Here is a 124,917-nt window from a genome sequence, read left to right on the forward strand (position 1 = left end):
CAAACCTAATCCTCAGAATGGTTGGGATGGGTGGCGGGGGGGCTCAATGTAGGAACAACGGAAAGCCGACTAGACAAACACACTGTGAATGACGCCCCTTCTTCTTCTCTTACTCACTCTCCATCTTCCCCTTCCTCCACCTTCTTCTTCCTCTTGTCTCTTCCGCCGGCCTCTCCCGCCTTTATTGCACGACTCAGCACAACTCCCGAACTTCAGCCATCACAGAACTCTGACAAATATTCTACACCACGAAGCACTCTAACTCGCTGCTTACTTTGCTGCTACTCTAACCTTGAGCTTGTGAAGGATGCATAAGGCAGGATGGATGCGTGTGAGCGTCTCCCTGTGTGTAAGTGCGTGTGTGCGTGTGTGCTTCATCAAATGAAGATCAATATCACTGCAAGGTCACTTTAAAATTCAATTAATAAGAAAGTGAACATCCCACGGGCCGTCGCCGCCCCTGGGGGGCAAAACCCAACATGACCCAATCCCAGGGCTCACACAGGTGAAGAAACAGAGGAGGAGAGATATGGATAAATTCATATCTGTATTATTAAGCACAAAGCCTTGTTTGGAGATGGGTTTGTCTGGAATGAATGTCTCACCAACTCAATGTTTTATTAACGGTCGTGGAGCAAGCCAGCAAAAGCATATTGTGTCTTGCGCCACCATCTGTGTGTATTTTTCTTTGCATGTGTTTGCGTGCGACCAAATGTGTGTTTGTGCGTGCGAGCGCCTATTTCTGTCATGCACAGTGTGTTTGGCTCATTAAGGTCAGGTAGGTGCGTGCGATCTGACTGCTTCAGATCATGACAATTAAGTTGGGAGTGTGAAGCTGTACCGTGTTGAGTGACCACCCATGTGCCACTTCTCGCATCCACACAAGGGCTGCATTTAAATATGCATGTTGAGCCACCACTCAGTCTTAATATTTAAACCAGCCTGGAGGTGAGGCCCGCTCTAACACAGCCTGACAGACCGTGTGTACAAAACACTGGCTGCCTCCCATATAAACTCGCTTGCCGCGCGCGCACACGTGCAGCAGAGCGGTGCTGAAGCAGCGACAAACAGACAAACACAAGAAAATAAACACAAGCTGGTTTAGACAGAGCCATAGATAAATCTATAAAATGTGTGCCCCATATGGAAGGTAGGCTTTTATTAGCTAAGTCTGAGCCGAAGGGGCTGCTCGGAGGTCTGGACCACGGGGATGTGACTGGCGCTTGTTTGTAGCGAGGCGTGGATGTGGAGTGGCGGAGAAGAGGGAATGTGACCCGCAGAGACCCAGGTGATCCGAGCGTTAATTACCGTCTGCTAATTACGAGAGAGACGCATCATTAAGCAGAGTGAGCCACCGGAGGGCTGGAGGACTCCCTGTCTCTCCTCTACTCCTTCTTTCTTCCTGACCCCGATCTTCTGTCCCAATTAGCACTGCCCTGCCCCCCCCCCCCACCCGCCCCACGCACACACACCCTCCCTCCCTCCTCCTCCCTCCTCCCTCCCCCGTGTGTTTCCATCAACACTGCTGCAGCCGCTGTCTAAACACAGGCAGCATTGGCGGGACGCTACATAGGCTGTGGGCAACGCACCGCACACACACACACACACACACACACACACACACTCACACACACACACACAGCCATTAGAGGAGACAGTGCTAAAGAGGCCACGCAGACACCTCTGTCTTCTTGCACAATGACTAATGTGGCGTCACAAGCTGTCATCCATGCCTCGCTGACTCTTCCTTTCCACTCTCCCTCCCTCATTGTCTTCAATTCTCTCTCACATTTCTGTCTGTAATACGATATGTCTGTTTTTTCTTCGCCCTACCCTACTACCTCCCTCTACTATTCAAGCCACTTTTTTTTTTTTTTTGTCGTTACACAGCACTTGAGTGATGGCAAAGTGTGTGTGCTTGTGCTTCAAACAACTCTGAAGTGCAGGCACTTTGAAAGAAACAGCCTCAGACTGTTTGAGGAGGAGACGCAGTAAATGACAGGTTCGGCTGTTACGCAATTCTCCCCCAGCCCCCCGGTCCCTCTCCTGTCCTCTGCCTCTCATAGTGCTCGAGGTACGTGTACCCTCCCGGACCCCCTGGGGTTTGAGGTGGGACAGGATCAGCTGCCGAGGGGTCAGTTCTGAACCTTCCGCCAGCCAGACCATCTGGAACCCCACGACCACTGGGTCTGGGCCGCGGCTCCACCACCGGGAAGGCAGCGAGGAAACGTAGGCAGAGAGCGAGAGATGCAGATGAGAGGAGAGCGAAGCGGCGAGGAGGGAGGGGGATAATGAAGACGAGGCAAAGAGGAAAGTGAGAGAGAAAGATGGTAATAAATGAGAAATGACGGAGATGAAGGGAAATAAGGGAGGTACGACTTTCTGAAACAAAGCTGAGAGTACACTTTGTTGTGACATGAAGGAGATCGTTTTTGACTAAGCCCTGACTGCAAATTATTTAGTGGGAATGTTTGTGCATGTAATTCTATGTTGCTCATGATTTAGGCCCCCATTATTTACTGCTAATCCTCATATCTCCAAGAACTTCTGAGAGGAGCAGCCATATAGAACACAACCTGGGGTGTTGGGAGTGTACAGATAAAACATTCAACACTAACCTCAATCACAGACAACACGGAAACATGGGAATCTCTTAATAATTTAACAATATCGTAAATTGTATTTTAAACCAGTTTTTGCTGTTTTTTTGTGGAGGGAAAACCCATCTTAAGCCATTACAAGCACTGCATAAAGATGGAAATTCAGAATACTTGTTCCTATGGTTGTTAAAGGATAACTTTCGTTTTTTTACAACCTGGACCTTATTTGAAGCATTAAATACACCCATTTACTCACCCAGACAACTTAGGTGGCATTTGGAGTCGTTTTGAAGATATTAGCCCCAGAGGAGCGGCCCGTATATCCGTATAATGCGAGTACTGGGGGCATCCATGCGCAGCCTCTATATAACGCATAATCTGCGGCGAAACTTGTTCATATTCCAATATTTTGTTATGATATGCTGGTGCTATTCCTCTCTGAGCCAGCGGTCGCTTAGTTTAGCTGTAGTTTGGCACAGCTATAGTCCGTTATTGCGTATTCGTAGCCGACTGCCGCAGAGTCAGCCGTGTTGTGGCTGGCTGCTCGCAGCGCCCGGCGTTAAGAGGTAGTTGTCTAGAGACCCAAAATATTGATAACATGCCACCACGGGCTCAGAGGGAAATAGCACCAGCATATCATAACAAAATATTGGAATATGAACGAGTTTCGCCGCAGATTATGCGTTATATAGAAAACGACTCCAAATGCCACCAAAGTTGTCTGGGTGAGTAAATGGTCGTATTTAATGCTACAATAAGGTCCAGGTTGTAAAAAACGAAAGTTATCCTTTAAAGCTGCTGTAATCAATATTTAAATAAGCAATGGATCAAATTACTGTCCGTGAGAGTGTTAAAGGAGAGTAAATATGACTGATTCTGCAGTTGCCCTCAGCTCTATGAAGCATTTGAGCATTTTTCAGTTCACTGTTTTGGTTTTTATAGCCCACAACGGTTGCTGTTTTGGTTCAACCTCATCGTTCTCCCTGGTGTTGTTTGCAGAGGCAGCAAACAGCTGGTCTTAGCTAAAAAGCTCGAAAAAACCTACTGCACTCTACCTGCCCGGCACCAAACGTCACACAAACACAGCTAGCAACTAGCTGGTGAACAAAGTGGAGCATTTAGCAGCTAAAGAGCCAGATATTTCCCACAGGACTTGGTGGAGACCAAAACAGAGCTAAAAAGAGAGTGAATATTGGATATATGACATCCTTGGCTCCCATCATAATTACGACAGCCACTGAAGATGGCTGTCTAACAATGAACCTATTTTTTTATGATTGTGCCGAGCTGAAATTATTAATCTGGGGATTAGGCCCTGTATGGTCAAACACCCACTAACATGTCCACTGTCCTCACCATGCAAAGACACATCTTTGTGCACTGTTTTATTGTAGCACTATGAGGTAAGTTGTTATATTATCTGCAGTTCCAGACATTCAAAACAGCTTCAAGTAGCTGAACTCTAATTTAATCAAACATTACTCCTCCATTTTTTAATATAGTATTGTTGACAGGTTGTTATTTATCTGCGCTCAGTTAAGTCTTTTTGTTTTCCTCTGTAATAAAAAAAAAATCATCAGCTCACCACGAGAATTGAGAAGCTTCCCAAAGAGACATTACAGCACTTTGTGTGTGTGTGTGTGTGTGTGTGCATCTGTGTGCATGCGCGCAAGCTGCCAAATAAGATGAACACACTGGTCAACACCATGCAATGCTAAAATGGCTTACTGTTACACAAACATCACTGCAAAATATATACAGTGTAAATGAATCGTTGGAAAATTACTCATGGACTTGCGCGGTGTCCATTTGTCACATGGAGGAGAGAAAGCTGAAACTGAGCAAAGAGCAGAGACACAAATAGAAGTGACTGGTGTCCCTATCACAGCTGTGACATCTGTCTAAAATGAGCCAGGGATCTGTCGACTGCAGGATCTGCTGGAGATGTGAAGACCTCAGTTCAGATGATAACGTCTTTTATTTCGATGCATTATGAGATGCTGAAATTTGTGTTCAAAATGCACTAGAAAAAAGAATGTCCATGCCTGTACAGGTATAAAAGAAACATCCACTCAAACGTCTTTGAATGACACCTGTGCACATTCTCTTCGGTGCAGCCACACTATGCTCATACCTGTCAACACTGGGATTTCAAAATAAGAGGAATTTTCCAGCACCCTGCCCTGGGCCATCCCACCGCCCTTACCACTGTTCATAAACCCCTTACATATGCATAAGAGCACACACAGTGAACGATTAAATCACTACTCGGCATCCATTTGCTTTAAAATATCAGGGCAAAACGCAGTCCCTACATTAAGTAAGTGACTGCAGGTAGGTGGTCAGAATCAGATACCTGCTGAAATGCAAAAAAAATGCCTGTAACTAGCTAAAAACAATATATGTCGGCATTGCCAAAGGATTAGAAGGATTATTTTAGCACCTTATGTCTACCAGAGGGGAAAAGGTATATTAATAAACTCAATATTGTCAGTCTATATCAGTGCCCCTTATCCTAAAGAGGAACCATCCCTCAACAGTGTTATCCTTTCATCCCTTAACAACTGCTCACAGCTGGCCTCATGAGACAACTCCAATGACTACCGTTACACAGCCAGCAGCACAAACCACCCAAGTGGTGTCATTGACCTTCATAATGGTCCCACAGAGGTTAAAAACCTGGAAGTCCGGGTATTTAAGTTTCTTCAACCAAGTCCAGTTGTCCCAGATTCAACCCTCTTCTGATGATCCTTCTCCTTAATTTGCTGTTATTGCTTGCTTGCTGATATATACAGCTATCGAGATCAAGTCACCAGGTAAGATCATAGTTTTACCGAACCGAAGCAGTGACAAAACAGTTGCTGCACATGCAGACATACTGAGGGTCAGGATCCCCCAGTTTTCCCTGCTTCCCTCTTGTGGATGCCTCTCATCTTATTCCCTGTATCAACTTCTGTCTTCCTAAAGGCTCAGCTTTTCAGTTCAGCAGCTTCTAACACCTCAGTTCTTTTCCCTGTTGGGAGTGTATCCAACCACAGCGAGCTTTCAGGCATTTTTCTGCTGTTTTCAAGCAGGTGGAAGTGACAAGGAGGCATCTTCATGAAATACAGTCAATGAGGATCAATGAATTGTTTTCCACTCTGGGTGTTGGCAGAACTTAATTGCGCTCGGAGAGTCTTTGCTCCTCCACCAACCTCTGCTCCAGCCTCACTTTAAGGCAGCTCTAAAAGGTTGTTGTCACAGTGACGACTGACTACTTAGTCAACTACTGTGAGCTTACTGCTAACATGCTGGCCCACTGGAAACATGCAAGCTCTAGCAACAATAGCGCCGAGCTAGCAAGCTAGTTTTATGTCAGCTAGCACGCTATCAAGCATCACCGTCAACATGGTTTGCTGCTGGTGCAGGTTTGCATCAAAGTTCACAGAAGTTGAACTCAGTGGGTTTAAAGTAGATTTATTTTGCCCCAACAAGCAAATCTACAAATTTAGCTACTTTAAATGCTGGTGTTAATGGGCCAAACAACTAGACATCATTCATGTCCTGCCCTTTGTTTGCATGCATTGCAGACTGCGGTGAAGGATTTGGAGTGCTGCAGTGACCCCTCCTAGGCATTCAGCATCAGTAGCATTAGTGCAAGGAATTCCCCTCAGAGATGATGAGGCACCGTGGAGAGCACAGTGTGGCTGCTCTTCCTGCTGCAATTCATCTATGTTGTTGCCTATGTTGTTGTTTGCAATATGTGCTTTTGTTGCAGTTTTACTGCAGTGACTCTTCAATAAAAATCCCTAAAAAGTTACTCCTTGTGTCTATTAGAAGACTTCACGCAGGAGTTACGATCAGAGCTGAGCCAAACCTCAAACTTATCATCTTATCGATACGTCTTATGCACATACAAAGTATTCCAGTGTTGCACAAACCGCACAGTCAAATGTGCAGTGGGTGGATTTTACAGATCTATGATGGTAAGATATTTATTTTATTGATTCGTGTGGGTGATACCAAACTTTCACTGACAGGTGACTTTTAGTAGAGGACAGAAACTCGGAGTTGTTTGTCTACGGAGAACGAGTGAGGGAGTTGGAGCAGCAGTGGGGTTCTGACCTGTTTGCCTTTTACTGCCCATATTTTTGTTTTTAAATACAGGAGCACCATATTAAAATGCCATTTGCAAAACAATGCTCCATCCCTGTTTTAAGTCACAGGCAGGATGATGCAGATTCATCCTCGTATAATCAATTTTTCTCAAGATGTATAGGACTGTGTTCCAGATCCTATGCTAATGTTTGCTCTGTAAATCGCATGCCGATGCATAAATTAGACTGCGGCTCATGTTGATCAGGCTGAATCTGGGCTACACAGGAGCGAGGCGAGGAGCTGGTCTGTTCATACTGCAGAGGCAGTACAGGTCAGTCAAGGATGGCTCGATAGCAGGCTTAATATTGCAACAGAGAACATGAATAAAACAAACCTGATACCGATGGTACCACTCCCTCCATCCATTACTTACAACAGCAGGATATCAGAGCAGTATTCAGGCCTGGGAAACCAGACACCGTTGCAGTTGAGGCACTCGTTAGTCCCTGGAAGTTAGGATGCATGTCATGTAAACACAATGACTTAATGTAGATCTAACTTAAACAGAGCTGTCAATCAGTGGCAGTCCTTGACCCTGGTTGGCTGATGAGGGTTCTCTGGAGGCCGGGGTACCATAGCTGTCCTGGGCTGGTTCGGACAGTTGGCTGTCAGAGTTACGCTCATTAACAATGCAGCACAATTACAAGCAGAGAACAGCTGGAACATCAGGAGAATGACATTGACAGATTATTGTGTGGGGGAGTACATTCACAAGTAGCCTCAATTACATCCAAGTCAACTGTCAAAATAGTCAAAAGAGAGTCAGAAGAGAGACGAGGAGGCTTAAGTTCTTGCAAAGCTTGATCGGTTATCATATACTCTATCTGTGTGTCGTGTGTGTGGGCAGACGGGTGGGAGCACACGCACAGGCCTGATGATATTTAAATGTTGACAGCATGCCTAGCACTCGTGTCCTCCGTCACTCTGTCTTCATTTCATCTCACTCCTCCAAACACGCTGCATGAAATAAATGTGCATCAAGCCTCCTCATGCTAAATGACACAACCATGCACCAGCATTATAATTTGTCTAATTCTTGGAGAATGCTCTCATTTGTGTAATTACAGTGTTCATCAGCACCCTGTAATTATATTTTACTGAGATGCAAAGAAGTGGCTAAATTACTGTTCTGTAATTTAGTAATATGTGATCGTGGACTCACTGACAGGTTGAGCTCTGTTATAACCAAAATCCATTAACCAGAATCCTATAATCAAACCATTATGTCACAGTTTATCCCCTTATTTGTCCTCTCACCTGACTCACTTCTTTTCAATATGCAACGCCCCTTGTCACCAATGTCCTTGTTGGTGTGAGTATGCGTGTGTGTGTGAGTGAGGTGTCAGCATTTTATCAGGAATCGTTCGGCTGATGGCCTGTCACCCCACCGTAAGGACGTCGCGGGGAGAGGCGAGGCTCAACTTTGCCACGGCTGACATTTTAATTTGTCACTGCTGGCCGTCCTGTTTCCGTCAATAGTACATCAATGCATCAGAACAAACGCCACGGGACACAAGGGGATTTCTGGGTTCGATACTATTGATACGCACCTCTGATTAAGGCTTCGCTGCCGCAGCCGCATAGGTAGCCAGCCCGGGCCTATAGGTGTGCCAGGACAGGAGAAGAGAGAAGAAGTGAGATCACACCAGAGGAGATAATAGAAAGGTCAAATTTTCAAACATATGAATCCTCATTAAAGTAAAAGGTATGTGAGGCCATTAAGAGGCCAGCAAGAGAATTACAACAGTTTCAAAAGCAATGCTTCATTTTAGTGGAACATTTTTATATTTCAGCATCCTCTACGCATATGAATTCACAGACAGCTAACCAACGTCAGCGCTGCATATATCTCCTGCAGTGCCTCACCTGCAACCATTTAACACAAAGCCCAAAAAGCCAAAGTTCAAATAATTTACTCTGTGTGAATACTTCCGTGTTTTTTTTTAGTGAGATTACATTTCCAATATTGTTTTTGGTGTGACAAAAACACTAAAACAACTGCCTGCACAGGAAGAGCAAGTTTCGATCATGATCAACATGGTCGAAAACTCACTGTAAACTACGTGACAATGCTAACATTCTGATAGCAGGTAATAGCCTAGCCTAGTTTAGTGTGTTAGCATGCTGACATACTAAACACTAAGTACATCTGAAGTTGTTGGGAATGTCATTAATTTGCCTGTATTTGACATAAACCAAAGTACTGAGTAAAGAAAGTTAAAAACAAAAGAAAATGAACTCCATGGTGTCATTGGAGGAAAAGTCAGGTGATCACCGAGGTCATTATTAAACACTGTCTGGTAACTGTGAATGTCTGCTCCTAATTTCATAGCAATGCATCCAATAGTTGCTGAGATATTTCAGTCTGGACCAAAGTGCCGCTAGCATGTCTGAACACATCACCTAATGCTTAAACAACGAGTTGGTTAATCTACTTTCATAACTGGTTAATTGTCATTTGTCCAACTGTTTGCGGGCTCTTAAATGTGAGGATTTGCTGATTTTCTCTGTTTTATATCACTGTAAATTGAAAATATATGCGTTTTGTACTGTTGGTGAGACAAAACAAGGTGTCGCATTGAACTCTGGGAAATTATGATGGGTACAATCACAATTTTCTAACATTTTATAGACAGAAAGATAGAGACAGAGATGGATAGAGAAAGTAATGGTTTGTTGCAGCCCTATAATCACCTGAAAGGTATTTTCCAAATGTAGCATCATGCAGCTATCTATACTGTGTTGTTAAAAAGTCCTCAATCACTTCTCCAACTCTCTACTTCACACACTTATACACCTTTTCCCTGGCTGGGACGGTCATTAAGCCCTCATAGTGGCGTCCGTCAGTGCGGCCGAGACACCTCTCCCAGACGTCAATACGGGTTTGGCACACCTTGGCCCACGTTGCCCTCTGAGACCCCACCACTGTCCTGCACGTGTCAGCAGAAAAAGAAGCCACTGTGTCAGGCTGCTGCTCCCTCCATCGCTCCCTCCCTCTAAACCCCTCCATCCATCCCTCGCTCCGTCGGTCCCAGGGGCAGCAGGTCAATCCTAATTGTATGCTAATCAGGGCATTGCGCGCGTCTCTCTAACTGCTGACAATCGATGGGTGACATCAAGGTATTGTAGCCAATGCAAAAGAGAGCCTCCGGAGTAAACAAGGAGGACAGGATGTGGATGCAGAAGAAGTGCCTGTCAGCCTGCCCGAATGGCCAACGCTCCTTGTGCTGTATTCACATTTTCTTTACTGGTAGACCTCTCATTTTATGGTCATGAAGATGTTTTTTTGTTTCTGTTTTTTTGCTTTAACTTGTTCAGATTAAATGTTTGGTTTACTTGAACTTTAATTCACTACATCCATCAGAAAGAGAAGATATTTAAGGACCAGTATTATGAATTGACTCTTACTCATCGTCAGCGCAGTGACTGTGGCGTGATGCGGCACTTGTGAGTGAATGATGCTGCAGACTCAAGGTCTCCATCCCCTACTACTCCAGTGTCTCTCCATTTGCCTGTGTTCTCTCACTGTCCAGACACATTATAATGACTCTCCTCCATTGCTCCGATAAATCTGTTCCGACTTCCAGTCAAACCAAAACTGGCAGTTCAAAATGAATGAAACATGGATAAGCAGAGATGACACAGAGTCTGATGATTAAATCCCTCAATATGGGATGTGGGTTTGTAATAAGCCACTCTGTATGGGCGTATGTGTTTGTGTGTGCATGACAGTGTCTGTGCTGTGTGCATGACAGTGTCTGTGCATGTGTTACTGCTTACGTGAGAACATGGAAGTGTGAATGTATTTTTCCATGTGCCGGTGACGAGAGCATGCACAAGTTCACCAACTGCAGTGCTTTTACTTTTAATCTGAATTGTTAATGTATTGTAAAGCGATAAAATGATATAGCTGTAAGCAGATGTAAGCATCTTCTGCATCTGACTTATAGAATAATTCTGCTTTGGGATCTTGTTTTTGAAGCTTTTGCTATCACATCTATCAGCAATGATAGCACTGTACTCAGCAAAGTAACTGACCCTTCTCTACAGCCCAGCACTGCTAGCACGCCACAGGTGCACTTTTACAGGGATAACGGTGGCAAATTTATCACCTGAAATTCTTACAAACCTTTCAAATGATGGGTCTTTGAATTTAAACAGAGGTGAACTAAAGCAGGTTTCTAATTTTTTTGTATGTCGGCATCATCAATTTCGCCATCAGAAACAACAGCTGTCACAAGATGATTTTACTAGCTATCTGCTAACTAGCTAGCTAGCTAATTAAGCTAACGTTAACTTGGTTGAAAACTTCCTCTACCTGACTCGCTTAATTAATGCAAATCCTGTGAAGCATTTAATGGCTGCATACATTATGTTATGCTAAAAGACAGAGACGCTATGTCCTCCACAAACAGTCAACATCCTCACTAGTTGATGAGCTACATAGAGGACTTGGCATAAATAACAGGTGATGAGTTTAAACTTGCCAAAATCTAGTAAAGGGCAGGACAGAGCTGCTAATGCTTTCTGTAACACCAAAAAGCTTTGTTAGCACATGAAATGCTAACTCTTAGCTCTGGATGCAAAGCTAAATTACAGCACTGTAAGTAGTAAGGTAGTTAGCCAGACATGCTAACATGCTATTTACATCTTATGTTAGTGAAGACAAACACATTTAATTCATTCCTTATGTTTCTGCTCTTGGTGAAACTTAAAGCAGACACACTTGAAGTGTTGCATTACACAGAAAAAAATGTGAGTAATATTACAGTTTGCCTTAGATTTTTCGTTCAAATAAGTTTATCTAGCTGGGGATTTATTCAGAACTTGTATGATCGTCTGATTTTTCTTGCCCCATGTGACTTTTCTACTTGACGTTAACATGGTGAGTATTATTGGAAGGACGGCTATCAAAATAAATTGCAATAAACCAGAATTATCCTTCAGCATCCTGAGTGCCACATCTCTCAAAAAACACTTTCTGTCCTTTCATCTACCTCCCTTTCCCTTTTCATGCCCCCACCCAGTGAAATCTTTTACCCCACCATCTTTTCTATTCCTCACACATCTCTGATCCCACACAATTATCTCCCAAATCCCTTCCCAACTCCCTCTCTTCTCTCCTCTTCCCTTCCATCTCTCTCGTCATTTTATCCACCCTCATCCACCTCGCCCGGTCCCATGGTTCTCCCCCTCCACCGCCTCCCTTACTGCACCTCTTTCCCCTCATCCCATCCCAGAGGCCTCCCGTTAACGGGGTCAGTGTAATCCCGCTATACGTAATCTCCAGTTTAATCCCTTCAATCTCCCACGATTAAACACAAAAAGATGTCCGAACAAGAGCTGGAAAAATTACGGCCCATTGCGCAACAGGCTCTGTGGTTGGTTTGAGAGGATGAGGAGAGCGGAGGGGTGAGGAAGAGGGGAGAAAAGGTGACAAAACCGAGCAAGGTTTTATCTGGAGGGGGTTAATTCTGAAATCTGTGCATCAGCTAACCTTTGTGCAAATGCCTCTGCTTGTCTGCCCCATAATTGGAGACTGTATGAGTTGGAGTATTGTTGGGGCAACAGAAGGACAGCTAAGGTAATGGGACTGAGTGGGAAGCAGCATGTCTGTATTCAAGTGGAGGAGAACAGGGTGCCGTGAGGTTAACAATGCAGAGATCTTCACCATCACTCACTAGTCTTTCATCTCTCTATCCCTTTAACCCACCCTCCCTGCTTAAGGAGGCAGCGCAAAAATCAGTTCTTCATGACACTCTCTGTTCAACATCTTAATAATTCTTTGTATAAAAGACCTCTGTGTTGTTAAAACAACAACCATAGGTGCACACGCAGAATGAAAATCTTGTCCAAGCTCAAATATTGCCCTTGAAGAATAAAAGGGGTAAACTTTTTGTTGCAAGTAGTGACAGTAAAGCTCCCCAATGTGAGGGCCTTCTGTCATCCCACAGCTACAAACAAGGTCACAAACTTCATCTGCATGAATACACACACACTGTCACACACAGTCAGACTCAGCTTCTGTGGTCATGTGTGTGCCGCCGCTGTAGAGATGGCAGCCGGCCAGACCACATGTGTTCTGGAGCCGGGCGGATCCGGGCCCTGAAGGGGAGCCGGGGCCATGCGAAGTGCTCCTGTTAGGAACGCCTGGATTCCCTGCTGACAGGGGCACGGCAGAACCGACCCGACAATGCCATGCCGGATCGATCCCGCAAGGACAGAGCAGCTGCTTTGAGAGAGGGATGAAAGTGGCCCTGTGATTGGCCCACTGGTGACTTCTCACCACACCACTGGGGAGGAAGTGACCTTTTTGGCTCTGATTTTTCTGAAATATCTGCCTCCTACTAAAGATGGTGGAGGTGAATTGGTGCTCAGAAATTACGATTAAAGGCTAAAGGTGGTGATCGTTTGTATTTTTCGTCTTTGCTAGCAAGTATCACTTCCATAGACAAGCATTGTTGCTATTAAACACGCCAATGAGGCACACCATTCCCCTCTGTGACATGTTTCTTTATTATGATGAACATGAGCACTGTAGTTTATTTAGAGTCAATTGTACATCATCCTGCAGCCCTAAACACTCCCGAGGGCATCAAATGTGGATTAATCCGCCACTGAAAATAGTCCCCAACAAATATACTATTTACTGCCCAGCTTTTAAGAAAATTACTTGGCTTTTTAAAAAACTGAAACTATATACTTGTGATCAAATTCGAAATATTAAGATCTTTAGCTGCAGTCTTGACCTCTATCTAACTATCTACTATTTGACTTGATGATGGCAGAAGATCACAAATCAGGGAATCGCCATAGTTACTGAGGGCCAAATGACAAACCTAACTCACTCTGTCGGATGCTCTACCAAACCATTGCAAATTACATATATACATATATCAAGTTGACTTCACTTGTGGGAAATGGTGTCCATCAAAGGCTTCTAAAAGCAAAAACATGACATAAACACTATTAGATTGTTTTCTAAAAAGTTTTCATCCCAGTCAAGACGAGATGACAGAACTTCACAACGTACCTCTGAGCAAGCTGGTTCCAAGGCTGGAATACTACAAATGTTTATGTGATTCTGAATGAGGGTTTTCTTACTGGAAGCTCCAGTTTCCCTCCCAAACACATTGTTGGTTTTGGTCTTTTCGGGGGATTTGAAGACAATAATAAAACATATTACAAAGAATACTGCCAGTTTTGCATTTTGAAAAATTAAACAGCAACATGTCTTCAAAAACTGAAGAATCCCTGGATGATCCACACAAGTGTGAGTGTGAACAGGTCTCTCCGGGACTATTTCTTTGAAAAAAGTAGATCCAGTGACAATCATTCACAGTGTAGATGTCCTTGTTACGCTGCAGATTATCCAGACTAACAGGGACATTGTTGCTGGAAGGAGATATTTCTGTTGGACCTTTTAAAATGTATTTTTTCAGTGCTGCAATGGGTTAACCAGCCCTTTATAGAAACATGTACTGCAGCTGATAGCTAAGGCGTTGGTGTAAGAATCTAATTTCTCTCACCTTCTCTGTCACCACGCTGATAGAAATACACACCATCTTCCTCACAAACAAACAAACATTGCACAATTTGATGGCCGTGGATCACTCTGACATTTGTCACAGGCTTCTTTAATAGGGAAACTTGAGTCGCGGGGGCAGATGACAAACTGCAAGACTTCCGCTTCTCTTCTTTCACACACTTATGAGAATCCGATACGACTAGAGCAGCAATGGCCCTCTTCCCGTCCTCTGCTCAGCACTCCATCCACAAGGATGGAGTGAGCAGGAATACAGTGAGATGGTGAGGGAGAGCGTGAAGCAACATGTGTGTGTGTGTGTGCAACATCAAGACAAAGATAAAGAGATGGAAAAAGGGTTAGCGGGTGCAGCAGAGAGCAGAAAAGGAGAAGCATGGGGAGCCCGGGGGGCAGCATGCAGGAGCGAGGAGGGAGACGTTTTTTTTTTTTTTTTTTTGAGAAACATGATTTAAAGTGAAAAAGATAGAAGTGTTTGAGATGAGAAGATGAGTTTAAAAGAGTGAAAGACAGAGTGGAGGAAAGTCAGAGGAGAAATAGAAAACAGCTGGCTTAGAGGAATGCGGCGGCGAAGGAGAAAAACCCCCTCATGTGAAGACGAACCTGCATAATTCATGTTCTGCTCCTTTTAGAAACAGCAGCTTCATCAGGACAGGGCCGCTTGACTGTAGCAGTGCAGTGTGTGTATGTGTGTGTGTGTGAGAGAGAGAGAGAGAGAGAGAAAGTGTGTGTTGCACTGAATTCTGCTTGTAGTGGCATGTTTGTTAGTTGTGCTCCTTCTCTGTGGTTGTACTTTCACAGTGCTGGTGTACAGTAGGGTCTAAGCACACAGATGTTCACTTCACATGCACATGTGTGTGTGTGTGTGTGTGTGCTGGAACTGGAAGTGGAGCTGTGCGCCTTCACCTTGCTCTGCTCTTCACCCTCACTCTCCCTGACTGCACTCTACAAGGCCATTAGAGCTCCCAGAGGCCCGCGGAGGCTGCTCTTCTCTGTGTCTGCTTTCATGTGTCAGTGAGTGGGCTCAAGTGTGTGTGCGTGTGTGTGTGTGTCAACCACACAGAGTGCACGGTAAAGCCGAACCATAGTATGTTTTTTTAACCACTATGAATGAATGCATGTGGGCGTGCGGGCCATGTGTACCTCCATGCTTCTGCTTTCATTATCAGAGTCTGGACAAAGACACTTTTGTGCTCCTGTGTGAGAAATGTTAATGTCCAGGTGTGTGTGAGCGTGTGTGAAAGCATACAGTGCGAATCCCCCGCGTGCGAGCGACTTCTCCAGCAGACAGCAGCCTGTGCATACAGTGTGCGCAGATGCAAACAAGCCTCGGCAGGGTAGCGAAAGGACTCAGCAGGCAGCGCTGGTCTGATCAAAAAGATCCCCGGGTCTCTGAAATACACAGCTCGGGCTTTACCACTGTTGACTGCTAGATTAGCATGCCGAGAACAAACATCGCCATACAAATACAAGGATAAAAAAAAAAATTCTTAAGAAGAGTCGGCGCTCCCACCCACTCTCCTCACAACCAATATGTTGAAATGTGACAATGTTGTTACAGCTCTGCACAGAGAGACAAAAGGGAGAAAAAGCAAAGGAGAGAAACAGAGGGAGTGAAAAAGAGACATCTTTTCTGCTGGAGAGAGCATTAGTCACAGTAGTTATCTCAGATACACAACAAATATCATCAGAGGGAATATTGGGCAAATGTTTCCAGTTTTATGAACTGATTACGGCAGCATAACATCCACTAATCTGGACAAGACCCCACAGTACACACACGGTGCAATGTGTTTGTGCTGCATAAACTGCACTGTGAATGAAATTCCAACCATCTTACACGTCAAAATCAGTTTACCAGTCAAGGTTAGGACGACTCGGGCTGTAAGGACTGTTGCATAAAGTCTTCTGTAGCCCTGGAGGAGCTTTGCCAACGAAAAACATCATATAGTAATAATAGTGATATCATCAGAGTTAGCTCAGTTTTGGGTCGTACTAATGAGCTGTTGATCAATATGGGTGCTTCATTCATATCTGGGACTAAATCAGCAGCATGTTTGACCGCTGCTGCTTTGATTTTGACCATTTTTTCCAAAATCTGTCTCTTGTGAGTCCCCCAACTTTATGGAATTGCAATACAAAATTGTGCCCACTTTGAAGAGCATGCTAAAAATATTACTTTTTATATGTACATATATATATCTTGGTGGGAGAACAGACCAGCTAAAGATTTCACAATTTGGCAACCTAAAAGTTTTGCTTACAAATTGCTAATTGCAATATAAATTAAATTTAAATGAAATAAATAAAAAAATCTGTTACATATTATAATATAAATGCTAGCTCTATTTTATATTACTTTCCCCATTAACTCTGACTTTTTTTCAGCACTCAGTGAGGAATTCATGGGTTAAGAACATTTTTTCAAGTCTACTGTATCGCAATACCCACATGGCCATTGTGTGTGAACACTGACGGAGTTCTGGGTGCTGGTGTGACAATTCCTCCATGATTCCATGATGATCCGTCCTCCACGCTGTGCTGTGAGAGGATCCTTTCTTGGTGAGACTCCAGCAGAAAAGACGGGGGACAAAATCCACAAAACTTCTTCTGTGTAAAAGTTCTAAAGTTCAGCTGAAGCTAAAATGAATTAGTCAAATCAAGTGAGTATCTACCACAGTTAATCATTTTAGTGCAAAATTCGCTCTTTGTGCCTCCCTGGACGGTGTTTTCTTGGAGGGATAGTAGCACCACTGCTGAAGCTGCATTTTGAAGAATTTAAGAATAAAATCCATGTGTATGTTGTCCTTCATCTCTTATGATGGAATTGCATTAGGATGGCATGTCATCACGGCCGGTATGGAACTGAACTGCATTCAGTGATAACCTCATCAATCTACACATGAGCACCGAAAAAACGTGAACCTGTCCGTGTAGACCACAGTCACATCAACAGCCTGCAACTGCCCGCCTGCCGGGATGAGATCGTACATTAATGTGGATACATTTTCTTTCAGAACACTGACTGCTGGCACAGCCATGTGCGAAAAGCTTACCCCAGGGTTTTAAATATGTATTTTGAAGGTTGTTTGGGTTTTAATGTTATTCAACGGAGTGACTTGATGAGCGGAGTGTTTGTGGGATCCCTTCCTATTACTCTGGATTATGGCTGGTCAAAATGCTTTCATTAGACTGGACCTTTGAGTTTCGATCTGAACATGGATTAGAGGATATTTACCACTGCTGCCCTCTAACCTGCGTAACATCCCCACCTGCTTTCATGCAGGAACGAGTGCAGCAGAGGTCATGGGAGAACACAGGGAGGCCCTCCTCCGAGTGAGCACGCAACGCCCATAAAAATGAACACAAGTCCGCCACTAAACAAGCAGCTTTTTGATTCTCACTAATTATGAAATGGTTAAACATTCTATGCGTGTTTCTCTCCTGCGCTTGAGTAGAGCCGCCGTGCAGCCGCAGTCTTCCACCGGCCCTCAGAAGAGGCTCGTCAATTAGTGCACAGGCCGAAGCGCGGCATGTTAATTCGCGGTAAAATATTCCTCCTCCAGCGCTAATTAGGTGCTAGCTGTGGTCGAGGAGCGCCGTTCACCAAGCGAGAGCAGTCTGTGCTGCATAGCAGTCCCCCGGTATCGTTTGGCTGACCAAAGCAGCCGCGATAACAGGGAATTATTTTAATTAACCGGTGCCGCCTTCTGCAGCTAATGAGCCTGGTTAAAACGAACCCGACATCTTGCTGCAGCATGCATGTTCCTGGCTCCAGAACCGTGGATTATATGCTCAAAAAACAAAATGCGCAGATAAATAAATTACAAGGTGAATAAATAAGAAGGAGCGCATGCATAGATAAACAACTACTTTGAATATGATGTGCGCAGCGGTCACTCCGGCACTGATGCGTACAAGGCATCACAGTCTCAGGGGAATGTCAAACAGTGTGAGCGCATGTGTGTATTTAAACGAATAGCGAGGAAGAGTTGAAGATGACGGCCATGACATGCTGGTAGTGACAGTGTACTGAACACAGGAGACAATAGTCTTTCACTCCTGGAGTCTTTTCGTCCACATACAGAAAACAGAATGATGAATTTCCTGTGTGAATGTGGGAGAAGGACACTTTTTTTCTTCTCTCTCCTTCCGACTGAGTCAGAGTGAGAAAAGAGGAGGCTTTGAAACTCTGCCCAGTCTCCTGCACAGAGCAGCAGAGGAGGGAAAAAAAAATCGAGTTGGCCCTCATCGCAGTTATTACTCTTCAGTTGTGTAACGGCGACATTTGCCCCAGTCTGAAGAACATTCATCTCTCCAATCCGAACCACCTGCATTCTCAGAACTGCTGGCTGCAGATATCGCGTCTTCACCTACAAAAATATCTCAGTCACACGCAGGTGACACTCGTTTTATTAGCGGGATGTGTTGCATATGGATAGGGGAGCTGGTGTAGTACAGCACGCAAAGATGTTAACAAAGCTGCCGAGCTGGCAGGAGCAAAGACCTGCAGTATCGCACTGTGACAGCGTGTTTTAGTGTCTATGTATGCATGCGGTGAGGTGACAGCACGAGCAAATGTTGCGTCGCTTTGTCATTCCATATGTCTGAGGGAGGAGGCCTGTGCATTCTGGGAGCTGACGCAGGAGGCCTGGCGGAGGTAATCACCGTCAGGACCCGAGCGTGGTGAACTACGCTGCTAACTAACAGCTCTGAGACAACCTGCAACACTCATATCCTCACTCACACACACACACACACACACACACACACACACACACACACACACACACACACTGCAGATGTCTAACCTCAAATCAGCGTCTCCGGCCTGTAGTGAGCGGCTGCTCTAAGCGTGCAGCGACTCTCATTACCTTTACGTGGGAGCTGAACTTTAAATTAGTCAGCATGGCACATTCATTAGCCTCCTCGAATTTACTTCTTGGAAGCCGGCTAGTGCGCAGCACTATACTGCTACATCTACACATCACACATCTTACTATCATACTTAGCCTCTCATCTAAAAACCGAGCCATGCCGGCGGCAGCAGTCAAGGTCATTTGATGAGAGCTGGAGGTGTATGTGATGTGAATTCACTCACCGGATTGATTCCTCCTGCACGTCCTAATGATCAAACCCTGGCGGATTTAGAGGATAGTCAGGCCCCTTCATGAGAGTGTGGAGGATACTGGTGCACAGGGAAATGAGATACTGTGGGTACACACTGTTACAGTAGAGAGGGCCAAATGAGAGGCTGTTTCATGGTTTGAGCTGCAGATCATGTTCACAGTGAGAGAGGAGAAACCCAGCTCATCTTATTAATATGAATCTGACAAGCTCGCAGCGGAATGCCTACAGTATCTTTATGTTTTTAAGACGCTGCATGTGTTGCATAAGCATTTTTATTGAAGATTTTTGCGAGGAATTCCTGCATATATGAAATAACAAAAAATGGTGGGAAAACAAACAAAAAATACTTCTGTTACTGTACAACTACTTCAACGCCCAGTGATATAGAATAAAAGTAAAGGATGAAGGTGCACCAGGTTCTCTGAAATTACAAAAAAACACATATTCTCAGCTTGGATTTATTTCTCAACTATGAAGAGTTTTCAGTGGAATTACTGTACCACCGCATGAAAAAATAGTCCCTCACTGAAAACTGTGTTCCTTGGATTGTCCACTTTTTTGGCTTGTGACCCATTAAGATTAAGAAATGCTTACTTGTGTCACAGGTTATGGACTTGAAGTTAGTCTGAACATGAGTTATGAGCCATTTGACCAAAAAGGGATTTTTCTATTCAAAGAAAAAAAAGAGAAAAGTCAGAAAAACATTTTTCCGTAACTGATTTTTTTCCTTCATATCATCTGTAGGCCTTCAGATTTTATCTTGGGACCCGTTACCCAAGACAGCCAGTTTGAGATCCACTGATTCTGGATTATGTAAGTAAGTGAGAAAATATTGTTTTTATTCATTTTCTGGTAATTTGGATGAACCAGCCCTTGAAAATGGAAAGATTGGTCTGATTTTTTCATCCAGATTTAATTTCTGAGGAAGAAGAAGAAGAAGAAAAAAGATAAGAAGTTGTTATATACAGAAAATAGTGGGGAAAGACAAAGGAGAGGAAATCAAGGAGAAAACAACATCTTCAAACATAAAAAATTGGTGCAGCGAGACGGAGGTCTGTGGTATTTCCTGGGTCGCAACCCCCCATAAATCAGACTCTGCAGCCAGAAACTCATTTTGGATTTAAGCAGGTCCATGATTGAGCAAGTGGACGCGTATGTGTGACAGTACAACACGGCTCTAATGAGATCCCAAACCAGCGCCAAGCGGTGCTGGAATTTGTGCCTTTCGCACCACCGCCCCCCCTCCACCTCCACCTCCACCAAACAGCAGCCTAATTCCCCCAACCCTTCGGCTGGCTTTATTAAAACCTGGACACGAGGCGGAATTGAAAAATGAGCTGAACTCAATCTCGGCTTTAGGGGGACGCAGTCCGGGTACTGCGCTCTGGAGGATCGAAGGGAAATGACCTATGAAATACAGCCTTCTCTTTAAATACAATGCAGCCCTTGTTACACACATGTAGAGTTAGAGTGTGGGCTGCGCACACATACACACACTTCGTCCTACGCACGCACATGCACATGCCAAGCATCGGAGCAATTACGTGAGCAGTTTTTCATGGAAGAGATGGAAGTGGACAGGCCGCTGTTTAATAACGAAGTCTTCGCTTGAAACAAAGCCTGGACAGCGCTGAATGCTCTGATTCACCAGATTAGGACTGAGTAAACACGTAGCCACGCAAAACAACAATGAAGGAGGTATGAAAATGATACATTTTAAATAAGGTAAATCAACACAGTCTCTCAGTGTCTGCAGCCAACTCACACAGTGGGCCCACCAGATGACAACGCTTAGAGAAGTAAAGCAAACACTGTGCTGCTGCTTATCAAAGGGCTCCTGCTGCCTCGGACTGCTTTTAATGAGGAATTAGCAGTAAAAGATAAACAAACAAATTCTGATTTTACTATTCACTCTAGTCTTGCAGTGGTCTGCGGCTCTCCTCGCCACCCAACACCCCCTTTGTGCCACAGAACCCCAGTGCCCATCAAAGACTGGAGCAGATCTGAGTGATGGGAACTTTCTTCACCCAACGCCAGAGCTGTGAAATCTTATTGGCTCGTTGCAGCTCATGCTTTGCGGTGTTCTCATTGATTCCTTTTTTGTTTTTAAAAGGGGTTACAATGCTTTCTGTGTTTGACTGACCAACTTATTAGTTGTGGCTCACAGAACAGCAGGGAGTATGTGTTCCTTGTCATTAAGGTGCTTTGCTAGGTCGTTAGCAGAGGAGCAGGACTGCGGCACAAGGGGGGCCGCTGCATAAAGAGACACACATACGCACACACACACTGAATAAGCGTGGGAGGGTCACTGCTGACTTCTGCCCATGGCCTCGCTCGACAGATGATTAAAGCCAGTAGTGACAGAGAGAAACATGCGTGTGTGTGTGTGTGTGTGTGTGCCTGCAAATGCAGAAACAAACATACAAGTAAGCACACGCACACACACACACACTAACACACACAGAGATGAAATCTGCACAGTGGCGGCGCAGCACAGACACACACAGGCGAATAAACAGCTTTTGATCAGCTTTCAGGAGAAAGATGGTCTATAAAAAAAGCCTCACAAACAGCGACAGTGGCAGAACATGTTCTGCTGCTTAGTAACACAGAAAGATCATTGGTTCTCTGCCACAAACTGTACAACACAGAGTTCAACTTTAGACAACAGATTAACATTTTAAATCGAAAATCTGAAGCTAATCCACAGGCCTCTTTTTTCGCTGTCTTTCTCTTTCTCTCTCATTAGTCGGGCACATTAGCTTTCCTGCAACTCTTAGAGAAAAAGAACGGAAAAGACAGCCTGCGGCAAAGTGACCTTCTGGGGATGGAGGGAGGCCAGGGGAATTCTCTGACACCACTGATCTCAACCAAGTTCAGTCCCAGCTCAGACAAAACTCTGATCTGATGCAGCCATCGGTGATTGACAGGAGGGATGGGGTGAATTTTAAGCGCCGTTCCTGCCGAGCGAGATCATTTGACTACGGGACTGACACGTCTGCCGATGGCTGTTGGCAAATTAACCCTTGAAGAAATGTCACGAAGAGAGATCTGAGGTGAAGGAAGATCTTAGGTTTGATTAAAGAGGCAGGATGCACACAGGAGGAGGCTGATCAAACCTCAGCTCCTCGCTCCTTGTAGAGTTAACCTGATAAATGAACTCCTAAAAGTCTTGTGTACAAAATGATGAGATTTACTGACCTCGGGACTCCGCTCTTTGGGAAGTAGCCGGGGCAGCATAATTAAAGGTTTGTGTTTTCCTTCATTCTCACCACTGCAGCTATATCAAATTATGTGGCCATAGCTCTCGGCGACACTTGAGAGACCTCCAGTGCCCCAGAATTACCTCCAGACCCTGTCACTGTCAGCGCTTCTGCACAGAGCTCTGCTCAGCATGTCATATCACCTGCAGTTCAACAATTGCTTTTTGTGCAGTCTCAATCTGCACACCAAAAATACATAGAGATAGGACGGATAGATGTCTAAAGGCAAGAGGAAAAAAAAAAATAACGGAATATATTTCTGCAGAAGTTGTAATAGTTCTTTATTTTAATAGGATAGGATATGATATGGCCAGTCTTACCCCCTGCACATATATTATGGTAATTTTGTGCACTGGGAGTGTAAATTCTTGGTTACAGCACTTTAAACACCATACAGGAAAGTGAAACTCTCCCCAGAACAGAACTAGAGTAGCTAACGAGCCTCTCAGAATTAAAGGCACACTTCACCATTTTGAAAATTACGCTTGTTCATTTTCTTACAGTCAGATTGAGTCAGATATTCGACTGGCAACACGCTCATGTCTGTGCATTAACTATGAGGCAGCAGCCAGTGAGCTTAGCTTGGCATGACACCTGGAAACAGGAGGACACAGCTAGCCTGACTGTCCAAAGGTAAGAGCATCCGCCTGCCAGCACCTCTGAAGTCTGAACTAAACATTGTTTGTTTACATGAAGTTACATGCTGTACCTGTTCCTCTCTTGGCCTGTGCACCCAGAGAGAAATAGCACATAACTCCCTGTAAAACCACAACTTACAGATTAAACAAGAAGGATAAAACATGTTAATTAGTGAGCTTAGAGGTGCAGGTAGGTGTGTTTTTGACCTTCAGACAGAGGCGTGCCAGCTGTTCGCCCCTCTTCCCAGTTTTCATGCACTGCTAGGCTAAGCTAATTGACGTTGGCTTGCTACAGAGTAACACAAAACTCCCTGAAAATCTTGTTTTTGCAGATCTTTCATGATTTAACTTTGCACCTTGCTGCATTAATGTTGACGAGCACGCCATGACTTCACTGTTGGGTGTGGTTTCTAGTGCAACAGAGGACACTTCTGACCACACAGCATCGCTGGTGGGCGGGGTTAGAGACAGGTTTGGAACATTGAACCAGAGAGGGCACTGACACACAGCTTTTCAACCTGATGCTCAGACACTCTTTAAAGGTACAGGTATGAGAGGGACATAAATCTCCTCATCCAACTTTCAGCAAAAAAGAGAGTAAGCATATTTTCTGAAATGTTCACATATTCCTTTAAGGACCATCAACAACACTGTTCACCCAGATTCCTGTATCAGTTCGGATATTTTAGATATCTTCGACTCCTCCAATGTAATTAAGTCCCTTGTCTCTTCATAGAAAGAACTTAATGGCGTCAGAGATCCATTAAAATGGATATAAACTGTAATGATGCTATACATAATGACTTAAAATGAAGCCTTTATTCATGTTCATGTTGCAAATGTGCTGTCTCCCTGCAGCACTGCAGTTTTAAATTTAATGCTGATAAAGGTACAAGCCTCCACATTCCATCTATTTTTGCAGCCCAGGCACCAGATGCTACCAAAGCCTCACTGGCCTTGCAAGACAAAAAGGCCAAACCTGAGGGTCAGAAGACTTCTGAAGTCTGCCCAGCAGGTGATTAGCTGACTGAATGGGAGGAAAACTTTTAATCTATAAGTGAATGCAAGTCTTGGTTAAAACAATCATGATGGTGTTCAATAAAATAAATTAATTAATTCATCAATAAACTGTAAATAAAGAAAATGTAAGATGTATAAATGAGGTATATGTCAAAAATTAAATATATTGTGATTAGTAGGGACAAACTGTGAGCATGTAAAGCTACATTTAACAAGTAGCATCCAGGCAACCTGCAGACAAAAGAAAACAACTGTGTGTCCTGACTGCTACAATATGTCTTGATAAACATGTTTTTACATAAATCATTTCATGTCTCTCGCCCTGGGAAAGTTTCCTGAGAGGACAGTGTAACCGCAGCGAAAGCCAGCCTCACGCATGCAAACAAATTGGCATTCGCGGATGAATATGGATGTAAGGATCCACTACATCCCTGTCTGTGCAGCTACCTCCTGTGTTTACTTTTAGCCAAACTCAGAGGCAAGCAATGGAAATGATTCGCATGAAATGCGTGTTTGTTTGGAAAGCTGTAGGAGGCTCGTGCAGCTTCCCGCAATGTATGTTTTGTAGGTTTTGAGTGAATCTCTACAGCAGAGGTGGCAACTGCCAGTGGCTACATTTATGGGAAATATACCAGGTTGAAATACGCCAGAATTTCCCTTTAAACATAGGTTTGACAGGAATATGTGCTAAAATCAGAACTACAGTCAATAAACAACATAGATGTATTTGGTCTTTAAGCTAACCAACCATGTGACTTCAGCAATTATTCTCAACACCTAACAGCCCACAGTGCAAAGTGAAATCTGTGTGGTACTACTCTCACGTAAGAAATGTACTTAAGACGAGTCATTTATCAAAACTACAGTGAAGAAAAATGAACAATAAAGGGTGTAAATCAGCACTGAACGCAGAGCATGGATGTGTGGTTAACGTGCTATGGTGCAGCTCAAGGTGCACACCAAAAGACCTTGATAACGACCCCCACAGAGGTCAAATACCTGGGACTCCCCACCAGTCAGCTAGAACTGAAGGGTCCCTTGATGAGAGAAAAAAAAAATGTTTCCAGGCATCGACAACCAAGTCCGGTTGCCCTAGATTCAACCCTCCTTGGATAACCATGACCTGGATGACGGAGAATCTTCACCAAACCAAAAGACAATGATCAAGGGTGGATGTAAGCTGGAGGAAGGGAGAGGCAGGAGGAGGCACACGAGCCAGCTTTTATAGCCCAGGGCACAGGTGAGCTTAATCAGCTGGTGACTCAAACCTGTCGTAAAAATAATGCTGATTACCTGGGGGTCGGGTGTCTGCGGACTGTCATGGTTTATAATCACCATAGGCTCTCTTATTTGATCACCTTTAAATAAGTAAGCTGCACCAGGTCCCTGAGCATGAAAGCGATTATCCTGACCTGGATTTTCTCTTGTACCAGCACTTACTACAAGCGAATATACATTTTATAGCTGTTAAACAAGAGAGGGACACAGAAGGCTGCACAGTATGTTACCCTTTCAGCTAGGATGGCCATATGCATAGAAGAAATAAACAAACAACAAAGATGACACAAAATGCCCTGAAAATATAATTATTACCAAATTTGACGTTCTGCAAAATTAAAGACAAGATTAAAGACTGAATACACTCTACTACACCCCCATCTCCCACCCAGCTCCCCTTCTTCTTACTCCACTTTCTTTTTACTTGGTACGAGGCATCCCTACAGGATTTCTGCTTCCCTCTCAGCTTGTTTTGTTTGATTCAAACTCTCATTCCTTAAAACACGCTGCCAGACTCCACAAGGCAAGCCAAAGATTCAGGCACTGTGATCTGAAGTCTGCTGGTTGGGTCCAAGGACCAGTGGCAGAAACAGCCGGAACAGAGTTGACCATAGATCTAAGCAATGGTGCATTTGAGGTGGCACGACAGTTCCGTTCCAGCACAACTCGGCCTGCGCTGGGGGGTCATGTTTGGAAAGACGGAGCAGACACAGGTCCAGTATGATCCTCTTGGTTGGCAGAGATTCAGCTTGAAATTACAACACTCAGACACAGAGCTCAGTGTGTGTGTGTGTATGTTTGTGTATATGTATGCAAGTGTGTGGAGGAGAGGGGGGAGAGGCGGATGGGTGGGGTGGGGGGCGATTGCAGGGGTGAGCTTGATGTCTTTATTCTGTCGTCTCACTGGGGGGGAATAAAGCAGGTGCTTACACGGCTCAGCACTTCCCTATGACTGTGCCAGCGCCGGGAGCAAGCACACATACAGTGTTAATCACCATGTTCCCTGCCTTTTAATTCACACACGCACGCACTATTGCGTGTATTGAAAAATACATACGCACAAGGGGCACCCCAACTGCCTGCAGGTAAATAGGGGGCTAATCCGACAGTGATCTAGTGACTCTGGAGAGCAACCGCATGCACAGAGGAATGTCACTGGCTTAATAGGGGGAGTGTGTGTGTATGTATGTGTGTGTGTCCGCGTTACACTGCGATTGGGGACAGATTTTGGACTTGAAGAGCAGCAGATTCGGAAAAGCTTTTATCACTGACAACGGAGCTGACGCCCAAAATTTAGTTTCAGTTCATTTAGCTGCAGTTGAAATGGTTTGTGTGTTGTTGGGGTTATGTTGTTTGGCACGTTCAGTGGGAGCTCTGTAACCTCTGAAGGAACGGCATCATCTCCTGAATAAAAACACCCCGTGCAAACTTTCAATCACATATCCACAATTAACAGATTAAGAAAAAGAAACGGTTTAACTATGAATATCGAAGCAAAATGACCAAATCAGCTAAATCTGAGCAAGTCAGCAAGATCAAACAAACCTACATGCTGACGGTGACAATGCTAACATGCTAATATTTAGCAGGTAATGGTTTCTGGGTCTGCTTTTCTAGTTTAGCGTATTAGCTAATTAATGCTAAACACAAAGCACGGCTTACATTTTGAGCAGATGGCGCTAGATGAAAAGTCAGTGGATCTTCAAAGTAATTAGAATACATTGTTTGATCCAGACTGAGAAATTTTAATAACTATGGGATGGTTTTCCAATAAATTTTGCATATATCTCTCAAAGCGGTGGATGGTCCAATCAGCACAAGGACCACCCTTTAGCCACACTGCTAGCACTGCTAGCGTGGCTAAAGCTGTTCCAGGTTTCAGCTTTTTCAGCTACATGTACGTTATCCAGGAAGGCAGGAATGTAATAACACTTATTTCAACACTTCTTCATAAAAGCAGCCCTGCGTCATGCGTGAGCACGTCAACGCTCATTATTTTGCGAGTGTGGGTGAGTTTCTGTGCACACTGCATTCACATGATTACAGGCAAACTGTAATAACAGGAGGTGCAGGAAGAGTCGAGAGGAGAGGGAAAAAAGCAAAATCAAACAAAATAGAAATAGACAAAGATTATACAGATTAACCAGATAAAGAAAAATAAGAATCCTGGCAAGGGTGAGAAAAGAATGGCAAGGAGGATGAAGCAGATAGATGGAGAGAGTCGAAGCAAACAAACGGTTTGGGCTCTCCTGGGAAGGCTCTGTTCATCCCACACATATCGAGGGATGAAGGAGAACAAATGTTCCCGGGCCCACAAGTCACATAACAAAGATCGGACCGTGCCACAGCTCCATCAGATTCCTCTGAGCTTCTATTGTTAGAGCACAATCCCCACAAGACGCCATGAGACGGAGCACGGATAAGCAGCTCAACCTTTAGCAAATGTGCCTCCTGTTTCTCAGACTGGAGCTCAGAGGCTGCGGCGGGACGCTGGGACGCTGCGTTCACGCTGAGGGTGAGATTTGACTGGAGTCCAGACGTTTACAGACAGGTGACATTTTGACTTATTTGTTCGAGTCAGCCATGCCAATGAGCCAGCATGGATAAGACGGCGACCTTGGAAGTGTCAAAATTAACTGGGATGCAGCCCTGTAAAGTTATTAATCTGCTGGTGTCAGTTCATATCGAAGTGCTGTTAAAAGCAACTTGCAGAAACTTGCTTAAGAACAGTGATCCACCATAGAAAACATGTTAAATCCTTTCAGTTTCTTATGTTGTCTTCAATGCTGATGCTCAGTGGGGTCATTTATGACTGATGAACCTTTGCCCAAGATACTTTCTAATATCTACTCACCTTGAGACGCTCACTCATGCACTACACACCCAGTATTACAGGCAAGTTGGCTAGGTCAGGCTTTTACAGCACAGTTTCTTTTGCACAAGGACATAAGAACAGAAACTTAGACAATCTATTGCAATCTATTGGGCTGCAGGATTTCAGCTGATTCAGGTTCAAACCAGACAAGGGTATTATTCTAGCAAAATAAACCACTACCACTGGTGGTGCTGTTGTGTTTAAAGGCCCTGCATGTCCACACAGGTGTTCTCTTATCCAGGCTGATCAGATCAGACCTCTGGTGCTCATTCATGTTGAGAATTGTATATTAAATTAATATGTAAAAGATGGAAGTTGTCCCAGAGTTCTATGAAAACTAGCAGAAGAAATAAATGTCACGATCACTGGAAAAGGACTGTGTACAGTGCACACACAAAAAACTCTTCCTGTAGGAGCATTCAAACACTTTACTGACACTTTCTTCTTCTTTTTTTTAATTTTCTGTGTTTGCAAATTGTTCATCTTCTTGGTTTGAGGCTCACCAACAGGCCGTTTTCACAGCTGATGCTTTGACATGTCCGCAGAAAGAGCACAGCTGTAATTCATAACATTAATGATGGCTGAAATCCAGGCAGTTTCAGCAGCCTGCTATTGCATATGCATGCTCACTGTGCAGGCTTACTGGGACGATTAAATGAAGTAGAGCCATAATGAATATTATTACAAGCTGCCAATTAAAAAAAGTGGCCAATAAATTAACAAAAAATACAAATAGTACTGTTTTGATTGTTACATAATGACAGAAAATTGAACATCTGGGTGGAAATTGATTGCTTGCAGTGCAAACATTGATTTTAACTCTGGGGTTGATCTGCAGCATAACAGACCTTTCCCACAGTGACCTGTCATATCGAAAACAGCACAGGCGTGACAATAACATGAACAACGGTTCAGCTTCATTTAGGTGTGACGACAGAGTAAAAGCATGACAGTGAGCACACAGGCACAATGTGTTTGACACACAGACATGTCTGAGAAAGGTCTATTAGCACTTTTGTGTGTTTTTTCTCCTAATCTTCTTCAACTCACATATAGACCTCACACCCAAACACACCCAATCTTCACTCATTTTGAATGATACATGACAGTGCAGGTACGTATAAACTGTGACTTCTAGCAACCCTGTCTCCTAGAAATGAACCTTTATAGCTAAATTGCATGGATAAAAAAGTTGTGGGGTTACTATGTTCAGGGATAAAATTTCTTTGAATGAATAAATCGTTGCATTTACGTTACGTGGATGGTGGGCGTACGAAGTGCAGGACTGTGACACCTGAATTCAGGGTACAAAAATCTTATTCCTCAAGTCACTGCTGACCTTTTCTGTATTAAAGCAGATCATGATCCCTCCCTAACCTTAACCAAGTGCTGCCAGTGCCTAACATAACCATAAGGAAGTTGAATAATGCTGTGTGTTGCCAGTAATCCTGTTCAGAAATAGAACATTTTTGCAGCTTGCCATTATGCTGCTTTGGTTGACTTATGACATAACAAAAAGTATTTGCTGTTGCACATTAGTTGTATAAAATTAGTTGTAAACACACAGACATTGTAATTTTGAATTTGCACTGCAGTTAAGACAATGCAAACACACACACACAGTATGCAGAAAAAACAATTTAGCCCACACACACACCACTCAGCAGATTTACATATTTCGATTTTCACTTCAGTCGCTGTATGCAGACACCAACAGGCAGGCAGAGTTGAAGAAGCTGGACAGTAGAAGACAACAGGTAACACACATCAAGGAACAGATTTGTGGCAGCTGAGCAGAGGCAACAGGAGGACTGGCTGGGACACTAATTGGAGACATGGAGCAGCTGGGAAGGCAGGCAGCAGATCACGGCTGATTAGGGATGAGTCACAGGTGTGACGGACAGGGGAGCACACCGAGGGCATCTGGCGGACAGGTGAGGAACGGCCGAGACGGAAAAGAGCAGGAGACGGAAGACGCGGGAGACGAGACGAAGAGGAAGGACCAGCTGTGACCGCGACCATCATACAGATGTGGCTCATCTAATCTACTGTCAGTTCCTTTAGTCTGTCTTTATTAAGTTGGCATGCTGTTACTTCAGAACAAGCAATAGCTGCACCCAACCAATGTGTTCTTCAGACAACAATAACTGTAAGCTAAAGCTTGCAGAGGTCATTTGTTAGCTGTTTTATTTTGAGAACAGACAGAATCTTAATAAAAGAATAGTAATAATACAGAAACTGGCAAACTGAATGAAAAGCAGCCAGCCTGACCTTGCTGAGAATTAAAGGTTCAAATGCTCCTAACCTTCAAAGGCAGATTTTCTCTCGGTTAAAAAAAATAAAATAAAAAATCCTGTGAACTTGAGTGCAGAGCTACAGAAGCGACACAACAGTGAAATGCTTATCAAATATGAATTGCGGTCTCCCTTGGCGACAGAAAACTATGCCATTAAAATGTGCAAAACTCATCTGGGTGAGAGGTTATCAGAGCTGCATGCAAGTCAGGGAGAAGAAGAGCGTCTGCAGACTGAAAGGAAACGAGAGGAAGAGAGGACAGGTGCCAAATGACTGGCTGCAAATGGAAAGTTCAATAACTACATTTATAATAAATTCAACGCAGTCAAATCACCAACAACCAGGCATGAGTTAAAATGGGTTTGCACATGTCATCTCAGTGTGGAGAACGACCACAGATGGCATCGATTCTAAGTTTCTGGAGAGACGTTTGTGAAGTTTGGTGACGAGGAAGAAGGAGGGCAGGACATTCAACATCTGACCAGTCTGCTTCCTCTGAGTTTATACAGTCAATACAATTAGCTAAATTGTCTCTGATGAGAGCAGACAGACAGACAGCTGGACCACACATCGCACACTAATGGCTCGACAGAACGACATAAAATAACCTTATTATGATCAATTACTAGAAAACACTTTTAAAAAATTAAGCTTTAGCATTTTAGTGATGTTAGCGCGATGTCAGCATCAGCGTCAATAATAATTAAACTTACTCAGCGCCCATTAGCCCCAAAACAGGCAAAGTGGAGTTAGCTCAGACATGCTGCTGTAGGAACAAGGAAGGACTGAACAGTGTGGAAGTCTTTAGACAGCATAGGTTACAAGTAAAAGGTTGGAGGATGTTGCTGGAGACCACCACTGGCTCTGCTGGTGAGGGGGTGACTCTGATTACCTGGATACTGCACAGCTGGAGCTTTCTACAGCACACCTACACTATGCACCATAAACACAATATTATTTACTAGTCAAAGCTATTACAGAAAATTAGTGTTTTATTCTAAATATCTTTGATTAACTGTTTATAGCTATATTTTCATGTATTTGCTTGCTTGCTTATTTGTTTAGATTATACATATATACTATATGTACAGTATTCAGCTCTATTCTTACATTTATGTATACACTTGGCTATTTCTGTGGATATCATCATGGATGACAAGCATAATTAACTAATTCCTTTGCAAGGGAAACAGGGGGGTGACTTTAGAAGAAGAAGCAGACGAATCCGTTGTGTTTGCTCTGGCGGGTGCGTCTGGTACCGCTGCCGCTCAGAGAGATTTCCATCTGGTCCGTGTTGGGCCAATCACAACCGTTTATCTAATATGGGGTGGGCTTGAAGTGAAACCACAAAGATGGCTGCAAGTAGCAGGCCGGGTATCAGAGAGGCAGTGAGGAAAAACAGTGTGTAGAACCAGACGCCATTCAACATCTTACTTGTTGAATTAAGGGTTTAATTCGACCAAATTAGAGCAGGAGAGGAAAAAGCAAAAAGGATCTTACTCTTTTACAGAAAGGTCTATCTCTGTGGGGACCCTTTACATATAACTTATCTTAACAATCTGAATCTGTCAGTGGCAAAAACAAACCCTTTTAGTGGACATGCTTTAGCTGCACCCAATAGTTTCGTTGAAGCCTTTGCAGCCCGGCTGAGGCCATCTATTGGACCAATTCCATTCCCTTTTTGTACATTTTAGTCATTTAGACACCAAAATGTCTAGCTGTACATGTTCACAGACATATCGATGCTTCACCATCACAACTCACCTCTGCACTGTCGACTCAGCATTTCCTTGCTCTGATTGGTTGTAGGTCTATGCAACTGCGTCCAGCGCTATTTTGGTTTGGAGCTGATTATTGATGAACTGAGAGGTTCCAGACTAAGTCACATTTGAGAACTGGTCTGGTGAACGATGCCAGGCTCATTGCTGTCATGGACACAGACAAACCCAAGTAACGATGGCGGAACTATCTGCGCCACTGTGCCAGTCAGTTGCAGTTTTTTTTTCTGTGCTCACGAAGTAATCCTTTAAATTTCTATTAGGATTTAGAGTTAAGATTAAATAAATGCTAAATGAGAGGATGCACCGAGCCACAGAAGCTAGTGGATCAGGTGTTAGCCGTCATGACTGTGGGTCTCCATAGCTGAGCTGACTTTATATATGATATAATATTCTGTACATTAGAAGTTCCTACTGTTATTGACTCCATAGTTTTAGAGGGAATTTCTAAAGTTTTTGTCTTCATCTTAAACCTGCGCTTTCTTTAAACCAGCATCTTGCAGTCATTAGGGGAACTGGACTTCACGTTCTCCTGCATTGCTTCAAAATTCAGCTACAGTGGCGTCTGTTTGGGAGCCAGGCAGGCGCTTAAGGTGTTTAAACAGAATCATTTAGACACCAAAAGTATACAATATAGCGCAGTATGTAAAAAAAAAAACAAGGACAAGGAGATGTGATGGGTTATAGAAAGACAGTGGGAATGAGGCAAGATCCTGACCTCATGGCTCTGTGGTTTCGTTCTCTCCTCTTAGTTGTGCAGGTCGCACAACAAACATATTGATCGTGTTTACATTAACGGATACGCGGGGAGCTGCAGAGGAGAGGCCGGCCCTGCCTTTGCTGCAGTCCTGGGATCACTCAAACAGAGGAGGGCTAATCTCTGGCCAGACCTCCACCCACTAACTGCTTCATTCCTATCCTGAGTGGACAGGAGAGGTACTCCTACTAACACCCTCCTCCTCTGGCCCATCACCCCCAGGTCTGCATGCTGTGGGAAAATACTCCAACACTGGTCCAAAAAAATGCAGATCAAGCTACACATGCATACAAACGAGCACCGACTGTACTTATATAGATTGGAACAGCACAGAAAAAGTGAAAAACCGTGTGGATCACATACGTATATGCTGTACACACGCACACATGCTCATTCATGCACAGGAAAACACATCACACACTCTGACAAGCCATGACCCCAGCAGGCAGACTTAAAAGAAGGAAATCATCCAGTTGTGTTGGAGCAGGAAAAATAATTGTGTGAGAATCAATGTTCTTTGTCTGGGTCTAATAAGGGAGATATCAGAGAGTGGCAGAAGCAATGCTTTTAAATCCTGCCAACCTTTGGTCTGTACTGAAGTCATACAGTGTGAAGCTACTGTAGGCTGCTGGGTTTGATGGTAATTAGCAGAGGTTCCATCACAGACAGTCACGGGTGGCACTGGATCCCGATGAGCTGCTGTTGAAGTATTTTCACAGAGACGTTTAAAGGTTTTTGATGCACGAGGAAAAAGAAAAGGCAACAGGCCACAAACACTGCATGGTCAGGCCAGGAATCGCAAAACACAACATCCAACAAAACAATTTGTGCATGAAATCAAATGGAAAGTTGAACAGAACATTGCTTATTATCAATTTTCAGACTCGCCCCCTGAAAGACGATGAATCAAATCATCTGTTGGAGACCCTTCAATCAGCTTAAAGATTTCAAATCTCAACTGTTTGATTTGTTTCTTCATTTACACTTAAGATTTATTAATTTCACGTTTAAAGAGAAATTCAGCTAACTGTTAGAACACAAAGTTAAGAAAGGACGATGCCAACCTACTCGACTAAATTCAGAGTTGGGTAAAGCCCTGGTCAATATTATTTATATTATTTTGAATTATCAATATTTGAAATGTAACCAAAAAGAATGTCAATTATTTGAATGGTCTTACATGATGGAACTGAAGCATTAATTTGAATTAGTTTAGTGAAGTTAGTTTCCAGTTTTGAAGCAGTTTTAAATCTTTTTTGGGGCAGATGAACAAGATCAAAGCACAATGATATATTTTCGCCATGCAACATTAATATAGGGAACTGGGAAAATACTCCAATGCTGGAACAAAAAGGCCTCCGACTGATCACAGTACACATACAGTACATGTACACAGCGACTGTGCTTATACAGAAGCAGCACATATGTATATGCTGTATGATATGACTAACATTTAGAAAATTGTTGCTTAGTTGCAGCAGACATGGAGCAGCATTAGCATTCACTTGTTTGTGTCCACCCAGTGAATGTGGGAAGTCCAATATTCACCCTCATTTAGCTCAGTTTCAGTCTCCATTAACTCCTGAGGGACATACTTGGATATTTGCCTGCTAACTGCTCCACTGTGTTATTGCTGGGGTATAGTCGGGTTAATTTGAGCCTTTTGTGCTGGAAGCAGCTGCTGGAAATGTGTTTGATCAGGGTGAATCAAAAAAGTGAAGTTGCGGCCAGGAAAACCAAAACAATGAGCTGAAAGATGCTAAAATGTAAAGTCGAGTGGTTATTTTCTGCACTTGTCACTATGAGCGACACCTTTCACATAATAATTTGACCGGTTGCTATTACAAAAAAAAAATATTAGTGCAGATTTAATTGGTTAAATTTGAGAATTTAGAAATATTGTTACAGCATGTAACTAATAGCAAAAACAACGTTGTCGTCTCTTTAGTGGCATCCCTGTTGTAACAGACAGTAACTCACTACTAGCTCATTTACTGCTTCCTCCTATAATTAATTCAAACAAACCCAAGTTAAAAAGGGGGCATGTGTGCACTCAGAACACACAAAACAAAGAGATGAATTTGTGATTAGTTGGGTTGTCAATCAAGAGCCCAAACAGCAAGGGAGGCCCTCCATGTTGGTTTACCTGATGATAAAATGCATATGTGTTTGATTAATGGGAGAACAAGTTAATCATATTAAAAAAGGCCTGATATTGGTAATTTAGTGTTAAGCCATGAGACAGCAGGGTGCGTTACAGTGAAACTGGCAGAAAGTGAAACTTTTGGAGCCATCGGAGCCGATAAAGTGAGACTTTAGAAGAACTGGGTGGAGAGAGACACGACAGTGAGACGAGTTGTTTACATCTCAGTTTGACAGGGGAATTATTGTTTGCTTTTCTTCCGTTTTTCTTCATCTAATTCCTCTTTTCTCCTTTGAAGGCACCATGAAGTCAGAGACAAGCTTTGGGGATGTGTCTGCTGCAAAACTATCATAAATATATTGTTCAAACACTTGTTTGTTGAGAGAAAGTTATACTGTCGCTTAAAAACTACACCGAGGAGCTCTTTCTGTCCTCTTATAGTGTTTCCTGTATAGTTTGGAAATTATCCTAAAAGGAGTGTAGAATATTAAAGACACAAAACTCATGTGTTCATTATGTTTTGTGATATTTTGAGTTTTGGGGATTTGTTTTAGGGACATGCTGTGCTTGAGCTGATTAGTTTTCTAACATTGTGCGGTATTGCTTTGTTATTTTGTTTAATAAAATGTTTTGTGCATTCATGGTGGTGACGACAGTAATGCATAGAAGTGCAAAAACACACACACACGCACAGAAATATAACACCATATAGATTCCTGTTACTTCATATCCATTTCCCCTGGATCTCTGAGGCTGACCCATGACCTGTTGGATGTACAGCTTCCAAAGACACAAGCCTCATTACCCAGACTCCTCTCTGGCAAAGTGGGGTCTTATTTACCCCCGAGGAAGGACAGAAATAAACAAAGACCGCCACTGGTTGAGGGATGGAAACAAAACACCGCTGCAGTGAAAGGTCAGAATGGCCGTCTTCCTGTTCAGTGCTTACTGACTTTCATCCATAACAAAACTCACAATGATGCTCATTTATGACATCGTCTCAGTGATGAAAGAAATGTCACCCCGACACAACATTTACTCCTCATTATGTCACACTGGACGGTTCAGGCTGAAAGTGGCAATACTGAAAGTCTACCATCAACAGTCACAGATTAGCAAAATGCAAATGTTGCAGTCACACGCTGCATCATTAGAGAGTCACAGATTTGACAAACATTTTAGAAGTTGTGAAGTCTCAGATTCACAGTGTACCAAACAGGTTTTCTTAGACTGCCCCCCCCCCCCGCAAAAAAAAACAAAACAAAAAAAAATGTTGCATCTTTTGAACAAAAGCACAAAAAATGACAAATGTTTATGTTGAAGCAACTCTTGTCCATCGGGAGAAAAAGACGAAGTAGTGCATGATTGTAGAGCCATTAAGTCCACAGAGGGAGGAGGGCTGGGTCAACAAAATGCTGGACTTCTGGAGTTCTGTTTCCTGCAGCAGCCAACAGTGCATTCTTTTATTCATGGCCGTGGTCACTCCCAAACCTAAACCTAGTAAGTGGTTACTATTGCAACCATGATGGCGTATGTCAGTCCCCTAATGCAGGTGTCAGACTACTCGATATTAGCTCAATAACAGCCTGACTCGTGGGGCGAGACACCAAGCATGAAGTGAAGTGAGTCACAGTGGACGACAACTGACGCCACATCTGCGGTTCACGGCGTCCCAACAGAAAGAGCAGCGCGTCCGATTTTTTTTTTATCCTTCCACAACTTGTTCCAAACGTTGACCAATCGGAGCACAGAGCACTACTGTGACACAGAGGAAAGGTCACAGACGGTTTTTAGGCTTTTCCGAACACAAGACACATTAACTGTTGTTTGTTGACATTCTCTTTTCCACAAATTGGACCTTAGCTCCTCTTCCTGATGACATCACACACGTCACGAAACATGGAAAACTGCGAGTGGTCGAGACCGATGTGTAGTCAGTCATGTCAGGCAAATAGCAGCAGGAATATGACTGTAATCACTTGATCTGACACAGCGGCAGACATATCATGCAGTCTGAACCCAGCATTGCCTAAACAAAGCATTTTAACCCAAACTGTGAACTTATGTTCTGCTGCTTGTGTTTTTGTCATTCTGGAGGACAGATGTGTGATGTCAAACTCTGGTGAAGTAAACAAAGCGGATAAAACGTCAGCTGTGGAGTTATATCATCTCCCGCGTTTAAAACGCGACATCATGAGACCTCTGAGAGCTGCTCTCGCTGCACAATGTCACTGTCTCCAGTGGGTGAAATGGATAGGCACTATATGCAGAGAGATGAATGAACGGCGTCCACAGGTGACGGAGAGGGGTCAGCGTGGAGGAAGAACCTCTGGGTGGGACGAGGGCGAGGTTGTGTGAACAAATCAATGAGACGAAAAGCTGGTATCGATCCTGCTGGATTTATCCCCCCCAATGTCAACACGGAGCGTCAGTCTAAAGAAGAGACGGTGCCCTGTTTGCCCTGAGAGCAGCAGGATAAATCTCATTCTCTCCTCTACAGCTCATTTAATGAAGGATATAATGGTGTGAGTAGGCTGAACGACTGTTAGCAGACCATTCTGGTGAATAGACTGTAAATCTTTTATCCGCCTCTAGACCTGACTTTAATTTGCTGCTAAGCTTGAGTTATAAATCTGAAATGGCATATAAGTGGCCAAGCTAGCGCACGGCAAATAATGTGTCCATCTTTGGTTACATGAACTTATAGGATTCAACATATCCAATGCAATTACATTCATGCTGAATAGAAAACCACTTAATTTCATGCTGATTTAATGGCTGTTAATATAAATCGATAAACTCCACCATAAAATGGAAGGAGTCAATAAAAGTTTAAAGTGTTAAATCAGGATCTCACAACCCTCCCTTGCCTGAAATTACATTTTCATGTCCTTCTGACTTTCATATTCTATCTTCAAGAGCAGAAACAGAGAGAATCAAACTCAAGTTCTGATATATATATATAGTATTCCAACCTAATGGATTTGTTTCAATTAAAAAAATACATCAAATAAAGATTACTTTATCAGCTAATAACATTTCTCATGACCTCGTCTGTACAGCAAAAGAAACCTGCGTTAAAGGAGCACTCCGCTGATTTTACATGTCAAAGTCAGCTTACTACTCCTGGGAAATGCTGCTCAAAGTGTTGTATATTGTCTTCTGTGGCTCTGGAGAAGCTTTTCAAGTCTAAAACATAACCCTTATGATGTGGTTGCGTCATGGAAAATGTAGGATCCATTGTTCTTGAATCACGGTCCCTGTTAGGGACTAAAAGTCAGGATATTTCTATCACACAGATGTCTGAGCAGCTGTTTTTCAGTCCCCCAGCTTTGTGGCAGAGCGGTGCAAAATCACTGGAATTCTCTTTTGGATGAAGGTTTTAAATTGCTCAGTCTTAACTAAACTTTCTATTCAAATTTAATCAAAACAATTCAATATGCCTTTGTGACTGATGGTTTCTTCTGATGAAGAAAGACAATTTACCTTTCTATTGACATGTAAGACAGTGAGATGACAACAAAGAACAGGAAAGTGAGCGACACTGCCTCCAAATTGCATAAAGCATTTTATATCTGAGCAGGAACTGAGCATGTTCACACTGGAGAAGAGGCAAAATAAAGACTGCTTCCCACAATGCACTGCTCCTAATGAAGGAGCTGCTCACACCTGGAAAAAAAATTCCTAAGTCACAGCTTGATTGGTAGATGTTTTGCACAATTCCATGTCAGTTTAAAATTGTTAAAAATATGCATGTTTTTGGAGTTTACGACAACAATAGGCATATAAAACTAGTAGTAAGCAAGTCACCTTGTGAGTAAATGAGTAAAAGTAACTAAACCAGACTTAGCAAATGAGAGAGTAAATGGGTGACGCAACAACGGGAGGAAATAAGTAGATGAATGAGTGAAATATTGTTGAAAGTGAGTGCGCACGTGGCTGACTTTGACTTTTGAAGCATACAGTATCTCATGGAATACCCTAAACTCTAGAGCAGTGATCGGTGGTCAGGTGGTCCACGGGTTACATCCAGCCCACCAAAGTCCAGAAAATACCTGTTTTTGGAAGAGTGGTCATTGATTAGCCTGCAAATCCCTCACAACGAGCCAAAAAGTCCATACCTCATTGTTCACCCATTCGACTGATTCAGATTATTCTCAAACTCCATCCTCTCTACTCCGTGGACCCACCATCAAAGTGGCTCCCAGACTGATGGTTCCCTGGAGCTGACAGCAGCACTGGCCAGACTACGTGAAAAAACTCCTTGATAGCTTGTCTATCGAACATAAGGGGAGTCACTTGGGTTTATTTTCGTTGGCCAACTGTGGTAGTGAGTCTCAAACTGAGTATTTTTGTTTACATCCTTGGATCTAGACCCCTGAGGTCTGTTTCACATAGCAGGTTTACTGAAAACTCCGAGTATGTTAACCCTGAAATGAGGGAAACTCTGAGTTTTCTGTTTCACATAGGAAGTCAAACCAGAGAAAGAGGGGTAACTCAAGTCTGTTTCACAGACAGAGGGAAGTTAAACTCTGAGTCATTTACCGTAGTAACAGACTCTATGAACCTAACCTGGTCGGGACCAGGTTTTACTCGAGGAACCTCGAGTTTCTCTGTGTCTCCGCCCTCTTTCAACCACACACCGTATTTCACTTCCTCATTCATTCAGTCCGCAGACGAGTTTTGGCATAGTTCTGCCGTCTGTTATTAAAAAAAATCATTAAAATTTCAGTCAGTGGGAAGTCCATTAGGCACAGTAGGTGGCGACTTTTTTCGCTAACATGGCATGTCCTTTTGATCATGATCCCGTGGACAAAGGTGCAGCAATACTGCGCAGAGAATTAAATATTCGTCGGGAGATTGTTATCAGACCACGCATAGATGTTCTTGCTTTTCCAGTTATCGGTGCTGGGCCACCACCCGTTCTTCGTGCATCTGCCTTCTTTCTGTTGGCTGAGTAAAAGTCTGTGTTAGTTTAAATATAGGCTTAATTATTTAACACAACATGATATAGATGAGAACACTTTATTTTCATTTTTAAATTTTATTTCATTCGTTAACAAAAAACAAAACATTATATGAACACAATATAACCAATTTTACAATGAAAGGGAGCCACTTAATATTTACTTTACAATGTAAAACATGATCAAAATGAGGTAGCTACCTCCATGAGATCATGCAGAGGTCTTACCTGTTTGAACAATGTTTTTATATTTAATTTTAAGCTGCTGCCAAGTGCGCTTCTCCCCCACGGGATTGCACCTAAATGAAATAAATTAATAGGCAACCATTCAAGCAGTTTTGCCCTGTAATATTATTGTGATTTCAAAGGACTACATTTATACTCACGCATTGACCCGAGCAGCAATGTTCTCCCACGCCGTCTCCCTCTACTTCGCTGCTGCAGCGGTGTTGGACTTCCGTCTAAAAACATGTTCATATTCGCTGTATGAGCGCATTAAAATGTCTAATTCCAGTGGCGTGAAGTAGGCAGCCTTCCGCTTCCCCGTTGCCATGGTGACTCCTCAAATCGGGGTTCCATTGATGCTGTCTTTTTAAAGTTGCAGTGCACGCGCTTAACTCCAGGTGAACCTACTCTGAGTTAGTCAAACTAACTCAAATCTGCTGTTGTGGAATCGAAAACTGAGAGTTTCCTATCTCAGAGTAGATCAACTCAGAGTTCAGGGTTACACTCAGAGTTTGTTGAACCTGCTTTGTGAAACGGACCCCTGGTCTATACAGAGAAAGATTATCCTGCTTTGTAAAACACTTAAAAACACTTGTTCTCATCCAAACCAGACCTCCACCCGCTTCACACACACCTTCATTGTATCCACCTTCATTGTATCCACACAGTTGCAACCTCATACAGCACCAGATCCCTTCAGAAACTCCTTGCAGACGACAGCATGTCAACAACACAAACATGACAACAACAAGCTGTGAAACCCACTTCAAGAAACCGTCCTGCTCAGCTGTACAACCATCCACGTCTGCGAGCAAACCGGACCTGAAATCAAAGAGCCATTGACTGATGAGAGCGAGAGAGTGAACAAGCTGAATCAGTCCGTGAACAATGAGCTCACTCATTCACTCAACGCATGAATGAGTAAGTGAGCAGTGCGAGTGTCTGAGTGACTGCATCGGTCATGTGGATGAGATTTACCGGAGGTGCCGGCGATGGTTAGTGCGACTTCATGTTTGGTGACGTGATAGATGAGCGAGCGAGGACGAATGAGGAAGTGAATGACTAACTGATTGATCCATTGAGAGGTTGGGTTTGTTACCGTAACCTTCAGAGGCGACAGACACTTTACGGTGTTGAAGAGTGGAGGTGTGTGTGTGTGTGTGTGTGTGTGTGTGAAAGGCACCTCCAGAGCTTTGCATCGATCACTGGATCACATGGGGACACTGAGGAGGTTCAGTCATGTAACGGCCTACCAGCAGAAAAGAGGCCACTACACACATACTGTACAGCACCTGCACACACACACACACACACACACACACACACACACACACAAATGTAGTGCACCTCACACATGGATTCACCTTCCACAACATGTATGCAGCACTGCATACACACACAAAACAAATTTAAACAATGCCTCTTTGTATGCTCAATCCCTCACACAAACACACACACACACACACACACACACCACAGCAGATTAGTGTTTCTGCTGCTGGCCCAGTGTGGGACAGGACACCAACTGGGCCCTCCACAGATGCTGCTAAATCTCAGAGTCGACAGCTTGTCCTCCCTCCTTATAAAGTGACTGATATGCGATGTAGAAGCATGAGCCCTCAGCTGTTTCATCATTACAGCTCACTTCTTTTGGATCCTTAACCGACGAATCCACTTCCACCCACCAGACTTCTCAGGACAGAAACCACCAGAGAGGTCAGCCTATGACTCTATTCATGTAGTGCCAAGCTAACACACAGGGGTGGGGAAATATAAAGGAGGAAAACTGCTTGCGGTGTTTGTAGTTTTTTGGGGGTTTGACTAGGTAAAGCGGTTTGATGTGGTTTGTGGGGAAGGAAGTGAAATGTTTCTGTGTTTCAGGGTCACTCCAAGGTTATTTCTGGTTTCCCCAGTGGGCAAACACCTGATGTAAGTGAAAAGAGCATCACTCCCAAGGTAGGACCACTAACTAGGAGTTGCTAGGAGACCATGATTGGTGTGTGTGTGTGTGTGTGTGTGTGTGTTGTTGTGTGTTTGTGTGTGTATGTCTGTGGATATGTGTGTGTGTGTGTGTCTTTCTTCATTTTCTGGAGGACCCATCTGCTTGTTTAAAGAACATCATATGATCACAGTGATGGGTGTTCTGTAGTCTGTGAAGCTTATTGACCAAAACAGGAAAAAAACGCTTGAAATGCAGGAAATGAAACCAATCTAAACTAAAAAAAAAAAAAAGACATGAAAGACGCGCAAATATTCACACACACAGTTTGATTTGAGTGCATCATCAGATCAGCTACTACAGCTAAGAAAAAATAAAAGTTGAGTCTCTCAGGAAATTGGGGCATGCTTGAGAAACACTAGAAAGTGTTTTCTATTAAATTTCTCTCCACTTATTTAGCATTGAACTGTCACATTTTCGAACATCGACATCAGAATAGGAGCAGCAGAACCAGAGATATCATCTTTTATTCCACGCATTCTTCTCCCATGTCAAAATAGGCGCCTACATTACCCAGAATGCAACTTGACAGCTCAGTTGGAGATTTAAGTGTTTTATTAGCCAGTAGCGGCTAATGTAGCCTCAGACCAAGAGCCTCAAGCAGACACGAGGTGTGGGCTGCAGAGGTCTAATACCCTTGTTTCTTTCTAACTCCACACCGCCAGTCTTTTTCATTTTGCCTCAAATGACATCACTTGAGGCAATTTATCAGATTTCGTGCAGCTCACTCTGGAGTCAGTGGTGGAATTCCCCTATAAATATATCCATCCTGTAATGTATATACGGTGCTGTGAGCTAATAGCTTCAGACAACATCCACAGGAGTTCGTAAGCCTGTGTGTACAAACAGAAAAGTGCTTATTATACTCTGTGTGTGTGTGTGTGTGTGTGTGTGTGTGTGTGTGTGTGTGATTACTGAATGACCATCTGGTCAAAGCATTTCACGATGGATTGATAAATTATTTCTGATAATGCACGACTTGTTTGGGGCCTTCCCAAAGTTCCCAAACTGATTTATGGGAGATCGTGACCCCCGCACAAGCTGACTTTTGCGTCACCCTTTTGGCAAATAGAGGGGGAGAGAGAGGGGGAGAGAGAGAGAGAGAGAGGGAGGGAGGGATGGAGGGATGAGGCCTGTCCTGAACCTTGTCCAAACTCTGCAGGCTGCCACGATGAAGGGTATATTTTTTATCAAGGTCTGCCAGCTAGGCTACTCTGACAGTTCAATCCTCTGCCAAAATACAAACACGGAGAGAGTGAAAAAGAGGGAGAGAATAAAGAAAGTGATGAAGAGTGACAAAAAAAAAAGACAAAAAATGGCCGAGAGTCTTGTCATCTGATTTTTACCACATACTGACACTCAGTGTTTTACACAACTTTTCAGATTCGGTGAACGCACTCCAGGGAGCCGAATGATTCACCCAGCAGATTTCTATATAAACTGTTAAATAAACAGCAGAAATTATATAATGCTCACATGCAGCCAGTTCAGAATTGACTCAGTTTTTAAAAGGGATGTCTAATTTTACACGGCACGGTCAAGCCGCTAATATTGTTGCAGGAAATGAATGCAGCAATTCCCTGTTGTGCTACATAGTGTGGTGTGCACACGTCTATTAGCCAGGACAGGCTGTTCTATTGTTATTGATGCTCTTATTTAGTTAGACATAATTGAATTCCAAAATACAACATCACTCATTCATCATGTTGAGGGCTGACATTTCTATCAGCTTATTGATGCAGATTCGAGTGAATTTAGGAAAGCGTAAAAGCACACATAGATGTAGAAAAAGTGGAGTTGGCTAAATATGATCGGGATGTTTTGATGAAAGCACACAACAGTAAATCACAGAGGCTGGAACCAACTGCCATCAGCCTCACTGCCTACACAAGTAATCCTTATCCATTTGTGAAATAAACGTTTGGAGCTTAATCATACTAAGTCATGTTTCCAGCACGGCTGACACTCTCTGACCGTCGCTGAATCACCGGTGAACCTCGGCTTTACATCAAACAAGCAAGAAGATGGAAAAACAGGAGTTTGTAGCACAAGGCCTCACATTTTTACCAGCAAAATCTGATAACCTTTGAAAGTCTAAAGCTGAAAGTGAAATATGGGCTGCTACATTTTTTTTTCAGCCTCTAACAAATGCCACGTAGTTTGTGTTTCATCTTTGACTCAGAGGCTGTTTGTCAAATGCAGCAGGCCCCTTTTTTCTCTCCTTTGCCCTGGTGCAGCGTCGATTAAAGGCCTGTGTTATTCTATATCAAGAGCCTGTTATAGCAGCGAATGCCATATTTGTGATGCCCTATTGATCCCAGAGGGGGGGAATTTGTCTTTCAGTCTGGTCCCGGTCACAGCGCTGTGAAAAGGATGGTCCTCTCCTCTAAAACGCCTGAGCAGTACAAAAAGGGTTAATCATCTCAAAGATGTGAAAGAGAGGGAAGGCCCTGCAAGGACAAGCTATCGATCCTACCCTGGGCCTATACTGCTGGTATTTCAAACAGAGGTTCATAATTTCCTCTGACTCGTACATCTCTTTCTCCCTCTGCCTGCCTTGTCTTTTGGCCTCTTTCTTCTTCTGCAACCCTAAAATGTGACCAGAGGTGTGAATTATGTAAGCCCAAATGCATGTCATTCACCTCTGCAGTGTGAATTACAGTGTCCTGGCTCGCTGTGAAGTTATTATACACATCTGTTCCTCTGTTGGCAGTACAGTGGTGTGAGTTACTTCAGTGGTTTCCAAAATTAGGTGCAAGGACCTTTGGGGTTCATGAGGGTGTTGCAGCGGGTCGACGGCAGAAAGAGGGTTTGTTTAAACTGACATCACTTTCACCAACTGCAACCCTAAAGGCTGGGTAAAACATAAATGAAACAGAATGTGATAACTTGCTGACCTAATATATTTAAAGTTTTACCTCATCAGCTTCACTGATTTTTGTAAATATCTGCTTATTCTGAATTTGATGCAGCAACAGGTTTCAAACAAGTTGGGACAGGAGCAACAAAAGTCTTGGGAAAGTTGTGGAACGCTCCAAAAACACCTGTTTGGATCATTCCACAGGTAAACAGGTTGATTGGTAACAGGTGATAGCATCATGATTGGGTATGAAAGAAGCATCCTGGAAAGGCTCAGTCGTTCACAAGCGAGGATGGAGCGAGGTTCACCGCTTTGTGAACACATGATTGTATAAAGGAGATTACTGCATGGACTCAGGAACACTTTGTAAAACTGCTGTAGCATGTAAACATAGCAAATGATTGCATTCTGTTCTTATTTACAGCATCCAAACTTTTTTGGGTTGTAACACGGTCTTTCTCAAATTTCTAAGATGGTGACCCCCTAAATGTCTGCTGATGAATCTTTGTCACCAGCTACGTATTGTCAGTGGGTTATTTTTAGAGGCCCGGGGAGCTGAAATTATGCAGCAATTCATAAAAACCTGGCTGCCAAGATTGAAATGGCACTTCAGCAATTTTGTATTGCTCTTCCATAAAGTCAGGGTGCTCACACGAGACAGATTAAAGAGTAACTGAAAGCTGTGAACTGACAAACAGCCTGATGTTGAAGGCTTCAGAGCTTCACCCAGTAGTGGGGTGTGGTCAGAGGTCTGCTTTTTTGCATCTGTAACCACACCCAACAGTGATGTCACAGTGCACTGACACATCCTGGAGTGAACCACTGGAGGACAGCAAAAACAAGACGTGCAGGGGGGTTAAATTACTCAAAGCAGCGGAGGCCACGATATTCTGACTTTTAGTCTTTAGTATGGGTCAAGGTCCAGAACAATGCTGAAGCCTATATTTCCCATTCACTTCAATCGCGTCTTTCATTAGACTCCCCTAGGCCTCCTTGATGCCCACTTTGCTAAAAGCCCACACCTCCAGCTTGTAAAGAAGGGTTTCTGTTAAAAACTGTGTCTACAGTGAGTTGAAAACTTCCTCCAGAGTTACAGAAAATATTACGCAACTAACTTTACAGAGCGAGTAGTAATCCCTCTGATGAGTGAACTTCATGCATAAAATCAGCGGCGTGTCCCTTTAAAGGAACATATACATAAACAAAAACAAACACTGTTTAGCAGAAGTTTTTCCTGCTTTCTGATCCTGTTGTTTATCTCGTAAACCACTGAATTACTCCATATCTTGCATAGTTGTGCAACACCACGGACTACTAAACCATGGAAATCCTAACAACAAATATCAACAACTGAGCTGAAACCGACAACATGTGCCGTAGATTAATGTGAGTTATGGGGCATCCTGTGCACGAGAGGCTGAAGGGCCTGCTCCAGATCAGCACCACGAACATCGCACCACTCTGCTGCAGGATGGATCCATTACACAGCACTGCAATTTGAACTGCGAGTTCAGATCCAGCCATAATCCTGCATAATAATCCTATAGATAATTAATATTACATACACTGCAGGCTGGAGAAACCACAGCAAACAGTTAATATCTGAAAGATCTTATGGGGAATGCTATGTGGCAGCATTATAGCAGATAAGTAATACAGTAAAGTGGGATAAGGTCACTATACATTCACTGCAAGTCCCATAAGGAGTGTTAGGGAGGAATGATTTTCTGATGCAGGGAGTTCACCCTTAGAGTAAACAGTGTGTACAGTTCGTCATCCCTGACACATCTGGACAGTTAGAGTGCACCGTCACACCGGGTCCCAGTTTCCACGCTGGTCCTTTAAGCCAAGCGGGGTGCAGACCGGACCCGGCGGGGAACAGTTTGGAGCAGGAGCGGAGGGAGAAGTTGCACCGCCCCGGTTCAGGCACCAGGGCTGGAGCAGATAAAAGCTCAGATAGTGATTGAAAGTGATGGTAAAAGGATTTAGCCTGGGCATTAACTGAGGGAGGGAGGGAGGGAGAGAGAGAGGGAGTGAGAGAGAGAGAGAGAGATAGAGACGGAGGGAGGAGGAGGAGGAGGAGAAGGAGGGAGGCTGATATTTTCCATAAAGCCTTTTTTTCTCTCTTTCTTTCTGCCCTTGAGCATCCCGGGTAAACCCGAGCTTGCAAAGTGGGAAGAGGAGGAGGAGAGGGGGGGACGAAGGGCGGGCACAAGCCTTTCCTCAAAGTCAATATTTTATACTTTTGATACTCCTTGACGCTGGATTTCAGTCCTCTTTTCCCAGCCGTTTCCAGATCTAGGACAGCGATCTAGCGTGCGCAGCCATCCACGGTGTGATCAAAAAGTATCCGGCAGAAGGCAAAAACAAAGCGCGAGCCGGGCAGGCGGATAACGGGAGTACAGTGAGGACCGCGGCGGGGAGCGACTGACAGTGGATGATCGGGGGGGACCCTTTTTTGCCTAAAGAGAGAGGGGGGACGTGCACGGACTCCAGCGCCGCACAAAGTGCTGACCTGTCTCACGGATGCATGTTAGAAGTAAGTATCTCATACAGTCTCGCAACACGATGCATTTGGCGATTTAGCTGTTTGAAGTCTGCACCGGGAAGCTGCTCCGAGTTACACAGAATATACCCGGACCACTCCGGGATAATCAGAGAGGGTGAGAGCGCTTCCAGCTGAATTCACACTGTTTCAGACAAGGCAAACCAACGCATTAGTGTGTGAATATGCAGTATCCGGAGAGTGTGAGCGATGCTGCGCGGTGGGATGCACTACTGGAGAAACTGACACACCCCTGCAAGACTGTCAGTGCCGGGAAATAGCTTTGGCGAGTTCGCTTGACAGCTGAACTAAGTCAGAGTCCGCAGGGTTTGTGTGGGATAGGCTGTGCGAGGACCGGGCGTCTGTCAGTGCGGGATGACAGCTGGATTATGATCAATGAGGGCACGCTGCAAAGAATGTCAACCATATTTATTCATGTATTCACGTCAAAATCGAATTATAGTTAAAATAAGTGCATAAACCCGGCAATAACTACTTCCAACGCAGTTTGTTCCGCTTAAAGTTCATTATTAACACGCTGAAGTCAGACAAATTAATGTAAAGGCCTATAAATCATAAACTCATGAAATCGACACTTGATTCAAGAACACTCTTAAAACAAGTTGATTTGTGAGTGTAAGCATCTCTTCTTTTGCGCATTTACGCATATTTTAAGAAAATTGGTAACCATGCTATTGCATGTGTCTTTCAGATGGATATTTCTTGCAGTGCAATTATTAAAAAACAAAAAATCTGTAGTCTACTCTCCATCTCCAGCTTTGGAGAGCTATAGGAGCAATTATAACTCTTGCATGCACAGGCGACACCCGGCAGCAGCACGTGTTTTTACGCACAAGGTTATCCACACAACACGGCGCCTTTTAGTGCGTTTTTCAGGCGCAACTCTTCATGTTAAATAGCGCCGAAAGCAGCGCATATTAGAGGCGGTATTTAGCCAAACTTGCCCGCCTTGTAACCAACTTGGTGTGCCACATCATCACTTAAAAGTTCTCATAAATGAGATGTTTTTTTTTTTTACTTTCCAAACTAAATTGCAGCCAATTACCGCAGCATAATTAAGGAGTTAATTATACCACAAAATAAGAAGGCAACCCGCCCATCCGCATGTATATTTCAAAGACTGACATTAAACTTTTATTCATGCAAAAGACAAACACCAGGCAGGACAGATTTCATCTCGAGCTGAGCTCTGAAATGATCGCACGTATATCCCTGCATTTACAGTGAGATTAACGGTGTGATGAAGTGATGAGGATGTATTACACATCACACTAACTCCCTGCTTCTTCCGCATTTGTCCTCATCTCGCCCCAGGACAATCAGAGGAGCTCGGCCAGTGCAAAACGTCCGATGGATGTACCTGAAGACGCAGCAACTTCTCCTTCATCCTCCCCGACCGGCTGCACCGTTTCCCCGCAGGACACCGCTCTCTGAGACATGCATCCGCGATAACATCTCCCACCCGACTCCCAGCAACACTATGGTTAAAGTGTATGCCGAGATTAATCTCTGTCACATTATCCGCCTCTCCACCCACCGCCCATCTTCCTCAGGAAGTCAGCCGTCAAAACAAGAAAGCGCCCCTCTCTCGGCTCTCCGGGGGCCGTCAATATTTGTGAAGAGACACTGAGCAAGTTGCCGATACAGTGTTCTCCTGCCAGCTCTCAGCCTGGAGGGGAGTTGTGTCAATTTACCTTCACCTATCCATTCACAGCACAGCAGCATGGTGGCAGGGATGTCCACTGTTTCCTCATGATCGCCGCTCCATGCGCTTCACCTCTCCTCTGAGCTCCGTGGCCCCCTCACCCTGCGCCGGACCCCGCTCCAAACACCCCCCCAGCCTGCCATGCTCCTCCAGGCCGTGTTTCTGCTGCTGCTGCACTGCTTGGCCTGCACTCTGGGCCAGTACGAACTGTGCAAGTCCCTGGTGAGCACGGATGAGGGCTCGGTGTGGGAGCAGTACGCGTGCCAGCCGAAACCCGCGTCCATGAAAGACTACATGCGGATCAAGGTGGATCCGCCCGGAATCACGTGTGGGAACCCGCCCGAGAGGTTCTGCACTCTGGTGAGTTCATGTCCGGACTTTTTATACTTTTGTTAATAACTTTAAGCGGTGTAGAGAGTACACATAAACACAAAACCTTCATTAAAATATAGTTAGAAGTGTAAAAAGTTAAAATTTTTAATATGGAAATTTGGACAAGGTCACAGGGCCATGCAGTTATGCTGAATAGTGACAACAGCTACAAGCCATAACTGATGCAGCATTCACACTATAAAAGCAATAGGGATCTAAAAGGGATGACATACTGTAAATGCAATGACTTGGCATGGCTCGACCTCCCTCACAGAGGTCTGGAGGTGTTGTTTACATTAGCATAGACTTGGCAGCCTGGGATCCGGTTTGATTTGGGCTTCCAGAGGACCTCACATTTCCCTGAGTAAAACGCTTATAGCAGGACCTTTTTACTTCCAAGGACACTGAAGGGTGAGCTGGAGGAAAACTCGTTAAAATGTCTGCCACAGCAATATTTAACACACTTTAGCCTGCAGGCTAGTTCCCATCTCGGCTAATGCAAGTGTAATAATTTGAAATAAGGGTTATAAAATCATTGTAATACTAAGAAGACTGCAATTAAGCTCCCCTCTTGCCTCTTTGGTGGAAAGTTTTATATCTGACTCATAAGATTTGACTCACTGAGTACGTGTGTGTGCGTGAGACAGCAAGTTCGTCCTCTTGATGATCGCCCCACTGCCACCGAGTGTCCACTCACCGACTTGGCCAGTGTTGAAGGTGCCAGACCCGTCTCAACAGCCATGAGTCAAGATCTCACAAAACGTGTTTGTAGAGAGCGTCTACATCTCATCATACAACCGCGTCGTGCTGTTAATTAGGTGTTTGTGTTCTGTGTGAGCGGAGATGTGTTATCTATTTTACAAACCGCCCTCCACCACAGTCCCGCTCCCCTCCTCTCCCTGACACCAACAGCAGTGCTTGGGGGTCGTCTGACAGGAGCAGGAAAGGATATTGTGCACCTTGGATACTTAATGGTTAATGATTTGTTTAATGTAGAAGAAGCGGAAACCACTGTCGTCTTGAGAAAGCTTCTCCGATGACTCGTCTTGAGACGGGAGACGGACGGAGGCAAGCGAAAGAGGTGGTGGTGGTAGTGATGGTGGTGGGGGGGGTGAGGAGAAATGCTTGCTGCCATAACGTATTGACGTCTGCCCCCTAATGGCCCCAGCCTGGAAACTTCTATGTTTCTGAGTGAGCAATGATGAAATATTGATGGGCTCCTTAATGGGCTTCCTTACAAGGGTTGGCCAGCGTCGCTCCATCCCGTGGATCCATGAGTGCGCTGCTAGGCTGCTGAGAGAGGAAGAAAGAGCTGGGCAGAGGGCGGGACAGGAAGGAGCCTGGTCTTAGTCAGCACTTTTACATCGGACGGGGTCTTTACGACGGAAAGTTCTGGTTCTCCTCAGGTCATCTGGGGCTGTGGGGATTGGAGCAGGCCCTCTAGCGCACTAGCCGGGGGATTAAGAGAGTGAAGAAGCTGCGAGATGAAAGCTTTCTTAAGAAGCGACTCATATTCCTCAGTAATTCCAGAGTAATTTTACGACTATCTAGATAATTATTTGACTATTGAGCAAAAGAAGTTGCTCCCTAGGTATGTAATAATCCATATTTTTACATTTATCTAACAGAAATGAAGGATTCTAGGGTAAGAATCACTGAGATTCTACACATTATGTTCTCTGAATAGAGGTTTAATCAATCCATACACACTTCAGCAGGGAATCGAGGCCATTACACCTCCTCTGTCTTTTACCTGGACCCGCCAACAGAGTATTAGTTGAGGGTTATTGGTATACAGATAATTTATTTTCAGGCAAGCAGCATTATTTTCACTCTTCCTTTTGCCCCCGGATTTGGCAGCTTTACAGAAAAGCCAGTTTCTTATCTAATTGGTGTACATTTACATTCACTCATTCAGCAATCCCACAAGTCAAGGGAAAGTCAGGGCACTGGAAAAAAAAAACAAACAAAAAAAACACTGCATCACCCAGTGCGCAGAGCTGCTCATCCTTAATAAGACTTGAGACGTACTGCGGAAGATGCAAAATAATTTTTTTCCCCCTTCTCTCACCCTATGAGCGCTCCAGAGTGTTCCTGAAAACTATGGGAGTATTCACTTTTTTTGGGGGGGTTTGATGTTAAGGCATGCTGTAGCTTCCCCTGCTTGCATTGGTTTACAGTAGTTTTTGGTCCCTCCATCTCCACAGGGATGCATTTTTTCCACTCTATTTATCTCTCTCGTTGTCTGGGAATGCAGCATCCTTTCTCCTCCGCCAAACAGGCCAGCATGTTGGCTTCTTTCAACATGACGGGCTTCCAGCACTTTGACAAAGATGCTACTGTCACTAGTGCTGCGTTAGGAGCTTCAGTAGTTTCTTTGTAGTTTTTCCGTATGATAGCGGCGATGGAGCCTTAGCTTGCAGTTGAGGATGATGGAGGAAGGAGGTTTCAGGGGGGTAAGGCAGCGTGTTGCAGCGGGGGATAGCTAATGATGAGGGAGAGGTGAGGAAGATCCAAGCTTAGCTAAGCAGAAAGATGAAATCAGACCACAGTTCCACCGTAGTACACGCAGTGTCGATATGAAAGTGGTGCATTCAAAAAGGTCTCGCCGTGCTGTTGTTTGTTATTTCGTTTTTTGGTTTTGAACCGAAACCTTCAATCAACCGCCTCTCCTGGGGCCGAGAACAGAGAGCAGCCGAATGCAAATGGCAATGCCTGCGTGTGCACAAGAATGTACAGTTTGCCGCGACGTTAGCGGGGACCGGCAGCGGCGTGTGAAACGTGCACGAGTTAGCCGACCACGCACCAGTGGTATGTCTTCGAAAGACAAAAAAAAAAAAAAAAAAACACACACACACACACCTTCCTGTTCCACAACACATATGCCCGTTTTAGAAGGTAGAAATCAGCCAGCTCTAAAAATAGACATGAGAAGAGAGAGAAGCCGCGCAGCAGCGGAAGGGGAGCATGCAGGAAGGGGAGGAAGATGGCAGCTGGTAGCGTGGATCAGTGCTTCCCAGACTGGGCCTATGGCCATGCTTCATACTCTCTGCCCAGTGTAGCCCTGCCAGACCCGGCCGGCCTGCCCTGCCCAGCAGTGGGCCATCAAGGCCATGCAAAAGGGCCACCCGCGCCCAGCAGTGGGCCATCCCTGATGCAACTCCCTGGGGTAAAAATCTAGCCCAGGTGGCCAGTGTCCTAATAATACACCCTTGGAGGTGAATTTGGTCGCAGCGTGAGCAGGTTTGACAGTGCAGGGCATAATTAACGAAGGGAACAGAGAGAAAGGCACAGACATGCAGCTAAAGAGAGCGACAGAAAGAGTGACTGTACGAACAAGGCAGGCGGGGGAGGGTGGAGTGATGTAATGGCATGGCTTGCTTCCCCATTAGGACACAGTTGAAAGTGATCAGAGTGTGTTTAGATGTGTTGGCAGAACGAGGGGGATGGTTATAAGTGAGATTTATCCCTCACCGAGGTGATACTAAGAGGGATTGGCTGCAGGGGCTTAGACAGCCCGAGGTGAACTTAACAAACCGTCTTGTCTTACCAGTCAGGATCTCAGGACTGGTGGCTGTTTGGAGACCACAGAGACGACAGAGCCAGGGTTTGTGTGTGTTTGTACATGTGAGAGAGAGACTGGCCACAACATCTGAGTGATCATTTAAAGGGAAATGTATGGACCGATAATAATAATTGTGTCCCTCACGACTCTTGTTCATAATAGAATCTTACCGACCACCACCTCGAGTTGTAGAGATCTGTGAAGCAAGAGGAGCGCGAGCCTTTCCAACAAAATGTCGATGCAACAGAATCCATCTCAGAAACACAGGCAGAAAGAAGTCCCCTGGAAGTGCCTGCACAAGTATTTGAGATGATTTCTGATGCGTGGAAAGCTGTAGGAAACTCACACGCTTTGCCACTATTACGATTGTTCTTCGCCAGAATTCTCCAAATTTCCACAGCGGAGGCGCAGCAGAAATGCAGATAATGAAATCGACAATCTTTGGGGTGAGCCTCCTACAACTCCCCAAAAAACTTGAAATCAACAGAAATCCTCTCGTGTTGAAGGATTTCTGCAGGGATCTTTCTGTGTTTACTTTCCGTCAGACAAAAAGACGAATGCTGATTTACTTTTCTTTCTGGAACTGTATGTAAAATCTGTAGGAGACACATGATCCTTGCTCTTCTTGACGTCGTCCTTCCTGGAGTCTGCATTTCCTAAAAATCTGCACCTCAGAAGTGATGAATAAAATGTCACAACCAACACCCAGGCTGCCAAACACTAGAACATCCCTTTAACATCTCTAACACAGCTTCTCAATTAAAGGGGAAATACGCTGGTTTCGTACATCAAAGTCTGTTTACAGGTCTTGGGGAGTACTACTGCATGTGTGCATAAAGCCTTCTGAGGCTCCAGAGGGAGCTGCGTGAGGTCTGAACGCTGCAAGTTTGAAAGTGAAATCTGGGGGTGTGGAGTCAGACTGAAGAGAGGTTACAAGACCTCTGCAGCCTGCTGCTCATCACGTGGCTACATTCGCCACTACTAGCACAACACACCTGAAACTCTGTTTGAACTGCCTGTGGTCCAGTTGCATTGTGGGTGATGGAATAAAAAAGGCGGTATCTCTCGTTCTGCTGCACTGATCTTGATCGTTTTTTAAAAAAAACTTTTCAACCTGAGTCCGACTCTGAACACGGAAATAGAGTTGCCACAGTATGACATTTTCACGGCAGTCTCAGAAAACATCACGTTATACAGCATTACATGGTTATTACTACAATTATCAGTTGCAATGATCCTTCAAAGAATAAAAACAGAAGGGTATGTTGGTTACATTGTATGACAACCGTTAATTCGTACCACAGTGTCCCGTGAAACCAGTATATCATGAAACCTGCATACCTTGAAACCAGTATACTACTGCAACTCTACACTGAAAGTACAAAATAATATAAAGATCTTTGTCGTCTCAAAGCTTAAAATCCCGTTCTAGCTTGTCTGCCTCTTTTTATCTGCATCTCCTCCTTCATGATTGGTTTAGATTTAATAACAGACATCAATAAAACATAATAGCTTTTACCTGAATTCACCTCATCAGTGCACTTCAAGAAACCTCTGCCTGATTCTCTGTTCTTTCAGCGAATCTGCTCTGAGTATTGCCTGGATTCTTAGACGAGCTCCTAATATAACTCGTCCTGGTCCGACTGTGGTGATCTGAGCCGGACGAGCTCTGCTGCTGCTTTGGAGCAGCATGGTGTCCCCGCTCTGTCCTTCTTCTCTCCTCCTCCAGCACAATCACACATGCCTACAGTAAACATTTACTTCTGCTCGCACGCACACACACAGACATAAACAACACCCGCCCACGCAAACACACACACCTAAGACACATTTACACTTGCCGACTGCTGTCTGGTACTTGGCGAGACATTTTGCAGCAAGCGAATAATCACTGTTTCAGGTGATTAAAGTAAAATGCAGGTATATGATTTGTAATTCTATGCACGCATTTCACTTAACAATACACACTCATGAATGCACGCAATTTCAGGCAACACACACACACACCATCTACACTCAGAGTAACAGGAATCTCCAGTATGATGGAAAAACCTCCAACAAAATAAAAGATTAACGTCATAAGTGAAAAAGCAATATCCCTTTCTCTTCCCCTCTGTGGCCTTTTTAATGGGAGGGTCATTTCATTTGATGTTTCTCCAAAACAAAATAAATTGTGTTCTCTGAGTGTGTGTCCCTACCTTTATTCCCCTTGCTAGCAATATAACTTAGAAACTTCTATAAGTGGAGGAAGACATAAAGAGGAGAGAGAGGGCGAGGCGGTGACGGAAATTATTTTGAGGGGGACACAAATGGTCATAAAAGCGAGGGAGGAGAAGGGGAAGGACATGCAGAGTTGCGCAGTTTTCTTCATGCTTTATTTCTGTGGCAATACATAGCGGCAGCTTGCTGTATTGCTATATTTCTGCAGGCAACTAGTGGTGTAGCTGCGTTCAAACGCTGACATAACTCACTTCTAAACTGATGCTTGTGTTAGATGAACTCTTTGGAGGTCATTTTTCTTTCTGTTTCGCAATCAGCCCTCGTAGCCGCAGCGTGACGCAAACTTTAGCACTCGAGGAGTCATTAATGAGTGTTTGGAATCGCATTGTTATCCCACAAGTGAAAACAAGGAAGTCACTCATCGGCAGGGGCACCGTGGCGGCTGTTGTCGTGGAGACAGGATCCCAGCGAGGATAATTGCTGGAGGGGCTTAGCAGTGCGGGCCACCTGCCGCAGCAGTTGGCCGGGATCTGTGTGTGTACATCTGTGTGTGTGTTTGTGTGAGAGTGTGTTTGCGGGTGTTCGTGGGTGTGCGTATCCTGGCACAGATATATACTGGGCCAAGGCAGAGTAGTGGCAGGAGGCAGAGTGGGATAAGGAGGACAGGGCACACAAAGGGCTTAAACATAACCTCGCGTAAGTCTCTCGTGGGGGATAAAAGGAAAGAAAATTCTCCCAGCCTATATTACAGAACATATCACCTCTACTGTAGCTAATCCTAACGGGCTCGGAGAGGTCAGAGCAGGCCGACGAACAGCAGCGTGTAGCTTTTTACACTCAAATAAGACAAACAGACAACAAGATATAAAAAAAAAAAAAACACTGCTTGATCACTGCTTCTCGTCTAGTATGTGGATTCTCCCGCACTCAAAGGACACAAAAACACTTCAGGAGCTAACCTACATGGCGTTTTACGCATTGTATCTGGGACAGTGTGACAGTGCGATCATTTTCAATAGGATTTGTAGGTCGTGGGTCATCCTGAGTACAACAGCCTGCTAATCCACTCCTGTGTGTGGAAACGTGTGTCTGGACTAAGGTCGTGAGGCGCACTAATGGACGGCTACAAAAGCAGATGGGCCGCTATAGCACAGAGTAGCTTTCCACTAAAAGAAGCGACTGACTTTCACTCTAACCGCCTTCATCTAATTCTAATTACCTTTTCCGGTTGCAGTTTATGAGCATTGCAGATTATCATCTTAAATGTGTTTGCGCTGACAGTGATCACCATCTGAGTCAGTGCAAGGGAGATAATTGGGTTATCAGATAGATAACAATGCCGCTGTGTCGTTCCAGCGAGAAGAGAGAGACATAGATTATCAGCAGTTTTTCCGTATACAGATCCTGTAGCCTCACTGCTGCGTCTTCTCATGCATTATGATCCTGTATGGTCGTCTGTGCCGTACAGCTTCCCTCAGCACCGGCTCAGCGTTTGCTTATGTTTGGAGTTTTCCCACTCTGCGTTGTCACCATAAATCACATGATTTACAATCTCAGCCTCGCAGGATTGTAACTTTTGCTTTTGTTATTAGACCAGTACAGTGGATTTGACTGACTGCTCACTTTCCCTTGGTACAGTCCAGTGACTTTATTCAAAAGGCAGAGCTGTCGGCGGATGCGGCTTCTTGGCAACAGACGTGAAAAAGGCTGGAAAGAAGCGGTGACACGCGATCTCTGCTTGCGCAGTACATCGATATAATGCAGTATTGCTTTCACGTTGGACATTACATCATACAGAAGAAACTGCTGTTTAAAGTGATATTTCACCCAAAATCCTTTGAGTATTGAACAATCAGCGTTTGCAGGCGTGACAGGTGGCTGCAGGAAGTTTGCTCAGCTTGAAGAAGTATTAAAACATAGAAACGTCTCAAATCGCTTTATAATCGACTTCTCCACTTTCCATCTGCATGCTCAGTATGTTACAATCACTCCACGCAAAATATGGCTGAATACAACTTGCACCTCAATCCTCACGCGTGATTGTGCGTTGGTTTGCACGTGTTAAAGCCTTCTGCTGACTACAGCCGCCATCAAGGACGAAACCACAAACTATTTACAACCGCCTTTAAAGCGTTTGGCGCTCGACAGATAGACTTAGAGGAAATATCAGTTAAAGTCTTCATGCAATCCAATTCTGCTGTGCTGAACTTAGAGCAGCTGAAGCTTTACGTTTGGTTAGTGTTCAATCAATCGGAGTAATTCATGTTCTCAGTGTAACTTCAGTATTTTAGTCACACGGTCGCTGTAATTTGATAAACGGCTAAGTAAGCTGTAATTTTGCTTTTGCAGAGTTAATTTCACGCATCACTCTAATCAGAGTAAGCATGAATCTGCAAGAAGCATTTCATTTTGTGTTTGACTGCATTAAGACGTGTCTTTTTGTGATTCTCCTCGAGTTTAATGTTTGATATGGTTTAGAAATCTGTTGACTTTACATTAATCAAATGCTTTATCATCAAGTATATTTATCAAATTGCTAAATGTGAAATTTGGGATTTAAGTGGGAGGTAAAGGTGACTTGTGAACTTTTAGAACAAAAGCTATTCATCAGACTTCTTAGGACTTTAGATTGCTTTAATGTAAAAGAGCTCCAGAGGCTCTGTATAGATTGTATAAAATATAGTTGGTCATGGTGGATGTTATTTTGTATGACGAAACATGTGATTCAGAACGGGATAGTTTTAGCTTAATATTAGCTTTTGATTTGAACACTGTCTTGTGTTTATAGGGGTGCAAACAACAAGAATAAAGCTGGCATTGATTTAGTTTTATACTTGCAATTTGACTTGACAATGTGATGCACCAAATGTCTGTCCCGCTCCAGTTTGGTTTATTTTGTTCCCATTTCAGCTGGTTTCCCATTGTTTAATCCCTATTCATTTACCCCCATATATATCATTTGGTTGTTGTTAATTGCTACAACAGATATTGGGAATTTCACACAAATAAAATGAACTGAAATGAAAACCACACGTGTTGTGGTAGAATATCACAGACATAAGGGGCAGATGTGAGGTAAATCCTCATGCCTGACTGGAAAACTACTTGGGAGCTGCTAAAGGTTACTAGAAATCTTTGCTCTTTAGCAGAAGTGGGTCACTTTATAAATGTGTCTTTTACCTCACTCCGACAACTTTTTTACTCCTAAATTGGCTGTTTCGAGCGTCCTTGGGTGTAATTCTAAAACGTTTGATCAATAAGGGCCAAGTGCAAGTTAAACAGGATTTGTTTTATGTAGAAACAACTTAAAGTAACTTTTCTATTCGAGTAATAAAAACAAGATGAGGATGTAGAAACAGCATGAGTTACAAACAAGCTTCTGTCACTGACTTGTTTGACACATGCAGGTCAAATCCTAAAGTTTTACTGCCTTGCTTAAGCAAATATTTGATGTCAGTGTGGGTTAGATTTGAGGTTATGCTTCACCTACTTTTCTTCTTACTACTGCTTGTCATCTGTTCTTTGTCATATATTATTCAAATATCTAAGAAAATTCCCAAAATAATCAGTGAAGCAAATCTGCTTTTTTTCTGTAGCTGTTGTCAACATAACTTCCATTAACTCACCGAGCTGCTTGCATTCTGAATCACTACAACTGGAAGTAGTATTTACCCTACGAGCTAAAATAATAAAAGGCACAAAACAAAGAAGAAAGGGGAGAAGATGGAGAGGAAGAGGAGGTGGAGGTGGAAGAAAAAAGAGGGATATTTTAAGACATGCCCTGCACTCCATCAAGAGCTTGTTAAGGAGAATGCAGTAAAATTCTGAAAGACTATTGAATTCCCATTAAATAAAAGAAAGATAGCATCGGCTGTAAAATGTAGTCAGTTACTAAAAGTGTAGAAAGCAGGAGTGGAAATGTCAGAGGCATCAGCAGCTAATTTTTAACCTAAATAACATCTAACAGCAGAAAACTGCTTGGAATTAAATTCAATGAATCAGTTAAAAGATGTAAATGATCATTTTTGGACTTTGATTTTTGATTTTTGCAAGTATAATAAAATAAGACAGCAGCTGTGTATGATGAATTCTTGGGCAAATAGTACAAAAAATGACCTCTTTGATACTCGAATGACTGTATAACTCAATATCGGAGAAAATAATAACCCCATGTCAGTCTAATTAGTACATCCTGGGGGCATGTGGAGCCTTCTGAATGTGATACAATGTAAACAGCGTTACAGCTGCATTTTGCAAATTAAGCACTGGGAGAGATGACTGCGAGTATCTCTGGGATTTCTTTGTGCAAATATTTAACTTCTGTGGTGATGAGGATGTCAGACAACTGGCTTACAACAGTAAGCTGCATCAATTTGACTGAAATGTCTGCAAATGTCTCAATATGACGAGCTAGCGAGCGTGGAATTAGGGATTCTGGGAGCCGGAAATTTAGAAAGTTACCTGAAATATGGTGGAGGGGAACTATGAAAACTCTGAATGTAGGTCATGGGAGGTACGGACGTGACATTTTTTGTAACATGGAAATGAATAGATAATGAATTTATCTTTGTGGTAGAAAAGGACGATGAGCGGCCTGAAATCTGCGAAAAAGAGAGTGAAAGGCTTTTCTTAGTGCAGGTAGAAAGAGGTCCATTCTCCTCTGTGAGGAGTGTGAATAATCCTGTTGACTTCTCAGTTCTGTAGAGAGGCCGCCACGGCTTGAAAGTCTTGGCATCACTAGAAGAGGAGGATCAATTCGCTGGAGTTAAAAGTGCAGCGGCACTCTGCTGTCTATGCAAAGACAGTGATGATGCACGATCCTCTTGACCTTCACACTTCCTGTTGTGTTGTTTGGCAAGTTTACTTTTAAGCTCTCTGTCCCTCTTGGCGAGGAGTTGAAGGCACTCCTCATTTAGATACACAGCACCCTTTGTGGGGACAACATGAATGTGTTTGTGGAGAGTCATTGACACAGTAGAAAAAGTACTGATATATAGCCACAAAAAGGGGAACATCCAAATTTTTCCTGGAAGAAGATTGGGACGCTGAACTAAACACTTGGCTGCAAGACTTTTTGTTGTGTTGCATTTTAGCCGAAATTACATTCTGACAAAATCAGGCTGGATCACTAAATGGGCAACGCAGGCAACTGCCCCAGGGACCCCAAAAGGCCCCTTGTTCACTGTGTGGCCATTACTTTATAGTAGTTTGACTAATTTCAATTTTATGCACCATCAAAGCACATCAGAAACTGAAATAATCAGGGCAATAAGGTGGTTCCTGCTTTTTTAATCAATCTTGTGTCAAAATATAGCTTTAGCACCTTAATTATACCAGTTTGCATTATGTTTATATAATACTATGCTCACTAAATTTACCACTAACTAACAAGAAGCAAACCTGGGGCCAGTTCATATTCTGTCATTGGAGCACTTGTTGGCTTCTGGGATTTTGAGCAAAATAAAAGGAAACTGTGTAGTCTGCTTTGTGCTCTGTACCTGATGAGTACTTAATGCAACAGGACACACATGATGCACAGAGAGTGGGGAGACCTAGGACTTTAGGTCAAAATCATAACTTTGTCCCAGGGGCCCTCAGTAGGTTAAACTGTCCCTGAGTCAGTGACTTGTTTAGATTTACTTGTTTATATGTATATCGTATTATTATCCAAGTGTGTCAATCATTATATTCTCAAACCCTGACTGCTCTGTCCTCATCTCTCTTTTAGGAGAACCCGTACCTGTGCAGTGACGAGTGTGATGCCTCTAACCCAGACTTGGCCCATCCCCCCCAGCTGATGCAGGACCGCGAACGTAACGGCCTAATCACCTACTGGCAGACGGTCACATGGAGACGCCACCCAGAGCCCTTGCTGGCCAACATCACTATGTCGTGGAACAAGAGTCTGGAGCTCACAGAAGACATCCAGATCACCTTTGAGTATGGCCGACCTACTATCATGGTAATGGATAAGTCCATGGATCACGGACGCTCCTGGCAGCCCTACCAGTTCTACGCTGACGACTGCATGGACGCCTTCAACATGCCACCCAAACGTGTGCGTGACCTTTCGCCCGCCAACATCACACGGGTCATCTGCACTGAGCAGTACTCGCGCTGGGTCGGCTCCAAGAACGAAAAGAACGTGAAGTTCGAGGTGCGGGCGCGCTTTGCTGTGTTTGCGGGACCACGGCTACAGAACATGGACAGCCTGTACACTCGCATGGAAAGTATGAAGGGATTGAGGGACTTCTTCACCTTCACCAACCTTAGGTTGAGGCTTCTCAGGCCCGCCCTCGGAGGCACCTATGTCCAGAGAGACAACCTGCTCAAGTACTTCTATGCCATCTCCAACATCGAGGTACCTGCCAGGTGAGGCTTAGCGTCAACTTTATTCTCTCACATTTTTGCTAAAGGCCCCTTTAGGGAAAAGTGATTTTGGCCGATTGAGACGAAAGCTGAAAATTATGAGAGAAAGGTGATGACTTTGGTCATCAACTAAAGATCGAGAGACAGTTTCAGAATTTTAGGATCAAATTCTCTAAATCAGCCATGTCCAAACTATTCCATAAAGGGCCGTGTGGCTGCAGGTTTTCGTTCCAACCAAGGAGGAGCACACCAGGCTGGAATCAATTAATCAGCTGATCTCAGTCTTCAGCTGATAACTAATGATCCCTTGATGTTGATTGGTTGGCCTGGTGTGCTCCTCCTTGGTTGGAACAAAAACCTGCAGCCACACGGCCCTTTATGGAATAGTTTGGACATGCCTGCTCTAAATGTTACTGCTGCTACGATCCACGTCTACAAACCAAGCTTGCAGAACGTGACATGAAATTACGCTGGCTAGCAAGATATATTGTAGCACCCTTTATGAATAAAGTTAAGGGGAAAAAAAACACACACACACACACACACAACACAACACAAACAAAAACAACGAAAGTGAAATAAACAAGAAGTTTGTGGGACTCTGGCACTTGGTGAAGGTGTGGAAATGGTGCAGACAGATGACCCCTGATCCACTTTAAGAGACCCATCTTGCACAGTGTGTCATGCATTAAACTTGCATGATCACTGTTGTCCCACAGCCTAACGGTGCCTTAAAACCAACAAAAACTCTTAAGGGTCAGTGAAATGTTCTCCACTTTAAGGCTTATTCTAGTACACAAATTAAAGGCTTTTCACAGGGACTGTTTCTACAGCAGGAAGTAGAGCCACCAAGATTCCATTCACCTGCATTGTTCAGGGGTAACAGAAGAAATGGATGTCTGAAAACAGCAGCAGATAAAGCTGAGACTATCTGCACCTCTACACCACTGGGTGTAAGTGGAAAACATGTCTTTTTTTACATTGGGTGAAGTGACCCTTCATAAATCTCCCCTAAATTAATGCCTGTTTCCACATGAAAGATAAAACACTACCTTCGTTCAAATCAATAACAAAATAACAAAAGACATGTTCAGCAAAGCATACTTTTAATAATAAAGCAACCTGCATATTGTTTGATCTCTTTTCTCAAACGTGACACAGACAGCAAAACCACCTGCTGATGAATATACCCTCTGGTCTGACATTCACGCACACACACTCTGATCCGAGGGCGTTTTAAAATGACCCTTTCTCTCTCTCGACATGAATCCTGGTCTGCCTGTCGCCGGCCCGTGAGGACAATGATTGATGACAGAAACACGCGGCCTCGGTGGTCTAACGTAAACCACCATCCACATTCTGCCGGGGGAGCCGGGAACCCTTACATGGCAACTTTGTGACAGTGAAAGATGCTCGGGCCTCACACGCCTGCTTAGCATCAACAAGCCATCTCTCGTACCTTTCAGAATTATCATTCCAATCAATACGGCAGGCTGACATTTGAATGGTATTTAACATCCTTGTTGGGATGGCACGGAATGGGAAGAAGGAGGCGTGAATTTATGTATGTGTGTGTGTGGGTGTGGACGTGTATTACTCATGTTGTGGGGACATAAATCTGTTAACACAGTCATATTGCGGGAACTTGCCTTCTTTATGGGGACCAAATGCAAGCCCCCATAGCGTAAATCATAAAATTTAAGGGTGAAGACTTGGGTTAAGGTTAGGGCTGGGCAGGTAGTGGTCATGGTTAGGTTTGGTGTAAGTCAGGAAATTAATGGAAGTCAATGTAATGTCCTTCCTCTGAAGTGATTGAAGCACAACTCTCTCTCTCTCTCTCTCTCTCTCTGTGTGTGAGAGAGAGAGATAGTGGTGATGGGGGAGAAGGGGAAAGAAAAAATGAGCGACTGTTTGAGAGGGGCGTTGGCCACTGTGGGCGTTTTATGTGTTTGTGTGTGTGGAGTCGAAGTATGGTGGGGTGTGTTTGATGAAGTCCTGAGTGGATGCTGACACAGCATATACACACAAGCGCGCGCACACACACACACACACACACACACACACACACACACACACACACACACACACACACACACCCCTCTGGCACTGTGGAAAGGGCCTGCAGGTATTGATCACAGCCACTTTTCAGGCTCAGCACCAAGTCAGAGAGCGAGGGAGGGATCAGCCCAATAACGTGGGGGTGAAACAGTCCATCACCACGCCAGAACCTCCAACACAACCAGCCAAACTACTAATCAACCATCCCTGCTTTGAAAAAATGTGCTTATTTCTTCTTAGCATTATTTAGTAATCCACAAGTGCACCACAACTAGGAACTTGGCATTCATCTTGAATTCCATGTTGTGCCAATTTGCTTGAAATCCTCCTGCACTGTAAGCTCTGAAACAATTCTCTACATATTTCTACTTCCAGAACACTTTTCCAGTTTCTCTCATCATCCAGAGAGCCAGCCTGGTGGCTGGTTCCTGGTGACAGCTGGCGATAGTGTCAGTATGTGCTGGATCTGGTAACAGAGGACCCAAATTTAGCCCTGTGGAGATGACTGAGGCCAGTCCGTCTTCCGCCCCGGCCACCCACACCTCCCGTAACATAATCACTAATCAATAAGTTATTCTGGGCAGCCAGCAGGAGTATTAGGTGATAGTGGTGGGGGGTCTTCAACAGTACAGTACAATCAGGAGTGTCTGATGCTTACGGCTGGGAAATTGATTCTGGGGAGCGAGACGATTAGTCAATGTTCCCTGGACAAAAGGCTAAGCTATTTCATCTCATCTCATCTGGCCTTAGTAACATATTGGGATTTCCAATGCTTAAAATTTGAATAATGAATATTCCACTCCGCTAGTGCTCCGGCGGGGACGGCGCACTGAAATGGGTTTTATATGATCAAGACCGAGTGGCAGTGTACCGCAGGTCGCCACGGTAATGAGATATGCTGGTGTTATCGATGGAGAGAGGGTTGTAGTCACTTCCTGGCCGTATTGTATGTCCCCCGGCCTCTAGCTTTGGCCCTCTGGCTGAACCCGGTTAAAAGTAATTATTGCTAGTTAACTGTTCCTAATGACCTGAGCTGAGCCTGGACAGCGACAGCAAAACAAGCCCTTTTTCCCATCAACCAGGGGAAGATGTTACCTCTGCGGGACGTGTCTCTTTTATCTGACGCTGCATTGTCAGAGTGACTGGCCGGCCTCTAAAGAGCTGGCGCAGGTATGCGGGAAGCCAGGTACTCAGGGCTAAATAGTGCTGCTTTATCAATAAATACGTAACCTGATAGGCCATTAAGTGCAAACGCAGGGAGGCTAGGTTTGATGGGAGGGAGGCTGTAAATTTAGATTTGTGGACACAATGAAAACACTCAGCAAACTGGATCTTGAGCAAAATGCGAGAGGGCTATTCAGGTGGAGGGCAGCCAGAGGTGGAGCAAGGATTTCGAAGGGGGCATAGAGGGTCAAACAGAGGGAGTGGAGGCGAACTCAAATTGGATAGAGGTGGTAGAATATTATGATGTGATTCAGCATCAGCTCACTTTGTGTTGCAAAGTTCTCCCAAGGTTAACTGTAATGAGCTACAGCACTGACGACAATATAAACTCTAAGCCAAGGTGTTTGGGGTTTTGAAAGCCTCAGGCTTTGTGCTCATTTAACAGGCTATAGTCAACCCTTAGATGTGGCCATTTCCATATCACTGATGGGCCATGTGAAAGCCATCTCCAACCATCAAAGATAGAGCAGCAAAGCCTCAACTCTATCATCATTTACATCAGTGAAATCATATTCACCGGGAAGCTTAACTCATAAGCAGAGCTCTCAAATTCCCTCTCATTCATTGGACCTCCATCTCTGCACCCCTGTTCCCTCTGTCACCCGCCCTACTGGACTGTGGTGTGGACTATAGCGGGCCATGGCCAGCCTGTAGTCTGCATAATGGATTAGACGAGGGGTCATGGATTGGGTCTTTTTAATGAAATAAGCACCAGGTCGTACATTGGGCCTTTATAATGGAATAAAGGAAAGGCTGTAAGCTCAGGAAGAGCCAACTAAGTGGATTAGGGCTGAGACGGAAAGGAGGAGATGGAGCAGGATGAGGAGGAAGGCGAAGTCTGCATCGTTTTTCTCTCCTTGCTGGTAATCGCTGCAGCATCGGGCCCTCTTCTCCCCGACCTCTCAATTTGATTTGATTGGCTGATGGGGGAAGAATGACATTTAAGAGAAGCCAAGTATGCAGTCTGTATCTCACTCCCCTACGTCAGTCAGCTGGGCAAGTGAGACTAAAACCTCAGCACATGCACAACGTCACCACGTTGTTGTGGTGGACATCGCCACCAATGATCATTTTTCCATCGAGTTAGCCAAGCCGAGTGAAACAAAACACACAGTGTCTGATAATTGTGCACACAGAATTTATATTATGTTGAATTCAGCATTTTTATTAAAAATGACACCATTATTGGCATTTCAAGGAATCGATACCTTTTAAATATAACTGAATGCATTGATTTTTTTTTAAATTAGTTTTCCCTAATTGGCCTCTGCAAACTACTGAGCAGTAAAGAAAAAACTGCTAAAACTTTGTTTTTCAGCCAAACCAGAATTTGAAAAAGAACTATATAGCAAAGCAGAGTAGCGGTAAAGTTGTAGGGGCAGTATGGATTCATGGGAATTTATTCGACACTCGTGCCACTATTTTGCTGATTATGGCTATTTTTCTTGAGGAATTATAAACTAAATTTGTATCATCTACAATCGCTAATGTAAATTAAAACAAGACTAAGAGCCTACAGCCACACTAGCAGCTCTATGCAGGCTGCATACTGTATGCACAGCCATGCACTGAGCTAAAAGCCAGCGTGCTAATATGCTTACAATGAAAATACTATCTTGCTGATGTTAAGCAGGTATAATGTTCGACATGTTCGCTCTATAAGTTTAGTGTGTTAGCAAGCTAGCATTCATTACATCCAATTAGCACTTAACATGAGCACAGCTGAGGGTGATAGGAAGTCATCACTTTTATTGAGAATTTATCTCGCAAGGAGCACGAATGTCTGCATCACGGCAATCCATCCGACAAAACCACAAATGTCAACCTCATGGTGGCGCTACAGGTAAAGCCAGGTGATCACTTACTCACTGAAGATTCATCGTCTGGGAAGCATGAACATCTGTGCCAATCATCAAGTAGATGTTGTCATATTTCAGTGTGAACCGACACTGCCTCCCCAGCAGATGTTAGCCTAGCTGAAAAGGTGGAACAAGCCTTAATAATATTAATACTACCACCACTACTACTTCTACTACTACGACACAATGCAGTGCTTCAAATCTGTGAGCTTTAACCCCTATTTACATTTCATAGGCCCAGTCTTGTCTAAATGCCCAGTCTCTTTCCAACCACTAATTATTTTCCAGTAGTGAAAATTAGTTAAGAGCAGACCTGCCAGAAAAACATGCCATATGAACGCGAATGATATTCAGAGTGTTTTTTTACATGTTCGTGTTGTTTCATGCCTGCTTGACTCATTTATCCGTCGTTTGCCTGTGTTCCTCTCGGAGCCATCCCAGCCCCCCTGCTGATACAGCTAATGTGCTGAGAGGTTTAAGCTCTCCATCTCCTCACAGACTGGAACAGACTGGCACAGAAAACTTTACCGGTATCTATTAGCATGTTCCAGAGTGTAGAGAAAGGACAGTCAGAGCGGCTTTTACGGCTTCTTTCATGTTTCTGGAGATGTGCTTATTTGTCTGTTTGTGGTCATAACGTGACAGTCGGAGCCGCAGCAATCTCGTTATCTCAATTCCGCCCGCATAAACATCGGATTTCAATATGCAAATTATCGAGCGGAGCTGGAGGGGATCAACAACCGTAGTGCGTCTCAGGTCAAGGGAAGGAACGCCGTGGACAGGTGTCGTTCATTTTTAAATCCCTTCCAGAGAGGGACGACTCGCCAGCTGCTGCTTCTGCTTGCAGCTTCTCCTGGGCTTAGCAGGAAGAGACTGAGTGAACTGATCTTTTGAGAGTGAACTGGCTGGGTGGAGTTTTTTTCATGTGTTTTATGAGAATACATGATCGTGCATTTAGGCCGCAAAGCTCAGGGCGCATCAATCATCACATTTGCTCTATTTCATTACACTGCTCATGTGAGCTTTGTGGCTTGTACAGTATGTGCACAGACTATCTAACAATCAGATCATGATATGAGCCTGAAAACTCTGGAATCTGATTTTGAGAATATGACGCAGAAATGCCCCATTTATACCTGATACTAACATGTGATGTCAGATATCTGACATCAACATTGTATTTATGTGTTTTTCTTTATCCAAATGCAAACAAAGTAAAAAGGCTATTTTGTCGTCTGCCCATGTGGAGCCACATCTGGACCAGTTTCATTATGATTCAGTAAAATTTAAACGAAAACCTTATTGTATTAGCAAATATTTAGCAAAAATAGCATAGAAACTCAGGTCAAGTAAGCAAGCAAATGTGAAGTGAAACAAACTGTTTACACTTCCAAAATTATATGAAACATCAAAAACTCTACAACTATTACTTGATCTACATCGACTAAAACAGTGGTTCCCAACCGGGGGTCATAAGATAGATTTAAGGGGTTGCAAGATGATTAAAGGGGAACTGATTTTACACATTGTTGTGAAACAACTTTGTAAGATCCCGAGTGTGAGTACTACAAACCATTCAGTGAAGTGTTTTGGCGCCTGGTAAAGCCTTTAAACGCATTAATCTGTTGCTCCAGCTGGACTTCCTGGATCTTATTCCTCTGTCTCACCTGCACCTCAAACACCACGCCCGCACCGAGGCAGCCGGGTTGTTTTCAGTCTGAATGCACACTGAGAGTTGCTTTGTGGGTAATGTAGGTGTCCAGTTTTGACAAGGAAGAATGTGTGGAGTAAAAAGAGACGATATCTCTGTTTGTGCTGCATCGACTTAGATCCTTAAAAAAATAAATAACCAGTCCATCTTAGGACCCTATGAAATCTGTTTTAATATTTCCAGACTGCTACAATAAACTCATACAGTAAAGGTTTTAAAGCTACATTTTGACACAGAGCCGCAGGATTTAACTGAGTGAGTCTGACAGTGAAGTGAAATGTGATGATAAATCAGTGGAGGACTCTTTTAAAGGAATATGGCAGAAGAAAAAACAATCCAGGCCAGATGGAATATAAAGCTAAACTCACTACTGATCATTTATGCAAAAAAAACAAAAACAGATTTTAAATTTTAACACACAGTTAAACATTCAAACCGTCAGTAACAATGATCTGTAGTTCTGCAGTCACACTGCCTCCTGAGGGATGGACTAATTAGACTCTTACCGTGGCTAAATCTTTATTGTTGCACTGGAAGCATGAATGAGGATGACGGGTGGACAGCGAGGAATCTGAGGCCTCGAGGCTTGTCCATCTTCTCCACTGGAGAACAAGGAAAAGCACATGCTCCTCCTCTGCTCCCTTTCGGAGCCTCCAGTCTTTTCGTGTCTTTTATTATCCGTGTGGGGTGACTTTGACGTTGCGAACTGTCACCACTATTTCTGAATTACACCAAAGTTTTCTTTGGCGTCCTTTACGGAGTGAAGGTGAGAGGATGGGAGGTATAAGCCTGGATCAGGGGGAGAGGGAGAGAAAGAAAAAAGGGAGGCAGATGATGGATTAACTGCTAGTTCCATGGGACTAGCTGGGGTGTGTGATTTTGTGATGAATGATGTGAGGTGTGATGCTCTGTAAATATTATTCTCCAGTTCACACGGCCACCACAGAGCACAGCAACATCGTCTCCGCACGTATTCTCCACGTTTTTCAACCTCGGCTGAAAATATTCTGTTTCATGAGAAAACCGCTTTCCACTTTCCCTCATGAATGAAATATACGATCCATGTTTGATGTGCCATGAGGAGAACATAGAAGCGGAAGCTCGCGTGTCGCCACCAAAGACAGGAAGCCTTCACGCGTGGATCCTCCCATCCCGTCCAGACTCCTCCCCCTCCGTTCTGGCTCCCTCCGAGGCAGCCGAGCCTCGGAAACAGATCACTTTTTAAATCATTCATGAGCACTCCCCAGAAAAGAAAGGCATGCAGAAAGCTGAGGGACCGCAATGAGGAATGTGTCATTGTTCCTCTCATATGCCATGATTTATGACACAATGGTTGTAACTGATTTGATAATCACAGTTTATTTCCCCTCAGAAGGGAAGAAAGTTAAAGTCAGCGATTTTGCCTGTTTTCCTTTCATTCCCCGTCTTTTGTTTCACAGACAAACGTCTTTTTTTTCATCTCCTCCCTCTTCAATAGATTTTTCTTTTCTTCCTCCACACCCCCCCATTATTCATCACGTAAATATCCTTTTAAATTCACAAATACAATAAAGAATTCTCCCCACTAGCGCCTGCACTGTGCCTTACCCAGCATCTGGTGAGGGGGGAATCTCTTGATACCACAAGCGTGCTTTAAAGCTGAAAAGCATGCTGGGAATTCTAAGTGGGAGAACATGAGGTAGAGGGAGGGTGTCCTTGGAAAGATGGTTTGTTCTCAGTCGGCCACATTAATTAGCATAGCATTATTACAGGCGTGGTGTGTTCAAAAACACACCAGCGTCTTCCTGTCGCCGTCATTACAAGCATGTAGATGGGCACAGATAAGCAGCTCATCTATTGAAGTCTTAATGCAAGAGACGGAAAATAAGTCAGATAATGAGAAACGCACCAGCTCACACTGTGATCAGTCAGTTTTTGATGTCGGACACTTCTACCACCGTGTTCTCCCATCGCAGGGCGTGAGGGGTCGACAGTCTGCAAGCTTTCCCTCCAGCCAAACAAGACGGCAGGTGATGTCACGCCGAGCATTGTTTAGTTTGGTGAAACTTTCGAATAAGACACAAAATCGACGAGTAAAGAACGAGTAAAGAACAAAAAGCAGGAACTGCTAATTAATGAACAACTTGCTGTACAAGTAGAGGATAAGTCTCAAAGGTCTATACTGTTGATAATTATAAGTGACTTGAGGACTGACTGTAATCTACTGTGGTTCTATAATTAACGATCTCAACTCAAGGTCCAATCACTTGCTTGTTTGGGAGCTTTACCACAAGGTCTTCATCAGCAGGTGGAACTGAACCACAGCTGTTCAAACCTTCCATTATTCTGAGCACTTAAAACACCTTCTTACAAAAGTTTTGCTTCATCTGCTGATGAAGACCGTGTCATATGGTCGAAAGCCCTTGAACAAGCGATTAGGTGCACCAGAGACTGTTTTGTTAACAACTGTTTTCAAGATCAAAAATGAAATGTCAAGCTCGTACTGCGATAATGACGCAGTAATTATTAGTTTGTGTGAGCCTACTTGCTGACCACTTTATCAATTAATTATTATTAAATTGTGAATAACCGCTTAATTGCATGTGACCAAGTAAATCCGTAATTTGGTCGCCTGTGACGTCGGATCCCCTTCACCCCCTTTATATGACTTCCAGGGAAACACCAGATAGTTTAAAACGGACGTCGTCCGTGAATATATTTTCTGCCTGAGTCCCGTCAGATAGATTTTAATCAGCAGTCGTGGTTGTTTAATAATGAAAACACCAACTCCCATGATTCCACGCTACTTATCAATCAAACTCATCAGCTAGACCCAGAGCGCCAGAAATTACATACCGTGTATTTCCACCTTCCACAACAGAAAGTGGCTGGCAGGAAACAAAAAACAACAACAAAAAAGGCTAAAAATTGATTAAAAAATGTAATATTAAGCTAGAACAGGCAGGGTGAGCCACTGCTTTGTTCGATTAAGAGTTTAAATGATCAGTCAAATAATCAATTACGGTTTTAATAACTGATCAAGTGTTTAGTTTTGTGAGGATTTGCTTCTTTTCCGTTGAACTGAATCTCTTAAGCTTTAATGACCAACATAAGACATCACCAATCATGTGCCTCTACTAATATGTCGAAGTTCTCCAGAGTTAAAATCTGGTACAAAGCCGCATATTTTTTTACCCAGAAACCTCATGCAACAAAACATCCTCATACCAAAATGAGCAAATAGGTGGATAGTTTCAGTTTAGGAACCAAAAGTACTTATTTAGATTTAGAGAAAAGTTTGCGTTAAAAATGTTACAAAGGTTGCATGACTTAAGTAAGTTAAGATAAGTCATTGTTGACTTCATGGGTGAAAGTCCAGTGTTTGTTTGGCCCATTTATCCACTCTGACCCCCCCATATGAAGACTTTCTTGCTCTTTATACTTCCTGATACAATACCTGACTTCCGTCATAATCCTTACAGCCACTAGAGCCCGCTGCCTGTCAACAACCGTAAATATGGGACGTAATAACCCACTTGCACAGACGACCTGCATGACTTTTTTCCTGGTCAAGACAGGTTGCATTTGAAGTGAATGGAACAAGAAAGTGTGATTGATCAGTGAATTACATGCTGTCATCTTTGGATGAGTCCTTCTCTTGGCCCTAAATGTGCTTTATTATCCATCAACGCATTTGCTGGCGACTAAGAACATTAACAGGGTCAAAAAAGTTCAATATAGCTTCATATTAAATCTGCACAAACCAGAGGTCATTTCATTAATTGCAAAATAGTGCTGGGCCTTTGCTACACAACCAGAAGTAATTAATTTATATAGAGATTATTAAGCAAAATATGATAATTACTGAATAAGTGAAGCCGTTTCTGCTGCAGTTCAGATCACTGGTAAACACTGTCCTTTCTGTTTTTTTTAAACAAAGACCCCCAAGTTTTAGTCCTTGTACTAATTGTCTTGCTAACTGCACTGTTATGTTTTGAAGCTCTTCTTTCCTCCTTCCCCTTTCTCCTCCTCTGTTCTTCTCTCCTCACCTCCTCTCCTCGGGCGGCTCTCTTCTCCCTATGACTAATGATGTTCTTTCAGTCTCAAGGTTTTAGTGGGATAATTATATTAACCCCTGTCCTCTGGCTGATCCCAGCTCAGCTCCTCTACCCCAGGCATCCTCCCCTCAACGGTCTCACTGGAATTAGACGCTAATACACACATGGCTATACAGGAGCAGTTGAACGTGTGTGTTTTGCATGTGCATATATCTTTAGGTGTGTGTGTGTGTGAGAGAGAGAGTTTTGGTGACTTTTAGGAGACTTTCGGCAAATGAGTTTATCATGCAAATGAGAGGACATGCAGCTAAGAGAATGAGAGGAAGTATGTAATTGTGTTTGTGAGAAAAAGTCCGTGCATGGGTGAAGACGGGTGGAGGCCCACGGGTGCGGCTTTGCAAATGTGTTGCCGTGTTAATTTATATTAGTATGCCTTCACACATTAGAGGTTCACAGGTTCGTGTGGCGGGCACCGAGTCTACAAGTGTTTTTTTTGTTCTCCCCAGCAATAATTAATTTTCATCCTGATATACACACACAAAGGACATGAAGATCCTACAAAGATCCACATCACCCCTGGGGGTCCACACACTCTCTGGGGGACTACACAACAGGAAGAACCCTCCCACCAAACCCCAAGTCGCCCCAGAGTTTCTGTCTCTTCATCACTTTTTCATTCCTCCCTTTGCCTCCCAACTCCCTTTGCTTCTTCTACCTCGTCCATATCTTAAATAAGAGGAGGATGTATAATAGCGTCCTCCCCTCCAACTCACGCCCAATTTCCTCTCTCCCCAGGTGTTACTTACATTCAGCAGCAGTAAAGACTCTGCAGGGAGATTACACTTTAATATCCAGCATAGTTACACAGTGATCTCAGGACAATCGGGGCTGGATGGACCGAGGATGGACTCTCTTTAGTGGAGGGCGCCTCAAGATGCAGTGACATGGCTGCCTCAATAAGAACGGTGTCAGCTATTCTGCATCATTCATGCTGCATCATGCAGCATGAATATTACAATGCTGGCATGCGGAGTCTTAAATTACCACCCGCCAAGTGCCAAATGCCAGTAAAATCTGTCTTGTGTGGACGAATTAATAAGGGTCACCCATCACAGTGGTCAGTGACTTTTGAGAGTGCATCTATTCATGGGTGATAACATTCAGCATATGTTATTTATAAGATAATAACATTTCATTAGTATCATGTTGAGACAAGTGAAGAAAACAAGGTGAAATTGCTGATCTTGTATCTGCATATTAAGCACAGGCGTACACTTTGACACATAATAAAACCAAAATAAAATACTGACCAATAAAAAGCAGTTGCTAGGCAATATATGCTGAAAACAACTTTAAAAAAAAAACACTTCACATGCAAATACAATGTACATTGTTTAATTTTGTGCATGTGTCTGCTTTGTTTCAACATTTTTGACTTTAAACCGTTTCTAAATTAATATTTTAAGTGATGGTCAGTAAAGATTTGTAAATTTGTTTGGGCATGCATCATTTTTTGTCATGCTGGTTGCCAGCAACTACAGTTTGCTTTGCTGGAGAAGTTGTAGATTTGTTCTGACAAAAAAGGTACCATATATATGGGAACAGTTCATTATATTTGAAACAAAAGTAAAAATGAAACCTACAACACAGGAGGTTAAGTTGGTGGGTGTGACAGAATTTTGCAACTCTGGAAGGTGATCACTGGTGCCAGTGATCACAGTCGTGAAGAATACTTGCACATATACATGTAATACATTTGTTTTTTTGTTGTTTGTTTGTTTTCCATTAAATGAGCAGGCTGTTTTTCAGCCAGTGCCACAGTTGGTCTGAACATGGCCTTCTGCCATTTCTAGATCATTGTATGCAGCGTTTTTGCTTGTTTGCATGTTTGTTTTTAATGTTATTTCAAACTTGAATATGCAAAAACTCAAACAAGAGACAATTGAATAAGCACAAAACTAAAACAAAAAAGGTTACCAGAGTAGCAAACAATTGTCCATACATGCCAAGATATCCTCCAGTGTCCAGAGCCGCCATAACAGAAATAGCAGGCCTGTACTTTGTCAAAGTTTAGAGATGCACTATGAGGTAATAATTAAAAGATGGTTCACGTAAAGTGTACATTAAGCCACACTCAAGACACAAGTCAACATGCTGTACACTACTTAGTTACTGATATAAATAATAAAGGGACCCACAATCTTAACAAGTTTACAGTGTGAGTCAGACGTGGAGTACCAGGAAGTTATTGACAAATGTGCCTTGTTCTCATAAACAAAGTGTCACTGGAAACAGCCAGGGTGACAAAATTCTCTGAAAGCTGCACATTAATTACCCTCGCAGTTTGAAAGGCCAGCAAAAACAGCAACATTTTACACAGCTGGCATGTAATCCACACCCGAACTGTTCTAATATACCCTCTCTCTCTCCATCACACACACATACACACACAGTCTCTGCTGTGCTCATGAGAACTGTCCTCTGAGGTCTGGACTGCAGAACAGGATGTGCCCGGGCTCCATTATTTAGTTATTTGGTCCTGTGCATACATACTTGTACTTCAGAGAGCAGGTAGCTCAAAGTGGGCCTGACTCTGCATGCTGCTTTTGACACAACCAAACCGACCAATCAGAGAGATGCTCGCGGGCCTGAGCGCCGGCTAGGAATGCACGCAATAGCCATTTACTGTATCCTGTGTAAATAATTTACTCATACGCTCACACACAGTCTCTCTCTCCCTCTTTATCTCTCCATCCATCCCTCTATCTAGTGCAAAACCACAAACTAAAAGACACACTTTTTAACTCAAACAGAGCAAACTGTGCTAATATAATGAATCATCCCCCATACACACCAGGGAGGTCACACATCCGCACACACTGCATAGCGCAGACATGCACACACACTACAAACACACACGGGGTGTGGATTGCAAAGACAATCAAGGTCATTCGCACGCTTTGAATAATTTAAGATGTCTCTTTGCTGGACAAAAACACACAGTGACCCCTTAACATTGAACTTAGCAAGTGTGCGTACAGTAGGTATGTAAGTGTGTGTGTGTGTTGAATGGGAGACCCCAAACACACAGTCCCTTCATCTTCCTTAGATGCTCCAGTAGAAAGCATTCTTTCCCTCAGATGGTTTTTGGGATGTGCAAAAGAAAAAGAAAACTGAGAGAGTAGAAGACAAGATGAGAGGACTGAGAAAGGAAATGCATCTAAAATATTTGTGGTTTTCTGCTGTCGACAACTTCCATTAGATAATGACAGATAATGAACATGGGTGGAATGATTTGTTTAAAAAAATCTCATCACGTGTGTTATTTATGAGAGGAGAGTGAGAGGGGTTGATGGAAATGTGTGAAAGAACGATTGTGGTTAGGAAAAGAGGAGCGGCGTAAGCCTGCTCAGCACACAATCGCAGGGGAGGTCAGTTATAGATTACCTGTTTAGTCTAGAGGGAGAGAGGGGGCGCACACGTGAGAGAAAGGATGGATGGTGGAGAGGGGGAGAAAAAAGGTGAGGTGGGATGGAGAGGAGGGGGAACGTTTGAAGAGACTCCCCTGCTACGGGAGACTGCGCTCGAGGAAAATCGATCCTCTCCCTTCAGAGAAAGAAATTTATGAAGCTGGAACATAAACGCAGTCATGTCCAATTAGCTGCTCTGAATTTACGAGGCGAGGCGGGGGAGGAAGTGGGAGGGGACGTGGTGATAAAGACTTCAGAAGAAGCCAATAAGGCGTGCTGCTGATCAATGATCCCAGCTTTACGCTACTCCCACTTCTCGCTTGGTCGCCTCCCGCGTCGCTCGGGATACATTGTGTTTTCTGCAGGCTGCTCTCTACCAATCAGATTTCAATTCATGGACACAATTCAGTATCTCCTCAAGACATGTTTTAAGACATATACAAAAATAATAATAATGTATGTCTGATATGGTTCTTCTACAAAAGGTTGAATTGCCTAGCTGTGTCGCTGTCCTATTAGAACCACACATCTCTAAAAAGTCAACTTTTCATAAGCTCAGGGAAACAGCCCAGTTTTCACTTTTCTGACAATATATTTCCAGATAATCCATGAGGGTTTAAATACTTTATTTAGCTTAAGAAGTAGGAGAATTTTCTCAACAAGTGAAGGAACACGTAATCCTCCAGTTTATTAGAAAATCACCAAATTTGAAGATACATGGTTTTCACCGGACAGAAAGAGCATGAAAAACTGTCATCTAAAAAGTAACTAGTAACTAAAGCTGGCAGACAAATGTAGTGGAGTGAAAAGTACAATATTTACCAATGAGATGTAGTAGGGTAGAACTAAATGGGAAGTAAAAGTACAAGTACCATGAATTTTGTGAGTAAATGTACTTAGTTGCACTCCACCACTGGTCTGCACATACATCATTCTGCACAGTGAAGGCCAAACATCTAAGTGAACACACGTTTTTGATTGGAGGAGGACTTTAACCTTTGAATATAAAGGAACCTTAGAATGAATTTGAAAAAGAAACCGGTAAAGCACAACCTCTAAACTTTTACGATGCACTTCACAATGCTGGAACTAATGTATTGATTGCATTATATTGTAATTTCCTGTCCATTTTCCTGCCATTTTATTCATCCCCTGCACATGCTGGTAGACTTGCATGCCATCAGTCAGCCTTGGTTTGGGTGTTAAGTCTTTCTCTCTCAGACAAAAGCACTGACACTCATTGCCCATTAGGCTCTCACTCTACTATTACTCCAGCAGGTTGTGTAGCCCGTTGTGTGTTTTGAGGTATCAGGGGAGGAAGCTGTTGCGAGCAGCAAGTGGGCCTTCTCAGTGACGGCTGATCGAATACAGAGTTGAGGAGGAGGGGGATCTCCCGCTGGGTCAGAGCCGCATCGATGCGGTCTGTCATCACAGGTTAGAGCGCGTCAATGCGGACCCTCCTCCTGCTCCTCCTCCCGACTCTCACCACTGTAGCTGGAGCGGCAGGCAGACTGTCAGGGCTTTGACACAACTGCCCTACTCCCTGCTGTACCGACCGCTCAGCACCCTGCATCCTCCACACCCCTCTATTTTCTCCTCCACCCACTCCTCTCAAACACATGTCCACAACCCAATTTACCCAGTGCACTCCTTAGTGAGCACTGGTGCGACGGGCAGCAGCAAAGGAGCTAAAGGGGTAAGGCTGCATGGACAGACAGAAGGGAAAAGAAAGACAGATGGAGGATAAAATGAGGAATCAGAGAGGAAGAGTGAAAGGAAACACTGGAGGACTGGAACGGTTACAGTGGATGGAGCTTAGGAGCAAAAGTGAAGAAAAAAAAATACAGTGGGAGGAGAGTGCAAAACCGAAAATAAAAGAGAAGCAGTGATATCTGTGTCCCCAGAGAGGAATAGAGGAATAGGCGTCGTCTACAGTAAAAGACAGATAAAGCCCCATTAACTGCTGCTTCCAGCTGCTTTCTTGGGCTCTGCCACCGCATGACTCCCCCTTGATGTTTGTTTATCTTTCTTATTATTTATTCCCCTAATTGCTGCGTCTCTGCTGTCTAAAACAGGCAGCCCTCATATCATTAAATACACAGAGTTGACATGACTTCACAGAGACAGACTGCGAGGATAGTGGACAGAGAAACATACAGACACAGATCACTCTGTTCTCCTGCATTGATTGTATCTATCCCATAATTACTACAGATCTTAGCAAAACATAGTGTGAACATGCAGATGTGTAGATAGACACTCATAGTGTGACTTCTTGTCGCAGGGAATGTCGCAGGGAAGTGGTTGGGTGGGTGGATGTAAGCCACACATAGCACAAGAAAAGACCATTGTTTTGGTTAAATATAGATAAGTTACACGTCCTGTCTTGTGTTACTGTTGATTTAGGCCACGCTCTTCGTCAAACCTTAAACGTATCATTTGTAATTTGAGTGTGTGAAAACGACTAGCCCTACGTTATGTATTTGGTTGTGTTCAAACCCAGAGAAATATGTAACTTTGTTCAAGGTACGTTTCAAAGGGAAACATGATGATACATCAGAGAGTGAGGAAGGAAGTCAGTGAACTAGCCAGCTAGTCACTCTATTGTTTACTACTGTTTGTGTTGCTCACTCATGACGGAGCACGATTATTCATCTTCACTGGCAGTGGTGGTTGTTTAACAATTAAGACAACAACTCCGATGATCCCACGCTATTTCACAACGTCATCAAACTACATCTTATTGTTTTGATTGAGAGACCCCTAGTGGAAGAAATTAAAAACTGTGCCTTCAACCTTAACGTGCTTTAAGTTGCCTGAACACAGCCATAACAACGGTGATCATGCATTAGTTGCCACGAGACCAGAACCAAGAACAGATACTGTAGGAAAAACAAATGATAAAGACTAAAATGGATGTTTTGCAGCTTTTGTTCAGTTTCAACATAATGCAACATTACATTTCCTTTAAAACATATGTGCTGCTGCAAATTTGTAGTATATACTGCTCATTTTAAGAGCCATGGATGTTAAGCTAAAGCATTTATGGCATAATGTTTTCTCAAGTAACTTATTATCTTCTATAAAGTCCTTGATTTCTTTTAGTACAAACACTGAGAGTTTGCAAATATGTTCATTTCTGGCTGACATTTTTTAATTTTTTACATTCTGGAATTGCCTCTATATATAGTAGATGTATGTGTTGTGGAGGGGTCCGCCTTTCTAAAGAGGGATTCAAATTGTCTAGCCAAACACAAAGAATACACAGGAAACAATGAATGTACACACTGAAAGCAAAACTAATACATGATGGGGAAGCCAGTGTAGAGCAACATGTTTGCTGCCCCTGGTGGTCGATGTTTGTGTAATTATGAACTAAGATCTGTTACCTTGTATCATATGAACATTCCAGCAATTACCACCATCAACCACAGGTGTCGCCAAATAAACCTGGACCGAATTCCTCGGGATTATATTTTAAAGGCAACATAGTCAAGACCTCCAACTGAAACAACATGACATTCATGATCGTATATCGCTGGTTAATGTTTGTCCCTTGCTCCTGAGGGACAAGAGTTCATAATTCCTACGACCGCTGGAGGTCTTTGACGCTTGAATGTAAACATTTGCGGAAGCAACTGATACTCTCGTTTTTTCCAAAGAGGACAGTCTCCAACAGACTGATAAACAGGAGCATTGGCCTATAATTACAGCAGCTAATTAAAACACCACCTTGTGTGTGTGTGGTTTCTAATGCAGACTAGAATACATTTGAATCACTTATTTCGTTCTGTTCCTGGACTCTCTTTCTCACCCAGCTTCCTCTTGCCCTTCTTTGTCTTTTCCTCCACTCACCTTCTCTCATTTCATCACTCCTCTCTCTCTTTAGTAAATAGACAGGGTTGTGATGGATCCAGCTGTCCCGTCTTAACTTCCTTCAGTTCAGAGCAGCAACTCCCACTTTGATGACTTTGCAGTGAAGGCAGACATCTTGCACATTAACATATGCTTGTGCCCATGTATTATTTGTGTGTGGAGGGACTGAAGAAAGGGATCAGGAGAATTCCCAGAGCAAGCTGTCATCCAAAAGAGAGATAGCTAAAGAGACACAGCACTTGAAAAGTCAGAGTGTCACATCATTCGTGCGGAAGGAGTGCAGGGCTTGAAGTACTCATGGTCTTCCCGGGCACGAGTCAAAAAAAGCAGGTCAAGGGGATGGAGCATCCACAAAGTTTCAACCTGCAAGACTGTGCAACCCAAAAGTGTGCTGAAATGACGAGATGATTTTATTTAAACTCTAATCTTGAAGATCTTTTTTTCAATAAATATCTGTTTAGTGTGAAAGAGAAAGCACAATTGAGCCTATGCTGACTAATGAAAGTATTGCAATATTTATAAATTTGTACTATTACAAACTCAGTGTCCCAGAAAAAAATGTTATATTAAAGGTCTAGTGTTTAAGATTTAGGTGGATCTGTTGGCAGAATATGGCAGAAATGGAATATAATATTCATAAGTAGCATCTCCTTCATGTATAATGATATGAAAATAAGAATTGTTGCATTTTCGTGACCGAAGACTGAGTTCTTTATAGCTACAGTCAGCGCAGGTCTTCTTCCACAGAGACCGCCACGTTGCACTGACATTTTTCTACAGTGGCCCATAACGGACAAACTGAACACAAACTCCAGAGAGCGTCTTTTGCTTTGCAGTCTGCAATCTCACTGCTAAATGCCATTAAATCCTAAACACTGGACCTTTAAGTTACTGCTAATGCAAAAATGTCTTACTGCTGCAGCTTCACATTGAAAGCACTTTGGTTATTGATGACTTTTACAGTGAAGTAGTCACAGGAAATGCAGTGTGCTTGCCACTGAACTTTACACTGACGGCGATCGTTCATCAAAAATGCATCTACAAAACAAGACAAATATAATTTTATTTTAAAGCGGATAAGTCTGAAATAATGCAGGGAGTAATGGGACAAGGAGAAGCAGCAACAGTGAGCTGTTAGATGAACAGCTGCAGGCTGCACACCTCCAACTTCTCCGCGTGGTAACAACTCCTTTCACTATGCCCTGCTGTCTGCAAACCCAAACCCTGTGCAGCATTAAATCGGATCACGGATCGGATCACAGAATGAATTACCACAATAGTTAGTGTTGCTGCTCCTGGAATTATGTGACCCCTATATTTAAACCCTACTTGCTGCTACCACCAGTAACAACAGGTGCCGGCAAATCAACCAGGACTGAAATCTTTAAGATTGCTACTTTGATATTAGGGAATCAGTGACATTTCCATCATGGATCCAGGCGCTTCAACTCATTCAGGCTTTAACACCTAAGGTATGTCAAATGTCCAGATAATTGACAAGAGGGAGGCCATTTCCTCTAGCACGCCGCAGCCATTAGGCCAGCAAGACACAAACTGCACAGCAGCATGCCTCGAAAATCACTCTGTTCTTCAGTATTGATTTTAAACTACAACTTCTAGATCCTGCACTCAGCGGCGCTTCCACTTTTTAGATGAGACAGATGAGATTTATCACAGAAGATGCAGGAGATGAGAAGCAGTGATGTGTTCGCCGCTGTCAGTCACTCCATGAAGGCATTAGTCACCGTGCCTCAGCTTCTCTGATCTGTTGTCTGTCATCGCCACGCTCAGACAAATGCATCACGATCACACGAAGCAGAAGCACACACACACACACACCTGTCTCCTTTCACACACTCTCTCTTTATTTTCTCCATGAAAAAGAGATGTTCAATTTCCCCCTTCGCTAAGTGGACAGCTCGTGTCCTTCAGAAAGCATGCAGGATACAAGGCCTTGTCGGTGGATGGATTCTCCCTGGCATGTCCTGTCAGCTCGTCCAGGTGATCTGAGAGAAATGTGGGTAATTTATAGGACTGAAAGCAACAATGTGATATGAGACACAACTCAACATGATCAAGTGCCTCCATTTTTTGCCCGTGAAGCTTACTGCACATGTCAGAGTTTGTCATTGTTATTCTGTATGTAAAGTAATGTGAAACTAGGGTTGAGGTTGATAGACTGACACCGTAAACCGAAAAATAAACAAAAAACAATCAAACGAACAGAAACTGATGAGAAAGTGCAGATTACTGTGAGGAGGGAAGATTGAAGTAGTCATCCTGCCAGAATACAGGGGCCATTCTTTGAATATTTGATGCAGACGGATAGCTGTTCACTCCAGTGGAACAAACTGGATTGGAGTCCAGCCGCTCATCTGGAAAAGGCTGTAATTTGAAGTCGTGGTTGCAGACTGTCCTTAAGATCCTCATTTCCTTCCCAGCAGATCTTCAACCTCTGGATCAGCCCACCTGGGGCTTTCCCCTCTGCTGAGGTCACACTGTGCACACGCATATGCACACATTATGTTTATGCACGCACACACACACACACACACACACACACACACACACACTTAAATTTCACAGCCAGTAATTGTGAACAAAATTTTCTCCCACATGGCAGTCTTGGACAGAGAACGGGCACACATATTCCCAACAATCTTGGATCTACTTTACTTTGCATTCAACGTTTGGAGTGTGTATTCATTTTCTTTTCTTTTTTTCAGTTTACATCCTGCTGTTTGTTTTCCTACTCTCCAGAATTATTTAGAAAGAGGAAGAGAACCAGTGATATTTGCATGATGTGATGTATATTCTGTATGGCAATGAAATTCCTCTTTAATAAATTATTTAAAATGACACTAAAACTACTTATTGGTTGTCATGATCATAAAAAAGCAATTGCGATTGCAACTAATTATTATTGTCATTATGAATTGAGTGGCTGATTACATTTTATGTTTTATCAGACCAACAGTCTAAAACTCAAAGATATTCAGTTACTATCTAAGCTGGCATCGAAGAAGCTGGGCCATGAGAATCTTTGCCAATTCTTGTTTGAAAATCTAAATAGCTGCCAATTTTCTGCTAATCAACAAACTTGGTGAATCAATTAATAGTTTCAACTCTACATTGAGTCAATCATTAAGTCTCTTCACGCTTTGCAAAAACAGCTTGACTCATTTTTGATACTGTAATCAGTTCGGGTGTAGATTGTAAAGCCGCTTGTGAAATCAAATCAGACAGAATCAGAAGGACTGGCAACTGTACAAACTGCACCAGCAAACATCAAATTCAAATGGGTGCAGTAGCTTTGCTACTCACTTCTGAGAAAAAGCTGAATTGAAGAAAATAGAAAATTGAAGAAAAAAAACAGTAAAGTTAACAGGGATTTTTTTAATATAAATGTCTTTTAGCTAATTAAACTTGAGGACATTGCACACATATATCCAAATGTGTTTTTTTCATTTCTGCTCTCTGCAATATTTTACTGATATATGCGCATTTGTATAGATCCATAACTCACAAAGTGCAGTACAGCACAAACACACACCTACACCAACACTCGCGTATAAAAAAACTGTGCTTTTAATATGACGTTTTTCCTACTTCTAACTCTCTCAAGTATACAGTATAATTTACAGTATCTGCTCAGTATAGAACAAAACACAGGTTTTGTAACACCTTAATCCAACAATCTTAGTCTGGTTTTATCTTGTATTGCATGTATTACTTTACCAACCAGAGATATGCAGTATTTCTTCTTCCTTGGTGTAAAAATGTGCCTAGTATTATTAACACAACACTCACAAGCAGTGTGTGATTACAACTTTCACAAGCTGCCTTTCAGCATATCTCACCTATGCCATCTGTGTTCTCCCTTATTTCAAGGTGTAAGTGTAACCTCCATGCCTCCCAGTGCCTGCTGCAGGATGGGAACCTCCAGTGCCAGTGTGAACACAACACCACTGGCCAGGACTGCCAGCGCTGCAGGAAGGGCTTTAAAGCCAAGTCCTGGAAGGCTGGTTCCTACCTGCCAACACCCAATGGAACCCCCAACATCTGTACGTACCCAGAACATGTTTATCACTTCCTACTGTGTTGATCCAACTCATTAATTTGACACAGCTAGATCCAATGCTGCTGAATCCTTTCATATGCCGAACCTTCGGATCTCTGTCAGCTTGCTTAACTGTATCATGCATGGATATGACTACTAATTGATCCCAGTTCTACAGTTGTACAGACAGGACAGGCGTAACATCTTAGATACTGCTGCAGATTTAATATTTCTATTTACATTTTGCATTTAACAGAAAATTTTTTTTTTAGTCTTTGTTGCCGAGATTTAGATGAGGAGATTGATATCACTCTCAAGTTTGACGGGTAAATAAGAAGCTAGTCCAGCACTTGACCCTGCAGAAAATGGGAATTTGTCTGTTTTTGCATGGATTTAAAACAAATCAATTAAAACATTAAATAGTGAGCTTTAGAGGTGCTGGTGGGCAGATTTTGTTGCCGTTGGGCTAGCTGTTTCCCCATGTTTCCAGTCTTTATGCTAAGCTAAGCTAACCAGCTGCTTGCAGTGGTTAGCATACAGACATGAAAGTGGTATCAGTCTTCATATCTAACTCTTGATAAGAAAGGAAGTCAAACTATTCCTTTCTTAGGATTATTCATTGAAAGGGGTTCCTCCATAAAAAAAACAGCATGGTTTCAACATTAATTGCCACTTGGGGATGATGCAACAAGTTGTAAACACAGCACTGACATATTACCGCCTAGCGAGTTTCTGGCCACCTGGTGGAAGTAACTCCATTGTTCTGAAGGATGCAAAAATACTACACAAGAAGTTAATTTAGTGACCTTGCTGATTGTCCCATTTTCTGCTTGTTAAGTTGATGTTGGTGTCGTAGCCCAACTACTTTTTGCCCTGTTAGCTGTTCTAGCTGGTATCTTAACCCTGCTAATCTTAATACACAGCAAACTAGTGTTCTGTGGCCTGTTAACTCTTTATTGTCACAGTGACAATGTTACTTCCTAATAGCTCAGATCAGTTTATTCCTTTTGGTTCTCTTATTCTACTCTCAATTTTGCTCCGGCAATGATGCCAGCTTCTCCAGTGGAATCAGTGCAGTTCATTTCAATCTGTAACATTTTTCATTGATGAAGATACAGGTTTCCTCATCACTCTGAGGTCCTGCATGAAAAGCAGGATCCGGAGAGTAAGTTGAAAGGAAAGGAGAAGCTGAGAGAAGATGATGGCGAGGCTGAGCTCTGAGTTGTCGTCACCTCAGTGCAGAGCAGATCAGAGCTGTGTAACAATGTGGGAGTGCGTGGGGGGGGATCCTCTTGGAGAGTGTAGCCAGCTACACTAGCTAGCTATGATAAAATAATAATCTAGGGCAGCCCCTCCCTAGCTTTCTCCTTTCAAACCAACATCGACACACTCACACGCAGAGGCAGACACACAGGCAGACACACACACACATGCACCTGTACCTGCACACACACTGCAGAGAGTGGCTCTATTGTCGGCCATTCTTCATCATGCTGTTGTTTCCAACCCAGTTCCAATGGTACTGACACACACCTTCAGAGCCCATCACCACCCTTTTAAACTCCTGAATGCCATTAGTGGAATTTAAAAATTTAAATGTTTGCAACTTGCTCGGTTGAAATGCTACACAAAATGGCCATGGCTCACAAAACAGTTTGGTCTCTAAAGATTGCATTATGCATGCCAAAGCTAGGCTAACTATAAATACAATCTTAGAAAATATGCAAGAAAGGCAAAAGGTTTTGATTCAAGCACAGTGAAGTGGTAGCGCTCTCTTAAAACATACATATATGATGAGAACCTGTCACCAGGATGTGACGTTCGAGGGAAGAGCAACAAGTTAAATTAGGGAGGATGGGGGACACAGTGCAGACCTAGTAATTCCCCAAGGACATTGAGAGGTCTACAACAAGCCTTTCTTTTGCAGAGCTCTTAAGATCTCTCTGCCACCTGAGTCTGATGAATGAGGCAGAGTCAAGTCTTTAGGCAAATTGAATGCATAAATAAACAAGTTCTCATCTCCTCTTCCTTTTCTTATTCTCTTTCAGGTACAATTGCTGGTTCACCCTCCGGTTCTAGTAAGTAATAATGCAAAGCAAAGCAGAAGAGGTGGTATTCCACTCTCTCTTCCTGTATCATCTCTTTCCCTTTCTGTTGCATTGTCTTTTTTTTTTTCTTCTAAATTTAAGTTTAAACCCCATGCCTCGACTTCTGCACGTCTCCTAAACTCTCCCTCTCTCCTGTGATGTTCAGCTGGCTCTCCAGTCAGTCATTTCTCCTTTCCTGCGTCTCCTCTCTCGGTGCAGCAGCTTGGGCCCTGTGTGCTTCATTATTAATAGGCCTCTCTGTCGCCATGTCCTTTCATCACAGCACATCACACTAACCTGCACAGGAGGAATTCTTCCACAGTTCTGCTTTTCTTATTTAGACTAAAGACGGTGCTGTTGGATTGAGGAGAGGAGGGATGAGCGGGGGCTGGGTGAGGATGGGTGGTGGATGGAGTACCAAAGTGAGCTGAGAGAAAGACAAAAAAGAGAGTGGAATGGGAAAAAAGGATGTTGGCATATGTTAGTGTGTTGTAATGCAGTGTGATTCTGGGTGAGGAGCTCGGGGAGGCAGGAATAAAAGGGAATTTGATTAGGGATTCTCTCTGTGGAGAGGCTCTCAGGCTCCGAGCTGTTAGACAGAAACGATCGGCAAAGTGGCAACATCAACCCTGACAGCACTGGGCTTTTCTCCACATGGCCGGACAGTAAAAGACTGATGCATGGATAGACTGAGCAATTGGACTGCACTGCAGAAGTTTGCTTTTAAATTATCTCCTCTCGCGATTAGACACAACTGCACAGCTGTTATTTGGAAAAATAATGTCATCCAAAGAAGGATGCTTGCTAATGGTTTCAGGTTCAGTTTCTGTTTGTTAATCAGGATTTCTACCTGTGATGTCGAACAGCCACAACACAAACTTTATCTAAGATGTCTGCTGCTCCTAAAGATGAGACAGAGGGTGAAGCTTAAGTCGAAGCTGAGGGTGAAACTGAAGATGAAAGAGAGGGTAAAACTGAGGGTGAAGCAGAGGGTGACGTTGAAGCTGAAAGTGAAACAGTGACACAATTTCAATTGAAGTCAACTGGTTTCATGGAATTTATTATCTTTGTTCAGATTAAACAAACAAGATATAAAGTGTTGGTTAGTGACCTTCAGAGGTGCTGGCAGGTGGATCTGTTACTGCTGAACAGAACCAGTCTTGCCGAACAGGTTAAAATGAGACAGATATTTTCACATTTCAAGAAAAAACAAGTCACCATGACTATTCATTGGGAAGATTTTTTGCAAAATATTATTATTAATATTAAAATATATATATTATTAAAATATTATATCATTATAAAGTGGTTCAATTATCTCCAACTGGACCACCTAGAATTAAAATGATGCTTGCAAGTGAAAGCATAAGTAATAAGTACTTTCAGTTTTTGATACATTCTGGTGACACTACTTGTTTACTTTAACTTAAATAACATTTTGAATGCAGGGCTTTTGCTACTGTTCTGTATCTTAATACTTCTTCCACCACGGGCCACAGCTGATCAAATGACGGCAGTGTAGTGGAGACAAGTGACAAAGTAAATGTGTGTGTATGGATGTGCTTTTAGACGCTGTGAAGCAGTGTGTTTGTGTCTGTGTATATTTCATACATAATTCATCCTGCAACTTACTGGAGGTCTTCAGATGTACATTGGATGTTTCCCTTGCAGTATGAATCTGTGACGTTGGTGTCAGATGTAGGTTTTCCCGTCTTAAGCGAGAGCACGTCAAACTATATAGACATTCAGGCTTTATTTGTTCTGACTGACTGCTTTTAAACAACCCAGGACAGATGTGAATAGATTCTGTCAGTCGCTTGAACGTACAGTAAAGTGGACCTCAAACCCCAGCTCGCCCTCACGCTAAATTTAAACCTGCCATCTTGGTAAGCAGCGGACCTCTCATGTTCCACCAGAAAAGCACTTAGGACGTGGGAGGAGCTGGGATTTCTGCACCGCTGTGATGTCGTCAGACTTTTTTCTTTTTTTTTTTTTGGCTGAAGGAAATCCATTAAGTGTGTTTGTTGAACAGCACAGCACTTTTGTTGTTTGGCTTACATCAGTAGGCAGCTGAAAGAATTCACTGATTAACTGTGATTTGGGGGGGGGCTGGCAGAAGCTTTAACGTTGTATAAACAGAGTTACAGTCCTTTGTAAGCTTTTTAAAGCCAGCTGTGAAGGACAAAAACGTCACCAAACATCACACTGCACACATTGTACATCCACAATAACACTGGAACTAACAATTATTTTCATCATCAATTAATCTCCAGATATTTTTTTTTTAATTAATCGCTTGGGCTAACAGTCTTCAGTCCAAAACCCAAAGATAATCAATAAAGATGTAACACAATCAATTAACATGAAATTTTGATTAAAATTAAAATAAAAATATAAAAACCAAAAATAAGAGAAAAAAATCACATCATTTGGGAATCTGAAAACAGTGAATTTTTACCATTTTTACATAAAAGAAATATTTGATGAGCAAAACTGTTGCTTTGTTATCAAAATTGTTGATTTGTATCAATTGACTAAATTGGTTAATCAACAATCATTGTAGCTTTAATCCATGATGGTGTGCATCTTGTTCAGAAAAAACAAACCAACTACATTTAATTCTTAAACTCACTTACTAACTCATTTGCTCTGTATAAAATCTAAAAATCAGCACAGACACAACTATTGAGTTGCACTTTGGGATACCAAAAAGGAAAATCATATCATTGTACAGTCTTCCTGTCTTTGTCTTTTTTTTTTTTTATCTCAGATTTAGAGAAGTGTATTTAGCTTAAACCTGACCCTGAAGTAAGCAAACCCTTGTTATCTGTGTGTGTGCGCGCACGTGTGTGTGTGTGTGTATGTGTAGATTTATAGCGGACATATGGTGCAGTTCAGTGAAACCCATAAATCATCCTCATCCCCTTTTCTTCCTCCCGGGGATCTGAGGTCTTAGGTTCCATTCTTACAGAGCGGCCGCCACAACTGTTTGTACGAGCACACACTGACATACACATACCTGCACACTTATACACACACACACGCACACACAGGTTTTATCATACCATGTGGCTAAAGGTCCTGTGACATTGATAACTGAATCACATTACCACATTAGTTATCAGGAATAATATAATCTGTAATCTCAGCTATCGTCCCTGAATCTTAGATGCATTCAAAGATGCATTCATAGCTTGTATGCTACTTGAAAAAATGTGTATCAGCAATACGTGTACAGAAAAAAATCACTTTATCTGTGAAAGTTAAAGTTAAAGATGCCTGGAATTTTTTTCATATTTAATTTTTTTTATCCACATAAAAGTTGGTTATATAAATGATATTTTCAGATCATCACTTTATCAAGGAATTCAAAAATATCTATTGTGGGATTTTACATTAAGACCAATGTGAGGTTTTTGATTGCAGTCTGAATCCTTTATTAACCTTACAGCAGACTTACAGGTTGGATATGTCATAGTAGTTGTACCCTTTGTCATGTCCCTGCCCCAGTTAAGTCACTGAGCATGCTCAGATGAGGATTAGCGACCTATTGGCAAGAGAGTCTGATCCACGGAGCCCGCATCCCATTGGTTAGCTGGACAGATGGGCCTTTGGAAAAGGGGGAGGGGAGGTCAGAGAGACCAAATCCTAAAACCCAGTCATACATCTACCAGCCACCGTGACCTCACATGACCCTACTCCATCTTTTCATTCAAAACCAGATCCCAGGGCAGCGGAAGAGCCTGAGTACAGGACGAGTAGGCCTCCGTGCACCATCCTCATCTCTACTGAAGCATTTTTACGAAGGCTGAACTTGGCCTTGGACTGAGGGAGATTGGATCATGTCTGGACAATCATGTGACATATTAATAACATCCACGCTGTCACTGCGTGCGCCGCCATTAGGTGTCCTGGCAAACGTTAACTGGTCTTGAATCACAATGGCTTCATTAGTGTGGAGCTGAATCAATGTCTAGCACTCTGGTAATAAATGATGAGAATGCTAAGACTGACAGGTGCCATTAAACACTATTGTTATCATTTCTCAGGCTATATTAATGCAAGTTACAAATGATCACATCAAATGCAAATGCATTTGTGTGGAAGTCGCCTGAAAATGTGTTTGAGCAGGGAATACACACGAACCAACACTGTGTGCTTGCTTAAGTGTGTAAGTGTGTGTGTACCAGAGAGAGTGTGTCCTGGGACAGTTACAGTGAGTCCATCTGTACAGACAGACAGGCACATGTCACAGGATTATGTAATGAATCAGCTTAGATGCATTGCGTGAGTGATGGCGCTGTTGCATGGCTGAAAATGACACTAAGACCTTGCCCTCGCCATTTTTCTTCTTTTTTTTTTTTTTTTTACCTTGAGTCCATTGCCTCCAGTGGTTCGGTTTCTGGGGTTGAAATGTCTCATCTCAGCTCTGTAAACCCTCATTGTTTTGATCTAAGTGAAGGTAGGCACTTGCAAAGTAGGTATTATGAGACTTTTTGCGCGTAAGGTAATTAGGTCATGACTGCAGTGTGATTATACTAGAACAGATGAGTATGATGGTTAAAAGTTATGTAAATTCCTGCTTTTATTGGTGATGTAGAGCTTACAAAACCCTGGGCCCCAAATCCACTGCTAGCCTGAGATTAAAGCCTGCCAGATCCCTCTTTCCTGTGCCTGGTGGACACTTTCTCCATCTCTGCTTTCCAAATGTCTAGTTTATTAAAATATATATATATATATATATATATACTTTACTACAGAGGTGGACTAAGAGTCTCGCCTATGTTGAGGGAGTGATATCTGCAGTGGGGAAACAAAAGCGAGTGGAGTCGAGACATAACATGCAGTGGAAATGTGGCTTTTGATGTAGCTGGTCTTGTTTACATCATATGGTGTAAGTAACAAGTTCAGATTAGTGACCAAAACAAATCAGTCAGGAAAAAATCTGACAGTCAGATACCTGTAGTGACTGACTGTAAACGTTTATTAGCAGTCACTATTGGTCGAGAAAATGGAGAAATTCGAGAAAAATACACACAGAACAGTGCTGTAGCCACAAAGCTGAATGTCTAACATTATGATTACGTTATTTCCTCTCATTAACTGACTGCTGAATAAAAATGTGGCCACTGAACCATTTTAGATTCACATTAGTGGAAAACAGTGTGATGATTCGGCAGGACATCGGAAAAGTTCATTGAACAGAGAAAATTCTACCAGTGGTTTTGTGTATTCAGGTTATGTCTGAATACGTAAACTCAGTATGTTGTACCACTGTCCAGTACACATAGATCAGTAATTGATTCATTGCTGTTGTGAAGATTTACAGATGACAAAATTGAGTGTGTGCAAACGCATATGCACACATGCATACACAACAATGTAAGTGTAAAACAGTGGAATACACTTTGACAAACAGTGTGTGATTTCATTCTTACAACCATATTAACAATAGTCACACCTTTAACAGTCACTGTGTTTTGCAGAAAAAACACAATCCTCCAGCACTGAAAGGGTTGGGGAACAGCTTTTGAGTTTAGCCTATTTCAGCAGTGTGAAATCACACTTTCATTGTGTGTTCTCACTTCTGTGTGTTTGAATGTGCATGCTTGTGTGAGTGTATATGTGAACATTTCAAGAAAAAAAACGGAGAGCTAGGGAAAGCTTTCTTGGGATAAACAATCTGAGGCAGCATCTCCTATGCTAATGTCTCAGCCAGCTCATTCCTCATTGCCTTTCCATTCTCTGTCCTCATGCAACTGACGCAACAGACACCAGAGCTTCACCACCAGAAACCAGCTCAACCTCACTAACAGACACTGTGCTACCCACAAGCCCTTTGTCTGAGGCTCCACCACCACCCATGGGAGAATCTGACACACTTCCTGTTACGGCAGAGGCTCTCCCTCCTTCAGCACCCTCTCCGTCAGAGGAGCACAGAGTTTCCCTGACACCGGAGTTCACACACTCAGAAACAATCCCCGAACATTCACATCTGTCTCACCCAGTCCCAAAGGAGCCCACACATCATTCGGTTGATCATCATCATCACCATTCAACCACAGTAGAGTCCATCCTCCATGCCCCGACTCATGTTCACCATCACACAGGCGCGGTCGAAACTGAAGACAAACACTCAGAGCCGAGGCATAGTGAGAGAGGAGGTAAGGCACACCCATAGCTCTAGATGACAGTAGAGCAGAGGCTGCCAGAAAATAAAATAATCCAATTTAGAATCAGGAGATCATTTTCACAGCATAATGGTTTTTATGGTGTGGACCCCCTCTGAATTTTCAGGAGGTGAAAGTCACTAACATGCTCGTAAACACAAACTATCATAATTTTATGTTGTTCAGCATCGTATCGCGTGTCAGAGACGCTTATTCAATTTAGGTAGTGGCAGGGAAATCTAGTTAATGTGGGTGAGTGAGTGAGAGGCATTTTCAAGGGAGGGAGGGAGAGAGAAAAAAAAAGAGGGTGTGTGAGGACTGACGAGGAAGGTTTGTGAGAGTCTGAGTTCAGTTGATATTGTCTTTGCATCACTCAGAGACACTGAGAGGATTGTGGAGCACCAGCCACGGGATCAGGGCGACGTAAGGATATGATGAGCAAACAGGAGACAGAATCAGGACTAAGCCCAAAACATCCCCCAACATTAACCTCGACTGACTTACTATGTCAGAAGTGTCAAGTTAAAAATAAAAGGATCACATGGTCTTTGAGGTCCCCTCTTTCAGTCAGTGTAGTCGGCAGCCGGTGTCTGATGATTCGTGCTGAGCTGATTGAGATGAATGCCAAGAATGGTTCGAATCAGCCCTACCCCCAAGGCAGCATGGGTTACTGGGATTAAATGCATTTATGCTCACTGCTGTGCAACATCAGCCTCTGAAACAACTGTGATTCGGAATCCCTCTTTCCCACAAGAGAGATTTTTTTTTCTCCAGCCGGCGTGTGCATGCACGTGTGTGCAGCTGTGGCAGATGTGTGAGAGAGCAGGTCTAGTGGGGCCAGAGTCGGACATGACTAGAGGTAGGCAGGGGTTACTTTGATGAGATGTAATGATGGCATGATGCCAGTAGTGTGAAATGGTCCAGGGTGCTGTGAGAACAGCTGCTGGCATCCTGTCTCACCGGAGCCCCAGGGAGGGGGGGGGGGGGTGAAGGGGAGCGAGTGGGTGGGAGATAGCCTGAAGGGGGCTGCTCCACAGGGGAGTAGGATGCTTGCAGGATGCCCCCTTCTGAAAAAGAATAACTTGAGACATACATCGCCTGCACAAAAACACCTCAAGGGGAAACACAGATGGAAACATGCAGCAGTGTATTCTCTGGCGGTCTGATAATCATTAGTCCCTCAATGACGTGCACGCTGTGATCGCTTCATGTGATTGGTTATCTGTATTCCTGTCTTAATAATCTCTGTGAGGATGACTGTGTTGTCTTGATTTATTGAATTGTGCCTGTGTTGCAGTAAACGGAAAGGTAAAAGGAGGAGGAGGCTTGATCCATAAAGTGAACTAGTTTCACATCTCTCCGCTTTCATATGTGCTCACTGTAGCCCAAAAACTTGAAGCAAAGGATCCTGGGAATGGCATAATGCCCTCTGGGAAAGTGGAACATACACAGAAAAAGGAAAGGGGAAATTTGAGCATGAGACAATTAAAAATGCAGTAAAAGCAGGATGTGTGTGCTAAGCTGTCTCTAGTACCTATATTGATTTGAGATGTTCTGTGTGAGTGCAGCACCAGAGAGAACATTGAATCTCAACATAAGGGAGTAAACCCATGAGAAGATGTTACTGTCTTACAAAACAGTATACAGCATCCTATGAATATGAATATTTGGGGTAAATACATTACAAACACGAGAGCAGAGGCAGATCCTCTTTTTCTATTATGGGAGGGAACAAAGAAACAAGCGGAGAGTTAGAACAAGTGCCAGTCAGAAAACTTCATGACATTCAGATGAAAGGAAGTGCATGTCATTTCTTTCACACCCAGACTGAAAGTGTAGTGATGAAGGAGTTTCTCAAGCCTCTCTGACTCTCACAGCTTTTTCCCAAGCCCAGGGCTGAGGCCCCTGATGGGGCAATCCACTATCTGACAGAGAGAGAAGGGAAGAGAAAAGGAAAACAAGGTCTCGGAGGAAGACGGGAAGGGAGAGAAAGGCAGACGATATCAGTAATCTTTACCCGCTGCAGTATCAGCCTAATTATAAAGTTCTTATTGCTCAGGCTGCTGAGGAAAGAGCAAGTTAAATACCTCATACCATCATGTCTGTTCTTGTTGTGCTAATGACAACTGTGGTGCAACAGTTTTCCACAAGTCCGAGGGACATGCACATGAGACTCAAGGCCACAAAACGACAACTTCATCTGTGCACGCTGAGGACGAGGAGGAAAAAGAAAGAATAACTGACAAGACAGGTATTTTTTTTTATACATAGTGGTGGCAATGTTCCTGTAGGTTTATATACTGTAGTGGACTTTTGGTGCAGTAAATATAAATAAGTAAACATGCAGCAGATAAACTTTTATTATGAGTTAAATTTGACAGCTCACAGTGAAAACTGGGACCGAAAAACTGAAAACAGCAGAAATATCTAAATTTATCTCTTCGCTGACATGATAGTCTGTCAGTCAACATAGTGACACAGCTAAATCATAATTTTGGCACCATCCGCAGTGTTATGTTTTTATCTGAGACAATGACTGAAACTGAAGGGCAAGAAATGAAAAACAGAGGAAGTAAAAATGGCCAGACAATTTATGTATTGTTCAGGCTGTGGTGCTGAGAAAAGATCATATATAATTTAAACCATGAGACGTTGTTGCTTGTTGTCACTGATGATTGTGGTGCGACAGTCTCCCACAAGTCTGAGGGACACGTGCACGAGACTCACGGCCACAAAACCTCATCTGAACACAGAGGGGAAAGGGAGGAGGAGGAAAGAAAAGCTGAAAGGAAAGGTATCTTGTCTATGCAGTATGTAGTGGTGGCAATGTTCTCATAAAATTTACATCATAGTTTTGCTTGTTATGTCATTTACCATTGTGGTGTTTCAGTCTTCCATAGTTTTGAGGGACACGTACATGAGACTCATGGCCACATAACAGCAGCCTCACCTGGGCATGGTGAGAAAAAAGAGGAGGAGGAGGAGCATAAAGGTATATGCTTAGTGGTTGCTGTGGCTAACTGTTGTGATGTAAATATGCAGTAGATTGACTTTCACAATGAGTTACCACTGGCAACATAAAGCAGTAGCAGCAGAACTTAAATAGAATTTTCTTGCTATGATAATGAAAAATGTTGTTTATCAGTCTCGCACAAGTCTGAGGAACATGCACATGAGACTCACGGCCACAAAACAATCTCATCTGAGCACGGGCAGGAAAGGGAGGAGGAGAAAGAAAGAAAATCTGAGGAGACAGGTAAATCATCTATGTCTAGTGGTGGAGATGATAGAAATCTACTACAATGTACATAGCTGTCTATACTGTAGTTTACTTACTCAGATGCAAGTCACAGCAAAATATGGTAGAAATACATCTAGAATTTGCTTGTTATTTAAATGACAATTGTGGCATTTCAGTCTCCCATAAGTCTGAGGGGCACGTACATGAGATTCATGGCCACAAAACAACCTCATCTGAGCATGGGGAGAGGAGGCAGGAGGGGGAAAGAAAAGCTGAAAGGAAAGGTATGTGCAGGGGAAGCAATGTTCTCTGAGATTCACATACTGTTGTTGACTTGTGGTGCGGTAAATATGCGGCAGACGTTCAACTTGGCAGCTCACAGTGTAAAATAGCCTCAGAAATCAGAAACACTAGAAATGTATCGTGCATTTGCTTTTTAATATTAATAAATATTATGGTGTTTCAGTTCCCCACATGCATGAAGGACATGGTCATGAGACTCATAACCATAAAACAACCTCATCTGAGCATGTGGAAGAAAGGCACGGGGGGGAGCATAAAGGTAAATCCTCATGTATTTGTAGCTGTAGTGTGGAAAGATGCAGTACATAAGCTACCTCCATGGGTTAAATTTGGCTACTCAGAGCAAAGAAAATTGGTTAAAAACAAACATTATCAGACTTTTTTTGATTTTTATGTCAATTAAAGATGTGGTATTTCAGTCTCCCACAAGTCTGAGGGACAGGTACATGAGACTCATGGCCACAAAACAACAACCTCATCTGAACATGGGGAGGAAAGGCACATGGAGGAGCATACAGGTAGATCCTTATATATACTATAGTGGTGCTGCAAAGATAGCTGGTGAGTTTGCTTGACCAGTGGAAACTTAAAACAACACAAACATATCTACATTTGTTTTTCCAGCAGCATGATAGCCCACTGGTGAATTTAAATGATAAAGATAAATCTAAATCTGGCTTAAAATGACTGAAGTGGACAGGCAAGGAAAGGAAAAGAAAAGACAGGGAGAAATAGGTTTGAAAAATAGAGTTTATTGGTCGTTTAGGTGGGAAAGAAGTCTTTGCTTATTATTTCAATCGCAATTGTGGTGTTTCAGTCTCCCATAAGTCTGAAGAACACGGACATGAGATTCATGGCCATCAAACAACAACCTCATCTGAGCATGGGGGGAGAAGGGAGGAGCATGAGCATGCAGGTATATGTTTATATCTACTTTAACTGTGGCTGTGGCTAACTGTAGTTGATTTCCAGTAATGGAAATATGCAGTAGATGAGAGTCAAAGACAAAAAAGAAAGGAAAAAAAAAGACAGGTATCTTTTTTATGGAGTGATATAAAGTATAATGTAGTTTACCTGTAGCGATGAACATATGCAGTAACTAGGCTAAAAGTAGAAAAGCACAAAATGGGAAACTGAGAAAACTGTATATAAATGTATGTCTTTAGTGGAAAAATAATCTATTAAGCTATGGTGCTGAATCTTGATTTAACACCAACAGTAGTGTCATCGTGTTTTTTAAGATTTCTGAGAAAGAGCATACACAATTTACCTCGTTTTGTGTGTTATTTCAATCACAATTGTGGTGTTTCAGTCTCCCATAAGTCTGAGGGACAAGAACATGAGATGCATGGGCATCAAACAACAGCCTCATCTGAGCACGGGGAGAAGAGGGAGAAGCATGAGCATACAGGTATATGCGTATATGTGCTGTAGTGGTAGTAATGGAAATATGCAGCAGATGGGTGTCAAAGACGAAAAAGAAAGAGAAACTAAAGACGGGTATTTTTTACATGTACTGTAGTTTGCCTGTAGTGATGGAATATGCCGTAAACAGGATAATAGCAGAAAATGGGAAACAGAGAAAACTGTATATAAATTCATATCTTCAGTGGAAAAACAGTCTATTTAACCTATGGTGTTGAATCTTGATTTTACACCAACAGTAGTGTCATAGGGTTAATGTAAAGAATTCTGAGAAAAGAGCATGCACAATTTAGCTCGTTTTTATGTCTTATTTCATTCACAATTGTGGTGTTTCAGTCACCCATAAGTCTGTGGGACACGGACATGAGACTCATGGCCATCAAACAACAACCTCATCCGAGCATGAGAGAACGGAGGAGCATGAGCATACAGGTATATGCATGCATGTGCTGTAGCCGCAGCTAACTGGAATTAACGTGCAGTAATGGAAATACGCAGTAGATGGGAGTCGATATAGAAAGAGAAACTAAAGTCGGTATTGATACCACGTACACTGTAGTTTGCCTGTAGTGATGGAAATATGCAGTATACAGGCTCAACTATTCCCCACTGGAAAATGGGAAACACAAAACTGTACAGAAATTTATCTCTTCGGTGGAAAAACAGTCAATTTGAGCTATGCCATTGAATCTTACTTTGATGCCAACAGTAGTGTCATAGTGATATTAAATATACCTCCTTTTTACATGTAATTTAAATCACACTTGTGGCGTTTCAGTCTCCCATAAGTCTGAGGGACATGGACATGAGATTCATGGCCATCAAACAACAACCTCATCTCAGCATGGGGAGAGAAGGGAGGAGCATGAACATATAGGTATACGCTTATATGTGCTGTAGCAGTAGCTGTGACTAACTGTAGTTACCGTGCAGTAATGGAAATACGCAGTAGATAAGCATCAAAGAGGAAAAAGAAAATACAGGTATTTTTTATATGTAGTGATAGCAAGTGTAGTTTGCCTGTAGTGATGGAAATATGCAGTAAATAAGCTCAACTTTCTCCAAAAGATAACACGGCAACTTGCAGCGAAAAATTGGCAACTGAAAACAGGAAATGCAGAAAAATGTATATGAATTTATCTCCTGCGTGGTATACTAGTCAATTCGACCTATGGTGCTGAATATTGATCTTACACCTACAGTTGTATCATTGTGCTTGTGAGAAAAGAGCATAAGCAATTTACCTCATTTTTGTGTGTTATTTCAATCACAATTGTGGTGTTTCAGCCTCCCATAAGTCTGAGGGACATGGACATGAGACTCATGGCCATCAAACAACAACCTCATCCGAGCATGGGGGGAGAAGGGAGGAGCAGGAGCATGAAGGTATACGTTTATATGTGCTGTAGCGGCGGCTGTGGCTGACTGTGGGCAATGTGTAGTGATAGAAATATGTAGTAAATAGGCTAAACTTCCCCAACAAGTTAACATGGCAACAGCAGAAAATGGGAAAAAGAGAAAATTGTATAAAAATTGAATCTTCAGTGCAAAAACAGTCAATTTAAGCTATAATGCTGAATCTTACTTTGACACCAACAGTAGCAGTGTTCTTCTTAAGATTTCTCAGAAAAGAACAGATAAAATTTAACTAATTTTTGCAAGTTATTTCAATCACAATTGTTTCAGTCTCCCATTTGTCTGTGGGCCACGGACATGAGATTCATGGCCATCAAACAACAGCCTCATCTGAGCATGGGGAGAGAAGGGAGCAGCAGGAGCATACAGGTATATGCTTATATGTGTTATATTGGCGGCTGTGGCTAACTGTAGTTAAGGAGTATAGTAATGGAAATAAGCAGTAAATGAGGGTCGAAGAGGGAAAAGAAAGGACACTGATAAGGGTATTTTTAATATGTAGTGATGGCAAGCATACTGTAGTTTGCCTGTAGTGATGGAAATTTGTAGTACAGTAAATACGCTAAAATTTCCCCACAAGATAACATGGCAACTTGCAGGAAAAAAAACAGGCCAGTGAAAATAGGAAATGCAGAAAATTGTATATGAAGTTATCTCCTTCGTGGTATAATATTCAGTTAATTTAAGGTATGGTGCTTAATCCTGATTTTACATCAACAAATGCATCATAGTGTTTGTGAGAAAAGTGCATACAAAATTTACCTAATTTTGTGTGTTATTTCAATCACAATTGTGGTGTTTCAGTCTCACATAAGTCTGAGGGACGTGGACATGAGATTCATGGCCATCAAACAACAACCTCATCTCAGCATTGGGAGAGAAGGGAGGAGCATGAGCATAAAGGTATATGCTTAAATGTACTGTAGTGGCAGAAATGGAAATATGCAGCAGATGGGAGTCAGAGACGAAACTAAAGACCGATATTTTTTACATGTAGCAATAGCATCCTTTTCACTTGTTATCTCAATCACAATTGTGGTGTTTCAGTCTCCCATAAGTCTGAGGGACACGGACATGAGATTCATGGGCATCAAACAACAACCTCATCTGAGCATGGGGGGAGAAAGGAGGAGCAGGAGCATACAGGTATATGCTTATATGTGCTGTAGTGGCGGCTGTGGCTAACTGTAGTTAGAGAAACTAAAGTTGGGTATTTTTCTATGTAGTGATCGCAAGTATAGTGTAGTTTGCCTGTAGTAATGGAAATATGCAGCAAATAGGCTCAACTTCCCTCACAAGTTAAACATGGCAACTTAGAGCAGAAGATGGGAAACAGAAAACTGTATATAGATTTATCTTTTGGGTGGCACAAAAGTCAGTCAATTTAAGATATGGTACTAAATCTTAACTTGACACCAACAGTAGTGTGATAGTATTACTCATAAGAGAAGAGAGCATATACAATTTAACTCCTTTTTGCCCCATTATTTCAATCATAATTGTGACGTTTCAGTCTCCCATAAGTCTGAAGGACACAGACATGTGACTCATGGCCATCAAACAACAACCTCATCTGAGCACGGGGAGAGAAGGGAGGAGCAGGAACATACAGGTATATGCTTATATGTGCTGTAGTGGCAGCTGTGGCTGACTGTAGTTAATGTGTAGTGATGGAAAAATGCAGTAGATATATTTTCACTACAAGTTTTAAACTTGGCAACTGACAGAGCAATACATGGGCCCCTAGGAATCAGAAACGGAAAATTAGAAATGTACGTAAATGTTTTGCTTGCTTGCTGGCTTTGCCCATGACAATGATGACTGCGGTGCATCAGCCCCACACATGCCTGAGGGACACACACATGAGACTCATGGCCACAGAACAACAACCTCATCCGGACACAGAGAAGAAAGGCAGGAGGAGGAAAGAAAAGCTGAAAGGAAAGGTACATCTTTTACATGTAGTGGTGGAAATCTTCAGATAAAACATACAGCGCCTCATTTTTGGCTTGTTATGACAGTGATGATTGTGGTGTGTCAGTCTCCCATCATTTTGAGGGTCATGTACATGTGACTCATGGCCATAAAGCAACAACCTCATCTGGGCACGGGGAGAGAAGGGAGGAGGAGAACACAGAAAGAAAAACTGAGCACACAGGTATAGTTTATAGGTGTAGTGGTGGAGATTATATAAATCTACTACTATATATAAATGTATATACTGTAGTGTAATTGTGCAGATGTACAGTAGACCAAAATTTAACTTTGCAACTCAAAGCAAAACATTTGGTCCCCAAAAAATTGGAAACAGCAGAAATATATCTAGATTTTTGCTTGTTATTGCATTGACAAATGTGGTGTTTCAGTCTCCCACAAGTCTGAGGGACATGGACATGACACTCATAGCCACAAAACAACCTCATCTGAGCACGGCGAGGAAAGGCAGGAGCACGGGCATGGAGGTATATCCTTATATGCACTGTTGGCATGTACTGATGGAAATATGCAGTGAATAAACCTTCACCACAAGTTAAAAAACATGCCCCTGATAATGGGAAACTGCAAAAACTGCATATACCATAGATCTTTGATTATTATGATAATGATGCTTGTGGTGTTTCAGTCTTTCACAAGTCTGAAGGACATGGGCATGACACTCATGGCCACACAACAACAACTTCTTCTGGGCACGGCCAGGAAAGGCAGGAGCACGGGCATGCAGGTATATGTTTATATGTACCGTAGTGGCAGCTGTGGCTAACTATAGTTGTAGACATGTAGTATTGGAAATATGCAGTATATTAATTTTCAGCAGAAGAGGCAACTTACACTGAAAATTTTCAGAGAAAGCAGAAATTTATCACAATTTTTGCTGGGTATGCCAATGAAATATGCCATGTTATTGCATTGACAAATGTGGTGTTTCAGTCTCCCACAAGTCTGAGGGACACATACATGAGACTCATGGCCACAAAACAACCTCACCTGTGCATGGGGAGGAGAAACATGAGGAGGGGCATACAGAAAGGAAAGCTGAAACGAAAGGTATCTTGGCAACGTTCTTGGAGATGTTTAAGTTTATGATGCATTGCTAAAACTTTACAACAAGTTGAAGTTGTAAACTTATAGCCAAAAGAATGACCTCAAAGTAACCATCATAGCGTTATTTTTGGGGTGGGTGAGGAAACAGTGTAGGATCAAAACATTGTTATGTTCATGATTGTGGTGTTTCAGTCTCCCACAATTTTGAGGGACATGGACATGAGACCCACAGCCACAGAACAACACCTTGGCATGGGGAGACAAGGGAGGTGGAGGAAAGAAAAGCTGAGAGGACAGGTATCTGATTTAGTCGTAGTTGTGGCAATCTCATAACTTGCACCTCATATTTTCACTTATGTCAGTGATGATTGTTGTGTGTCAGTCTCCCACAATTTCGAGGGGCACATACATGTGACTCATGGTCACACAACAACAACCTCATCTGGACACGGGGAGAAAAGGGAAGAGGAGGGGTATAGAGGTATATCCTTATATGTACTATAGTAATGGCAATGTTCTTGTAGTTTTATATACTTAATTGCAGTGATGACAAGCTTTCAGCACAGTTTAAACTTGCCTCCTTACTGTTCAGGACAAAATGTGAGAAAACAGCAAACCAAATTTACCACATGACATATTTTGCTTGTTACTCTAATCATAATTGTGGCGTTTTAGTCTCCCACAAGTCTGAGGGGCCTGCACATGAGACTCATGGGCACAAAACAACATCTGGACACGGGGAAGAGGAGCATAAAGAAAGAAAAGGTATCTGTTTTGTATGTAGAGGTAGCAATGTTCTTGTAGATTTGCATGCTGTAGTTTACATGTGGTTCAGTAAATCTGACAACAATAATATAAGATGTAGAAATTACAGAGCAAATTCTGAATAAAAATGCTTAATTCTTAAGCACCAACATCAGAGGCATCTTTTTATTTGAGACTCAGGGCAAGAAAAGAAAAGAACCAGGTAAACAAGTCTGGTTTGAAATCTAGTATAGAGCTGGATTGTGTGTGATCAATGTGCTATTTTGTGGCCAAATCATTACACAGCTAGTGAGAAGTACTGTCTATAATGTGAATTCAATGATACTCAAATGTTAATAGATTTAATATATTAAATCTACAAATTTCTGTAGTGGTCCCAGTTATATTTGTGCTTAAAGTGTACTGAATAAAATATCACATGACATGCTTAATCCATGTTTGAGAAAATGTTATAAATGCAGTTGCAAGAACAGTGCTTCCCACTCATGTCTGGAGATGTTTTATTTGAAAGAGGGCTTACTCTAAGTCGAACTATTCTAATTATCTATTAACTCCCACTGCTCTTTCATTAGTGTTTATCTGCGGGATGTCTCTCGTTTTTCGATGACTCGCTCTGTATTGAGTGTTTTCACTCGCAGTGATTGTTATTTGGGGATGCTTTAACTGTGCGCTCTCCCTCATGCCTCTCGGTGCATGGAGAGCCATTTTCTCGCCTACTCTGCTCTATGCTGGACCATAACAGTGTGTAGCCAATGCACTGTGACACATCGGCGAGGTATGGAGTGGTTATTGACTTCTTGTGAAGTTGGTGTGTGTTGTGTGTGCAGACCCAGTGGGGCATGGACCACATCCTGCGCAGCCCTTGTCTCACTAGCAATAGCCTTAGAGGGCGAAGTCTATATGAAACAGAATGTGGTTCAGCCTCTAGTCTGTGGGCCCCTTTAACTTGCTGAAGAAAAAGCTGTTTTTGGGAGCCGACTGTGCTGCCTCAGCTCAACTTATACACAAGGTGAGAGCAAGATGGAGCCCCCCTTATAGGTGACTAAAAGTCTTCAGTCCTGCATGAGTGCAAGCGAGGGATGAACCCACTAGTAATTGCCTTAGAGGACTGGGCTTTTACTGAATCTGGAGTTATGGTATGTAAGTAACATTTGCATCTATTCATTTCAACAGACAAATAGTCAATGGGAAAACCCCAACACTCGCCTGACAAATACAACTTCATCACACAGTAACTCAGTCAGTCAGGGACAGACTTTCACGTCCATAGGGCTGGCCCACTTTGCTGTGGCCCAGCCAAAAAACCAAGCCGATATTGTTTAATTATTGTTGAGCTTGCTGAGAAAAGAGCATGTAGATTTTACTCATGTGATGTCTTTGCTTGGTATGTCAATGACGATTGTGGTGTGCCAGTCTCCCATAACTTTGAGGGACACGAACATGAAATTCACGGCCACAAAGCAACAACCTCATCTGAGCACGGGGAGAAAAGGCAGGAGCATGACAGAAAAGGTATCTCTTTTATATGCACTGATGGAAATACCTTCATAAAACGTACCTCGTACTTTTGCTTGTTATTGTCAATGACGATTCCGGTGTTTCAGTCTCCCATAACTTTGAGGGACATGTTCATGAGACTCATGGCCACAAAACCGCAACCTCATCTGAGCACGGGGAGAACAGGGAAGAGGAGAAGTATACAGAAAGAAAAGCTGAAAAGAGAGGTATCTCTTTTATATGCAGCGGTGGAAATACTACAGTAGCTATATACAGTAGATTATTAGTGCAGCAGCACATAAACTCTCACCACATGTAAAAGCTGGCAGCTCATAGAGAAAAATGGAAAGTGGAAACAACACATGTATCTAAATTTATCTCTAACTACATGATAGCCTGTCAGTCAGCATGCGCTATCAGGCTAAATCTGAAATTGGCACCAACTGTTACGCCTTATGTTTACATGAGACAATGCCTGCAGGGTAAGAAATAAAAAAGACCAGAAAAAGATGAATTTCACTTTGAAAATGCTCTTGAAATAAACTCAATGTTGTTTCTGTGTTCAGTATAATGTTTTAAGTCCCCTCATCTCTTGTCTGATCAATTTATTTTAGACGGTTTTCTGACACTTGGATGACTGACTTTTTAAATTAAGAAATAGATCTTTAGTGTTCTAAATACCCATGAGCATCTAACATTAGTCAATTACACTATATAGGCTAAAACTAGGCTCTACTAGAATATATGTAAATTGGATCTATATTACCAAATCGGATCTTGTGGTCCTGTCAGTAGTTGTGATTTGGTAAAACAGCCTGAGAAAATCCGTGGGATCAATATAGATTGATTTGCAGGTTGTTGCTCTTTTGTAGTGCACCATGTCATTGAAAAACCTGAGAGGGAAAGAGAGAGACATGAGACCCCAAAACACACTCATGGGAAAGAGGATGAAGACAGAGAAGAGAGAGAAAGACAGAAAAGGAAAGGTAAAAATTGAACACGTGGTATAATAGCACAGTGATTCATAACTGGTTGCACATTCGGACCCAGAATTTATTATGATGAGGTTAATGGGTGACACAGTGTTGCATTTATAGCTCCATTAAATGTGGTGATTTGAATCATTTGAGCCCACAGATTAGTCATCATTTTCTCGGTTGAATCGTCAAACTGACATTTCTTCGTTCTCCTTCTTCACCTGAGGCTGCAGAGTTTAACGTGTCTAAATGCTTTTTTAAAAATCTAAACTTCGCATCCACCTGGTGTATCTTCAAGACAAACTGTGACAAACGTTTCCCACTATTTTTCATTCCAGTTGTAAAAACTGCTTTTCAGTGTGGCAAAATAAATTCACCACAGGGTCAATTAGGAGTTGTCCAGGAACTTTCGATCGTACCACACAACCTGCTTGACTAGAATTTTCGGCCATAGTCCATCACCTCAAGTTGGGAATGAGAGTTCATTCTTGACCTTGGAGAATGTGGTTAGCGACCTTCTTCTTGGAGATCAAAAGCTCCAGGACAGCTACTTCTCTCAAGGACCTGGCGGTGGGATTGTTTTGCCAACTGCTGTTTCCAAGCTTAGAAGGAGCTTTCCAGTTTATCTTTCTGGAGTGTTTTGAAAATTATTTCATGCATTAATCTAAAAATCTATCATATGCTTTAAAAACAAGCCATTTTCCATTCCACAAATAGTCAAATATAAGGCTGTCAAATCAGATTTGACTTGAATTCTCTGAGTCAGGTGCAGTACAACCGTTGGTCTTTGACACTCACAAAATCTTGAGGGAGACTTCTGGATTCTGTCCAACCAGTTAAGAAACACTGCACTAGGTGAAGATTATGTCAGCTTTATAGAACAAAGCAAACCCTGTCTTTAAGGTGGAATCCAGTGGGAATCCCATCCACCTTTGTAGTACTGATAGTGACCTATAGGCAATACCTGCTACAGCTGTGTGAAGGTATAGTGTCGTAGATGACTGTAGCACAGTGAATGATCTGGTAGACAAGTCTTCAACAAAGATTCCTTCATCCCTCAAGGGCTTCTGAAACTCTTGATCTCAGGAGAGCCCCAGGCCAGACAGTTGTTTGGGATCATATATGATGATTTCAAAGGTAAGAGACCAACACGAGCAGCACGCGGTCTGAATGTACAGACAGGAGCCTTGAGCTCGGTTAAATCCTTTGGATTCTTTGGTTCAGATCAGAGGATTGTAAACTCTTTCTGTCATTTGGGTGCTGTTTTTTCAAGTAGAAAACCTGTGGAAAAATTCCTGCCACTGCACGTTTTATGTTTTTCATTTCGCTCATTCCTTCCCTATGCATCTGTGACTCCCTCGTGGTTGTGTTTGCCTCATGTGCATGATCAAGGTAAGTGTTTCGACTTTAAATTCATATTAGACCATCAAACAATTGCCTACATTGACATTCCTGTTTTAGCGGTTTTAGAGAAGGTGCTTGTTAGCAAAATATACCATTATTCTTTACCCCTCACAGACTCTTTGAAGCAGGCAGCTCTTTCTTTCTCTCAATCTGTCTTTCACTGTTAACAATTCACAATTGATAAACACCAATAAAGCAGCATCTTGACTCGTAACATTAATTTGTGGAACAATGTCCCATTGCCTCTCTAGTCTGTGGAGTAATTGGCCATTTATATTTAATTAGGCAGTTCTTCCCCCACTGCTAGCATGGTTCCCTCAGTGCTGAGAGAGGCACTTTATGGTGCTCCTCTCGCTGGCTTCCTTTAAACCAGCTCATTAATATTTCAGCTGGCATCATCAACCAAACAATAATAAAATAATAATGTGACGGCTGATTAAACAGCTAAACTCCGACTTTTTAATGTGCATTTAAATGTGTATTTGCATAAACATGCCTGGTAAACGCCTCTTTAGAGGACAGTGATGCCTTGCAGCACAGTATTGCAGCCAACTTCTAAAGCTTAATAAAACCTTAATTAGGTACCAGCCTCAGCCAAGATAATCGTAGCGAGAATGTAGAGCAACACCCCTCCACCTCTCACTGCACCTCTCTGCACAATGCAGATCCTAAGGTAAATGATCAGGCTTTCATTTCTCTCTCTCTATGGGAAAATTATACACTATTCTCCACACCATAATTTTTTTAGCTTTGGTTTTAGGGCGTGAAATTTGGAAGTGGTCTTAATTTATCAAGCGCACAAGCATGTAGAGTAAAACCTGCAATCAAATCCTCTCAGATAATTCATGAATTACAAAGAGAAAATTTAATTAAGAGCTCTGATTTTGCAGCACTTTATAAAAGAGGATTTAAGACTGTGGAAATGAGGAGCAAAAAGTGAACACAGAGGAGAGGGAATAGAGGTTTTTTATCAGGTTAAGCAGGGTCAGAATGATTTTATAGTGTCAGTCTGAAAACACCTACAGTACCGAACCACTCACCTCAAACTCCCTAGGTTATGATACTGTATCTTATAATCCACTCATCCTGTAACACAGTCAAATTCCCAGACACAATTAACATGCCTGTACTCACACACACACACACACACACACACACACACACACACACACACACACGCACGCACACACACACACACACACACACACAGGATAGTGGAATTCCCATCAGTAATCAGTGCAGCCCAGTGAAGCAGACTCAGCAAACCTGTGAGTGCAGGAATGGTGAGGGAGTGGTTTGTCTTTATTGAACCAATATAGAGTCAGAAAGGCAAGTCATAAAACACACTCAGAGTCATTCATTTGTTCACTGATGTGTAAGACTAAAACTTTAAGACGTATCTGTTCGGGCAAGTCATTTATCATTTCCTACCGTCAAAGAAGAATCCTATCTCAGGTTTTAAATATTGGCTTCTACTAGAGCTATCACAAATAAAAGAAACTCTAATTTTTCTCTTTTCTTTTAGACTGTGAGTGCTACGGCCACTCCAACCGCTGCAGCTACATCGACTACCTGAACATCGTCACATGTGTCAGCTGCAAGCACAACACCAGGGGCCAGAACTGCCAACACTGCAGGCTGGGATACTTCCGCAACGCCTCTGCCGAATTGGATGACGAGAGCGTCTGCATCGGTCAGTCTGCAGGGGGGACCGAGAGAGTGCATGGAGGGGGACGGTGTGTGTCTGTGTGTGTTAGTCAGTACAGTGGTGGAGTGCATGTCATGTGTGATTAACAATGAGATATTGTAGTTGTTTATTGGTTTTCAAATCCATGCAACTACGCATTTTTTTAATGTGAAAATTATTACTTCAAGGTCATCTAGTAGTGAAATTTTAAATAGATGCATACAGTAAAAAAACAAAACAACAAACAATGTTTTTATCAAACATGTTTTCAGCTGTAGAGGTGCCTTCCTAACACTTTCATAAAACACACTGTTGTGTTGGCTCTGTGCTCCAGCAAATAGGATTTGAAAGGAAACAATGACTGTGAGAGTAAATCAGATTCAAGTTAAGTGTGTTTATCTAATAGAAAGTAATTGGACATGTTAACATAACTTTAAAGCTGCAGTAATCAATATTTTATTTTAACGATGGATCACATGACTATGTGTAATATGAAAGGTGTCGCTCATAGTGACAAACTCAAAGCCTCATTCTGCAGTTCAGTTCAGCAGTCCACCATTGTTCTTCTATTACTGATGCAAACACCCTCAAGCACCCTTAAAGCTGAAAGGCAATACTTGAACCTCATTCCACATCCACACAAAAGAAGACAAAAAGAAAAACATACAGCTGTACAACTTCAATATTTTCTGACTGTACTGTAGATAGATACTCTTACATCTTTATGGACAGCAATATGCATTGTTTGTATGATTTCACAGACTCTTTCGAAACTCAGTCTTATTAAGGGCACGTCCTAATAAGAGGTCACTGTGAAGCTAAAATCTGGTGTTGATTTGGATCCATCTGTAGGTGGACTGCAGGGGGTTGGAGGGTAAACTTGCTGCAGTTGAGGCGCACACAGGGCCAGGCCTTGGAGTCAGCACAAATAAGGCCCCATTAGCTCATCTGCCAGCACACTGGCACACCGAGCGTGGCAACAGAAATCAGTTCACACCAGCGTCTCTAGAGCAAGAAACCAAACACTGATGCGTTAGCACAGACATTTACAGAGCTATATTCTCCACACACTTTCACTCTCAGTGGCTCACATAATCCCAGTTAATGCACATGAGCCACAAACACACGGATATCAACCGCATTTCTATGTCTGTGTCATCTGGCCGTCTTGGCTTGTTTCGCTTTTATGAATATTTTCTAATACGCTTTAGTGTAAATGAGTTAATTTGATCTTGGGTTTAAGTGGAAGACAAACTCTCAGCTTGCATCAAATCATCAGAGAAACTTTGGTTCATCATCAAGTGACTGACAAATCTGCAGTTTTTTTTTTTACCATCTCTGATCTATCACCAACCACCACTGATGTGGATATCAGTCAGCTTCTATAGATATATGCATCAGAAATGATAATCACTTGCAGAAATGAGTAATTTATGTAAAAAAAAAAAAAAAACTTCAATATCATCTTGTGCTAAAAAGGTAAATTCCTGTCAGACTGATCTGACATGACTCTCAGTAAGTAGTTTGATCACATCACTGAGCTATTGTAAGACTGGTAGAGAGGGAGAGTTAAGGGTTTTTTTTTTGAGAATAAATATGAGTTTATGGTGTTTGATAAACCATTTGAATCACAAGACATTCAACAGACTGAACTTAAGTTTAATTATCCAGCACAACAAAAAGACTCCTGATTCTCTCTCAACTGTTCAAAATACCAAAATGTTCTCTTTACTTATTACACATGCATTTGAAAGCAGATATTCTGCGATCAAAAGAACTTGCAGTGCTATTTAGATTGCTATTTAGATTTCCCAAACAGCATCTGATACACAGGTATACAGCACTTTCTGACATAGGACATCTGTAGTCTTGTAGTCCCAGTATTGCTGGCTGTATTATAGCTGCTGCTTTTACAAAAGGAATGCCAGTGAATTTGTTGAAAGATTGCTCAAAAACCTCAATTTCTTCCAGACCTTGTGACAGTTTGTGTACTGTCTGAGAAAATAATGAGACCTGTGGGAATGCAAAACAAAATGTGATTAAATCAGTCGCTTTCAGCCAAAGCAGCATTACGTGTATCTCATTATCTGTTATTTTTACGTAAAAAATAACATCAGCAGCATTTGCATCTGATAACACAGAAATGTTTAGGGATGAAACGAGCTAAAATTTCAGGTGTGAATATCTGTAGCATCGTGGGGCATCTCTGTACTTTAGAGAACCTCCACGTTACATGCATAGTGCTGTAACAGGGCTTCAAAGCCAAAGACAGTGGTCTGAATACAAATGCACAAATTTTTGACTATAGTCATTTAAACTCTAGGTCATATCCCAAAAAGCAGGCAGGCAGGAATTTCTAAAAGAAATCAATCTGTTTTTTTCTCCTCCGATCCCACCTTTCAGAGTGTAACTGCAACCAGATGGGTTCTGTTCATGACCGGTGTAACGGCACAGGATTCTGCCAGTGCAAAGATGGTGCCACGGGGGCCAAGTGTGACGACTGTCTGCCAGGATACTACTGGAAACAAGGCTGTTACTGTGAGTAGAAAGAGACTGATCTTTCGTTGGTTGGTGTCAAAAAAAATCCAAGGATGAACAAATGTTGTAGCCTTCCGGGACCTTTACGAATGACTGTGCCACTTAGCTTTTGCATCCTCCAATGTTTTCTATACTCCCATGGGAATAGATCATGTAGCTCATTAGCAGCATCAGCTGCTCCTTTAACTGATGACCCTGTCACTCCTTAACCCCATTACAGGGAATCGCCTTCCTCTACCATCTACCATCTAGTCAGGGGCCTCAGTCTTACATAGACCCTCCACACACACACACACACACACACACACACACACACACACACACACACACACACACACACACACACACACACACACACACACACACACACACACACACACACTAAACCTCCACAGGCATCCATTTTTAAGTGTGAATATATTTATTAGAATACAGGACCTATGTAGTAAATAGTAATACAGTATGTTTTAGATTTGACATCTGACTACAAATATTCAAATGCTATTGAGCCAATTGTCTTTGGTGTCATAAAAAAATCTTACCTTGCATAATTATTTCTTGTCACAGAAGCCTGATCCTCTATTTCCTCTCTGTACATTTTTAGGTCAAGTATCTTGTGCAGTACAACTACCTCTGTGCTTTTCCTAATGCCTTTTATAGCATTTAATGATGCTATTTGTTCCTCCAATCATTGCTTAACAAATATCACACATGCAGTGTATTTTTGCTGGGTTTGAAGCAGCGATTTTAACTTGACCCTGAGAAAGTGTAGGCTCAAGAAAAATAGACAGAGAAAAGGGCTGCAAAAACAAAAAAGGCAGGTGTTACCTGTTGTTGTCCCTGAGGCAAAGACTGGAGAATTTATCTTGCCTCTTTCCTTCCTCCTGCTTTCTTTTCTACTTTGTTCTTTCTGTCCTGAATTCTTCTCCTCCCCCATATCCTTGTTTCCCATCATGCTTTTTCTAACATCGCCCCTCCTTGTCTTCCTTCACCTCTTTCTCTTTGCCAATACATCTTTCTATCGTCTTTGTGCACTTCACTCCCCCACTATCTTTTCACCTCCTGTCACTCTGTCACTTTGCTGTGCCCTCTTTATTCCCAACTCTTCTCTCTCGTTCTCCTTACCTCTGCAATTCCATCACTCTCCCTTTTCCTGTTTCTCCTTTTGCTGCTCTTTCTATCTGCTTTCATCTCTGCTCACAGCTAACGTTTGCGATGAGGAGATGCTCCTGTGCCAGAACGGAGGAACATGTTACCAGAACCAGAAGTGCATCTGTCCTCCAGAGTTTAAGGGGGTACTGTGCCAACACTCCCGCTGCGAGGCGGGCAAGGACTGCAACACCGCCTCTTCCCTGCACCTCTCCACCGCCACCCTGCTGCTCTGCACTCTGCTAGCCCACCTGCTGGCCACGTTAACTCCCCACTGAGCCAAGAAAACCCCCCTCAGACCAAGGCGTGTGTGTTTGTGTGTGTGTGTACGTGAGGCAAGGGGTGACCCAGTGTTGGTAGGGCCGCCCCAGTTGTGGACCCGATGAACACACACCACAGCACTCGAAAAGCACACACAGCGACATAACACTAACTAGCCCCAGTCTCCTTTCAAACACACATACACACACCCCACAGGACTGTTATGATACTGAGTGTGTGCTCAGGTGCGAGAAGGACAGAGAAAAAAATGGGAGCGACCTCAGAGAAAAGAGATGCAGACAAAGGGGGAAAAAATCATACCAACCACTGTTCCCTTTATTCCTGAGCTGGAGCAATGTGCATCAAACCAAAAAGCATAAACGAAACACTAAAATCACCACTGTTTCACTTCAAAGGGAATGGCTGTTGTAACCACAAGGACCTTTTCTTTTTTGTTTTTTTCTTGGTTGATTTAAGGATCTCGCTTCAGTTAGACTGACGGCCAACATGTGTGTGGTCAGACTCAGTTGAGAGCACAAGACATGTCGACACGACGGACGAGTCGAGAGGCGAGGTGCGCGTTTGATCCTGCTGCTGAGGCCTACATAGTATATTAACCAGGTTTCATTTCTTCTCAAAAGATGAGACTTAATTTGACTTTTATTCTACTTCTGCTGCATTTTTTTAAATTATATCTTCAGTCATTGTATCTAATGTGCCCACTAACAGTCGCTGAGATTATACATATTATATAATATCCAGGGGGTTACAAATTATAAAAAAATAGTCACTATTATGGTTGTTATAGGAATGAGTGATTGTTGCCACACTTAGCGAGATTTAATCTTCACACAGTATTCAGGAAGCAGAATTTAACAGAATTTAACTTATGAGAAATATAAAAGAGAGAGAAAAGATATCAACCACGTATCATTATTATATGACATTATTTGAATATTTTTTGTAGAAATTATTTTTGTTTGGAGTTACAATAAATTATAAAAAAAATAAATTTACAATTATTCCAAATGAGCATTTTATTACACTGAGTGTAAACCTTACAGTAAATATGACTGTTATTTGCCTTCTTGCTTGTACCTTTTTTTCATTCAATCAAGTGTCCACAATAACATGTTGTTAACATCTTTTTTTCAGCGGGATGAGAAAAAAAAGAGCAAGTTGAGAAAAGAGAGCCATTACTCCAAGTCATTAATTTAATCTATGTAATTCACTTTGGACATGGTCTTGAATGCTTATTATTGCAAACAGATTATTCCAGTTTGAAATCCAACAGTCTGTCTGACAATCACACAGAATTGCTTTCCTGTGAAGAGAATATAAATTATTTTATTCTGATAAAAGTTGCAAAGAGTTTTTATATCTGAAAATGTCGTTTGACACAGCACAAATGACGGGCTGCTAAGAAACATTTTCCACTGTACAAACAGACAGACCGAGCCTGAGGACATATTTTCTTTTTCTCCTTTGCCATGTTTCCACTGCATGGCACTGCTTGGCTGGATTCAACTCACTTTTGGTACCAGGTATCAGGGAGCCATTTCTCCGACCTGTCAGTAGTCTGCAGAGTATCGGCTCAGCTTGCTTGGAAGCTCGACCAAGGTGATACTAAAAATCCACAACTTTTGACAATGAAAAAAAAAACAAAAGAGTGAGTAGAGTCGAGTCCAGCCAAACACTACCATGCAGTGGAGACTTGGCAGATCAAGGTTTGCAAGGCTGCTCCTGTGGCACATTGTGTTGAGCAAAAATGTCCTTCAAGTTCTTTCCCTTAGCAAAACTACAACATCATTTCCCTGAAGAATGTTCTGTTGCTGAGTCAGCCCAGGTACACAGTGGATAAAGAGACATGAGTTCTGCATTACACCAGGATACAATGTATATCAAAGATAAAAGCGAGACTAAGCCTGTGAGAAATGACAAGACAGGGATTCTGGTATTACTCGTCTATTTCTGAGCTGGTAGTAGCTGTATTACCTATTCTGTGTGGGGCTCATCCCTTCTGAGCCTGAATGGTGTCAAGAACTGAGACTTGGGAGGGAATAGTTTATGAATGTAGAACATTGAGAAATGATGTAAAAGAACACATTTTATTGTTTGAACAAAGAGGGGTAGTGCTTGTAGCAAGAAGAATATGTATTGCAGTATACTGTATGCATTAATGACTGACTGCAGTTTGACTTTTAGATACAATACAAACATCACACTTGTGACCGAGGGGAATGCATTTCAGTTTAGATAATTAGTAGATTTATTACATGAAATATGATGGAATAGGCTGATTCATTCTTGCCATATTCTACCGCTTAAATGAAGACTAGTTTACGCTGGCCAAGAGGGCTTAACAGACTGCAACTTAAAGAAATAGTTAATATTGTGTGAAATGTGCATCTTCACTTTCTTGCCAAAAGCTAGATGAAAGGATAGATACCACTCTAATGTCTGTACGGAAATCATTATGCTGCAGCCAGCAGTCAATTAGGTTAGCTTAGCATTAAGACTGGAAGTAAAAGGGAAACCGTTAACCAGGCTAATGTTGTACATGGTGCATGTAAGAGGGATATTATACCTCAGTATTGCCCACTAAAAACACGTCCATTGTAATTAAACTTAGAACAGGACCCATTGTTCAATTTACTGGCTTCATGTACAAAACAATCTGTGCTGACAGGCAACAAATTAGGCATATTCTATTATTACATTGTTCATCAAGATAAAAACCTTGCTGTTAATTTCTTTCATGAATGAAATCTGACAAACACATCTAGTACTGCCAAAGGATGCCTCTACTCAAGACAAAACTGTGAATAATTTTACCATTAGGGTTTATTACAGTAATACATGAATATTCAGATCAACCTACTGAATTAAATTAAACTAGAGCAACTCTGCACTCTTCTGCTTTGAGATGAACCTGAAGATATTTTAAAAATGAATCAGAGTAAACTCTCTCAACAACAGAAAACTTTTTTATTTCACCTCTGAATAGCTGAATAATGAGTGCAAAAGAAGCTATATCAATATATCGTCTCTCAATTTGAGTTTTATCTTTTAGATCTCTTTGCAAAGAGTGAATGGGTGTCATCAGTGCATTTGAAAGTGGTCAGACGCACAGAGTGAGACAACCCAAACATGTTTATTAACATAAAGAGATAGAGAGCAGGACAATGTACTGCTGATACAGAAATGAGTACATACTGTCAGGGCTATACCATGATCATAACACTCCATCAACTCATAAATTGACTTCTTAAGGTGGACTGTAGCACCTGCCAACGCTGGTGTGTGTGTGTGTGCGTGTGTGTGTGTGACAGAGAGAGAGATCAGAGATGTGGGAGAACAGCGGCTGAACAAGTTTGTCTTTGGTCTCTCAAATGTGACTCAGAGTTTGGTGAAAAATGTCTCTATTTGTCCCCATCATCCCTGTACTGTTTTCCCAGCTGTACCCCTGCCTCCTGTCTGGATTATTTTCAGCTGTGGGTTTAACATGGGTCCTTGAGGCTCCTACATCTTGATTGCCCTAAAATTCCCTTTTTCAGATATCCTTTGTTTTGCGCATACACAAGCCACTTACGTTCCCCGTGCTGTGCCCATGGGTCTCTGCCAGCCATACTTTTATACAGCCATTTCCTACCATTTCTTGCACATGACCTGATTTCTCTTCTCTGGTCATGTGTTTCTCTGGGGTTTCACTGGAACTGATCTCATGTTTCATCATCTTTCATAAAAACAAGAAGAGTCAGAGGTACAGCGAACCTTTGCTAGACAAATCCCTCTGGAGAAGTCCTGACAGCGCACCTCATGTTTTTTGGGAGGGTAGTAGTGACACGATAATGCCCAAAAACCTTATGTGTTTTACATCTGGATTCCCCGATTGCTTGTACTGTACGCTGACATCAGTCACATTCTATTTTCTATCAAGAAGTCAGATCAGGCAAGATCGGTTCCTGACTCACATGTGTAACTCTTTCTAAGAAAGTGACTATTCAAAAAGGCAAACTGGGGATGCACAAACGCAACTGTTGTCCCTCACAATATCAGTTCTAGTACCTAAATTTATGCCTGCATTATACTCCCAAATGGATGCCTAAACAGATAATGTATGTAATGTTATTTTGCTGCAGATTAGATTGAAAAGTCTGAAGGTGCAGACCAAAGAAGGTAGGTGTGAAAGGGCCCACCGAATGAATAATACCATTTCTGTCCCCCCAAATTAAAAAAACTGTAAAAAAAACTACCTGGCCACATGAAACTTACTGAGATCATTCTTATGTAAGCTATCAAAACAACAGCGAAACATCAGACTACAACACCAAGGTTATTCTTTAGCCTTTACCAAGTGTTTATTATTGCAACCTTAGTAAAAGAAATAGCCATTTTAAACCAAACCACACTGTTTTCCTGACCCAAACCTTAACCTGAGCATTGTCATAAAATGGATTTATTTTTCAGAGCCTCTGCGTCCACAGGTCAACTCAGAGAAAGGGCGTTGTTCAACTTCATTATATGCTTCTGCAGCTCTTTATTTAACCAGTTCATCTGTGCATAGCTGCATACTTTTACTTCTTTTTCCCCATAAGCCAAAATCAACCTGCTAAACAAGCATTTTATATTGCTCCACTGCAGTGTTTCTTCTTTACTCCAGCTGTTTATTGCACCTGAGCATAGACAGCATTTCTTAAAAGCAATGGCTATATTCAACCGCTGCTGATTATTAGGAATCACGGGCAAAATGTGTTCAATCTTACACATACAGGTGTTTGTTTACAACTGGCCTTCATCTACTTCACTTCCTCCTCTTGATAGACACAGGACATAATGATGCTGTCCCACCTGCCCTGGACGTCATCTACAGTTCACATCTCGGTTCTGGAGGAGGCAACATTACAGCTGCCAGCATGAATAAACATTGTCACAGACAGATTACAAATGTTTTTGAGGGACCCTTGTACAATCAAATGACTGCATATTTTGAGATAATGCATATACATATTAATGCATAGCCAAACTGTCACACTCTAGTAAGACCATGCGTAATGATTATGCCAATATTTACAAAGTCTCCAAGTCTATGTCTCAAATCTAATCGCCTGTGGCTGATGCTCAAGGACATTTCTAAAACTTTCAACAATGACTGGTTAGTTACAACATTGCTGTGCTGTTTAAAGGCTGAGTGCAACTCCTGTACATATGATCCAGTGACACCTAACCATGATACAACTTCCCCACCCTTTGAAAAAGTCAGTAAACACAAAACAAAGAGACAGAGGGAGCAAAATACTGTGAAGAAAACATTCAGCATCTCATCAGGCATCAATCTAAATACCCAAACAAACAACAAACACTGAAGGCTTTTATAAAATCAGATGACAGATTTTCTACTACCTGAAACATAATGAAAAGATTACAGGCCCATTGATGTCATATATTATAAGGCCAAGTACAGGTATCTTACAATGGAATCGAACTGTATTGACATAAACAGTATTCTGGCATACTTATCTTTCTAATAAATACTGTCTGTCATGCAAAACTAGAAAAGCCTATCAATACAGATGACAGGGAAGAAATATTTTCATCTACATAAAATAGGCTCTCTTTTCCATGTTTGACCAGGAAAGAATAAGAACTACCGACAATTAACCCCTTCAATAAATTCACTTCCAGCATCCCACTTGTTCTAATCACAAGGAAACAAGTCAGGTTCAGAGATATGGAAGGTGAAGTGAAGTACAGTTGGAGGAACAGATTACACATTACACACTACACACATTAAAACTCCAACTTCAACTGTACAGCAGCAGTGTTGTACCTGTGAAAATCACTGAATAAAACTGCATTAATATGCATGAATAATTCATGCATCACCAGGCCACCACCTAGTATGTGGATGCAACAGTTGCATTATAGGCTTGACATAGACTTGTGCATGGTGCACGCATTGCATTTTCCTCAACCAGGGCTCTTTACACATGAACCCACAAACAGACACGCACAGATATGAGAGAGGTGCTCCTCCCAAGGTGACAGTGACAATGATGTTATATACAAGTGAAAATTGATGATTAAATTACATATAAATTATGCAACTTTGAGTGAGCAGAGTGTAGTTACCCTCTGCTCTCTGTTAGCTGGTCAAGTTCCCGTCACTCATCTTGATGAGGTGTCTACCTGAGGCATCTAGCCTGAGGCGGACCCAAAGAAATCTGTAAAGCCACCCAGAGGCATTGCCAGACACGAAGAAAGTGTTGGGCACAAGCCCCTAGCACACACTTCCCTTAATAACTAGTCTAAATCCATGGAAATTTTGGGTAAGTCAGCATTCCTATCATGAATACAAATAACTGCAGGTGAAGAAATTATATTTAACAATTATATAGACTATACTCTGCAGCTTTGTGGAAAAAGTTAATTTGATAAAAACAGAATATTGCTAAAAGATGAGCATCGCCACAGTATACCTCCCAACAGACACAGTCAAAATCAGGCCAAATTAACAAGGACCCACAGTGTTACAGAGATGAAGCAGACTACAGGGTACAGTAGTACTGCAGAATAGACAGTGATGTTGTGGTTAAGTGTGTCATCTGTGGATGCTGGATGCGCAGACAGACTGCTAGTGAGTGAGTGAATATAAGTGATTCAATCTCTGAATCGAATGTCCAAGAACTTTGCATTGAAACAAGCTTAAGAAAAAAAATTCTGATATAAAAACTCATGGGCTGTTATGTTACGTTATGTTCTTAGTCAGTGAGTAGAGGAAGACAGAAACAAGCTGGGCTGCCATATAATCAGAATATACTGTTTTGTGAATGCCCTGCTTCCTTCCACACAAGAAGGCCAGCGGGGAGATCATCTGTTCTCACCTACTGAAAATACTCTGTTCGGTTTGGCTCATCAACATCATTAACACGCCCACTAGCTCACTGTGAATTCTCTGGACAATGACCTGCCCTCCTCAAACATGGGCTCAATCAGACATTACACAGACTTTGTACAAGGGAGCTGGCAGGATGAAGTCCAATTGATGTTTGGTCCAGCCGTCTCAGACATTTGCGTTCCCACATACAGCCAAGCTAAGTTCAGGTTGCACAGTGAGACAGAGGTAGCTTCAAAAGAGGTAAAGCAGCACATTTTAGCTAATCTAGAGATAACATGCAGATTATTTTTTTCCCTACAGACCAATCAATTGGTTGAAAAGTAGGTAGAATTTCAGTTGACCAAGATTTTCCTAGGGTGACTACAGCCATACAAACAAACTCAGCCCACTTGATTAAAATGTGGTAACAGCCTCAAAGAGGGAGCTTTTGGCTGCTGTCCCTCTTCAGTCTCTTTGGCCTCCTGTGGCTGTGTACAAGCCACTTCCTTCTACATGAGTAACATCTGCAAAAGATGCCTCACAAGAGCTTCATTATCTCCTTACAGCAGAAGGAGGAAAAAAAGGGTCTGGTCAATTATCCATGATTGATTATTATCCCTGAAAGGCTGCAATTTGCCACATGTACATATTTGCTCTAAAAGGCTTTGCATATATAGTGTGCACTGTTCTACTTTGTTACATCCTGTTAGAGACATCAAGGTAAGAGTTACGTGTGTTTGAGGTAGTTTGTTTGTCGAATAAGCAAGTGTGGAGAGCTTACAATAAGGCCTTAGTTTGGCTGTCTCCCATTGCTTTTGTCTTGTTTTTCACACTGTCATTTACAATCACGTGCATTTCTGAAGTGTAAGTGTGGCATATTTCAAACATATTGGCATATGTCTGAGAAACGGCTGCAGCTGTGCAGCGTGTAGCTCTCAAAACTACTGCGCTTTTGGCAAAAAACTGAAACCTTTTGTCAATTCACTAAGCTGTCTGACTCAGTGTACCAGTGTGTCTGCCCTCTTCCCTGCTCCTGCAGACTTACAGCAATGATGATATGTGAGACCACATGCATGTGGCTTGGAACTAATCTGACTTTAACATTTAAACACTTGTTGGTAGAAACATCTGCAGTGATTTTCAAAGATTTTTCTGTAATACGCTTTGATATTAGCAGTGTTTCCATCAAATGTATTTTTTGTGCAGCCTAAAGATAGCTTGATGGAAATGGCAAGACTTTTTTTTTATTCTCAATTTTGCAAAGAAGTTCTTCTACACGATTGAGGTGATTTTTGCCTTTTTCGAAAAAGAGTTAATGCACTTAATACGCCTTTTCCGAATAAGTTCTGTTAGAGCAAATATTTACTCACATGACTGATCAGCTGTTTCCTCTCTGAGAAAACAAGAAGCTGTCTCAAAATTTCTGACGACCTCTTTCTTCCATGAGGTTTATTTGAAGCTGGAAAATACCTGGTTTTGCTTCCGGTTGGAAACCTCTATTTCTTGTACATTGTTTATTACAGCCATGCATAACTTAGTTTATACTGGCAACTTATGGTGAAACTATGCTTTGCGTAGTCTAGTGTATTCGCTTCAAACCAGTTGATGGAAGCACACGTAATTTGCATTTTCTTTTTTTGTGACATTTCAATAGTTTGCTTCAAATTCATCGGGCAACTAGATGGAAACACAGCTTGTGTCGCAGTCAAATTTCTTTCAGTTTTTAAAGACTACTGTCACAGATGGTGTTTGTTTGTCGTGAGGAGGATGTTTTTTCTGTCTTACTTGATGTTTTGGTAAATTCTGCAGTACTTGCAGGGATGTCCGCATGCTTACAGGTTGCAAATTAAGTTTGATTTGCCATCTAATCTGACAATTTCAGCAGACCAAACTTATAAGATATAAAGAGTAAACATGAAGACAATATCCCCATCCTATATCAGAATTTACTGTGTTTTTGCATTGTAATACGACAGCAGACTATATTTATCATTGAATGCTTTTTTTCATTTGACAGGACCCAGCACAGAGTGTGGAACGTCTGGCCTGATAAAACTTTTATCGAACGAGAAGAGTTTCAGACACATATAGAATGGAGTTGTGAACAATCTGTGTGCTTCAAATCAAGTGCTTGTCAAATTAAAAGCATCTGAAAACCCACAACTTTTACGACAATGGAACTGAGGAGCCTTCAGCCAACTATTGTGTAGCTTTTCCGAACCTGACAATCCAGCATTCACACCTACTTCACGCAGCGATTGACCCAAGCTCCCTTTTTTCATTCCTCACACAACTACTTGTCTCACCTTTAATGTGTGTGACAGAATGCAGTACCATGAATGCCTCTGTGGAAAGACTGAGTGTTAGCCATTGTTCCCAGGATTCATCATATCTCATTCCTCTGTGGCAGGCTTTTACCTGTAGACATTGTCAGTCCACACCCTTTAAAAATCAGTAAAGTTTGGATGATTTATGCATCAAAAACAACCAATACACATACTGTACAAAGATACAGTGCAGCATACTGTACAAAAAATAGACAAAGCCTCCAGTATATCCCAGCTTCTCATTCATGTCAATGATTAATTATGCCTCACAGCTTAAAAACAAGATAGAAAGATAATGGAGAAATTCACTTTAACTACCAGACCTCCAGTGTACGAAAAGCAATCACTAATCATAGACAATCAACCAATGACTCAACAACTAAAACTAGCGCAAATCAAAGTTGTTAAAAGCCTCAGCTCTGTCTCTACTGAACAAGTGGACAGCAGCACTAACTAAGCAGTTTCACTCAAGTACTGCATTTACGTACAAATTTGATGTTAATAGTACCTAAAAAAGTACATTTCATACAACTCTATACCACAACTCCACTGTATTTCAAAGGCAATACTGTACTTTACTCCACTACATTTTTCTTTAGTTTCTAGTTACCCAAAACAAGAAATCTAATTTTTTGGTAACTATAATCTAATGAAAACGTAACTATGAATATCATATGTCATTTCTGCCATATTCGACTAATATATCTTACACACTCGCCCTTAAAACCCCTCTTGGATTAGCCGGGAAATGTATTATCACAAAGCTGAAAACGGGGCTGTTTATCTAAGCACATGAAAAGTTGGCTTACAAGAAATATGTGGTGATCTTATAAAATATGAATTGCAGTAGATTAAACTACATAACAGTTTATAAAACAGTTGAAATTAGGTCAACTCTAAACATCTATAGCAGTAAAATGCAACATACACATGAACGCAGCAATAAAATTAATCTAAAAACAACATAACACACCACTTTGCTGCATAATGGGTACTTTTACATTTGGTACTTTAAATATGATAACTTTCACATACTTTTATTCAAGTAAGGTTTTGCTGCAGGACTTTTACTTCAAATGGAGTATTTTCACAGTGTAGCTTTGCAACTCTTAGCTAAGTACAGGCTCTGAATACGTCCTCCACCATTGGCAACAACAAACAAGGCACAATATTTAATATGACATCCATAACAACCACACTGCAAGTAGTTAAACAAACACAGCCACTGTTGACATTTAGACATCAGAAAAGGCAAATTCAAAAGGCCAGAGACACAGAGAGTGTAGCTTACCTGATGTGAAAGTCCATCCTCCTTTCTTTCATGAAGATTAACTGCCCCGTATCCATACTTTATAATGTCCCACTGCAGGTGTTGTCCTGATTTACCTCTTCTCGTTTGTCCTGCTATTGCTGCTAGCTAACTAGCTAGTCAGCTGATAGTGTGAATAAACAAGCTAACTCTTGGTTGTTTAATTTAAATGATATATATATATATATATATTGCCTTCGTTCATTGTGAGGCTAGAGAACAACTGGTTTCAGAATTAATTTGAGAGTTTCTCTTCACAGAGCATGACGGTGTCCTCTCCTGTTTCTTTAACATTTAGCAACACGTTAACGTTTTTTTAATCAAAAGTTGGCAACTGCACCTGGCTGCCGTTAAGGAGTTCGGCTTTAAGGGTGCAATACATTGACCAGACGTTACAACCCCCGGGGGCGCTGTTTCACTCATTTGGAGAAACTTAGTGAAAACCGGTGAAGAAAAGGGCACGACTGCATGATGAGTGTCAAATATAATTTCAGCCAAAATTCATACAAAAATATGATTCTTCTGGGTCCAAGTTTCTTCAATGTGTGAAAAGTCTGAACAGAAACAGGTCTAAAATCTTTTTAATTAAAGGCAATGGAGAGAGGAGAGAGGGGTGAATGTAGCGTTAGTATTTCAATCAAAACTATACTACTGTATAAAGAGTATCCTAATGTCTACAATAATCAAATCTGCATAACCCATACCCCTTTCTGTTGAAAGAGTGCTTTTAATTTTAATACATGAATAACATTTTGTTGCTAATACTTGCATGCTTTTAGTTTATTAATGTTTTGAATGCAGGAATTTTGCTTGTCATGGAGCAATATCATAGTGTGTTTTTTCTAAATTTACTCAAGTAAATGATCTCAACACTTCTTTCACCTCTGCGTAAGTCTGTAGCATAACAGGGGCATACAGTAGCAGCTGTGATTTGAGGCAGGTCAGAATCACAATAAGCTGTATTGACTTTCAGTGTTTTTATCTTGTGCCGTGCCTCAATTTATGCCTTTTTTTTTTCTTTTCTGTTGAACTGATCCTTGTTTTGCCCCTTTCAACTGCATCGTGCCGGGGGGGCTTCAGTGACTGGAGGCTCAGACTCCCAGTTAAGATATTGTCAAAGCTCCTCTTCATTAGCCTCAAGGGCCTTGACATCAAACAGTTCACCTCTCAGTAACAAGTGGCTGGCAAACCCAGAGGGAGCAAACAGCTATAATGCACATAATCCGCTCCTGTAGATTCCCTCCTCCTTATCATGTATTTTCCACTGAAAAGTCTCCTTCACTTGGTGGTATGCATTTTGCTTCTGCATAATGAACTGCTTATACAAATCAAATGCCATTAAAGTATAGTCTATTTTCATTTTTTGGTGCTGGGCAAATAAATATTTACAATGCATCCACAATTCATTAGGAAAACAGAGAACAAACATAAAACACAGAATAACAAATATATATATATATATATATATTGTCTTGATTACTTTACATGTCCCATGTTTAATCTATAGTAAGGTGACCAAGGAGGAGCATACTTATTTTGCAATGGCGATGACAATTCTTTAATTGCACTAAAGCAGCCCCAGTGTTTGGCATATTCATTATACAGCGGCATAGGTCACATTTATTCATCAGTGTAAATTATTGTTAACAAATGTATGTATACCAAAATAAATCACTGGGTAGAAAATAGGATGTTGTCTGGAACTCTACAGCATGATGATTTAGATCCTCCAAATTAAATCAACTATCAGTCCATGTGTGGAAAGTTGGTCATGAATATTTTTGCATGCTCATCATTGTTACATCTGGTATGTTTTTTGGCAATGATATGCCAAAACCACAGG

At 42.5% G+C, this 124,917-nt stretch overlaps 2 protein-coding genes across 3 annotated transcripts; both read left to right on the forward strand.

Annotated features, from left to right (window-relative positions):
- Positions 1-47,874: 47,874 nt before the first annotated feature.
- LOC121622840 (netrin-G2) lies at positions 47,875-113,822 on the forward strand. The gene is given in 10 exon segments (XM_041959853.1): positions 47,875-48,046; positions 49,388-49,868; positions 49,870-49,906; positions 49,908-50,138; positions 61,664-62,307; positions 84,431-84,603; positions 86,648-86,677; positions 108,452-108,619; positions 111,017-111,151; positions 112,355-113,822. Coding segments are annotated over 9 exon segments (1,671 nt in total). The 5' UTR covers positions 47,875-48,046; positions 49,388-49,839; the 3' UTR covers positions 112,579-113,822.
- Positions 101,060-103,754, forward strand: LOC121623531 (probable zinc transporter protein DDB_G0282067). 2 transcript variants are annotated; one of them, XM_041960824.1, is made up of 8 exons: positions 101,060-101,187; positions 101,283-101,399; positions 101,608-101,703; positions 101,865-101,963; positions 102,170-102,286; positions 102,476-102,580; positions 102,666-102,764; positions 102,959-103,754. In XM_041960824.1, exons 1-8 carry the CDS (start codon positions 101,085-101,087, stop codon positions 103,171-103,173), a joined length of 951 nt encoding a protein of 316 aa, XP_041816758.1. In that variant the 5' UTR covers positions 101,060-101,084; the 3' UTR covers positions 103,174-103,754. The 2 variants fall into 2 exon arrangements, with proteins under 2 accessions (XP_041816758.1, XP_041816759.1); XM_041960825.1 differs by lacking the exon at positions 102,959-103,754 and having other exon boundaries at positions 102,666-102,867.
- Positions 113,823-124,917: the final 11,095 nt, after the last annotated feature.

The sequence above is a fragment of the Chelmon rostratus genome, chromosome 19 (assembly GCF_017976325.1).
Source record: "Chelmon rostratus isolate fCheRos1 chromosome 19, fCheRos1.pri, whole genome shotgun sequence".
In the NCBI taxonomy this organism is placed as follows: domain Eukaryota; kingdom Metazoa; phylum Chordata; class Actinopteri; order Chaetodontiformes; family Chaetodontidae; genus Chelmon; species Chelmon rostratus.

Coding starts and splice junctions, on each gene's coding strand:
- LOC121623531 (XM_041960824.1), top strand. CDS start 101,085: ATGCCTGAGGGACACACACATGAGACTCATGGCCACAGAACAACAACC. Junction 101,188..101,282: donor AAGAAAAGCTGAAAGGAAAG/GTACATCTTTTA, acceptor GTGGTGTGTCAG/TCTCCCATCATTTTGAGGGT. Junction 102,581..102,665: donor AAGAAAAGCTGAGAGGACAG/GTATCTGATTTA, acceptor GTTGTGTGTCAG/TCTCCCACAATTTCGAGGGG.